We start from the raw sequence: 144179 nt of genomic DNA, 5'->3' as shown, positions 1-144179 counted from the left end.
ACTCATGGTAGTCCTCTGGTCGCCTTTTCTCAATCTTGCCTGAAAAATGGACACATGACACCTTTTGGGAGGAATGATGACTGCTCCAGGCATGTCTAGTCCTTCCCTGCCAGTTCCATAGGGGCAGGGGGCTGGCTTTAACGCCCTCAAGGGCTGGTTCACTCGGGAAGAGAGCGTGGCTTACTGTCAGACCCCTCCCTTCCTCTGCCCAGGCCACGGACATTCCTTGGCTCCCTTAGGGAGCCGGCTCATTTAAGTTGCATTTTCTATGTCCCATTCTGTCTTCCCACTACCTCCACCCCTGCTATGGACTGAATGTAACCCCTACCCCAATTCATATATTGAAACCCTGATCCCCAGTGTGATGGTATAAGGAGAGGGGGCCTTTGGGGAGGGACCAGGTCATGAAGGGGAGGGGGCCCTCATAAAGGGGATTGGTGCCCTTCTAAGAAGAGACACAAGAGAGATGATTTCTCTCTCCACCAGGTGAGGCCACAGCAAGAAGGGAGCTGTCTGTAATCAGGAAATGGACCCTCACCAAGAACCCGACCAGGCTGCCTCCCTGACCTTGGACTTTCTGCCTCCAGAACTGTAAGAAATAAATGTGTTTCAGCCCCCCAGTTTATGATATTCTGTTCTAGCAGCTGGGCTGGACAAAACACACCCCAGACAGCTTGTCTAATGTTTACCCTGGCTACTCCAGGGGGAAGGTAAAAGGAAGGAGGCTAACGGGCCAGGTAAACAGTAGCCGTGTGATGTCAGTGTGCCGATACACTGGCTGCAGTTTATAGCATCATTTGTGTTCCCTCTAAGGGCTCAGTGTGTAGAGTCCAGCAGATGGAGGTGGGAAGCCCAGCCCTGCCATTATTAGTGTGACTGCCCACAAGTGACTCACCACTTGAGGCCCCAGCTCCCATCAGAGACGGTGGAGCTGAGTGGTCACCGCACACACCTGCGCTCAAACCCAGCTCTGCACTACGTACTTCATCTGTGTGCTTCCTCTTCCTTTTCCCTAAGATGGAAATGGCCATAACAGCACCCACAGCAACAGGGTGGAGGTGAAGGTTAAATGTGTTCATTTAAGACACTTCAAGCAGTAACCAGCTTGACGGAATAACAAACTTATTGAATATTTTTTTATTGATTTCAGAGAGAAAAGGAAAAGAGAAATAGAAACATCAATGATGAGAGAGAATCATCGATCTGCTGCATGCATGCCCCTCACTGGGGATAGAGCCCGCAACCCCGACATGTGTCCTGACAGGGAACCGAAACGTGACCTCCTGGTTCATAGGTCGATGTTCAACCACTGAGCCACAACAGCCAGGTTTGAATATATATTTTTTAAATTAACTTCAGCATAGTCTTTGGCAAGAAGCACACACCCGTCTAGTTATTTTTTTATATTCTTATTATCTACACTAATAAAAGAGAAATATGCAAATTGACAGTCACATTGCGACATCCATGTGCCAATCAGGAGTGGGCATGCAAATTAACCTGACAAAGATGGCGGTGGCCCCGCCCCCCAGCCGCTCCAGGCCTCTGGGCAGCACGCATGCAGGCGTGGAGCAGCTGGACGGGGCGGGTCGCCTGCTATGAGGGGGAGGGTGGGGGGTGGAGGGAGCTACAGGAGCGACATTCTGGCTGGAGCGAAGACTGAAGGCTCCGGCCAGAGTGAAGGCCTGGGTCCTGGGTGCCGGAGGAAAACCGGTGCTGGCAGCCAGGGCAAGGAAGGCCTATTGCACGAATCTTCATGCAACAGGCCTCTAGTTACTTAATAATATTCTTAATATTATTTTAATAATATTATTAGTATTATTTTTCTTATTTTTATTATTATTACTTTTGACATTACTTAGAGGTGACAGACCTGCAATCTTCCCTGCGAAACTACTTGAAAAGAGAATGGTGAAGGTAAAGGGCTGTAGCTTCTTGTCATTCAAAGCACAGTCGGGATGTGAAGCATAGACATCACCTTTCATCTTGGAAAACATGCAGACGCTCAGACTCCAGCCCAGACCTGTGACTCAGAATCTGCATATTAACGAGCTCCCAGGTGGGTCCCGGGCAAGGCTAAGGTGGGGAAGCACTGTTGTAGAACAGCGGTTCTCAACCCACTGGAATCACATTTGAAACATGCGGATGGCTGGACGCCCACTGCCCTTTGCCTCCACATTTCCATTTTAGTTGCCTGGAGGCCAGAATGCTAACAGCTCCCTGGGCGAGGCCCTGTGCAGTCAAGTTGAGAACCGCCCATCTAGCATCTGGTCCACGGGAGTGAGGCTGCAGGGGCGGATGGGAGTGTAGTTTCCTCAGCAACAGCCAATGAGAGTTCTGTGTTTTTCTTTCTTTCTCCTCAGGCCCAGTTCGCAGGGACAAGGAGAGGACACATTCTTCTCTCCGCCCCCACCACCCCCGGCTCCATTCCAGCCCATGGGACACGTGACAAGGCTCTGAACCGTCTTGGCCGCTGCTGTTTCTCTTTGTTTGGGGTCACAGTGTCCAGGCTGCGCTGGGCTGGCACTGTTCCGCCCACTCGCTCCTGTGCAGATGGGGCTGGGCTTTTCTGCCGTGGGAGTTTGTGGTTTCTTGAAATGGGGTCTTTCTCCTTCCTTCATCCCCTGCCCACTGCTCACAGCACCCAGAGGCTGCTTGGTTGGAGGGAACCCGGCCAGAGACCTCATCTCTCCTGTGTGCCCTTTGACCCCCGGGGGGAAATTCACATTCCCACCCGGCTCAGGCGGTTATCTAAGGGAGCATTGCTGTCAGGATGATGTCTCATGCCCCATCGCCAGGTCAAGGACTCTCTCCAGGGCTGCCTACTATTTTGTGGGAATGAGAGAAAGGGAGTTGTCAGTTCCTGGATCTTCAAGAGAAGTTGCAAACTTGAAATTTTATGAAACAAACGAACATCAGATTTTAAAACGTTGGCAGCTAGTTTCAAAAATTTGAAAGCCCTGTTCGGTGTTGCTCAGTGGTTAGAGCATCGGCCTGCATACTGAAGGGTGGTGGGTTCAATTCCTGCTCAAGAGCACTTACCCCAGGTCGGGGCGCATGCGGGAAGGAACCAGTAGATGTGTCTCTCTCACATCCATGTTTCTCTCTCTCTCTTTCTCTCTTCCTTTCCTCTCCTTCTCTTCCACACTCTCTGAAAAGCAATGGAAAAAATAATCCTCAGGTGAGAATGAACAACAACAACTAAAATACAAACCATTTTTTAAAAAAGCCCTGTTGGCTAAATAAAATATTTCCAGAGGCCAGAGTTGGCTCATTAACCTCAGAGACATGCCCCCTATTGTAAACTTCATCTGGGTTGCAAAAGTTCCATGAGCCCATGGCAGCTAACCTGAATGATCTTGCTGTACTAGTACATCCGGAACTGGTCAAAAAGGCGAGACATCATGTGGCCAAAGGTTTGTCATTCAAGTAGCTTGTTGGTTAGGTAGACCCTGTGTTGAAGGCACACCTTGCCTATGCCTTGGCCTAAGCATGGCTGTTTCTGACTCTCGCTGTTCACTGCATGTCCTTCTACGGTGACAGTGGACCTCTGCCTGACCTGGGCCAGATATCGTAGGAGTCGTGCAGAGTTTGTCGTATTTCCCCAGGACAGCAGATCAGAAGCAAGGAAGGAAGGAAGGATTTATACTTTCAGTCTTCTCCCTCTCTACCCCTCCTCCCGCCCCCCCCCAAAAAAAAAACCCCAAAAAAACAGACAGCCCAGCATTGACAGAACTCCTTGTTCCCTGCTGCCACATCTGTCCTAGTGACCGAGTGTTTCTCCCTCAATGCTCTCTTTATACAAGATGATGTGACTTGTTTGTTGCTAATATTAGACTTGCAGCAGATGCCCTGACTGTTGGGTCCTGGGTACATGAGGAGCAGATAAATAAAGCAAAGACAAGGCTTGCAAATGCCCAGTGACTTCAATAACAGACCTTGCTGCAAGGGGCAGGGGGCTCCCACTGTGTTAGGCAAGGTGACAGCGACAGGCCGGTGAGAGACACAGGAACTGAGTCCACAGTCTAGGTAACCTTGGAAATGTAGGGAGAGCTCTAGGGGGTAGCCGGGGGAAGCCGGCAGGGGACTAAAACATCAAGATATGGCATCCTCCCGTGGAGACAAACAGTAGTACCAAGGTCTGTGATGAAAATGACAAGCCTTTAAGACACCACTGGTGACCAAAATTAGGACCCAGAAGAAGCTGATAGCAAGTCTAGCGAGACAGTAGATAGTTCAATGAATGTGGCTAATGTCATGGCTCTTTCTGGTCCTTTCCATTCTTCTCAGTAAAGCCCCTTTTATGACAAATTAGAGGAGGGTGGTTACATACCACGAACCTCTTGGGTTTTAGCGTGAACCCCTGAGACTTAGCCCCTCTCTCGTTTTTGGAATGCTCTCAGCTCACTTCTGCAAGATATTTTAAGAGTTTCTAAATATCTACGTGCTTCCCCCTCAAATTTTTATTTAGTTGCCTGAATCCTGTGGAAGTTCACGTGTCTGACTCTGTTGCCTCCTACATGTGCCACGTTCTAACAGATGTTGCCATAATGAGCACTTTCTGCCCACAGTGATGCAAGGCTAGCTGAGACTTGGTCAAAGCCGACAAATCAAGGGCCTTCTGGTCTCCGGAGGTTGTGCTGAAAAGGTTCTGCGATCTGAAGGCCCTCTCTTGACTTGGAAGAGAAGTTTCAATATCCCCACTTTGCAGATGAAGAATTTAAGGCTCAGAGAGCTCAAGCAGCTCACAAGTGGCAGGTTTAAGCCAAAGTTTCCTAATACTCAAACCATGGCTTTTTCCATTTATCTGCACTTTTGGAGCTTTTTTACAATTCCCAGATGCTGTTACAAGCTCATAAGACAGACACACACAAACCGAGATAGAACTGTTTGCCTTAAAAAATTTCTAGTGATAAAAATAAACAGAGATTGTTTTAAATTCATAAGTAATTACAATGAAATGAATACTTGGGCAGATGAACTTCGGAATAAATGTTTAAAGTTCTCTGTTGAAAACAGAAATAACCTGGTAGCTCGGCCTGTGAGTTCCAGGATAGCAGAGGCCTTATTTTATTCGCTCTGTGTCCCCAGCAATTAGCCCTGAGCCTGGCCCGGAAGAGGCACTCACCATTTCTTGAATGAATGAATGAATGAATGAATGAATGAATGAATATGTTTCTCCTCTATTCACACCAGTATTTGGAAGAAAGAGATCGTCTACTGAAATGGACCTCCTTCATGCACTGAGCAGAGTGTTGTCTTCAATAGTACTGACCTAGACTGAATGTTTGTGACCCCCAAAGCTCACTCACTGAAAGCCAGTGTGTGATTAAGGTGTTTAGAAGCAGTGCCTTTGGGAGGTGGTTAGGTCAGAGAGAGGAGCCCTCAGGAAACGAAACCCTTATAAAGAGGCCCAGAGAGCTTGCTTGCTGCTTCTGCCCTGTGGGGACACGTGTCTGTGAGCCTGGTGGGCTTTCCCCAGACACTGATCCTGCCGGCACTTTGATCTTAGACTTCCCAGATCGGTGAGGAAGAAATGTTTGTTGTTTATAAGCCACCCAGTCTATGACATTTTGCTTTAGCCTGAAAGGACCATGGCAAATACTAAACAATATTAATAGGGGTTAGGCGAGAAAGGCAAGCCAAGCGGTTTATGCATGCCTAGAGAAGGTAGATTTTGGTCATTTTACTTAATTAGAACCTCCATTTCATGTTCGTGTTATAAGGAAGAATGACTAAATGTCTTAGTGACCCATGAACAACTAGTAAAAATGAAATCTTCCTGAGAATTTTCCTAAAATTTATATTTAGTGGTTTCCACACTTGACCTGGATTTAATATTATTTGCTTGAAAAAAGTATTTTGGCAGGAAGAGATTAACCAAAGAACTTATATTCATATATGCATAGCCCATGAACACAGACAATAAAGTGGTGAAGGCCTGGGGGAAGGAGGGAGAACTGGGGGCTGGGGAAAGGGGAAAGGGCAAGAGGAGAAAAAAGGGGGGTTATCTGTAATACACTCAACGATAAAAATTTAAAAAATTATTTTGTTTTTTCTTTTGAGAGTTTCTCTATACAAAAATTTAAATATATGAAAATAGAATAAAACAATTGAAGTCTTAGTCTTTCATTATCCTTTGCATATATTCACACAGCGTGATCATACCTTGCATACAAATTTTTATTCTACTTTTCCAATTTTCTTTCTATTACAAACATGTTAATAGCACTTCAGTTTTTTAAACTTTCTTAACACAAAGGCAACATACATTCTAGATAAATAAAAATATACAGATTAAAATTATTAAAAATAAAGAAAATTAAAAATATGAAAGTTTAAAACAGAAAGCTCTGCCTTCTCATGTTGATGTTTTAAAAAGGAACATGCAATAAGAAAGGCAAATAACCTGGAAGCTCGTTTTTGATCCCCTTTCTAAATACATAACATCCGCTCCTGTCTGTGTGTCTGTCACCTGAATAAACTCCTTTTGGGGCCCAGAGTGGAGCTGAAGTAAGACTGGTGGGAAGATGCTTGGGAGTCGCTCATAGCACCAGTCTCCAAGGTTCACTAAAGCATTACTGGAAGGCTATTTTAATAAATATATTTATTTATTTATTTATTTATTTTTAATTTCTTTATTGATTAAGGTATCACATATTTGTCCTCATTCCCCCCATTCCCATCCCAAACCCCTCCCCATGCATGCCCCCACCGCCCTGTTGTCCGTGACCACTGGTTAGGCTTATATGCATGCATAAAAGTCCTTTGGTTGATCTCTCTCCTTTACCCCCACCCTCCCCTACCTTCCCTCTGAGGTTTGACAGTCTGATGGATGCTTCCCTGTCTCTGGGTCTGTTTTTGTTCATCAGTCTACGTTGTTCATTATTTCCCCTAGGTGAGTGAGATCATGTGATACTAGAAATACACTTATAAGAACCGAAAATGAGACAAGCAATAATGGTTATGCTGAGAGGCAAATGAATCAGTCTGTAGTGAGTTTCTTTCTGGGCCAACAGTTCTTTTGAGTCCCAATTTCAATGTCAAACAGTTCCTTATGTGTACATGTCGGCCATGATATTTCAGTTCTGGATGGTGGACAAATGGTGGTAATGCAGGTCCGACCCTCTCTGGTTTGGTCCTGGGCAACCTGCAGCGACGCGCAGCTGCTGACTGCTAGTATGGCAAGGCGTCGTCAGCGTCTTCTATCTCTGGATTGTTTCTCTTCTGTCTTCATGGCTGGAGCAGTCTCAATATATTTATTGATATTGAACCTTCTCTTAGGGAGAGTGCTGTATATGATTAGAAAATAATATTTGATTATCTACTTGGGGAAGGGTGTAAAATCTCTTGAGTAGCCAACAATTGGTCAGGATCACACATCCAGTGAGAGGAGCTGGCATTGGAACCCAGACAGTCTAACTTGAAAGTTCAAGCTCATAACCACTACGCTCTTCTCCTTATCATATGGAAAGAAAAAAAAGCTTCAGAAAAATATTTTTAATTTTAATTTATCAAATTATTTTTTATTGACATATATCAGAAAAAATATTTCAAATATACCTCTACATGAAGGGATTCAAAGTTATTCCTGCCTGAAGTAATCCTCTAACATCTGGACAAATATGCAAAGACAGTTGAACAACCTGAAGTGCCCTGTAGTTCAATGGGCCAGGTGTCTGTTTTAGTGCAAGCTAACCAGGAGAGTGTGTACCTGTACACATGTGTGCTTCTAGGGGAACTGAAGTTTTCTGCTACTACTTTAGAGTAGTATTATAGTGTAGGTTTTAGCTTACATGATTGCTCAGTGGTTAGAGCATCGACCTGCAGACCGAAGGGTCTTAAGTTCAATTCCAGTCAAGGGCACGTACCTCAGTTGCAGGCTCAATTCCACAGCTGGGGTCTGGGCATGTGCAGAAGGCAACCAGTCGATGTGTCTCTCTCACATCGATGTTTCTCTCTGTCTCTCCCCTCCCTTCAATTCTCTCTAAAAAACCAATGGAAAAATATCCTCGGGTGAGGTTTAACAACAAAAACAAAACAAACCAAAAAGTGTAGCTTTGCTGAAAGAAGATAGCTCTGCCCTCAATTTCAGTTGAACATGACTCAGCCTCCGGTGGGCTTGGCTGTCAACATCCCTTTTGACTCAGGCCTTCAGACTCTCACTGGAGGATTTGAGCCAGGTGTGCTTTCTTAGGTTTAGTCATTATTAGGAAAATACACCGAGTGGCCAGATTATTATGATCTCTGAATGCATAATATTCTGGCCACTCAGTGTGTGTGTGTGTGTGTGTGTGTGTGTGTGTGTGTGTGTGTATGATATATTAGAGACCCGGTGCATGGGGACATGGGCGGTTGGCTGGCCTGCCTGCTGGTCGAACTCCTGGTTGAGGGGACAATTTGCATATTAGCCTTTCATTATAAAGGATATACACTGAGTGGCCAGATTATTATGTGTTCAGAGATCATAATAATCTGGCCACTCAGTGTAAGTCAGGCATTCTAACCCAAATAGGATCTACTTCTCAGCTTCCCCCATCTCCTAATAATCCAAATGGGGTTAACTTCCTTATTATTGGTCAATTTCATATAAGTGCTAGACAGTCTATGAGAGGAAAGCCACAGAATTAGCTTCAGGTGCTTAGAAGTTAGTTATTATTCTAGTTTGTGAGCCATTGTTTCAAGTATCTTATCACTAAGTGTGACTTTCTACTATTCCCATTGTCTTTCCAGAGCTACTTCTCCCCAGATCAGCCTAGTTGACCCTTCTCTGCCCTCATAGTACATAGTACTTCCCTTAAAGAGCACTTTCCACACTGGATTGTAATTGCTTGTCTGTCTTCCCTCCCTACTTGAAGTTCTGTGGTGCAAAGGTCTGTGCCAGTTTTGCACATGAAAAGAGCTGGATACAGCATGAAGTCAATGTTACGGAACTCACTGGCTGCCTGAAAGTTCCCAGCATTGCCCTTCGCTGGTCTAAGTGAGCAGTTCACAGAGGTTACCCATAGGTGCCATGAGAGCAGCGACCACGTTTCACTTTGCTCCCCTAGAATAATCAGCATCCAGCATAATGGCTAGCTCAAGGAAGATGTTTTTTTTTAAAAAACAAAACAAAACAACATCATATTGGAAGCCTGGCCAGTGTGGCTCAATGGTTGAACGTTGACCTATGAACCAGAAAGTCACCGTTGGATTCCCGATCAAGGTACATGCCCAGGTTTTGGGCTTCGTCTCCAGCAGGGGGCATGCAGGAAGCAACCAAAGATTCTCTCTCTTACTCTCTGAAATCAATAAAAACATACTTAAAAAACATTTTGAAAATAAGTGAATTAAAGCATGAGACTCCAAATGAAGTTATATAGAGAAGGGTTTTCTTCTTTTATTCATTCATTTACTCATTTACTGTATTGACTACACTATGTTTATGTCTAAGGGAGAAGGTAGCAATTAGATACAAGGGAAATAATGGCTTACTTAACACAATTAGAAGAGGCATTTAACCTCACAGAGGGCAGGAGCGGGTGAGGAGTGAGGGCACACTTGTCAGGAAGGTGGATGACCTGAGGAGCTAATGTTTATCTTGATTGTGTAAAAAGAAAAAACAAAAACCTAACAGTAAATGAAAGAGGTGAAGGGATGAAAGTGTGTGGTGAGAATTCCAGGCCACGGGAAGTAGTTTAAGGTGCAAAAGCTCGCAGAGTACTGTACATTCAAGAAACTACAAGAACCCGGCCGGCATGGCTCAGTGGTTGAGCATAGACCTATGAACCAGGAGGTTACAGTTCAATTCCTGGTCAGGGCACATGTCTGGGTTGCAGGCTCCATCCCCAATAGGGGGCATAGAGGAGGCAGCCGATCAATGATTGTCTATCATCACTGATGTTTCTCTTTCCCTCTCCCTTCCTCTCTAAAATCAATAAAAATATTTAAAGAAAGAAAAAAGAAACTACAAGAGCACAAAGGGCCAGGTGGGAGTGGCAGGAGATGAGGCCCGAGAGGGAGGGGCCAGATTTCAGTGGCTGAGGGATCAGGTGGAGAGTAGCTTCATCCTAAAATGACTGGAGAGTAGTTGAAGGGATGTAAGAGTAGGATGACATCATCAGATTTATTTTAGGAAGTCACCCCAGCTGGAAAATGGATTGGAGGAGATAAAAGGATAAAACCTGGGTATGAGAGATGAGGATGGCTTAGTTTGAGGTGCTGGTGGTGGGGACACAATGGTCATCAGAGCACTGAGGCAGTGAGGGGGTGGGGTTGGAGAAGTATCTACTTGTTTTCAAACAGCTCGAGATAGAAACAACCAAACCACAGAAGTACAAGTAGGATGCCATTTTATTCCACATCAGCCATTTCTTTTCCTCTTCAGGCCTTTGCTGAAGGCTATTGACAGACATGGATCGGCATGGATGTGAGTGCAGAGGCCCAAGAGGCTCTGGTTTGAAACCTTCTCCCCTGTGAGAAGAATGAGCGGAAAGGAAAAGGGACTAGAGGCAAGAGATAGCAGTGAACTATCGGCGGACTGTGTGTTATGCATAAAGATGCAGCTAAAGACAGTCTTCCCCTGGAATGAGCAGTCAGCAAAAACTAAAATTAGATCAAGGCTCTCCATTCCTGTAGTGTGTTCTAGAACCTTGGTGTGAGGAATTTGTAATTTGCAAAAGTATGTTCAGTATTATAATCATTTTCTATTTGGAAGGCAAGCAAGCAAAAACTACCTCTATTGTTTTGTGCTATAAATGAAAGGAGAGAACGCAGACAAAATCATCCTGGCTGTGGGATGTGCAAATGTTCTGTGTGTATATGTGTCAGGGGCCTGGAGGAAAACTGGAATCTGCCTGGGGATTGGGGATGAGTGGCAGAGACATTATGCTTATCCAAGAGGAGAGGGATCCAGAAAGTTTGAGAAACAGTGAATTAAAGTCATATAAATACTTTGGTTATAAAGACCAAGAATTTATTTCATTATATTTTCTTCATTTGTTAAAATATAACATAAGCATCATATTTGACATCTATTACTCCAGACTCTGCGGTAGCCCCCGGGATCTAGAGGCTAGGAAGACATCACCCTGTCCTCAGGAGTACATGATCTAGTGGAGAAGACAGACACAGGAGTTACTAATACCTTAACATTATAGGCATCACAATAGAAGCACTTACAAAGAACGCAGGGTGAAGAGGGTTTGATTTATAGTTGTTTATACAGTTCCTTATAGTTGTCAACATGAATCGACATTGGGGAACATGTATATCCCCATATAATAATATAAATGTAAAAAATCCTATAAAATCTAGAATCCTCACAGCTTCCCAGGAGAGGCACCATACCCAAGAGTGGATATGACTGAGGTCTACAAGGGTGAGATATAACTTGGCTAAGATATAAGTACTAGATGATCAAGGTCAGCAACCCCAGATCAAAAGGGACTCTAAGTTTAGCCTTTTTTGTGACAGCATATTAAATGTGCCTGGGTTTTTTTTTGCTGTTGTTTTGTTTTTGTTAATCCTCTCCCAAGAATATTTTTTCCATGGATTTTTAGAGAGAGTGGAAGGGAGGGGGATAGACACAGAGAGAGAAACATCAACGTGAGAGAGACACATTGATTGGTTGACCCTCCCACATGCCCTGACCAGGGCTGGGGATTGAGCCTGCTACCAAGGTATGTGCCCTTGATCAGACACGAACCGGGGACTCTTCAGCCTGAAGGCCGATGCTCTATACACTGAGCCAAACCAGCTAGGGCTGTTTTTGTTTTTTTTTTTTTTCTTAATAAAAAATTAAGATACAAGTTTAGGTTTAATTTTAGTCAACATTTTCAGGAATTGAAGCCTGAATAAATTTGTTCTTAAGCTCCAAAATATGTTCTTCTGAGAATCCGTCTCTTACTTTATAGGTTCACCTTACAGATTTGCTGTGACTCAGAGGAAAGGCCAGGCTTGGGAACCAGACAAACCTGGTTCAGATCTGGCTCAGGACTCGCTGGCTATGCCATCTTAGACAAGCATCAACATACTCTAGTCCTCAGTCCCCCATGTGGCACACTGGGGAAATAAGATTAAATAAGATGGACTTAAGGGCACTTGGCCCTGAGTAGGTGCTCTACCTCTACCACCACCACCATCTGAGCTACTATCGTTCACCTGAATTATTGCAAATGTTTTCTTTGTTCATTCTGGACCACTCTGATCTGCTCATTTCTGCATAGACAGCAAATGTGATTGCAACACCATATCCTATATAATCCTATATAATAAAACCCTAACATGCAAATAGACCGAAAGGTGGAACGACTGGTCGCTATGACCTGCACTGACCACCAGGGGGCAGATGCTCAACATAGGAGCTGCCCCCTGGTGGTCAGTGTGCTCCCACAGGGGGAGGAGCGCTGCTCAGCCAGAAGCTGGGCTCATGGCTGGCAAGAGCAGTGGCGATGGCGGGAGCCTTTCCCACCTCCATGGCAGCGCTAAGGACCCCTTGGGGGATGTCCCACTGCCTGCTTAGGCCCGCTCCCCAGGGGGCCTAAACCAGCAGTCCTAGGAGGGGTCCTGGACTGCCAGAGGGGAGGGACCACCCCCCTCCCTGCCCAGTGCACAAATGTTGTGTACTGGGCCTCTAGTTGAAAGATGAAAATCATCAATATGATTTATAATATTTTTTCCAAACTGTAGCTCATGAGCCATTAGTGGATCATAGAAACAATTTTGTGGATCACCAATGGCATTTAAAAAAAAAATAGAATAAAAATAGATCAGAATAGAAATACCAGCTTGCAATGCCATGAGCATAAGTATTATTACATGAAAGTTGTTTTCTCATTATGGGTCCTGTCAAAAATGTTTGAAGGCCTCTGGCCAAAGATACCCTGAATGGATATGACCCTGCCTCCTTCTTTAGCCTCATTTCTCCTACTCCCCCAGTTCTCTGCTCCAGGCCCACAGCAGCCTTCCTTAAATCCCACCAACACAGGCTGTTTTACTCTTAGTCCAGTTCATGTCATCCACAAGGTCTCAGCTCAGACTCCACTTCCTCAGGCAAACCCCATGGTCGGTGTTTCATGATCCCGTTAATAGAACGATTCTGTGATGAATGAAAAGCTTCGCTGCTAGGCTGTCCTCCTCACTCCCGTCCCTATCACCTGACCCAGGCCAGCACGCAGGCGCTCCGTGGGATGAATGAAGCAATGAATCCACCAACCTACCAACCCCTGCTCTTGCCCGGTCTCCTTGTTTTCTTGGTATTGGTTTTGTTTCGAAGCTTCGCACCAGATAAACTACAAGGTTCTGTACTGTCTGCCATTTTAGGAACTTCTTAGAACTCCAGGCTTCTGATCTGCTAAGGATACAGGAACGCGGTGTTCCTGTGCAGGCGGCTGAGCATTCGCTGGGAGGGGCAGGCTAATTTTCATCGGATTTTAGAGGGGTCTCTGCCCACCTGCTCCCAGGAGACACAGTTCTTTGATCATCCCACACCGCCCTTCGCCTCCCCAGGGGTCCCCGCGGCCACGGGCTCCGGGCTCTGCTCGGCGCCCAGCCCGGGGGACCGTCCCTTCCCAGCCCCTCCGGTTAGGCCGACTGCTCAGACCTCCCGCTCTCCGGAGCACGCGTTCCCGCAGTCTGCGGAGGCGAGCCGGAGCGGCGGCAGGTGCCTGCGTCTCCGAGCGCGGGTGCAGCCCAGGGACGCCGTCCGCATCCCCCAGCCCGGCCGCAGGCCTCCGCAGCCACCATCGCAGGGAGGGAGGGTGCGCGGGAGGCGCGGCCTCAGGACGCGGACCCGCCCCCGCCGCCGGGGCCGCCCAGCCCGGCCCCCGCAGTGCGATCGCCCAGCCGCGCCTCACCCGGTTCCGACTTCCCCTCCAGCCCGGCTCGCTCCCCGCTCCCCGCTCCCCCGCTCCCCGCCGGCCACCCGTGGAGCCCGCGCCGCCCGCCGCGCTCGCAGAGGCCGCCATGGGCCCCGCGCGCTGGCTGGCGCTGGGCAGCCTCCTCGCCCTGGGCGCGCAGCTGGAAGGCCGGCTGGTGGGCGAGGGGGACGCCGGCTTCGGCGAATGTGACCCGTTCTTCTACGCCGGGACCCCGCCCGAAGGGCTGGCGGCCGAGGGCCACGTGAAGATCTGCCAGCGCTCCGCGGGCGCCGAGCGCTTCGCCACCCTGTACAGCACCGAGGACCGCATCCCCGTGTACTCGGCGTTCCGCGCCCCGCGCCCCGCGCCCGCTGGCGCAGAGCCGCGCTGGCTGGTGGAGCCGCAGGTAAGGGAGGTGGATCCCCAGCCCCGCGCTGGGGGTGCCCCCTGGGGCGCCTGGCCGCCACCGTGAGGGGTAGGACCGGGAAAAGCAGCCCCCACGCCCTCGGTGCCAGGGTCAGGAAACCCGGGTTTCGGATCCACCCACTGCGCCCCTGTCAACGCCACCGCAGGAGCTCGGCGACATCCGAGCCTTCGCTTAAGCCGCAGGGGCCGGAGGTGGTTCTCTCTGTTTCGCGTAGACGTCGGCCCGGCTTCATTCATTTCCTGAGTAGAGAGGGGCGTGAGAGCAAGGCCGCGGACACCCTTCGGATTAGCGGGAAGCCTAGGCTGGGAGCTCACAGGCCTTGGTGCGGGTCATTGTCACAGTTTTTAGGCAGGGGGTGGGCATTTTCATGCCCATTTTGCAAAAGAGGAGATCCAGGCTCAGGAGGAAGAAGAGGCCTGGGGAAGGGAAGACCGCCTGACTGGGGAGCTGGGGCAGGTCTCTTGGCTAGAAGTTCACTGCCCTTTCTACTAGGGAAAGCTGACTTCTGCAGAGGCCGCCTGAGCCTCGGCGCCCTTCCCTTGTGCACAGACATCCAGTAAATTCTGTCTGAAGTTGTGTTGAGTTAGGACAATAAGATAAAGGTACAGGCTTTTAGGAATGCAATGGGAGAGTTACAAATAACATGGAAACATTGACTACCTTCGGTTAATGCAAAGGCCAAACCAGTTTTTCCTGACTCTTTCTGTCTGTATTACTTGGAAATCATGCCCACTCCCAGGGTGTTCTGTCACCTTTGGGGGGAGGAACCAAACACTCCAAGAGGCCCCCAGAGGCCCTGCTGAACCTGACAGCATATGCTGCCCACCTCAGCTCAGCCAGCCTCCTCTCCGTGCCACCCCTCTCCCCCAAATATATTTTTATTGATTTCAGAGAGGAAGGGAGAGGGAGCGAGAGCTAGAAACATCAATGATGAGAGAGAATCATTGATCAGCTGCCTCCTGCACGTCCCCCTGCACCGGGTGTGCCCTGACTGGGAATTGAACTGTTACCTGGTTCATAGGTTGACCCTCAACCACTGAGCCACACCGGCCGGGCTAGCCAGCCTCCCCTTTGGCCAGTTCGCCGCCTCTCACCAGCCTCTCACCTACCTCTGCACCTGCCCCAGCTGCCAAGGCCACCCAGGTGACTGAGGAATTGAGCCACTCAGCCCGCCCATTCACGATGGCCTCACCTGTGCAGGACCACATGGGTGAACCGGAGACCTGATTTCAGGCGCTTCATTCAGAACCCTGGAGTGTAATCTCTGTAATCGCAGTCAGATATTTCTAGCTCTGAGAGTTTGCCCAGGTCTCGAGCAATCTGCACCTCAGTCTCCTCACCTTCTCCACCTCCATCCCACCTTCCTCCCCTGCCGATGTCAGAACCTCTGAGATCAGGCATGTGCAAACGCCTTTGTAAAGTGGGCACCCTTAGGACATGCAGTATCTGAAGTTAGCTTGCCCCCCACTGCACCCCCTGTGCTCTCTCCATATCCTCCAGCTCATTGTGCATTGTGATTGTGGGCCTGCGAAGAAAAGAGACGATCCGGTCTTTACTCCTCGAGGATCTCATGGACACCTCGGGAAGACAGGACATACATGCAGGGGAGGCACGGGAATCCATTTGGTAATCACCTACTGTGCGCCAGGCACTGAGGGTACCAGGAGAAGAGCGTGTAGCTCTTGAACTCAGAGGCTTCCTGGTCTTCAGGTGAAGCATGCTGGGTGGAGAGGTGGCGTGGGTTAGTCCTCCCATCGACTAGCTGTAAACTTGGCGATAATTATAGGGAGGTTCTGAGAACTAAATGAGTTACTGTATGCAATGTTCTCGGAGAGGTGCTGGCACCTGAGCACTAGGTTATGGTGACATAAGCAAACCCCATAATGTAATAAAGGTAAACAAAGTCCGATTATGTTTAATCTGCCTTGGAGGTGATAGGGAAGGCCCTGGGGTCAGGATGACATTTGTGCCGAGCTTCGCAGGATGAAGCAGAATTCCGAAGGGAGACCAAAGCAGGAAGGCATTCCAGAGCAGATTCAGGGATTAGTGATGAGCGTGGGGAGTGGTTGGGGCAGCTGTAAAGTGAGTGGATTACAGTCTACTCATGTGTTCGGAATGAAGGGGGATCATGGGAGGGAGGGGTCCGGTGTGAAGGAGTCATCAAGGAGAGCTTAGGGAGGCAGCAGTTATTGAAGGAGTCACAGAGGAGCAAGGGTGGGCCGAGAGGAAGTGGACAGAGCCTCTCCTCAGCCTGGGCCTTTGGGGGTAGGGGTGGGTGGTGAGGAATGGGACTAAGGAGGTAAAAGAGATTGGGGAAGGAGGAGAAATAGTTCAAGCGGCAGCTCTGGAGGTGAGCCATACAGTGGTTTGGAGAAGTACAGGAGCCAGAGTTCTTAGCTGGGGAGGTCGGAATGGTCACAAGGCTGATGCCTCTCCCTGCAAGATGGGCTTCGTCCCCCTTCCCTCCTTCCCCACTACAACTACAGGTCCTCGGAAGTCAGGAGGGAGCGGAAGGAGCTGCGAGATGAGATGCGGGCAGCTCTGGAGCTCACTGCAGCAACCCTGACCGCCCTCCCTGTGGCCAGCTCCCCAGGCCTGCCTCACTGCCGAGGTCCTCACTGCAGCTGCTCCCCAGGCCTGCCTCACTGCCGAGGTCCTCACTGCAGCTGCTCCCCAGGCCTGCCTCACTGCCCAGGTCCTCACTGCAGCTGCTCCCCAGGCCTGCCTCACTGCCGAGGTCCTCACTGCAGCTGCTCCCCAGGCCTGCCTCACTGCCGAGGTCCTCACTGCAGCTGCTCCCCAGGCCTGCCTCACTGCCGAGGTCCCCACTGCAGCTGCTCCCCAGGCCTGCCTCACTGCCGAGGTCCCCACTGCGGCTGCTCCCCAGGCCTGCCTCACTGCTGAGGTCCTCACTGTAGCTGCTCCCCAGGCCTGCCTCACTGCCGAGGTCCCCACTGCAGAAGGGTGCGCAGGCCTCCGTGTGGACTCCTGGCTGCTTCATAGCTATTTGAATACTGAGTCACCTGTGCCCACATCACCTTTTAATGAGGTCAGCATTACAGAGAGGCCGAGCAGACAGGGGAGGAAGAGGTAGAGCCCGAAGGAGCTGTAGGCTGGCCATTGGTGATGAGCCAGGCAGGGCTGCACTGGCCCTGGGGCTCTTCAAGCCCAATCCGGGAGCTCGTACGGCTGTCCTGCAGTTTCCCTCTGAAAAAAACAACTCCTAAGTCGAAAATTGAGTCACTCTTGCGCTTAAAACCTTTAAAGTATTGGCTGCCCCGCACCTGCAGGACAACGTTCACAAGGCCCCCCTGCCCTGTCTCCAGCCCCAGGCTTGTTTCTGACTCCGCCCCATTCTCACTTGCCAGGTTCTAGCATTGTCCAGCGGCCTTCAGTGCCTGGCATAAACCATGTTGTTTACTGCATCGGTTTCTTTGCTCATGGTCATTATTCCTTTTGCCCCAAATGCCCTTTCTACACTGCCCCCATCTTGCTTCTCACTTCTCCCTCCCCTGCTCCATCCTTTAAAACTGCCAAGGTGTCACCTCTTCCAGAAAGAATGGCCCACCTGAGTTAGGTCCACCTCTCAGTGCTCCTATAATTTCTCTATTGTTGTACTTACCACATTGTTTTAGAATTACCTGCTTATGTGTCTGTCTCCCCAGTGTGAGCCCCGGAGCATTTTATTCATGCTTATATTCAGAGCATTTTATTCATGCTTATATTCCAAATATAAGCATTTTATTCATGCTTATATTCTGAGTGCCTAGCATGTACAAAGCACTCAGTAACTATTGAATAACATAATTTGATATTAGGGTCAGTCAGGCGCGGGTGAGAGGTTCAGCTGGAGCTTTCTTGGGGGGAGTTTACTGCTTCAGAGGCTTGACCTATCACTGGCCAGCAGCCACTGTTACAAACACGTTCCATGTGCGGAGCTGGAACCTTCCTCGGTCTACCCATCATTCCTAGTGCTACCCCAAATGATCTGGGTCTCTGCTCTGGATGACAGCTCCTTAGTGTCAGACACAGGAGCCCATGTCTGCCCACACTGGAGGAATTTAAATGGGATCTCTGAGGAACAGAATGAGAACTTTAAACTGAAGCAGAGAGCCCTAGCCAGTTTGGCTCAGTGGATAGAGTGTTGGCCTGCAGTCTGAAGGGTCCCAGGTTTGATTCCGGTCGAGGGCACATGCCCAGGTTGCAGGCTTGATCCCCAGTGGGGGGCGTGCAGGAGGTGGCCGATCAATGATTCTCTCATCATTGATGTTTCTGTCTCTCTCCCTCTCCCTCTCTGAAATCAATTTAAAAAAATAATTATACATATATATATACACATGTATATATATATATACACACACACACACATATATATATATATATATATATGTATATATATATATATATATATATATATATATATATATATATATATATAAAATGAAGCAGAGAAAACAGCTGCCTTAGGTTTTATGTGGAATGTGGTCACCTTTAAATTGAGAATGGGGAGAAGGTAAGAGAGAGAGAGAGAGAGAAAGAGAGAGAGGAAGAGGAGAGATGAGAAGAGAAAATGCGTTCCTGTTAGCATGATGCCAATGGTGTGGAGGTTTCCAGTCAAGGCTCTAAGACTCCAGAGACCTGAGACCTGGGTTCTGGTTTAGTACAGGGAGCCTCAAACCACTGTTTCTCAACTCCTTCCCGTTTAGTGGGAGACTTTGTGGATGAGGTGCCCGTGATGCCTTTCTAAAGCACATTGTCAATTCATGCCAACATATAAGACTGTCATTTTATAAACATGAATACTAGAAGTATCTGGTTTTATATTCCACTTCCAATTATTTCAACTTACAAAAATACTGTGAGGTAGATGTCATTTTCTTCATAGTAGAGATGAGGCCCAGTGAGGTCATTTCAAATCTTAGTAAATGTATGTGAACGGTTGTCACAGCTTAGAACCTTAAGTTCTTGACCTTTAAGTTCCACCAGTGGCTTCTTGCTTACACACACTGTCTAATTTATTCCAACATCAGGCCTCTTCTCATTGTGTCAGAGAACAAACAGATAGAAGACATCATCCACTTAATTTTCTGTGTAGGGGATGCAGCAAATGGGACGATTCTGATTCCCTTAAATTCTTCCAGTCCTACTTTTCTGACCTGTTCATTGAAGGTAATAACAAGTGTTAATTTCATAAAGTGGTTGTGACAAATAAACAAGACAATACATAAGCATGTAGCATAGTACCTGGAAAATGATCTGGTCTTAGTAAATATTCACATGCATACTTTATTAAGGTCTTACTCTAAAAGGTGTTAGACATACACAAATGCGCGCACGCACGCACACACACACACACACACACACTGGCTCCTGCAATTCTATAAATATTTCCTACAATGTAAAATAGCCATCTGAGTATCTTCTCAAATGCAAGGCGTGTGTCCCAGATTCGCATAACAGGTGCTCAGAAAGTGCAAGGTGGAGATTGACGGAATGGAAGATTGAGTGGATGGATTTAGGTAACTGAAGAAACAAAAACAAAACAGGTGCCAGAAATACCTCCACCCTCCCTGTCCGGATCAACCAAGAGGTGTGTTGTTACAAAACAAGCAGTGAGCAATTACATTCCAATCTATTATGCTGAGCCTGGGTCAGGCTGAGCACCTGGCTGAAAGGGATTCCTCTGTCAGTCGCTCACAATTTCTTCTTTACTGGAGTGCAAATAGCAAAAAAACAGGAGGCACTCGGGCTGTTCTTCATTGCATTTTTCTCCCTTTCTGACTTTTTATTTATCTCTGAATTCAGTGTTTCCATTTGATTTGCGATTATTTTCAGGAGCAAGTTAAGGTATTTGCCCTATATTGGCAGAACATTGTAGGACATTTTGTCCTGGAGGAGTGGCAGATCTGTACATCATTCTTTCAGTTCAGACTTAAATTTGGACAGCCCAGGAAAGGAACTATTGTTTATTTTTTTTAAATTTCTTTATTGATTAAGGTATTACATATGTGTCCTTATTCCCCCATTCCCCCCCACCTCCCATTCATGCCCCCACCCGGAACTATTGTTTATTGATCCCTTACTAGGTGCAAAGGTCTTCACAAATTAACTCATTTATACAACTCCACGTTTTATGGTTATTATGCTCCATGTTTTATAGTTTAGGAAACTGAGCTTCAGAGCGGTTGTATAACTTACCCAAGGTCACACAGCTGCTAGATGGCAAAGCCTGGATTGCAGCCTATGGCTGCCCAGCCCCAAAGTTCTTAGCCCTCTTTCCACTCTGTCCCGCTGTCTTCCAATCACAATGCCAGTGTTTCCTCCAGCTTCCAAACTGACTGACTAGATTTGTTAGTTTATTTTTTATTTGGCTGAATGAATCCAGTTCTTTGGACGATTTGCGGCTTTCCTTCTAACATACCATTCTGAAAATCCCACCTTCGGATTGTCGTTAGCTCAGTTATTAGCTCATGGTGACTGAATGGTGCTTTCCTTGAGACATAAAGATTTTGTTCTTTGGTTTTCAAATTTCTCTTCCTTTTACACTGTCGGCTTGACAAGTGAAAATTGGAAAAAATAGGTCCTCCCACTTGCCAGTAGCTGTCACTTCCAGTGGTCTGGTCTTGCTCCGAGAATTACTGTTAGTTCGAGAATGTTTTCTCCTTCAAGTGGCATATCATGTCTCCTGCTTGGTCACATGCCCTTTTGTTCCATAGGACCTGGCATCTATGGCAGCGATAATTGGTTGCCTGCTGATATATCTACTGCGGCCACTGAAAGGAAGGGAGAATAAAGAAGAAACCACCACATAGGGTGAACCAAATATAGAAGCACCACTTAGTATTCCAGTCATGCATTTACTTCCGCGCCTGAAGGAAGTGTGGTTCAATCAAAAGAGTCTAGCTGAGGGCGTTTTATATTTTTAATCAAAACCGAAAATAAGGGTACATTTTGTTTTGCTGAGTAAACAGAGAGCTGAAATAGTGTTCGGAAATGTCAATTAAATGACAGGTTCCCATTGACTTGCACCTTAATTGTCAGGATTATGGTCTTGAGTTTTGACTGACCTTCAGTTGGCAGGACTACCTAATGCTTTCACAAAGCCCTGGAGCCTCCATTGGTTAATTCATCAACAAATGTTTATTCCGGGACCTGCTATGTGCCAGGCACTGTTCTGAGCCCTGGGAATAGATCAGTGACTCAGACAAAAATCCCTACTTTCATGGAGCTTAATATCTAACAGAGGACATAGGTGACAAGATAAATAAAAGGCATAGCTTAGTAAATAGTGAAAAGTAGGAAGGAGAAAAATAAAGCACAGTAGAAGGATATGAGTTACCAAGGAAAAGGTGACTCTGTGTACAGACCCAAAGGAAGTGACAAAACCAGACATGCAGGTATCTGGGGGAACGTTGTTTGGTTAGAGGGAACAGCAAGTGCAAAGGCCCTGGGGCCTGAGTGCTCCTCCGTATTTGAAGAGGCCAGTGCAGCTGGAGAAGGATAAATGAGGTGAGTGGCAGGAGATGAGGTCACCCAGGTGGGGCGGGAGATGGTAGATCATTTAAGGCCTCTGGACTAGATGTAGGAAATTTGGCTTTTACCCCGTGTGAGACACGAAGCGACTGTACCAGCTTTGAGCAGAGAGAGTTTTGATGTGACCTGACTAACATTTCAATATCAACATTTTGCTTGCCACATTGAGAACAGACTGTATGGGCTCCAGGACAGAAGCAGAGACCAGACAGGAGATTTCAATAATCTGGCAAGAGACAGTGGTGGCTTGGACCAGGGTAGTGGCAGTCTAGTTCTGGATTTATTTTGGAGAAAGAGCCAAGAGTCTTTGAGGTGAGAGAAAGGAAGGAGTCACAGATGACTCAAGGACTTTGGCCAGATGACTGGGAGAATGGCACAGCCATGAATAAGATGAGGGTCCTGAAGGGGAAGCTGGTGTGAGACGAGCTAAGTGTGAGATGCCTTCAGTGTTCAGTGGAACTTCCAGGGCTCGCTGGGTACTTACCACATACTGGGCACTGTCCTAGGCACCCCCCCCCCCTCCGCTACATGTAATCTCAATCTTCACAACAACCATAGGAATAGGTGCTGTTATTATTATCCTCCTTAGGCAGAGGAGGAAAGTGAGGCACAGAGAGGTTCAATTATTCCATTTTCTGTGGAGCTAGGAAGTGCTGGACCTGGAGTTTGAACTCAAACTGCCTGACACTAGAGAACACATGCAGCTGCCTCTGTTACCAAACCCGTTAATGTATTAGCAGAACTCCTCGTTAGCTCTCCTGAATGACGTTCCTCTTGCGAAAGGTCACACATTCATTTTCTAGGGTTTTATAGAGCGTCATAGCTTCATGCCAAGGAATGCCAGATGCTCACAGCCTCAGGTGTACCTTCGTGCTGCATGGGCTGAGGGTGCTGTTGCCCGCTTCTGCAATTTTGCTCTATCCTCGCCTGTGCTGAGCACTCCCTACGGTGGTTGTGCTCTCAGACATTCTCCATAAGGCACCAGAGTGGGGTGGAGGGGAGTGGATCATCTAAAAACTCCGTCAAACAACCAGTATGGTCCCCTGGGTCAGTGAATGTGGCAGGAATAAAGGAGGTGCTGGCACCTGTGGGGGTGTAGCCCTATTGCTGCTGGAGGTGGGTTGGGTACAGTACCTGAGCCTGAGGTGAGCCCAGCTCCTGGCCAGGTGCCAGTTGCCCGAGGGGAAGGAGCGGGCAAACCATGCCCTGCACAGATCCTCCTCTGGGGCAGAGATAGAGGCCCCACTCACCCACCCTTCAGCCCCAGTCAGTTCAGGAGCCCCTCCCATGCACCCAGCCCGTTTCCCCAGAGAAGTTAAGTCAGCTGACAGCACATTCTGAAACTTAGCCCAGTAAAGCGGGAAGCCCCACTTTGGGCCGGAAGAGGGCCTTTGCTCCAACTCAGACCACCCGGCCTCCTGCAAGTGCGGAACTCCCTTCCCCTTTATGACTGGTAGTAACTGAAGTCCCTCCCCTGGGCAAGTCCTTACGGTGTAGTCGGTGTAGTCGGCAGGGGCAGCACCAGGTGTCTGACTGGGGGGGTCAGACCAAACCTGGGTTCCGAACCTCGGTACTTGGGTTCTGGCCAGGAAAGAATTCAGAGCAAGACCCAAACTGTAAGAGAACATTTATTGGGTAAATGACAGAGGTAGAAAAAGTAATTCCTAGAAGAAATGGGCTTAGCAAACAAATTCCAGAGGTAAAGGAAGGGCCGTTGGAGCTTGGGAGTGAGGAAGCTAATGGTAACGTGCCAGGGGGAGGGAAGGGAAAGGCAGGAGCTCGCTCCCGGGAGGGAGAATGCACTGGTCCTCTGTCCTAAGGGTTTTAAGGGTGTAGATTCTAGGGGCGGTCCCAGGGGAAGATCTCAATAGAATATTCAGTAGTTTTCCAGGTGCGTGCTTCCAGGGTTGTGGTCTCCGGTGTTTGATTGATCGGTGCCAGGGCAGGGGGGTCAGTATTCAATGCAGCTGGTCCTGATGTCGCCTGTGGCAGGTTTTGTTGCTTCTCTGGGCCTGGAGCTGAAATACAACTGAGGCCTAGATGTTATCTCTAGGGAGGAAAGGCCAGGGAGGGGGTCCAAACCGAATGACCAGCGATATGCTAGGGGAGGAAAAGTCACCCTGGGGAGAGTTCCCACCCTACCATTGGTTGTCCATTGCTAGGCACCTGGAAGTTTCCACCCGGATGACCTTCTGTACCTGGCCCATCGTTCCTGCTCTGTTCCTGTCTGTCTAACGGCCTACAACACTTACATCTGTCATAATTCCAGGTTACCTGGCTCCCACCCAGCACGGTAAATGAGCCTTTGCTCTGTGTTTGGGAGATGGCAGTGTTGGTTTCAGGAAATCTCCTGGCCATTATCTTAGTATTTATAACTTCTTAGTGAAGAAGTTGATCCACACACATCACTTTGTTGGACCAACTGACCACGATACATGATTGAACAGGGACCATGTGAGGAAATGGCCACTCTTTATGTTTCTGAAAGATTGGGCATCCTCCAGGGTCTCAGGACACACGGAGACTTGGGGGAAGGAAAGTAGAGTTTATGAATCATGAGAGGCCTTTCCTCATTCTTGGCTGTCTCTACCACATCTGGACCCTGGTACCCTGGAAGGCTCCTTCATGTCTGAGGGGTCCGTTTGCGATGATTGATGACCTTGCTTCTGCACCTCAGCTGGACAGACTTCACCCCTGCAATCCCTACCATGTGCACTCTGAGGTCCGAGCTCCCATTATCTTTGTCCAGGCCTCTCTGCAAAGCAGCTTCCTGCCTGGTTAGCCCCTGCCGCCTGGGTCTCCCCTAGCCTTTCTCCACTGGGAGCCAGAAAAATCCTCTCCAAGCACTAATTTTTTTTAATTTTTAAAAAATATATTTTATTGATTTTTTACAGAGAGGAAGAGAGGGATAGAGAGTTAGAAACATCGATGAGAGAGAAACATCGATCAGCTGCCTCCTGCACACCCCCTACTGGGGATGTGCCCGCAAAGCAAGGTACATGCCCTTGACCGGAAACGAACCTGGGACCTTTGAGTCCGCAGGCCGACGCTCTATCCACTGAGCCAAACCGGTCTCAGCTCCAAGCACTAATTTCATCATGTCTCCAACCATCTCACTGGAAACACTTGGGGACTCCCCACTTTCCTTTAGATAAAGATAAGCCCTATCATGGTCTCCAGAGTCCTTCCTGCTCTGTCTCCCTTTCCCCTCCCTGCCTTATCTGGTGTCACAGACCTTGTCAGGCTTTTACCTCTAGCCACTTGGGCTTATTTCTGAGTTTGTTTTAAAAGAAATTTTTTTTGTTGTTGTTTAAATTTCCATCATAAGGACTTTGTACCTGCTATTTTTTTGTTGTTGTTTGTTTATTGTCTTCCATGGAATTCCCAACTAGGTCAACCACCGGGAATACTCGAGCAGCACCAAACATACCTTTTTGTTGCTAGCACGTTGCAATTACACATTTATTTGTATGAGTGACTCCCACCCAACTAGACTCTAAGGACCATGAGGGCAGGGCCCAGGGCTCTTGTTGCTCCCTATTGAATCCTCATTGTCTAACTCAGGGGCCAATAAACTGTCTCTCTAAAGGGCCAAATAGTACATATTTTAGGCTTTGCAGGCCACATAGTCTCTGTTGTGACTATTCAGCTGGGCTGTTTGAGCACAGAAACAGCCACAGACAGCACATAAACGAATGAGTGTGGCTGTGCTCCGAGGGAACCCTGTGGAAGCAGGTGGTAGGCTGGATTTGGCTCACCGGCTGTGGTTTGCCAACCCCTGGTCTCACATGATGCCATCACTTAGTAAGTGGTTAATGTTGAGTGCTGAGTACTCAGCAAATATGAGTTGAACAGTGACTGTGAAATTTGAAGGCCCTATAATTTTCAACTAACCTTTTTAATGTGGTTGCGGTTGTCATTATTTATAACATTTAGGGTTTTTCGGATTATACAAGTAATGTACGCTTATGATAAAATTTTTTTGAGTGTTTTGGAAGTATATAAAGAAAAAGATTTAACTTCATTTTTTTAAAAAATGTATTTTTTATTGATTTTCTTACAGAAAGGAAGGGAGAGGGATAGAGTTAGAAACATCGATGAGCCGAAACCGGTTTGGCTCAGTGGATAGAGCGTCGGCCTGCGGACTCAAGGGTCCCAGGTTCGATTCCGGTCAAGGGCATGTACCTTGGTTGCGGGCACATCCCCAGTAGGGGGTGTGCAGGAGGCAGCTGATCCATGTTTCTCTCTCATCGATGTTTCTAACTCTCTATCCCTCTCTCTTCCTCTCTGTAAAAAAATCAATAAAATATATTAAAAAAAAAAGAAAGAAACATTGATGAGAGAGAAACATCGATCAGCTGCCTCCTGCACACCCGCTACTGGGGATGTGCCCACAACCAAGGTACATGCCCTTGACCAGAATCAAACCTGGGACCTTTCAGTCCGCAGGCCGACGCTCTATCCACTGAGCCAAACCGGTTAGGGCAAGATCTAACTTCTTACAGATACAGTTTGTGAATGTGTGTGTCTATGTGTGTGCTAGCATCCCAGAAATTTCCATCATTCAGAGACTCATGTATGTTTGCATACCCTTTATTTAGTCAACAAGTTTCAGCACACGCCTTTGGACTCTGAAGCCACATACCACAAGCTCAGAAACAACCAACACACCCATGGAGTCAGAGAGTGAAGGGGCTCTTTTGATAAATACAGTTTATTTCATTTAGAAATAGAAGACCTAGGGATTTCCAATGCAAAAGTCCAGTTCATCACATTTTTCTTTCAAGTTTGTGTCACATTTTGCTCATGGATGGCTTGACATAATCCCGCCTTCTTTCCCCTTCCCATGTTCCTGAGCAGAGGTATCCTTTTCCTCTTATAGGAGACAGAGGCCCAGGGATCACTGTCTGCGCAAAGTCACAAGGCCAGTTAGTGGCAGGGCTGACAGGTGCCTCATTTCTAATCTGGTGTTCGATTTCCAATTCCAAGCCCTGCTGTTGTGTAGTCCATGTTTACAGGAACTTGAAGAAGAGCCACATTCCAAACACCCAGGAGAAAAGTCAAAGAAATGGAAATGATTTTGTCTGAGGGCAGACTTCCTAGCCTCAAATGATATTTATTACACAACATGGAGCAGGTGCTGTCTCTTTTGTGCTTAAGAAGATATAAACTTTAGCACTTAAGAAGGGTTTAGGTTGGATGCAATGAAACTGTTTCCTACAGTGAGTTATTATGCTGTGGAAAATGGTCTGAGGGCTAAGTCCCCTTCTCAAGTGATCTTTTTTTTTTTAATCTTTATTGTTGAAAGTGTTACACATATCCCCCTTTTTCCCCCATTGACCGCCCCCCCCCATTAGCCCCATAGTGATCTTCATAGTGAAGGGTAAATTTTGCCAACAGCCTTGGGAAAAAGGCTGTCTGTATGGCTGTAATCTTGCGTGGAGACAAGCTAGGAGCCCTTCCCAGTTTTCAGGTGAAGGTGAGTCCATAATTGAGATGACAGCGGTGTCTTGCAGGCTGCAGTTCCGTGCCCAGGTAGCTCACTGACTAGGCTTGTTACTGCTGTTGCTTTTGCTGCTGTCAATATTGGGTACCATTCTGTTCCTCCAGTCCAGACACAGTGCCCGTGTGTTTCCTCTCGTTCATTTACATAACAAATGTGGTCATAGGCAATCAGAGATAAGAGTTTATCATAAATTTGTTCTCTTTTCTATGAATAAATTGGGTTTAAGAGGTAGACATGGAATTACAGGGATCTTCAGCGACAAGAACAAGCTGCCCCTGCTTATTATCTGTTCATTCATTTATTCAGGCCTGATCAGCAGGTCTAGAAGTTTAGCATAGCAAAGGATGAGTAGTCAGACGTCTAGCTGCTGATTGATACTTTTATCAGTATTGTCATTACCATCATCAGCAAAACCACTTATTAGGTTCTCAGGATTGAGCCAAGAAATACAGTCTAAGACATGGTCCTGGAGTAAGGTCCCGCCCCCGACTGCAGATGTCCTGTTTCTTAGTTGGGAAGGCAGATCATGACCAGGAGTAGTTTACTTACCTCTCTCTCGTTAGACTATTAGTTCTGAAGGGGCACAGACAGAAACAGAGAGGTTAAGAAATGGGTTTTGTAGAGGGACAACATGCTCTGTAACTTACCAGCTGTGTGACCTTGGAAATGTTACTGAATCCCATGGAGCTCAGTTCCCCATCTGTGGCATGGAGCTATTGTCCCTATTCTGCAGAGGAGTTAGGACGATGAAGTATGGCAGCGTGTGCAAGAGGCACTCTGCATTGTGTCTGAGCACTCAATACAAATTCATTAAGTATGTTGAATAAACAAGTGACCTTTGCTATGCCTGCCTTGGAGGTCACCAGAATGAAGGTTACCATGCTTCTAGGTCTGACCCTGTATTATTCCTGAAATGGGTCCTTGGCCCATCTGGGAAAGAGAGAGGTCAGACTCCCAAAGTGGCCAAATAGGAGAAGAAAAATACAGGCCTCACCAAGCGACAGATGTAGTACATCCAGTGCTTTGTCAATGTTGTGCCCACCTTTAACAAAAAGGAGGGCACCAATGCCAACTCTGAAGACTTTTGTGATCCTGGCTCTCTCTAAAAAAACCACTTAGCCTTGTCAAAACAACAAAAATCCCCATTCCTGATCCATTGCCACCTTCCCTGTGACTAGTCTCAGCTTTTTCTCTACGTTTAGTTGCTCCTGAACTATTCTCTGTGTTACTTTTTCTCCTGATACATTCTCTGAATGTGGTAGAAGTTCTTTCTCTCTGTCCCATGGGGCATCCCTCTGATCTGTCCCCAGACTTCTTGGGCCACGGCAGCCTTGTATCTTCATTTGTTCTGAGATTTAATCCAGGTGTCTAGAAGGTTCCATGCCTACAAGGTCCCTGCCCCAATTCCCACAGCGGGCTTAGTGAGTTCTCATAAGAACAGGACTCCTGTTGTTTCAGGCTTGTTGGTGCATGAATCACAAGCTTACCCAACCTTATTCGGGTGAAGGGCAGGGCTATTGTAGGAACAGGCACAGGAATAGATACACAAAGGCCTCAAAGGAACCAGAGCTGGTAATTGTCTACAAAACCAGATGGTCCCACTTAGTCTCCAGGGTCCTTCTCCCACCCTCTGTTTTTTTTTTTTTTATAATATATTTTTATTGATTTCAGAGAGGAAGGGAAGGAAGAGAGAGATAGAAACATCAATGATGAGAGGGAATCATTAATTGGCTGCCTCCTGCACGCCTCCTACTGGGGACTGAGCCTGCAACCTGGGCATGTGCCCTTGACTGGAATCGAACCCGGGACCCTTGAGTCCACAGGCCAACACTCTATCCACTGAGCCAAACAGGTGAGAGCACCACCTTCTGTCTTCTACCTGCTTTCTCATGGACCATCCTGGCTATCAACCTTAAACTGCATCTAGCACCTCTCACGCCCTGACTCTTGTCAGTCGCTGAGTTTCTTAGATAGAAAACCCGAGAGAGTCATCTGGTTGGTTGCTGGCTGGATTGGCTGTCCCTTGGTTGTGACTGGCAAGGCAAGGGGTGCTTAGGTAGGGTCATGCAGTAACAAGTGCTGCTCTTTCAGAGGTAGTGTCAGAACTGCTCAGTGAAGTCAGAAGTAAAAGTTGACTGTGGCACATTGATTGACAGGGGCTGGTATACCTGGCGGTTGGCTGGGAGAGCCCAGAGTGGGCAGCCAGATTAGACTACTTGAGGGACCCATTCTGTGTACCATCCATGCATGTAACCCTTGCTACCAATGCCCTGAGGTGGCTGTGACCTCCCAGGACTGGGTGAGTTGGGTTCTTGGGAAAGATCTCACTGTAGCTGTATCCTGGCAGGAAATAGATGGAACTCTCAAAGAGCTGAACCAACAGAATTGAATGAAGAAATGATTTCTAGAGAATTGAGGGAGTCAACAAGATATGGTGAAGCATCTATGGCCTAGCCATCACACGAAGCTGTCACTATCCCTGGTCTGTGGGGTCAGGGGGAAGCCTGGTGGGAACCATGACAACAGAGAAACTCAGCCAGAGCCAGAACTGCAGCAACCAAGTGGGGAGGAAGCAAGGGAATAAGTACTCTGGCCTCCTCTTCCCACCCTCCTGTTGGCTATCCCAGTCGGAAGCCAGAGGGCAAGAGAGCTCAGACGATGTGGTCCCTAGAGAGCAGAGAGTGGAGAACGGATCTGGAAGCCAGAGGAGACTGCCCAGCACAAGAGTGTGAGGCTGAAGCCCAGCCTTGGCATCCAAGTAGAATGCTAGCAGCAGAGAGGAACGGTGAAGGCATCGCCAGCTGTTGATGACGTGGGCAGCAGCACAGAGAGAAGCAGGGGAGCATTTACATTATAGTCATGCAACTGACATGGTTGGGGACAGGCATTGGCCTGTTTTGTTGAAGATGAAGTAATATTTGAGAGAAGAGGCTGGGGGAGTTTCGGGGGGACCCGATTTACATGCCAATTGTTTATTAACCAGGATGTTATTGAAGATGTTAGAGTAGTGAGATATGCTCAAAAGAGTATAAATAGCAAAAAATAGACTTTTCATACCACATGAGAATAAGGCAGGAAATCCATGTTTGTACATGTTTATGATCAGAATACTAGCTGCTCTGATAGATGGAGGACCCAGATGGCTCTATATTTTGTTCTCTCCATTATCATCATCATAGCTCTTGCAATTTGGGGATAATACCTCTCACAAAATATGAATAGTCTGACTAAGCCCAGCTGGGGCACTATCAAAGATGATTTGCACATTTGTTTTCCATTATGGGGTTCCTGGACCCCATGCATCAGTATCACTTGGGGGGGTTGAAAATGCATTTCTGAACCCCACTCCAGACCTAGTGAATAGACCTTATTTTTAAACTAGAGGCCCATTGCACGAAGATTCGTGCAATAATAGGCCTTCCTTCACCTGGCTTCGCTCCGGGCCACCTGGGAGCCTGCAAGTCCCCACTCCCGGCTGGAGCACCACTCCTGAAGCTCCCTCCATGCCCACCCCCCCATAGCAGGTGTCCCACCCGGCTGTGCCTGCATATGCAAATTAACCCACCAGCTTTCTTGGGTTAATTTGCATACTCTCTCCTGATTGGCTATGGGCGAAGTGGAGGTACGGTCAATTTACATGTTGTCTATTATCAGGTAAGATAAGGACAGAGGTGCTTCTAATACAAATTGAATTTTGAGAACTATTAATTTAAGGACCCTTGACTGATTCCTTCTAGTGGCTGTCTAGGCAGGGGTTGAACTCTAGCAGAGTGATAAATAAGAATGTGATAAAGATCTAGTCCAGCCTGTTCTTAATTTAGAATCATCTGGAGAACTTTAAAAACATCCTGATTCCCAGCCCTGCTCCTACCCAAGAGGTTCTGATTTAACTGGTCTGAGGTAAGGCCTGGAGGTATTTTTGTTTTAATTCCAGGTGGTTCTGATGAGCAGCCAGGTCGAAGAACCTCCAAGCTTGTCTGAACTCCAAAGGTGGAAAAAATGAGAAATGGAGACAGCTCCACTGAACCGGCTTTTCTGAGTTCTGCCCCACGCAGTTCAAGGCTGGGAATAATTGCTCTGGAAAAGAAAGTAGCGTCCAGGGTGGAAAAAGAAAGTAAAGGCCTCAGTGAGTAATGAGGAAGGAAACCAGAGAAGACCAGGGATGATGTAACCTGAGAAGGTACCGCAGTTCTGGAAAGGTCTTAAAGGAGTCGGCACTCTCTCCAAGGCTCCCAGGAGTTGGAAACTTGGAGCTTTGTGTGAGAAGAGCCGTCTGAGGAGTCCCATGGGAGTGTGTTGGCCTCAAGGCCGCCCGCCCGCCTCCCCCCAGGCCTCCCTTGCCTGCATGTATTGCTAGTGTAGGTTTGGCGCATTTTTAAAATCCCTCCACCCCCTTTTATTTATTTTTTTAATTTTCAAGAAAAAAACAAACCAGTCTGAAATGGAAATGGAATAAATGGGCTTTCGCTCTCTCTCCTGTTCCATCATCTTCCAACTTAGGAGGACTCAGCCATTCGTCCTTGCTTCTCTGCCATTCACCCAACCCTTGCTGAGCACCTAAGGCATGCACATCCCAAGGCGAGCTGCAGTGCCCGTTCTCCCAAAGGCAGGCGGTGCGAGTGGCCTCAGAGGGAAGCTGATCCACGGGGTTGTGTGTGTGTGTGGGGGGGGGGGGGGGGGGGGGGGAGTCCGCCTGAGTGCTGAAGAGCTGGTCAGGAAAGGAAAACAGCCTGCATTTCTCTCCTTAAAAAAAGAAAAAGAAAAAAATCCTTCTAATTCTTCTAAAGCCATTTCTATCCCCAAGAGGATAAGGAATATTTTGGATGCCAAGCAGAGAGGATTTATTTATTTTTTTCTTAAATGGGTGGGTCAGAGCTCTGTTTATTCCTTTTCTGAGAGCGCCAAGGTCTCCTGGTTTATTCCTCTCCATGTCCTTCACCCGCTGCTCTGTGGCCCCAGCGGCCTCCCCCTTCTTTTCGGACAGGCGGCTCTTCCCTGGTGCTGGGTGTTTTCTGTGGCGAGTGGGTTTTCTTAGGACTCACCCAAGGCCTCGGATCTAGTTCATTCTAATGTGTGCATCTGTGCAGGGGGCCTGTTTGCACTGTCCAGCTCCAGCCCTGATAAGATGATCTGATGATCTGATTATCAGCTACTCTCCCCGTTTCTTGTAAGGCGGGGCCCTCCCACCCACCTACTGATGGGCAGTGGGGTGATAGCATCTCTGCACTGTTCCTGGGTGGCTCGTAGTTCAGAAAACTGTGAACAGGAACAAAATTGGAACATCTACTGTTCGGCTCATCGGATTATTTAACTTTTGTTGAAAATAAAACAGACCCCAAGGGACATAGCTTCTCTATCCCGCAGGGTTTCAGGAGCTCACTGGGTTGTGTCTCCTGATCTCAGGATCGGGTCTGAATCATCCTGCATGTGCTGTCTAGCCTCAGCCTGAGATTCTCCAGGGAAAGGAAATGCCGCCCTCCCTGAATCATTGCAGTTTCAGAAGCATTTTGATGGTTTTTCTTGATGACCACCTTTTCCTGGGGCAGGTCCTGGAGCAGGTCTAGAGGACAGCCCAGCCCGTTCTCTCTGGAGCCTTTGCACATCTGCACACCAGAGGAAATGAGATGTGCATCAGAAGATTGTTGTGGAGGTCAAATGGGATAATTCAACAAATACTTCCTGGTTGAGGGCCATCATAACAGGTGCAGGGAGCAGAGATAATAGGTACTGGCCCCGATCCGATCCTTCAACTCAGTGGGACAGACAGATGGACAAATGTAGTTTCTCTGCCTGGCAGACTTCTCCCCACTTTGGTGGTCAGCCTGCCTTTGGTGTCCCACACTCAGCCGCCCATCAGCGGCAGGGTCACAGCTGGCCCCTCCACCTGCCAGTTGCTGACCTGCCACTCCTTCTCTTCAGCCTCCCCCTCCCCCCGTCCCCTGAGCCTGTCTTGCCTCTCACCTGCACTTGCACCCACTCAGTCTCTTTGCACTAGCAGTGCCATTAGCTGTCCCCTGCAACACTTTCCTTTGCCCACCTGGACGCTGAGGTCAGGCGACTTCAGCTGTTTGTGGTGACAAGTTTGTCCTCTGCACCTGTCCCGGGACTACCGGTCATTGTTGTGGGTAAATTAAGTACCAAACTGCAACCCTGGTCTCAGCAGAGCTGGCCTCCCCATTAATCCTGCTGGGCCTTCGTGGGGCCTTCCTTTCTTTCTTCTTGTGAATTCCCTGGCACAGTGACCTTAGGCTGGCGCACCATCCCTGTTCTTCGTACGCTCTGCCCAGTATGTCCCCACTTATGGCAGAGAAGCTGACCACCGCTGCCCTGAGGACTCAAAGCTGCCCTGAGTCCCCCATGCACCCTCTCTGACCTTCTCCGAAGAGGTTCCCTCGTGCCAGGCCCACTCTCCTCCACATGCTCCCAGTGTCATTCCCTCTGCTGACCCCCTCCCCTTTGTCACTACTGCGGTCACAGCTTAGCAATCAGCAAACACCTACCAAGAACCTACCACATGTGATTTAGGCAGACAAAAGTACAAGAGGCGATCCGGCCAGTAGTTGAGCCTTGACCTGTCAACAAGGAGGTCATGCTTTGATTCCCAGTCAGGGCACATGCCCGGGTTGTGGCTCCATCCCTAGTGTGGGGCGTGCAGGAGGCAGCCAATTAATGATTCTCTCTCATCATTGATGTTTCTCTCTCGCTCCCTCTCCCTTCCTCTCTCTCTAAAATCAATAAAAGCATTAAAAAGAGAGAGAGAGATGATCCCAATTCTTGAGGAACACACAGTTTGTAAAATGGAAGGAGCAAATGCATAGGAGCCCACTCTGACACACAGGTTCCCCTGGTAACTCTTCTTGACTTTTAAACCCTGTTGGGTCCACTGTTACTGCTCTTTGGTAACAAATGGTAAGCTTCTCCCTATTCCTGTCTGCCGGTGTGTGTTTCTTGGCATCTTGAAGGGGTTCAGGAATCTGGAGAAGTGTCTGCGTGTAAATTAATCAAGAGTCCAGAGACAAAACATAATTTTGGAAGGCATTTGGGGAGCCAGAGAAGACTTAGCTAAAGGAACCAAGTTCTCCTGTCTCTCCGGACCCCTTGCTTTTTATTAACACAAATTGTCCTAAGGCAAGGTAGATGTACACATCAAAGGCCAGGTTTAGTATACAGAAGCATTGTTGGATTTGGGAGAAACTGTTTATGGCTGTTCAGGTGTTTGGCCAGTAGGAGGCAATAACATGTAGATTAAAATGCTCTCAGCTGTCTGGCAGCAGGCAATCATTTATGCATCCTTTTCAGGTTTTGGGAAATGCCCTCAGCCATTTCCAGATGATTCAGCCCTGCTGACATGCTGGAATTGGCTTCTGGCACTGTCCTCCCCACCCAGTCATCCCAGCCCTCTGTAAAGCCTCCTCTGCTCCTGTGTGTTCTGGGACATTCTGTGACCCTCCACCCATGCTCAGGGCTGCCCCACTCTCTGGCTCCATGTGCAGTCCCCTGACTGGCCTTGGAGGTCTTAGCCAGGACCCTTGCTGAGTTCCTACTCTTCTGGGCCTGTGGGGTTGGTCACATGGAAACACTTGTGCAGGCTTGGTGCTGGGAAGGGAGTTAAGGGGACTCCCCCGCACCTGCCATGTCTCTGATCTGGTTCACAGAAAGCTTGTGCCTTGGTGTGACTATCCCTGGAGGAGTTGAGAGGAGAGAGGGAGGCGGACAGAAGCGGAGCAGAGGAGAGAGTGTGGGGTGGGCAGGAGACGGCTGACAGGTGCTGCAGCCCCATGCTGTGTCCTACAGATGATTGTCACCTCCAACAAGCAGCTCCTCCTCCCTCAGTGACAGTTCACTGGGCCACTGTGGTCCCTGAGGTTTGCATGGATTTCACAGCTCAGACACCCGCAGGGACCGGGCTCTGCTCAGTGGCTCACTGCTTCTCTAGGCTGTCACCTTCTCATCGTCCCCTCGGGACGCTCCTTGGTACAGAGACCCAAGTAGCCCCATCCTCCCAACGCCCCCTCTGCCTGGGGCTGTGCGTGCGTAGGGGGCTAGAGGACAGTCTTCGCTTATTCCTGTAATTCCTGCTTCTCAGCTAAGGTCCTGTTCGTCTCCTGCCTTTACCTATAGACTTCTCTAACAAGAGGTCAGTTTCTGCAGCCTCCTCTCACCCACACACAGTCATTTCCACCCCGTCTTCCTTCCAGAGCCCTCTGGAAATGGCCCTTTGAGGTCTCACCGAGGATTCTTTAATCATGGAAGGCCTTGGTCTTTGTCTGCATCTTCCCTTTCCTCTCTGAGGCAGGTGCCACACTGGTGATTCTCCCCTAGCCGAAGCTTTCTCCTTTTTTTTTTTTTTTTTTAAATATTGATTTCAGAGAGGAATGGAGAGGAAGCCATAGAAACATCAAAGATGAAAGAGACGCATCGATTAGCTGCCTCCTGCATGCCCCCTCACCCCCCTGGGATCGACCCCGCAATCTGGGCATATGCCCTGACCAGGAATTGAACCGTGACCTCTTGGTTCATAGGTCAACACTCAACCACTGAGCCACGCCGGCTGGGCTCTTTCTCTCCTCTTTTTTGATGTGACCCCAGACTATTGATTCTCCCACAGCTCCGCCTGGTCTTCCAGCTTCTCTCCTCCTCCTCCTGTCCTCCAGAGTGGCTGCCGGGCCTCTCTCATCCAGGGCAGGGGCTGCTGATGGCTCACGTGAGGAGCTTTGAAGTCTAAGAAGCTGAGCATAAGCCAAGGCTCTGACACTCATTTATTGGATGACCTTGTACATGTCACTTGTCTGAGTTTTCATTTTCCTGTGTGTAAGGTGAGAACAATGCCTACCTGGTAGGGTTAAGTGGGGAGTCAGTGGGAGGCAGCAATGCTGTTGTAGTCATTTGCAAACCTGCTCTGCCATTTTTGCTGTATCTGAGTACACGATTATTGCTATTTATTTGAAATTGGCCTTTCTACTGTTTTTAAATCAGCTTCCTGGAAAACCAATTTAGTCTTGTCCTAAATAATCATATCCACGAAATCATGTATATGAAATGCTGGTCATATTTTCCTAGGGCCCATTAAACATAAATTGACAGCAATTAAAATAAAAACGCTCATTTGTACTGTATACTTCTGATTATTCTGGGTACCACAGGGTAACCTGCACTGCAGTGCGCATCTCTTATGTAAGTCTCCCGCCACCGTGCCTGACCAGAGCGTATGAGAGCAAGCTGACTCTTTGTTGTTAATATGCCTCCGTGGCTAACTGCTCGTCTGTAGTTCCAACCTCACTTCTGCTCCCAAGCTCCAGTTCTGAATCTCCGGCCGCCAGCAGATATTTCTGCCCGTCAGTTTAGTCTCATTGAAAGGTCGGCCTGTTTACTTTTCCTCCCTGCCCCTCATTTCCCGGTGACCTCAGCTCTGGCCCTTGACATCATCTTTTAGTTTCCATGGACCTTCCCACATCAGCGCTCACATCTTGAGCTTCTTCCTTCCGGAATCTTGCACGTGTCCTTCCTTTTCCATCCCCTCGCCTGCCTTTGTTTGTGGTCCAGGCTTTCTTGCCCAGATCAGCCAGGTGAATGCCCCCTGGAAGGACACATCCCTAGTGACACCCTGGTCCCCAGAAACCGTCAGGGAGTTCCCGCTGTACAGCAGAGCGGAGTGCGTTATAGCGGCTGAAGTCAGACTACGTGGGTTTGTGACCTCACCGGCCCTCACTGACAGCGTGACCCTGGGCACCTTGCTCAGTGTCTGAGCCTTAGTTTTTCCTTCTGTAAAGGAAAGTAGTAGAGACCCTGTTAGGATTACAGAAGATACTTTATGTAAAGCACTTATCCTGGTGCCTGGAACATAGTGAGTCCTCACTAAGTGGTAGTTATAATTAGTCTACGATTAGTCATCTGTATATCAGGTCATCTATAAACCGGTCCCCTACTATCCTTTCCAGTGAAACCTTGCTCTTTCCTTACTCAGTCCTGTTTTCTCAGGCTGCTTGTCTCTGCCTCAAGCCTTTGTGGAGAAGTATTGTTAAGCCTTACTGACCTTCCATTTCTCTAAATTTATCGAAGTCTTGCCCATCCTCCTAATCCCATCTCAGCTTCTGTTTTCTCCAAGAAGTAAGAATTCTTCCTCGGCTGCGCTCATGCTGCCCTTTCTTCCTCTGAAATTTGATTGTTCTTTTTTCTTTATACCATTTACTTGGCACTTAACATAAACTGCATTACGCTGTTGTTTTCCCCTGGATTTCCAATATAACTCTGTCTGTATCTATGTCTTGTTTTCCTAAATAGATGGCGAGTTCCTTGATGTGAAGGCCTATTTTGAGGCCTATAAAGCATGTAAAACAGTAGCTGTGGGACTGGACCTCCTCAGTTCATGCCCTGATGCTACTACTCACGAACCGTGTGACCTTAGCAAGTTACTTAATCTTGATGGGACTCAGTTTCTTTATCTGTCAACAGGTTAGAATAATAGAGCCTAGTTTTGTGAGTTTAAGTGAATACATACACTTAGTTTTGTGAGTTTAAGTGAATACATCAATACATAGCACGGCCACTGACTGATTTAATGCATGTAAAGTTCTCAGGCCCTAGCCGGCTTGGCTCAGTGGATAGAGCATCGCCTGCAGACTGAAGAGTTTGTTTCCGGTCAAGGGCACGTACCTGGGTAGCAGGCTCGATCCCCGGCCCTGGTCAGGTGTGTGCAGGAGGCAATTAATCGATGTATCTCTCTCACATTGATTGTTTGTCTCTCCCCCACCTTTCAACTCTCTAAAAATTTGGGAAAAATATGCTCTGGTGAGGACTAACAACAACAACAACAAAAATAAAGTTCTCAGAATGCCTGGCATAAAGTGCTCAATAAATGTTATTGTTATTAATATTATTTACTAGAGGCCCAGTGCACAAAATTCATGCAAGGGGCTCGGCCCTCACAGCCCTGGCTTGCCTCGGCCCTTGCAGCCCCAGCTTCATCCAGACAGTCATCCAGAAGGTCATCCAGATGGTCATTCTGCTCTTCGGTCTAATTAGCATATTAGCTCTTCATTATATAGGACTAGAGGCCTGGTGCATGAAATTTGTGCATGGGGGTGTGTGTCCCTCAGCCCAGCCTGCACCCTCTCCAATCTGGGACCCATCAAGGGATGTCCGACTGCCTGTTTAGGCCCGATCCCGGTACGATCGGGCCAAATCGGGCAGTCGGACATCCCTCTCACAATCCAGGACTGCTGGCTCCCAACTGCTCTCCTGCCTGCCTTCCTGATTGCCCCTAACCGCTTCTGCCTGCCACCCTGATCACCCCTAACCACTCCCCTGCCAGCCTGATTGATGCCTAACTGTTCCCCTGCCAGCCTGTTTGCCCCTAACTGCCCTCCCTTGCAGGCCTGGTCACCACTAACTGCCCTCCCCCGCAGGCCTGGTCCCCCCGCAACTGCTCTCCCCTGCAGGCCTGGGTCCCCCCCAACTGCCCTTCCCTGAAGGCCTGGTCACCCCCAACTTCCCTTCTCTGCCAGCCTGGTCACCCTAACTGCCCTCCCCTGCAGGCTTGATCACCCCCAACTGCCCTCCCTTGCAGGCCTGGTCCCTCCCAACAGCCCTCCCCTGCTGGCCATCTTGTGGTGGCCATCTTATGTCCACATGGGGGCAGCCATCTTTGACCACATGGGGGCAGCCATCTTGTGTGTTGTAGTGATGGTCAATTTGCATATTACTCTTTTATTAGATAGGATTATTATTACTAATCCTGATGCTTCCTCCCATAGCACTAGTCACAAAAATTTATGCTTATAAATATTATAAATTATAATAAAGTAATAAATATTGTTGATGGGTGAATATTTCCCCTCCAGTACTCTTTTTCAATTTTCTACCAGTCTGTTTTTTTTTTTTTTTTTACATGCATACTAGCAGGAAATTTGAAAGTTTCCTTTTATTTAAACCCAAAGCAAAAAAGAAATCCCATGGGTTTAAATAGCTTTTAATGTCAGATGGAAGGAAACAGACCAAGTCGTTGAGAGAAACTATTTTTTCTTGGTACTAAATTTGAAAGGAATTTATTATAAGATTATTTATGGGGCAGGATGCTGGTTGGGGGACGGCAGGGAGGAGCTCATTCTTCTAAAACCTACTTAACATGTTGTGATTAGGAAGAAAAAGTTTCCATGAAACACAGGAACAGTATCAAATTACCCTGCCAGCCCAGGGGGACTAGGTCAGCAGGGAGGAGGATTACACAGTGAGATCTTTGTACCTGCCCCTACCTCAGAGACTCTGCTGGGAAACCAACGAATAAGACTGGTGGTGCACACAGAAGGGCAAGTGTAGCCCAGAAACTGTCGTCTGAAATTACCTCTTACATCATAGGTGCATTTTTGTCTTTAGGAAGTGGTGTTGTCAGTAATTTACTGTAATTGCAATAACCAGATCATTAAACTATGTCTGCAGAGAGCATGGAAAATACATCTGCCCTTTACATGACACTGTAGCAAATAATACTTTAGATTTTAAAAATCACATACTTGTACCACCTTTCATACAATTTCCCATACATGCATTAGGTATTTTGTTACACACACACTTTGTCATTCCTTCAGACAGTGAGAGCCTACCCAGACGCACTTGGTGGTGGAGTAAATAAGCATGGTGGTGATGGGAAGCTGGCATAGTGATTTTTTTTTTTTTTTTTTTTTTAGATTTTCAGATGATTCTTTAACAAATGGTAATAAAACATTAGTCATCTTGGGATCTGAAGCAAGTCTCGTCATAGGTTAAAAACTGGTTTTAAGACAAGAAGTAGGAGTCAGTAAGGGGCATTTCTCTCAGTGGAGGTCAGTTAACAGACTATTATTAGGCCCTGGGAGTTAATATGTTTACAAATGATATGGTGAAGTGACTTCGTAATGTAATATCTAATTTTTAAAAGATCTTCACCCGAGAATATGCTTTTTTATCTTAATTTTTAAAAATTGATTTCAGAGAGGAAGAGAGAGGGAGAAAGAGATAGAAACATCAATGATGAGAGAGAATCACTGATCGGCTGCCTCCTGCATGCCCCACACTGGGGATGGAGCTCGCAACCTGGGCATGTGTCCTGACCAGGAATCGAACTGTGAATTTAAGATACGTATGTCCAAATTATTGACAGATAAGAAATAATTTTACAAGAGAAAATAATCAAGAAAAATTTGAAATAGAACTAAATAGAAATGTTAGGAAAGAAAAACAGTTATTAAGATGCAAAAAGAAAAACACCTCAACAAACAAGTAGACTAGATATATCTAAAGAGAGATCTAGTGAATTGGAAGATATATCAGAGGAACTCACCTAGAATAAAATATGGAGAGTTAATGAGATATAAAATATGAGAAAGGATGTAAGACGCAAAGGTTTGATGTGTATCTAATTAGATCCTCAAAGGAGAGAATAAAGCGTTTATGGAAGGTCAATATGTCATCTTATAAGACACCCTTTGTTATTTTTGTCAGAGATTAATACTGGATTAGGTAAACCTTGGGACATTTATCTATTTATTTCTTGTTTTAATTTTGCTTAGTATTATTCACACTCATTTATCTACATTAGTGTGTTAAACTAAAGTTATGGCTAGACAAGCCAAACCTAGAATGCCTGACATTTCCATGGAGTTCTTCTCCAGCACCCAGCCACAGCTGATTGGGCAGGGGTGAGCATTTAACTCAAGGATGGCTATTCTATAGGCTTGTCTTGACATGGCCTGATATGAAACATTGAGCTAAGATTGAAGGTAAATGATATAGTCAGTGGCCAGGGAAGCCATGATTATCCACGTGCAAACTGAAGGGATGGTTGAACAGAGACCATAAGTTAGCAGGGGCCACGGTGTAGAAAAAAACTATGCAGAAAGAAGTAGATGAAGAAGCCAGGAGGGAGAGATAGAAGAAGTCCGACCGGTCAAATGTGGCTGAATGATGGCAATCATTAAAATGGCGAATTAGTTTCAGCTACAGACTCTTTTTTTTTTTTTTAATATATTTTATTGGTTTTTCACAGAGAGAAAGGGAGAGGGATAGAGAGCTAGAAACATCGATGAGAGAGACACATCGACCAGCTGCCTCCTGCACATCCCCCACCGGGGATGTGCCCGCAACCAATGTACATGCCCTTGACCGGAATCGAACCTGGGACCTTTCAGCCCGCAGACCGACGCTCTATCCACTGAGCCAAACCGGTTTCGGCTCAGCTACAGACTCTTGCTGCCAAAATTCCCAGATCTATCTGGAACTCATTTCTGGTTCCAGCATTGCCAAGCTATGCCACAATTCTGGATCTTTGGGAGCCTGTTGGTTCAACTTCTCTTGGTTTCTATGTAATTTTTATCCTTCCGGTGAACCATCCGTATAGGAGGCAGCACGAACAAGTCTTTGCTCATTGGAAACAGAAAGTGTTAAGGAACATAGTCCAGATTCAGTTAAGCCATACAGTTTATCCAGGTGACAGTGCCTGTAGCCCAAGCATGTCAAACTCAAAGGCTACACGGGCCAAATAAACAAGGTTTAAGCTTAGGTGGGCCGCAAAAAACAAAAGCTTCAATTTTCATAGAAACGTAGGTTTATTTCAATAGAGACATGCTGAATACAAAGGGCTGAAATAAATGAGTTATCGTTAACATAAAATAATAAAACATTTTAATAAAAATTAATATTTTTTCTTGAATGTTAACTTACCAGACACTGAATAACTGCACAAATTAATAAGCGTAACACAAACCTATTTTTCTTGTTCTCTGAAAACGAACTATTTCCTGTTGCGCACACCAAACAAGTCAGTACAAGACTAATGACGTGGCAATCGGCTGCTAAAATATTCGCTACTAGTATTAGTGGAGAGAAATGGTGCGCCTGAGTGTAAGGCGCATAAGGGAAATGAATGCAACACGGTTATAGTAATCAGTCATTAGTGAACGTTGTAGTTCGTTATTAATAATGATGTATAACAGGATATTGTAAAAATTAAGTTACAAATTTTTTATTAAAATGTTTCTTACAGCCGAAACCGGTTTGGCTCAGTGGATAGAGCGTCGGCCTGCGGACTCAAGGTTCCCAGGTTCGATTCTGGTCAAGGGCATGTACCTTGGTTGCGGGCACATCCCCAGTAGGGGGTGTGCAAGAGGCAGCTGATCGATGTTTCTCTATCATCGATGTTTCTAACAATCTATCCCTCTCTCTTCCACTCTGTAATAAAATTAATTTAAAAAAAATGTTTCTTACATACCATTATTTTGGCTGGGTCGCAAAAATATTCGTTGTGGGCCGTATGCGGCCTGTGGGCCGCAGGTTTGACATGCTTGCTATACAGAGTTCCTTTCCTAATTGTTGAACTCCTTTCTGTGCAGTGGGAGCAGAGGAGGTTATGGTTGAGGGGACTGATTTTACAGTTTTTCTCCAAGGTTTGCTGCGTTTGCTGTTCTCTACTACCCCTACTGGTGTAGAGGGGGGAAAAAAAGGAGTAGCCAAGTGAGGAGCTGATAGGAACACTGGGCCAGACCGCTGACCAGTTTCTAAGGGTAATAGGAGTCTGGAAACTGCTCTGGCCAGCTGCCCTCTGCCTGTGCTGCCACACTAGACTGTGGGCAAAGGCAACAAGGTGGCATGAAAGCCAGCCTGGACATGTGCCCTCTTACCTTCCCCTTGCCATTCTCTCTTCAGTCTGGGACTGTAGCACCGGGGGCTCAGATATCAGCTACTTTCCCTGCAACCTTGAGGAGCTTCAGTTATTCCATGGCACAGAGAGAAAAGTAGATTGCAAACAGTGCAGCATTTTTTCCTACTTGGTGACAGAGAAAACTGTTATAACAGTGTCCATGAAGATGGGAAAAGTATGGCTTAGTAATAAAGGATATAAGCTTTAGGTATAAAAAGACTGATCTCAGTTCAAATCCTGTTCCTGCTAATTATTGGGTGACTTTGAAAAGTTACATCATCTTTCTGTGTTTTAGTTTCCCCATCCATAAAATAAGGTAAAAATACCTTCCAGTCAGGCCCGTGTGGCTCACTGTTTGAGCATCAACCTATGAACTAGGAGGTCACAGTTCAATTCCCGCTCATGACACATGCTGGGATTTTGGGCTCAATCCTCAGAAGGCAGTGTGCAGGAGGCAGCCAATCAATGATTCTCTCTCATCATTGATGTTTCTATCTCTTTCTCTCCCTCTCCTTTCCTCTCTAAAATCAATCCTATATAATAAAAGCCTAATATGCTAAGTGTCTGGTCGGCCACTCAACCAATCAAAGTGTGATATGCTAATGATATGCTACTGCCGTTCAACCGCTTGCTATGACGTGCACTGACCACCAGGGGGCAGATAGTTGACTGGTCAACCAGTTGCTATGTTGTGCACTGACCACCAGGGGGCAGACGCTCTAACTGGTAGATTAGCTTGCTGCTAAGGTCTGGCCAATTGGGACCGGCCAGACACACCCTGGAGCCCTCCCATGGTCCCTCCCTGGCTGGCCAACCTCCCACGTCCCTCCCCAGCCCCGATCATGCACCAGTGGGGTCCCTTGGCCTGGCCTGTGCCCTCTCGCAATCCCAGCTGAGGGATCCCCCCCCCCCACGAGTGCACGAATTTTGTGCACCGGGCCTCTAGTAAAAATATATTTTTAAAAATGCCTTCCATATAGTGCTATGTTGAAAACAATTACTTAGTAGTTTAAACCATATTAGTCCCTGACTCTCACATCCCATCACCATGTAGGTATAGTATACAGGCCTTCTATCTTGATTTCAAACATTATATTGTATCTTGTCATTAAGCCATAGAACCGAATTTGGAGATCATAAGAATATAGTGACCATAGATATGGGGTTCTGCAAAAGCAAGGAAAGGGGGAGGGAAGATGTGCTCTCTTCTGCGTGGGTATCTTTGCCTAAGGGGACCCAGGCAAAGGAGTAACTAATGGGCTTTGTGCACCTCCAGGCAGGGAGGTGCACAAAGCCCATTGTAGCATTAATTAGGTCCTGGCCTTCTCAGCAACCTTGGTGCCATCCTGGCCCATTTCCTTTGTACCTATGAAGTCTGAGTAGAAAAGGCTTAACCTGGTTGCCAGGTGCACAACCATAGCAGAAATTTGAAGCCCCATGAACCCAAGTGGCCTGAGAGAATGCAGAAGCAACCAGCTAAATCTCCTTTGACCTTGTTCTAAAGCTGTAAGGCCATGTTCTAAAGCTTGGGAGTAAGTCAAAATCCACAATCCTGGCTTCTGCCTAAAAGAGGATATTGTGTTCCCTCCCTCCCTCCCTCCCTCCTTCCCTCCCTCCCTCCTTTCTTATCTTCCCCCTATCTTTTATCCCTCCTCTTTTGTCTCTCTCTCTCTCTTGTTCCCTCTCCTTTCTCCTCCAAGAGTCTGTCTTCTCTGCTCCTGTTCCAGGCCTGCCTTCCACCCCGTAGGCACTGTTTCATCCCTGGTTGGCCCCTGGGCTGACAACACACCTGCATGCTGCCTATGCTCTGTCACAGGAGCAATTAAAAAACCAGCTCCAGACTTTCCCTTGAGAGGATCAAGAAGTTGTAGGCTAAATGCAGACAGAATGCCTTGTAACCATGGCAACACATGCATCTGGAAATCCCTGACCTTACACCCAAGACTCCACAATCTTGGCTCTGCCATATCTTGATCTCATGATGTAGGAATGAGGCTGATATGTCCATGTGGTATATCTTTCAGCCCTAGGAGAGTAGCAGCAGAAGCTTTACAAATGAATGAGCTATTTATCTCTGTCCGCTGGGGATCTGGGATCTGGTAGGAGTGGGGAACATTGCTGATTCTAGGGCTGGCGGAAGACTGGAACAGCCTTGAAGGCTGAGGCTGTGGAGTAATCCATTAGACATCAGTAAATATTGCTGCTTTCACATCAGTTTGCTCATCCATTGCCCTTGCTAACCCTACACATACTCCCACGAATGTGCCCACATTTGCCTTTGCAGAATTGAAGAAATGCATTATTGGTTTTCCTCCCGACAAGAGGTACAACACAATTCACATGGCCTTGATTCCCCTGGGGTAGTGATGGGTTTAGTAGCACTAACTCTAGGAAATCAGTTATTAAGAATTTACTGATTTTAAAAATACATATATTTTTATTGATTTTGGGGAGGAAGGGAGAGGGAGAGACAGAGAGAAATATCAATGATGAGAGAGAATCTTCGACTGCCTTCTGCATGCCTCCACCCAGGATCAAGCCTGAAACCCCAGGCATGTGCTCTGACCGGAAATAGAACTGTGACTTCCTGGTTCATAGGTCGACGTTCAACCACTGAGCCACACCATCTGGGCAAGAATTTACTTATTTTAATTCATTTCTTGTTTGCTTCCTTTTGAAAGTAACACATACTATACATAATTTGTGGAGTGATGTCAGTAGGAGAGGCATAGGGAGAAAAACAAGAAAGTAGAGGAAAAAAATCACTAGCATCCCCAGGAATCAAACAACCATTGTGGACATTTTCTTGTGTTTCCTTCCAGTATTTCTCGCCTATTTTTAAACTTAAAAATTTGTATTTATTAAATTTTATATTCTATCTTTTTTAAAAATATTATAGCATTTATTTCCCCATCATTACAAATTCATCATAATTACAGATGCTTTTGAATGGCTCTGAGATATTTCTCTGATGTAACATTGTTTACTTAACTTTTTTTGTCTTTTGAAAATATGGGTTGGTTCAACTTCCTATTACGCCTGTCTGCCATGATGACTATCTCAGGGCATAGAGAAGAATTAGTATCTTGAGATTCTAATGTGTGTCAGTCCTTGGTTGGGTCCTGTGGGGAATATACAGGGTCCCTGATATCAAGGAATTGACAATCCAGTTTGAGAGGTAAAAACGGAGTCATGGGTCAGTCCTGAGCTCTTTCCTTTTGCCCTTGCAGATTGGTAAAGTGAAAGTATACATTATACCGCTGAATTTAAAAAGAAAAACAAAACCAAGATCACCCACCCACACACACACACACACACACACACAGTGCGGGGCAAAAGTAGGATTATTGGTACATACCTAGATTGACCTAGACTGAAAAGTAATTGTTAATAATAGTAAATGTCATGGGGAGATTAAATTCAAAGAGCAGTTGGTCAAATTGTAATTTTAGTTTAGCCTAAATATCTAATAACATGATAAGCTATATATTTTCCCTCATTTGATTTAGATGCTGTGATTAAAGTTGATTTTTTTTCATATACCCCAAACTATATAAACATTCATTAAGGATGTGTTCATTACATTGCAGACAACATTGGTGGCTGATTATCTGAATCGCAGTTCTGATATTTATGGGCCGATTAAGATCTACTTTCCCCTTGCTTTCATTTTCACAATCAAGTTGAATCTCATGGAAAAATATTCCAGAAAAGAGCTATGAAACTCATCAAACCACAGCAGATTAAAAAGGCATGTCATGATGGTGTGTGTGTGTGTGTGTGTATGTATGTGTGTGTGTGTGTGTGTGTGTGTGTGTGTGTGAGATAGGGTATTACTGCATAGCAGGAGTGGAGGATACACAGAGAGTAATATAGGAAACCGTGTTTGAAAGATGATCAGGATTGGGGGATGTTAGAATGAATGAAGGGTACATGCACCAGAAGCCAAGCCCTTTCAGACCCAAATGTAGGAAGTGTAATAGGGGCTTCTGTTAGACTCGCAGGGGTGGGGAACATCCCATCCTTGGGCTGTCTAAGGCCCGTGAAATAATTTGGTGTGGCCCTGCCAAGACATTAGGGGTGAGTTAATGAAATGTTTGACCAAATATGGCAGGCTAATATTTAAGTTGAAAATTTTGTCTGGCCCAAGAATGATGTTATAAATATCCAAATGGTCCTTTGCAGAAAAAAGGTTCCCCACCCCTGTGTTAGGGTCTTGGCAGAATGATTCAAGGCCACTGATGCATCTGAACACTCCCTCTCCTCTTTCAGATCGATGATCCCAACAGCAACCTTGAGGAAGTGATTAATGAGGCTGACGCCATCACCACTGTGGACAGGCTGGGAAGCAAGCAAGCCTTGACTACAGATTACCTGGATTCTGATTATCAGAGAGGACAGCTGTACCCGTTCTCCCTCAGCAATGACTTGCACATGGCCACATTCGCTCTCACAAATGCAGTTCCGATGACCCAGGCCTTCCAGGAACGGTGGTACATGAATCTGAACAGCCTCATGGACCGGGCCCTGACCCCACAGTGTGGAGGTGGGAACGACCTATACATCATCACAGGCGCCGTGCCCTCAGACGTCAAAGTCAAAGACAAGGTGACCGTCCCTAAGTTTGTTTGGCTGGCAGCCTGCTGTGCTGTCCCCGGAGGAGGCTGGGCCATGGGCTTTGTCAAGCACACCACGGACGGTGATGTCATAGAAGATGTGATGGTGAAAGAGCTGGAGAAACTGCTTCCGTCTAACCCTCAGCTGTTCCAGAACAACTGTGGTGAAACAGAACAGGACACGGAGAAAATGAAAAAAATCCTGGAAATGGTTAACCAAGTCCAGGATGAAGAGCGGATGGTGCAATCTAAAGAAACCACTGGTGCCCTCCCCAGCACAAGGAGCAAGAGGTCTGCTCTGCAGCCTCCAGAGGCACCCGAGGAAAGGAGGAGCTTTCTGGGGAATCTCGTAGGCTTCATCGCCGCCCCGTTCATCAAGCTTTCCCAATTAATTTGCTACCTTGTGGTAGGCATCCTGAAGAACACGGTGTATGTCCTGTGGTATGCCACCAAGCAGGTGATTAATGGCATAGAAAGTTGCCTTTACCACCTGGGTTCGGCCACTGTCTCCTACTTCTTGGCCATTGGGGAAGAGTTGGCAAGCATTCCCTGGAAGGTACTCAAAGTCATAGTCAAAATCATCAGGGCCATTCTCCGGATCCTTTGTTGTCTGCTGAAGGTTGTTTGCCGCATTCTGGGCATCCCTGTCCGAGTCCTTGTGGATGTGGCCACTTTCCCCGTGTACACCATGGGCGCCATTCCCATTGTGTGCAAGGACATTGCAGTGGGCCTCGGTGGCGCCATCTCTCTGCTCTTTGACACTGCTTTTGGTACCATGGGTGGCCTATTTCAGGTTGTCTTTAGCGTCTTCAAGCGAATTGGCTACAAGGTTACTTTTGAAAATTCTGGGGAGTTATAGAATTCAAAAAACTAATAGTGGCCAGTCACAGTAAATTTGATTTTTTTTTTAATAGAAAAGGCTGGAATACTTTGTACAATGGGTCTTTGTTCACTATCAACTATCATTAATTTTGGCCTTTCATGGGGATGAATGTATGTTTTTGCAAAGGAAGATGGTGCAATTTAGACTTGACCCTAGAGAAATGGTCAGGGTAGGACTATGTGTAGGTCATCTGATATGAAATGAGCAAACTTCTAAACCATAACCTTTAGTTATTTACTCTGATACAGATGGCCAGCTGAGACATTCTGGTGTTCATTAAAGTTCTACAAGAGGGGAAAATGAAAAAGAGGACAACTTTAAACCAAAGGGTTTCTGAGACGATGAGAAAGAAATCTTGTTCCTCTTGTTACTCTCTGAGACTCAAGGCAAAACTGGTATAAATATTCTTGGCCAATGTGTCTTTCGCTTCTCTTTCTCCTCAACTCAGCCGACCTTGGTGAGATGCGGACATGCTTCCCTGGTGAAATAGCTTCCTTAGGGTATAGAGTCTGCTATATCCCTTAGCTTTCTGTGGCTTCTAAGGACCTTTCAGATGTTTTTTATTTTTTTCTCCAGAGTTGAATTTTGCTGAATTTTTTTTTTATGTAATGATAAACATTTTATGCCAAAAGCGGCATAACAAATTTTGAATGCAAGGGCAAAGGTGATTTGCCCCTTGAACACTGTAGGACAGTCTTCTTGGGTATGAAGAAGAGGGCACATGGGTCAGAGCCCAGCTCTGAGTAAGTGCTGTAGTTCCCAGGACATTCCTAGCCAAGCTTGGACTAATTTGAAATATATTCAATATCTGGCTGACAAGATGGAGCTCAAAGACCTACATGTTAAGCTAATATGAAAATTCAAATTCTGCAACATACTAGATCAGTCTTTCTTATACATCAAGCAAGTACCCAATACAGTAAAACACATTGACTTCTATCCTTAAATGATTGTTTTGGTATAAATGTATAGAAAAGAGCCACCGAACAAAAACTATTCTAGCCGTCTGGAAAGTTTACATATGTATAAACTTGATTAAGAATTATCTCGTAGACAATTATTTTTATAGTGTATTTGAGGCTAGAAAACATCACTCTTCATTAATGCAAATTGATTTGAGAGCTAATCCCCAGTGGTTTGATCAAACACTTGTCATTTTAAATATCGCACTGAAAATGGTAAGAAGAGGAAGCAGAATCTCCCAAACTTTGCTCTGCCTTCCACAGCTGAGAATGAATGGTCCGGATTTTTCTAAGTGTTCTAAAGAGTTGCTGTGAGGTCAAACAAACAAACAAACAAACAAACAAACAAAAAAAACCCAACTCAAGTGTAAAATACTGGTCTTGGGGGCACAGGCCACCATTCACCTGAAAGTTGGATGCAAAAACCTGGGGTCCAGAAAGACAACAAGGAGAAAAGGATGATTGGTCAACTTTGTATCAGGTTAGTGGATGAGAAACATGAGTGTAGTGAGTTACATTTTGCAGAAAAATCATTGAATGGGACCCAAAGTAGAAGAGCAGCCAGCGAGCTGGCATCCTGATCAGTTTGTGATGCCAAGGTTGGGGAGTATGACCCCAGACGGGTCCATGAGAGGGAGCTATGAACTCAACGTAAGAATCTTAAGCAGTACTTCACCAACACTTCCGCGTGTGAGCATTAGCACCCGTGACCGTGCTGCTCTTCCTCTCAGCAGTGTGAAGGTCCAGGGAAGGGTGAGGATACTAATGGGTCAAGAATCCTGCCGGATGAAAGAAAGAGAATCTTAGACGTGACCAGGGAGATAGTCTGGCCAAACCTTCATTTGACGAGGAGCCTGAGGCACAGGGAGGTAACAGGCTCGCCTTCAGTTTCCCGGTACCTGATGGCATATCAGGAACCACGATCTTTTGCACACGTCCCATCACTGCTGGGACGTCAGATATGTGGTGTGTGTGGTACTATTCAGCTGCCTCCCTGGACTATGGCAGAGTTTTCTCCATCATCCATCCAACAGACTAATCAGTTGGACATGCCTATGTGGTGACGCTATTGGCCATCCATGCGCAGCATCATGCTTACTGCCTCCCACAGGCTCCGTGTTCCTTCATGGTACATATTTGCAAACTGAAAGGCCCACAGGGGGCATCCATGGCAGCTGGAGCCCCTTGGCACCATGCAAGGAGCAGGGCATCCAAACTGCTTCTTGAGAGCCATTTGGAAGTGTCTTCTGTTTCATGGCTTGTTTAATGTCTTATTTATTGATTCTTGCATGGCTTTTTTTTTTTTTAATTTGTGAAGGGATAACAAAGCAAAAATATTCTTAAGTTTGGGTGGCTGAGACTCTGCACCGGATCACTAGCGATGACTGTGCCTCTGGCTCACGGGCACAGGGACCCAGCACGTGGCTGGACTGCTGGTCTGCATCCAACCAGCTACTTTGGGTTTTGAGGTGGGAGTTTGGGGTTGATACACCCCATCTCTGGCTTGGAGATTTTTCCGTGGCTCTGTTATGTTCTCAGGCCCTTGGGGAAGTCAGCCACCTGTTCATTATGAGGGAGCTGATTTTCTAGCGTGTGGACTAGCCACACTTGTGGACACTCCTTTTCCATTGTGCCTTTTGAATGTTGGCTTCTCACTCGGCATTAACACTTCCACCTAGATGCAGACTAGGGAGTTTGGAGGAGGAATTAGAGTGAAGCACTGGTCATTCAATCATTCATCTACCCAATATGTATTTGAACATCAAGGTTGCAGAGATAAACACTACATGGATCACATCTTTGAGGAGTTAAAAAATCGAGTAGGGAGACCTGCTTTGTCACACCTGGTACACCTGCATGGTAAGTGCTACAGCAAAGGTACTAGCAGCCACTCCCTGGAGCGCGGGAGGAAACACCACAGAACCATGGAAATCCGTGACGCCTTTAGCGAGGGTGTGACAAAGGTCAATTTGACATCTTCAAGCTATGTACAATGCTGTGTACCTTGCAATGCTCAATAAAGTAATTGTTGACAACGCATTAGCCATTTTGTGAAATGTCTGAAGGGGGAGAATTCTAATGGTTGAAATGAGGTTTGGGGATTATCTGCGACTTTTCTTTTTCTTTCATTTCTTGATCCACTCAAGCAGTTTCCACTTACATTTGGCTTTGTGAACCCCCCCTCCCCGCCCCTTTTTTGAATTCTACATGGGGAAACAGAAGGTTAGATCAGTGAAATAAGCTTAGAACTGCTTTTCAGTGTTGTTTTTTCTGAAAGCTATTTGGGATATGAAGTGTTTGTGATCCGGCCTTCATAAATAAGCAGTGCTTCACTGATCTGAATCACAAGGGACATGATAGAAACACTCAATTATTTGTTTATTCATTAGGAAACTCCCACAGTGTCAGATATAACGGACAGTCTCTGCAGGGGGCACTGTCTTCTCTGTGGCCTTTGGTAGGGCCCCGCTCTCGGTGGAGGTGGCAGTAGTTCTTGGCTGCCTTCCCAGTGAGGGCAGGGTCTTATGTGTGACTCTGTCCTGTTCGGTATTTCCCCCAAGCTCACCACACAATAGGCAGGTTTTAGAGTTACATGATGAGCAATACAGTGTGGGTTCCTTGACGGTCACAAATGGGTTCTCAGATTTCACATGATCTCTTTTTGTGGATATTTTCCCCCCAGATAATGGCTTGATTTCTAACAATTACGTCCAACCCAATTACAGTTGATCCTTGAACAACACAGGTTTGAACTGTGGGGGTCCACTTATTTCAATCAATACCTGTCCTGTGTATGGTCCACAGTCAGGAATCCGAGGATGTGGAGGGCTGAAGGTATGCATTGTCTATACCGTTTTATACAGCGGACTTGAACCTCCCCAGATTTTAGTATTCGCAGGGAATTCTGGAGCCAATCTCCTATGGATACCAAGGGACAACTTAAGTTTTGGGGGAGTCAAAAGTTACATATAGATTTTCAACTGCTTGGGGGGTGGGGCGTCAGTGCCCTTAACCCCCACATTGTTCAAGAGTCAACTGTATTTTTAAGCTTAAATTTCAACAGAGTGCTCATGGCTACTTGTCATTGTTTTTTGTGTTGAGTCCACAGTGAGATGCTCTCAGGAGGTGGGTTAAGGTTTCTCCTGGAGGCAGCATCGCTTAATGCTTAAGTCAGAAGCACTTAGGCTCGAATCCTGGCTTTCCCTGTTACTAACTGTGTGGCAGGGTCGGCACCTTACTAACGGGAAAGTTACCACCCAAAGCCTTGACTTCTTCATCTGTAAAATGGGACTAATGATGGACACATACTTCAGAAGGTTGTTATATGAATTCAATGAGTTAATGAAGATAAAGCATTTAGTGCCATGCTGGTCACATGGTAAGTGCTCAGTGAACGTTAATTATTGTTGCTGTAGCTGTTGTTGGTACTAATATCCACACACCTTGGATAAAATTGGCCATCCTTGGACCTCAGGATGTTTCTAGATTAGAGCTGGAAGGGTCAGGGTTAAGGTACAGTCTGGGAGTTGAGGTCATGAATGAAAATGAAGGAATCTAGCGCCTCATCAGTGGTGTCAACATACTGAAGAAACAGGTGAGGGTTTGGACCTAGATTCTAGAAGAATGAGGCTCTGGGAACAGGACCTCAACCTTTTCAGCACCGTTCAGGAAGGAAGGCATGAGCATTTCCGGTCTCTCAAATAGAGAGGCTTTTTCCCTCCAGGCTTCTTCCTTGCTGAGTTCACAGCCTTACAACAGATTCAGCTCCCCAACAATCTGATTACTTGGAAAGAGTGAACTAGACAGAGTATATGCATTTTAGTTGCTGAAAGAGAATTATGGGCCCTACTGTAAACAGTCATTTTTCTTTATTCTCCATCCTTTAATGAATTAAGGCATTACAAATTAGTGCCCAAAGACGAATTGATCCTGGGTATTGATAAGGTAGAATTGCTGGAACCCATAGTTGACCCCGAGGCCCTGAACTAGACTGATGAGCCACCTACCACATGCTCACAAGGTTCAGTCTCCAAGAGGCCCTGCCTGCTGTCCTCGGTGCCATCTGTGGATGAGCTCATCCGATCTGGAATACCTACATCCAAAGCAGATGCTGACAACACATTTTGCCTTTGCAGACGTGAGTATAATATAAAACTGCCTGCTATCTCTGAAGGCTGCATAATAGTTTTTTTTAAAAATAAGGGATAACTTTTACAATGAAGAACCCATACTAATCAGATGAACTGAAAGATGATTTTGATGATTAAGAAATAATAAGAGGTCTACCTATTCTATGTGTCCTGACTTGACCCACTTAATGGATCACTCTGGTTCAAACATTAAAAGAGTCGTGCTGGCCCGGCTGATATGGCTCAATGGTTGAGCGTTGACCCATGCACTAAGAGGTTGCCAGTTCGATTCCCAGTCAGGGCACATGCCAGGCTTGCGGGCTCAGTTCCTGGAGAGGGGCATGCAGGAGGCAGCCTATTGATGTTTCTCTCTCATCCATGTTTCAATTTCTCCCTCTCCCTTCCTTTCTCTTTAAAATCAGTAAAAAAAAAACAAACAAGCAAGCAAACAAGCAAACAAAACATTTAAAGCTGGGGACAGTGAAACAAGGAAGGGCTTAGTATAGAAGAAGCAACAGGGGAGCCTAGGCTGGTCTGCTTTGTCTCTTTAAAAATGTCATAGGGAAGCCCTAGCTGGTTTGGCTCAGGGGATAGAGCGTCGGCCTGCAGACTGAAGGGTCCCAGGTTCGATTCCAGTCAAGGGCACATGCGCGGGATGTGGTCTCGATTCCCAGTGTGGGGCGTGTGGGAGGCAGCCATTCAGTGATTTTCTCTCATCATTGATGTTTCTATCTCTCCCTCTCCCTTCCTCTCTGAAATAAATAAAAATATTTTTTAAAACGTTATAGGAAAGAAATGAGCCAAAGTGGGGCTGCTTTAGCTCATTGGGAAGTCAGAGGAAAGGGTGCTTTGGAGACAGGTTCAGGGGGTTAGCCCGGGATGCGCTGCTGCTGCCCATTGCTCCCCTGGATGCAAGTCTCGTGGGGACCCTTAGCGTTTAGGAGATGCACGTCTGTGGGGAAGAAGAGAGGGAAGGAAATGTGCACGTTCTCCCCAGAGGGAGAGCACACCCAAGTCCTATTTTCTTAAAACTCAGTAAATCCCATCTTCAGTAGACTGTTCTGCACACACCTCATGCCCATTTGTTTTCCTCCTGTATGAATCAGCTGACTTCCTAAAATATTAGGCATTGAAAAGAAGACCCCAGGTGAATCATAAAAGAATAAGAGCTGGACACGAAGGAGGTGCCAGAAAGTGAAAAGTCACAGGGGGTCTCAGCACTGGCAGAAGCTCCCCAGACCTCTCCTGGCAGCCTGCAAACTGAAGGCCAGCCATGCCTGCCACCGAGCCATCCTTCTCCATGAACACCAGGCAGCAGCTCCTGAGATGATGTTCTCTCGAGTGTGTGTTTCCTCAAGATATTTATTGATTGGACAAATCCAGGTGTATCCCGTTCACTGCATCTAGAAGTGGACTTCTGGGGCTGTGGACATTCCAGAGGTGAGGAATGAGCAGGCTGGTCAAAGGGGAGGGTGCACCTGGGACACGGAAGACCCGAGTTTACTTCCTTTGAGTTACTGCACCTTTTCTGGATGTCATCATTGGCATATTGGCAAAACGGGACCATTTTCAGCATCTTGCCAAATTACAGGTAATACAACTTTGCTTTTGGACAAGTGCTTTTATATCATTGAGTAGCAAGGTTATCAAAAGTCAGAAACATCCTCTGGGATACTATCAGGAAGGACAGTGAACCATCATCATCATCATCATTATCATTATTATCAGCACTCCTTCCCAGACTTGCAAAATTAATTAGCTGGGTTACCCTTAGGTAACCTGAGAACATTGAGGAAATATCCGAATGCTCCTTGCTCGCAATAACTCCCCCAGAAGTCTGCAGTGTTGCTAGAACTTTTACCCTTTGGCTCTCTTCCCTTAAAGTGTCTCTGTTTCCTATGAAAATGCAAATAGTCTGAGGCGAGTTACACTTTGTGTCAATATTAACTTAGAATGAATGATCTTACCAAATCCTTCTCGGGAGCTGGAACACAGAGTGCCTTTGACAGGTGAGAGGCATGGTGGGAAGCACTGTGCCGAGGGCCAGGGGTATCTGCACTAGACCAGTTTCCCATAGGGCCAGAGCCTTGGCCAGGCGAGCCCTTTAATGTGAGGGCTGGAGAGAAAGCGAGGTGCCCTTTAAGAAATAACACCAAACATTGCTCTCTCCGTGTCCATAGATCAGCCCGTAATGGATCAAAGCATAAATCCACACCTGCAAGAAGTAACAAGGCTGTCGGGCCTGTTGCCCTCATAACCAGCGGTGTGCTAGTTACTGAACAACCAGCTTTTTTTTTTTTTTTTTTTTGGGGGGGGGGGGAGAGGAAATAAACCCAGATTTGTAGTGTTTGCCAATTTCTCTAGTATAAATACTCCCACCACGGCTGGTTTTAAGCTGCCAGTGTGACATCACTGCACACAACTTGCGCTCCTAATCACACAACCTCCTAATCCCATTGAGAGCAGTAAGATTTATATAGAAAACATGTTCCCAGCAGAAAAGGAGGTGGGTGATCAGCCATAGTATGGCAGAGGAAGAAAAATCAGTGAGACAGACACTGACCATGCCCATACGAGTCCCACCCAGGAGAGAGGAAGGCTTGGCAACTTGAACTATGAATATTTCCAATTCTAAAGGCTACATCACCTGCCCTGTAAAATGATTGTATCAGATTATTTTTAGCTCAATGCCATTAAACCTCAGCTTACCTAACAACTCTTTTTCCAATCCCATTCTTCTATACGAGCTACCTTCCTATGTCGGTTTGTCTCCATGGCGAGAGTACACTGAACATAATAGATTTCAAACCTGCTTGACAATGCTTTATCACAGCAAATTTTAACGAAGTAACTTTCTATTATGTTTGGTTTCCCATGTAGCTTAAGAACATAATGTATTAAGATACTAATAGTGTTTCAATCTATACATCATTTCTATTTTTCAGTGTAAATTAATTAAACATCATTATGGTGTTGCCCTTAACCTCTCAGGTGTCCTCGAGTAAATCCTTTTTTTTTTAGATCGCATAACTTCTGGAAGCTCATTGGAGCCCACATCCATGCTTTCACATCTGAGAAAATATCTCAGACTGTGGTGTCAAATCAACACAGAGAATTCTGCACATCCGTGGCTAACTTCCCCTGAAACACCACGGCCAAGTTTCTCTTCTCTCAAGACTCATTTCTTAGCTATGTAACCTCCTTGAATGAAATATCATGAGGAGGTGTTGGAAATTGATGAAAACTCATCAGCTGCCATGGTATTTCAAGATGGCAACATGCATTTGTCAGGATTCCTTTGGTTGCACACATAGAAAACCATTTCAAGCTAGCCTCGTCCCAAATTTGCTGGATCCTGTAACAAAAGGTTGGCAAGGGCTTATTGATCTCAGGGACTCCCATGATGACAGGATCCTGTCACATTCTCTGTGTTGTTGTCATTCTCCCCTAGCGTTGATGGTTGTTCTTCATACAGCAAGGAGCATGGCCACTGGCAGCTCTGGGGACTTACCCTTACGGCCTCATATCCAGAGAGGGAGGGAAGCTTCTCTGTTAGCTCTGGCTAGGACAATCCCCAGGAAGTTTTCTTTTTCAGTTGAGTACAACCCATCTCAGATCAATCGCTGAGGCCAGGAAGCTATGATAGGATGACTGACACAGTCTGGGTCCCAGCCCCATGTGATGGTGGTGTCATAAGAAAGGCAGTGGAGGGGGTTCAAGGTAGACTGCTCCGATGGTCCCTTACAGGGTCACAGCTTGACTTACTAGATATGATGATGCTGTTTATAAGGTGCCATATGATTAATAAAGCCCTTTCACATTTATCAGTGGGCTATATCTGAACCACAGATATTTTGCTTTTTGACTTCTCTTAAAAACATAGGCCTTATACTCTCTGTGTTCTTGTGGGGTGGCTGTTTGCAGGAGAACCTTGTTGCTTCCTGTGGGAGTGGTGGTGGGAATGTGGACATGGTGCTGTGTGTGACCCCTGCAGGTCACAATGGACAGCAAAAGCTTAAAGGCAGTTGGGAAGGGAGGGTGGAAAGGTGGGGGTGAGCTTCGGCTCAGGAGAGGGCGTGCAGTGGTCTTAATGAAAGACAGAGATGGGCCTGGCTCATGTGACTCAGTGGTTGAGTGTTGACCCATGAACCAGGAGGTCACCAGTTCAATTCTGGTCAGGGCATATGCCTAGGTTGCAGGCTTAATCCCTAGTGGGGGTGTGCAGGAGGCAGCTAATCAAAGATTCTCTCTAATCATTGATGTGTTTGTCCCTCTCTCTGAAATCAATAAAAACATATTTTTTTAAAAATTAAATAAAAAAAAGAAAGAGGTGGGCAACAACAGGGTGCTATCACAGGGCAGCACCAAGGGCAGCCACGTGCTGCACACGTTCCGTGGTTCCATGGGAAAGCTCAGCGGCAATTGTACAAGGGCGAGTTTGCCATGTTCAAGTGCATTCCCTGTTTGAGAGCAACTTCATCCAGATCAGCAAAAGAGTGTGATCAATGTGCACAACAGTGTGCAGATGGTCACTGGGCATCGCAGACACCAGCCCCAAACTCACAGTACCTGATGTCCGGCTGTTGGTATGACTCCCAGGGAAGAGGATTCAAGTCAGCGAGGAGCTTGGAGCTAAACTGGCTGCTTCCTTTGAAGTTTGTCAAGTCCATCTATAGTCATGAGAAAAAACAGCTTCACTTGAAGCTTGCAGCACTGGCCATTCCTTTTATCTACAATTATCCCCCCTTGAGAGCAAAATAAGACGTGTTTGCACACTGGGAAGGCCTGGTGTTCTTCCTGAGACTGCCAGTCGGGGCTTACAGCGGTACCCGAGCTGTACCAGCTTGGGACATGATGGACGGACCTGTGTTGGAGGCTGAGGACAGGAAGAGCCCAGCAGTAAGCTTTTGCAGAGACACTCAGTGAGGGGCCCAAAGGCTTCGGAAGAGCAACTGAAGGCTCTCGGGCTGCTCTCCTAGGCTGCCTGGGGGAACATTGCACGTAGACGGGCTCAGGCCAGATGAGCCACTATGTGGAGGCCTTACCACACTGGGGGGACCTCAAATGCGTCTGAATATCCGAGCTCCCTTAGATATCAGCTCCTCTGTTCCCATACCTGATGTTGTAGTGCTGTCAGCAGCAATCTGATGACCACAACCATTTAAGGGTGATTTTGTGCCTTGCAATTTTCCTTGCTCTATAAGTAACCCAATCTCTCTTGCTCCCTTCAACCTTGAGGCCCATTTAGCCACGGTCCAAAAACTGTCTTTTTAGTTTTCTAGTGCATCGGCCTGCAGAGATAAAATTGAGTTAGCTGAAAAACCTAATCTCAAGGAGCTCACGGTCAAGTTGACTCTGATCCATCAGCTCATCAGGTATCCTTGCCTCTTAGTTTGTTTGCTTACACAGTCCCAGAACAATGTGACCCTGGAGAATTATTCATTTATTACCAGTTACTGTTGTGCTGTGAAGAATGAGGAGATGGATAAAAAGTGTTTAGCCCATTGCTGGGCACAGAGAAAGTGCTTCCTAAATCACCTCTGTTATGCAGCAATGTTGTGAGCCATCCTGCCTGCTTCCTGACTCCCCGGGCAGGCTGTTGGGAGGAAGGTGTGATGCTGTTGCAAATGCTCACATGCCACAGCCCCTTGAGCCATGTTCCTGCCCAGAGAAGTGTTGGCACTGCTCTACCCAGGGCTTCACCTCCAAGCTGTTGGGCTGGACAAAGAAGATAGGGAAGGTGATGTGATCACTCACACACATCTGTCTCCAGCACATCTACATAAGGAACGAGTCTCAGAATTACTCATTGTGAGAAGTTAGACATGGTTTAGGCATTTCTCCAAATGCTAACATTATGTAAGAGCATGATATTGCTTTTTTTCCTTCTTTTTTTTAAAGAAGGATGAGTAAAAATCCATGTTAGGTGGTTGATTTTAACCAAGTCAGTGAAAAGAGCAAAAAAAGAAATCAACTGTTCAATAATGAAACTATATCCATCCATCCCCACTGGGGGAGGAAGTGTTTTGAATATAACAAAAAATGCAGCCAGTCAGTAAAGAAACTCCAGGATCTATTTTGATTTTTTTAAAGTATGCTATTTATTTACTTACTTACTTACTTACTTACTTACTTACTTACTTATTTTTTAGAGTAAGAGGAAGAGAGAGGAATAGAGAGATAGAAACATCAATGAGAGAAACATAGATCGTCTACCTCCTGCAGGCTCCCTACTGGTGATTTAGCCAGCAATCTGGGCATGTGCCCTGACCTCTTGGTTCACAGGTCGATGCTCAACCACTGAGCCACACTGGATGGGCTGATTTATTTAAATTACTGAAAAAATGCAAGCTGACCTTATCCCTGAAAACTATTTGATTCCTACCATTCATCAAACAAATATTCTTTCTCTTGAGTGAGTATCTTAGTCAAAGAGTTTATCCCTCTGTCCCAGGAGTAGACAAGTGCTCCCCAGCTCCCCCAAGAAGAGGTCCCCATTGTCTTTGAAGTTCCCGGAACCACTCCTCCCTCTGTCAAATGTAAAGCTCTGCCTTTCCCCATCAATTTTTCTTTGTCTTCTGACTTCCTGTATTTTTCTCCAGAGGAAAGTCTGCGTGAATTTGTATAGCCCTCTCCTTACAGCTGATTAAACAGAGTCTCTCCCCTTTCCCATTGTATGAATATCTTGTAGCAACACAAATACGAGAAATTGCTAAATAAAAGATACCTTAACTGTGCTTTATAGAAACTACACTTGCAGTCATGCAGAGAAACAATACAGATGAATAAGTGATAACATTTTCAAATAAGGAGGAAGAGAACGAGGTGGAAGGATCTGACTTATGGTTAAAGGCAAACATAAGGCCATGAAGCAAACTTGGGTCTCTTCATGCAAATTGCTCCTGCCCCCAGTACCTGTGGGGAATGGCCCTTGCTCCTTAGCAGGAGAGTGAGGCTGGGAGAAAAGGGCCCCATTCCGGAGGGCGGTGCTCTCTCTGGTGGGTCATCCTGTCCTTCTGTTTCTCCAGAGTAGAAGTCAAGTGCTTTCTCAAATGTGACACAGAACTTACGTTTACCATTTAAAATAAAAAGTCTCCCCCCCCCCCCAGCTTTGTGTGAAGCTCATGGCATACAAAACATCTCTAAAGATAATCTTCAGAAGCCATAAAATGGCTATGTGTAGGAACCAGGGATGGCTCATAAATTGGCTCCTGAACTACTTGGCTGTAGTGAACTCAAAGTGAACTCTTCTGGGGTTTTCAAAAACTGGTTTCACCCACTTATTAAAAACCCAGCCTATTAAAAACGCAGGGTTGCTTGTGAAGCTTGAGGAAGCTTATGCTGGTCATTTTCTCTGCTGCCATTGTTTGTAACAAACTTGAATTAAAGGCATCTTTGTCATTTGTTTTTTTTGAACCCACACATAATGGGGTGCATATTTGGGTTGTTGTTTTCTTCTTTTGGTTGCTCTAGGAGCTGGGGCCCCGGTGATGAATAAGACTCAGCTGCTGCCCTCAAAGAGCCTGCAGGCTGGGGTTCAAGTGCCAGGTGAAGCCCACCTTCCTGGACCAGGGTCAGCTTGAGCAGAGATGGGTAAGTGGATGTGTAGATAGCTGACTGCAGGATATAGAACAAGAAGGAAAAGAACCCAAAGATTGCCACTCAAAATACAAGTCTGTACACAGAAAATACCAGAGTTGGCCGATAGTGAAATAACTCACCCCATTCGATGCAGGGAAATTGTGTCCCTCTCCTCTGAAGATATTACGCTGTGCAGAAACCATCCCTGCGTTTGCCCCGGCACTGGACTGCATCGTAATAATCTCTGTCAGCATTTCCATTCACTACACTTCCTGGCACAGAGCAGGGTTAATAAATAATTGTTGGATTAAACAAACATTCAAGAAGGAATGTCCTCACTGGGTAAAAGGTTGAACTAGGAGAATTCCAAGATTCTTTTCTACTCAGAGATTTTATGATCATATAGAGAGCCTGACATGTGACAAGAGCCTGGCATGTGATGCCTGTGTAGTATTGGGGTTATTTGTACCCAGGTTTTATCTCCCCATATAATTAGCTCATCCTTTTCTGCAAATGTAGTAATATTTACCTAGGACTATGTCAATCAATTTGCATGCATTATCTGATTTAATGTGCACAATGATCCCAGGAAGCAGTGTTTTGGTTTCTATTGCTGCATGACTATCATTTGCTGAGCTGTTTCAGTGGTCCAGGTAGTTATACACTATATTTTATATAGACCCATTTCATCTTCACAATGTTTTTTCCCCAGATGAAAAGTGAAACTTAGGTTAAATAACTTGCTCAAATTCACTCAACCACTACATGCTAGAGCCAGGATTTTACCACAGGTATGTCTCAGTCTACGTTCCATGCTGCTCCATGCTGTAGGTCAGGCTCAGGAAGCAGACTCTGGGATGAGATTGACACGAAGGAAGTTAATAAGTAGGGCTCAGGGGCAGCACCTGTGGGGGAAGTGAGAGACACAGCACTAGGCAAAGCCGAGGGTGGGCTGTGATACAGTCAGAACAAAGAGCTCAGCAGGCCCATGAGAGCTTTGAAGCTGGGGTAACCCTTCAGAGTTGTCCTGAATGGGGGAAGGGGTCTGGACCTTTATTACCAAAGCCCTGTGCCCCCCAGCAGGCATCACAGTAAATAGTTGCCATATAAGCAAATGGATCAAGCAATCAATCCAGATGGAAGTGTTAAGGGAGGCAGCATTGCAGCGGGAGGGATCACTTCTGTGTAAAGGCAGCCAGCCTAGCTCTGGCCCAGGAGGGGCTTTCCCGCAGAATGCTAGACTATGCGGGGCCCCGACTCCCAGGCAGTCCTCAGGAGAAGCCACATCTCTAAGCTCGAACCAAGAGCTAGGTGAACACTGTGAGTCCACTCTATGACCTGCCCAAGGAGCCCTCAGCTCAGGCTGGTACATTTTTAATGTTGTTGAGTTTAGGCATGGCCTCAAGTAGAATCAACTTACAGTATTGAGTTTATTTGCTCTAGGATTCCAAAGTGTGATCACACACCCAGTGAGGAGTTCCTTAGAGTAAGTAATTCAAGAGCTAGTCACTCAGAGAGGCCAGTGGTGGGATATTATCAGCCAAAAGATGTTAAGAGCCAATCATCACCACAGTCATCTTCAAAGGGTGGTGTCCGAAGAGGGAGGAATGAATCAAGGAACCGCACATTTCCCACACCCATTCCACACGTCTGCGCCTGATCCAGCCTCGCCTCCAGTCTCTGTGGAGAACGGGAGGAAGGAGAAGCAGGGAGAATTGGAAGTCAACAGGGAAGAGGAAAAGATGAGATGACTTAAGGAAAATAGGACTAATGTATTGAATATGTTTATCTCCCTTAATCCTTATCGCAACCCTATAAATTACTCCAATTATAAGCTTTTCAGATGATGAAATTGAGATTCAAAAGGACTAACTGAGATACCATGACTATGGGAAGAAATAGGTGAGGGAAGAAGAAAGGGGTGAAGGGAGAAAGGAGGAGACTAGAGTTGGGTACATTTATCAGAAAAGGGGACATTTTAAAAATTGATTTTGAGAGGAAGCGCGGGAGAGAGATGAGAGGGATGGGGCGGGGGGAGAGAGAAAGAGAGAGAGAGAGAAGAGAGAGAAAGAAGAGAAGAGAAGAGAAGAGAAGAGAAGAGAAGAGAAGAGAAGAGAAGAGAAGAGAAGAGAAGAGAAGCATCGATTTGTTGTTCCACTTATGCATTCATTGGTTGCTCCTTGTGTGTGTCCTGACTGGGGATGGAAGTTACAACCTTGGCGTATCGGAATGATCCTCTAGCCAACTGATCTACCTGGTCAGGGCCTAGGGGACAATTTTTAAAATGTCACTAAAACATATTCATGCTGTCAGAACACTATGCTTCCTCCATCTGCACCCAAACTGAGAAACCAAAAGGCAAATCAGTCCCTGAACCCTTAGTCCTCATTCTACCTCCCTTTCTCCTGTCTAAACATCTCCTGATTCTGCTGGAGGTGCCCAAGGACCTTTGATGGACTGTCTTTCCAGGGGTATTCACATGTGATGACAGGAATCACTTTTCACTTTATTTCTAATACAATTTTCAACAAGAAATGAACACTTACTGAGTACTTCTTATGCAACAGGAACTTTCAAATATATTATTTCATTTACTCTTCACAACAACCCTGTCAAGATAAATAGTGATTATTTCTTCTGTTTCTGGAGGGTGAACCTGAAGTTCAGAGAGGTTGAGTAACAGCTGGTGTAAGAACCAGGATTCTAAGCCAGGCTGGAGCCCGCACTTTCCACCTGACCCTCCTGCCTCCAGGTCACTCGGGTCTGAGAGTCGTATACATAGTGCCCTGGCTTTGCGTTTGGTTGATCCAAACGTTCAGGGTCCATCAGAGATTGCAAATTTTGCACGAATCAGTTACCCCAGTCTGGGCATTTTATTTTTTGTTTAATTAATTCAATTTATTTGATGGTTCTTGGTACCTGTATAGCATACAGGCCTCCTTCAAATAAATTAAACTTCCCACCTGTACTGAGTCTTTGGCTGGAAGAAGTGGTCACAGCCAAAGCAAATAGAGGAGAAATGCAGGAAAGGGGAGGGGTGAGGGAATTTTGTAATGTATGGAGCTGTGAGGGCAAGCGCCTCGTTTTTGTCTCCCCACCCCCTAAATAACCAGCACCCCCAAGGAGTCATTCAGTCTGTGCTTTTGGTCTGTGGTCCCATAGTGACCCCACAGCCTGTGCACTTGGCAATCATCCTTGGTCTGGGACTGGCTCTAGCCTGTGTGGACAACTATGGATGCTGCCAGTAGTTCCCTACGGGGGCGGGGAGGGGGCTGGGTGACCATTATCCACTGCACCCTGAGGCCCTGACTTTTCTGCAGAGCCGATGGGAGGGCACAGGTCCTCCCAGGTCCTGGCAGTGCATTGAGGGAGGGCTGGCAAGCCAGAGGCCCAGCCTGGCATGTGTGTGTGTGTGTGTGTGTGTGTGTGTGTGTGTGTGTGTGTGTGAGATTCTGGAGGCACACCCAAGTAGAAGGCACTGTCCACTCTGAACCAAATGATGAGGCAAGGCCCATATAAATCAGGGCCCCCCAAACATGGCCCTAAGTGTTACCATGCAACCAAGGATGTGGAGCCGGTAAAGAGAGCGGTGGGAGAAGGAGGGTGTGGGACAATGTTATTTACTGGGGCATGTGGAAAAACTGGAGTCAAGCAAATGCCAGCCGAGTTTTGGATAGTCTAGAAAAGGAACAGTGTCAAAGGGTCATTAATCCTCAACCCTGGGCAATGGAGAGAAAATACGTATTCATGTGTCTATGTCATGTGCGCATGCATCTGTAATTCCTCTGAAACAGCGCTGGGTTGGAGACCCCCTCTGCCATGTACCAATCATGGAACCTTAACAAGGCACACACCTCACGGCGGGGAATGATTGCTCTGGACCAGCTGTCAGGCAGGTTCAAGGGCTGGCACCTGCTCAGAGCTCCCTTCCCCTGCACTCCCTCCCAGCGATTGGGAAGGGCGCTTCGTTTCCTTCCGGGCGGACCTCCAGCCGGTGAGGCTCCTGGCTGTCTTTGGCTCCAGGGAGCCCTGAGCGTGGAGGGACAGCACCAGGACCATGGTATGGGGTGTGTGTGTGGGGGGGGGGGGGGGGGGAGGGGCAGGGGGGAAGGGACAAAGGGGCTTTGTTCGGGAAGGGCCGGCTGGCCAGGCGCTGCCTCGGCTGCTGGCCTGGGAGTGGGCAGTCTGCTCCCCCCCCGCCCCCCCAGGGGAACTCCTCCAGCCCAGCCCACCGCGGCCAACCTCCAACACAGTTTTGTTCCAAGTCAGGCAGGAACGCGGGAACCTGACCAGGGACCGTTTATATGCCCCTGGGGTAGGTAGGGGAGAAAGCCGCTCCTCCTCTCGGACTGGATTGCGCCTGCCCTGCCTGTGGGGTGGTTGCACCCAGTCCCGAGGTCCCCGGGGAGGCGGCCAGGCGAACACGCCGCCCCAGGGTCTCGGCGGCTGCGCGCAGCCGGATTCCTCCGGTGCAGAAAGGAGCTGCGGAGGCCTTCGACGCACAGGCCTCCGTCCGGGACGCACAGGCCCGCGGCAGGGATAAACTTGACTCCCCTCCTACCCTCTCCAGACCCTGGAGCCTGAGCGGGGGCTCAGTCCTGAAAGCTGGCGACGCTGCAGCTCCGATTGCAGAAAAATAATTCTATATACCGTGCCCATGCGCAAGGCAACCCGCACCTTCCTTCGACAACGCCCAGCCCCACGAGGGCGCGGCGGGGAGATTCTCAGTGGGAGCGGGGCGCTGGGTGCGGGAGGGCTCTGCTTGGGGTTGTCCGCTGCCTCGGCGCCCCTTCTCGGGGCTCGGGCTCGGAGGAGGAGGGGGTGCGGGTGTGAAAGAGTCTTTCTTCACTACGATCGCTGTCCGCCCCGCCGACCCCCGGGGGTCCGCCCCCCCGAGGGCTGGCGGTGGAGAGTCCTACAGCGGCGGCCCCAACCCCTGCACCGCCCACTCCCTCCCCCGCTCCCAGCACCTCCGGCGGCTCTGCGGGGAGAACGAGCCTAGAGAAGCCCGCGGAGGCCGGACGGACCGCCGGTCGTTCCCACGCGGGGTCTCCCCCTTCCTCGCGCTGGGAAGGAAGCCCAGACTCCTCCCAGAAAAGGGCACGCTCCTCTCCCCGAGTCCCCACTGCCCTCTGCGCCTCCCCGGACCCCGGGAGAACCCCGTGGGCCCTGATCTCACCTGGGGAGGGCGCTGCCCCGCGGGAGGCGGGCGCTGGGCTCTGGGTCCGCACACCTCTCGCCCTCTCGTGTCCCAACCCGGGGGTGGGCGCCTGCGACCCCCGGAGGTCTCCCCCCGGCCGACTGGGGAGGGCTGGGCGGTGCTAACCAGGGAGGGTCACTCATTAATTTACACCGAGAAAAGGCTGCCGGGGTCCGCACCGGGGCGTCCACCTGGGGGTGCGTCTTGTCCCCGGAGTCAAGCCAGGGGAGGCCGGAGCAGGCGAAGGTGCCGGGAGACCGTGAACTCGGAGCGGGGAGGCGTCAGGCTCAGTCTGCCGAGCCAGCTCAGTGTGACCAGATTCTCCCGTGAGCCCAGTAGGGCCCAGCCTTACCTAGACCCGTGCCCCCCTTTTTTGGGGGATGCCCCGCCTCTAAGATGTTACCATTTCGTCGAGCAGTTCTTTGCACAAGTATCTCCGCGCTCTTCCACCGTGAGCTGATTTTATAGGTTCACCGGCAGAGGGCAACCTCTCTCCAAGTTCTCCTACGCTCGTCTCCTCTGCCTGCCTACCTGGGAGGTGGGACTTGGTACTGCCCTGTTTACAGCCCTGTCCTCCCAGGGTGCTCTTTCCTCCTCCTCGCTGGCTCGGCATCGGGCGTCCTCCCGTGGACCTAGTGGGTCTGGCCTCTCCCTCCCGCAGTGAGGTTTAAGGGAGAGGGTCCCAGCCCATCTTGTCTCTAGCAAAGCCAGTTTGAACTGGCTGTGTACAGGTGACTTGTCTTTTTATTCTTTAGGCCTCCAAACAAGGGCACGAGGGGAGGAGGGGAGAGAGAGAGAGAGAGAGCGAGAGAGCGAGCGAACTGGGCAGTCTCTGAAAGAGAGTGAGGGGAGGCTTTCCCAGTTTTCTGAAATCACCTCAGATTCCAGTTCAGCTAGCACATGAAAGTGCCTACTGTGTGCCAGGCACTCCATTGCACACTGTCTTACTGGAACAAGCTCTGTGTTTGAAGCTGTAAGATCCAGCTAGAGTTCTCTTTCTATGGATTTACTCTTAACAATGGTGCATCTTGTTCATAGCACTTACCACTATGCAGCTAAACTCTTGTATAATCATTTTAGGCATTGAATACATATTTATAAAGTGCCCACTATGTGCCAATAAATGACCCCTTGCCAAGCTTGTAGTCAGACAGACAATAAGCAATCAATAGAATAACTAAATCATATCCGTTGGAAGGGGGCCGATTGTATAGGGCTTTGCAGACGTTTATGGACTTCGGTCTTCATGTGAAAGAAACGGGAAGCCATTCGTGGGTTGTGAGCAGCAGATGGCCTTTCTTGGGGATCACACTGGCTGCTGTGTTGAGAATAGACTGGGGAGGTCACTGAGGGAAATGGAGGCCCAGGTGGTGATCCAGGTGAGAGAGGGCTCTGTCAGGCGGGGGCAGTGCTGGAGGTGGAGAGAAGTGGTCAGATCCTGGATATTTTTTTCCAAAGGAGAATAAAAAAGATTCCTGTTCAGTTGTGAGGTCTGAGAGAAAGGGGAATGGAAGACTAGAGCTGCTGCTGACTAAGACTGGAGGGCTGTGGAGCAGAGGCAGAGGAGAGCTTAGCTTTGGACCTGAGGTTTCTATTAGAAGAACTAGGAGAGAGGTAGACTAGGGTGACCCTTGTGTCTAGAGAGGGCTGGGCTGGAGGTAAGAAATGTGGGGTTGTCAGGACACATATGAGCCTGGAGAGAGTGAATGGGACAGAGCCTGGGGCTCCCAACATGCACATCACATCTGTTCCCTCTGCTCAGTCATAACTCCCATGATCCTCTCTTGCTCATGGCTCCATGCACAGAACCTACTCAGAGAACATCTATTAAGCTACCGAGGCTCACTTCTCTGACTCTCCCTTTCATCACCTGTGAAATGAACAGAAACATGATACCTACCTTATAAGTTTATTATCAGGAAATAGACACTCAGTGTTTTTTAAAACTGTAGATTTGATGATCTCATTCTCTTATTTATAACTCAGGTTTAGAAGAACTTTATAGCTTACATAACAATGATAGCTTCACAGTTAATTCCTGGTGCATGCAGGGCAAACACTGCTATGGCATTCTCATTTTGCAGGTGAGGAAAGCAGGCTTGGTGAGGTCAAGTAACTTCCTGAAGGCGCCCATCTCATAGCAATACCAGTGGCTGACACATCTGAGCACGTCTGCGTCAGGCACTGTATTGATGATTTTGCTTGTATCTTGCAACACTCGGAGGTGGGTATTATTATCCGCGTTTGCAAATGAGGAACCTGACGCTTAGAGAGGGTGATTAACTTAGCCAAGGTCACGGGGTGAGTGGGTAGCAGAGCCTGGGTCACGAAGCCGACATCCTGATCCTAACTTGAATGTTCTTTTTCCAACCTTGTAGCTCCTCTTTCCCATTCACATCCTAGACTGCTGCCAGGGCTGGGCCTTCCTATAAGTAAAGTGAGTGGCTGCCTACTTGCTTTGATGTTGGCAAAATTCTCTTCTCACACTCCCCTCCTACCAAGCCTGCCTTAGGATCTGAAAGTTCAGTCGCTCCTTGAGAACCGTGTAGAGCCAGCTAGATCAGTGGTCGGCAAACTCATTAGCCAACAGAGCCAAATATCAACAGTACAACGATTGACATTTCTTTTGAGAGCCAAATTTTTTAAAATTAAACTTCTTCTAACACCACTTCTTCAAAATAGACTTGCCCAGGCCGTGGTATTTTGTGGAAGAGCCACACTCAAAGGGGCCAAAGAGCCGCATTTGGCTCGCGAGCCGCAGTTCGCCCACCACGGAGCTAGATCCGAGCACTTGACTCGTTGCTTCCTCTCTCTGGAATGTTCTTTCCCTCCTGCCTATACAGTGAACAACTCCTGGGTGTCCTTCCTCATTCTGGTGAACTACAGAGTGTTTTTCTAAATCCAGCCGATAGGTCACTTCTACTGGGAAGCCTTCCGTGCTTGCACCAGAGTTAGTCACCACTTAGTTCACATGACGCTTTGTTCACCCCTCTGTTGCAGCAAGTGTCACAACAAATTGACAGTTTCCTATGGATTTGAGTGACCCCACGGTAAGATGGTGATTTCCTCTGGGAGAGCTTCTTATTGTTTTCATGTCTTTGTATTAGACACGGTGTGTGCTTCATGAACATCTAAATGAATGAATGGTCCCGGGTCCGGGTGAGGCCATGTGCCCCTGGGTCTGGGAGAGGCCACGCGCCCCCGGGTCCGGGTGAGGCCATGTGTCCCTGGATCCAGGTGAGGCTGGGTCCCGGGTCCGGGTGAGGCCTCGCGCACCCAGGTCCGGGTGAGGCCACGCGCCCCTGGGTCTGGGAGAGGCCACGCGCCCCTGGGTCCGGGTGAGGCCATGTGTCCCTGGATCCGGGTGAGGCCTCGCGCACCTAGGCCCGGGTGAGGCCACGTGCCCCTGGGTCTGGGAGAGGCCACGCGCCTCCGGGTCCTGGTGAGGCCATGTGTCCCTGGATCCGGGTGAGGCCTCGCGCACCTAGGTCCGGGTGAGGCCACGCACCCCTGGGTCTGGGAGAGGCCACGCGCCCCCGGGTCCGGGTGAGGCCATGTGTCCCTGGATCCGGGTGAGGCTGGGTCCCAGGTCCGGGTGAGGCCACGCGCCCCTGGGTCTGGGAGAGGTCACGCGCCCCTGGGTCCGGGTGAGGCCACGTGCCCCTGGACCCGGGTGTGGCTGGGTCCCGGGCCTGGGTGAGGCCACGTGCCCCTTGGGTCTGGGTGAGGCCACGTTCCCCTTAGTCCGGGTGAAGCCGTGCCCCTGGGTCCGGCCGAGACCAAACCAGAGGGAGTCGGACCTCCGTTACCACCATTTGTCCACCATCCAGAGCTGAGGGGTCAGTGCTGACATGTACACATAAGGAACTGGTGGACATTGAAATTGGGTCTCAAAAGAACTGTTGGTCCAGAAAGAAACTCATTACAGACTGATTCATTTGCCTGTCAGCATAACTATTATTGCTCGTCTCACATTCAGTTCTTATAAGTATATATCTAGTGACATATGATCTCGCTCATCTAGGGGAAATGATGAACAACATAGACTGAGGAACAAGAACAGAACCAGAAACAAGGAGGCATCGATCGGACTATCAGGCCTCAGAGGGAGGATAGGGGAGGTTGGGAGGAGGGGGGAGAGATCAACCAAAGGACTTGTGTGCATGCATATGAGCCTATCCAACAGTTAAGTTCAACTGGGGGTTGGGGCATCCGTGGGGTGGGGTGTGGGATGGGAATGGGGGGATGAGGACAAATATGTGACACCTTAATCAATAAAGAAATTTAAAAAAATAAATAAATGAATGAATGACCCATCCGTAATCGCTATCAAGGCACTCTTATGCATCTGAGTGCTGTTTTAGAGATGAGGAAATAGGCTCAAAGAAGTGACTCACCCAAGGCCACTCGGCCAATTAAATATTGGAGTCTGGGCTCCAGAGAGGTGATGAGGTCGTGCCTCATGAAGTCTCTTGACAACTGGTGAAGCTCCAGGACTTGACGCTGCTGTTACTCTCTATCTGCTGTTACACCCAGGGTCCTTGAACTCGCCCCAAATGAGCCTGCAGGTGGCAACAGAGGCCAAGAAAAGGTGCAGCGTCTGGTGGGAGCCCCTGTCTGGGGGTGTGTGTAGGAAGGCAGAGCTCCCTGAGGGCATGGGGCATGGTGACAAAAAAACCCAGGCAAGGGAGAAACATCTCATGCGTCCATCATTGTGACTCAGAGAGGAATTGTTGCCCCTTTCAGTGTAAACACTAGTCATAAAGTTGCAGCAAAGAAAAGGAAAAGCAAGTAAAATAAAAGGACATCAAATATAACAAAGTGAAACCTTATATTTGGATGGAAAAGCCAAACAATCTGTCTCAAGCCACAGAGTTAGAAAGTGGCAGAGCCGGGGGAGGGGGGGCAGAGGGGGGAGGGTTGTCCCAGGGCCCATTGCCTCATGTCACTTGCAGAGCAGGGCTCCACCTGATGGTTGAGCACAGAGCAATCAGGTGTAGGTCCAGGTACATTAGATGGGACCCAGAGGGTGTTTGGTCATGGACTGATGGCCCCTGGAGGGTCGAAGCTTCTGGCTTGTGGGGCTCTGTCCCCAGCTCTGCCCTAACAAACATTTTTAGCCATGGCTCATTTATTTATTTTTATTCCCCCCCTCCCCCTTTTTTAAAAATTTCTTTATTGATTAAGGTATCACATATTTGTCCTCATCCTCCCATTCCCATCCCACACCCCTCCCCACACATGCCCCCAACCCCTGTTGTCCTTAACCGCTGGTTAGGCTCATATGCTTGCACACAAGTCCTTTGGTTGATCTCTCCCTTTACCCCCACCTTACCCTCACTCTGAGGCCCGACAGTCTGATCCATGCCTCCTTGTTTCTGGGTCTGTTCTTGTTCATCAGTCTACGTTGTTCATTATTTCCCCTAGATGAGTGAGATCATGTGCTATTAGAAATACACTTATAAGAACCGAAAATGAGACAAGCAATAATGGTTATGCTGACAGGCAAATGAATCAGTCTGTAGTGAGTTTCTTTCTGGGCCAACAGTTCTTTTGAGACCCAATTTCAATGTTACACAGTTCCTTATGTGTACATGTCAGCACTGACATTTCAGTTCTGGATGGTGGACAAATGGTGGTAATGCTGGTCTGACCCTCTCTGGTTTGGTCCTGGGCAACCTGTAGTGACGCACAGCTGTTAAATATTCCCATCCCACACCCCTCCCCACACATGCCCCCAACCCCTGTTGTCCTTAACCGCTGGTTAGGCTCATATGCTTGCACACAAGTCCTTTGGTTGATCTCTCCCTTTACCCCCACCTTACCCTCACTCTGAGGCCCGACAGTCTGATCCATGCCTCCTTGTTTCTGGGTCTGTTCTTGTTCATCAGTCTACGTTGTTCATCATTTCCCCTAGATGAGTGAGATCATGTGCTATTAGAAATACACTTATAAGAACCGAAAATGAGACAAGCAATAATGGTTATGCTGACAGGCAAATGAATCGGTCTGTAGTGAGTTTCTTTCTGGGCCAACAGTTCTTTTGAGACCCAATTTCAATGTTATACAGTTCCTTATGTGTACATGTCAGCCATGACATTTCAGTTCTGGATGGTGGACAAATGGTGGTAATGCTGGTCTGACCCTCTCTGGTTTGGTCCTGGGCAACCTGTAGTGACGCACAGCTGTTAAATGCTAGTAAGCCATGGCTCATTTAAAAAGCAGAGGAAAGGTCATCGAGATTGCCAAGGATAGGACACTGAGTACTTCCAAGTGCCCATGTGGAAGAGTGGGGAATTGTACAAATCTAAGCGGTATGGGGGGATGGAACAAGGTGACATTTCACCCTTGTGTCCCAAATTGGGCAAAGTCGTCATGGAAGAGGCTGGCTTCAGCGGTGGAATATATGGAAAAGAACAGGACTGGGGCCCTTATGTCACAACTCATGTTTGTGTAGCATTTGTAGGGCATCTCCATGATCTCTTCACTCCTGTCTGGGATAGGGGAAATTTGCTCTTTAATTTTCAATTTAGCTCCAAACCCCATTCCTCCTACTGATCCCCCAATTTATACATTTATATTACCTGCCCAGGCCCTGTAGGAATTTGAATTTGTGGCCCCAGCCCTATAGGTCACGGGGACATTGATCATTTTCAGAATAATGAAAATAATGTTTCAGAATTAACACTCGTATGTAGGATTGTCAGATAAAGTACAGATGCCCAGTTAAATCTGAATTTCCGGTAAACAAAAAATTTTAAATATACTATGTCCCATACCACACACTATGAGTTGGTAACGGGGAAACTGAGTCTGGGGGTATCTTATGTGATTAAGTGGCCGAACTATAGAGTGAATTGCGTTTCTGTAACGCCTGGGCTACTTCTCTGCTTTTGGTCACATCTCCACGCAGGCTGCATGTTCTGCTCATTCTTTCTTCAGACCGTGTCTCACCTCCAGTCCAGCCATCAGCCCTGCCACAGGGGCATATTCTCCATCTCTTTGGCTATTGCACAATCTCCACGTTTGATCTCATCCTCTCTTTCCTCCCATTATTTTGATATAAGCAACATGAGTAGCATTGGGTTAAAAAACAAAACAGGATGTTCAACTAAGTTTGAAATTTAAAAAATAATGAATAGTTTTTATTGTATGGGACCGTGGTCGGCAAAGTGCGGCTTGCGAGCCACATGCGGCTCTTTGGCCCCTTGAGTGTGGCTCTTCCACAAAATACCACGGCCTGGGTGAGTCTATTTTGAAGAAGTGGCGTTAGAAGAAGTTTAAGTTTAAAAAATTTGGCTCTCAAAAGAAATTTCAATCATTGTACTGTTGATATTTGGCTCTGTTGACTAATGAGTTTGCCCACCACTGGTATGGGACATAGTATATTTAAAATTTTTTGTTTATCTGAAATTCAGATTTAACTGGGCATCTGTACTTTATCTGACAATTCTACATACGAGTGTTAATTCTGAAACATTATTTTCATTATTCTGAAAATGATCAACGTCCCCGTGACCTATAGGGCTGGGGCCACAAATTCAAATTCCTACAGGGCCTGGGCAGGTAATATAAATGTATAAATTGGGGGATCAGTAGGAGGAATGGGGTTTGGAGCTAAATTGAAAATTAAAGAGCAAATTTCCCCCATCCCAGACATTCAAATTCAGATTTTAAAAATATATAATAGCCCTGACCAGTTTGACTCAGTGGATAGAGCGTCGGCCTGCGGATTGAAAGGTTCCGGGTTCGATTCTGGTCAAGGCCACATGCCCGGGTTGCGGGCTCAATCCCCAGTAGGGGGTGTGCAGGAGGCAGCCGCTCAATGATTCTCTCTCATCATTGATGTTTCTATCTCTCTCTCCCTCTCCTTTCCTCTCTGAAATCAATAAAAATATATTTAAAAATATATATATATAGCAAGTCCCTATGAAAGCAAAAAGCAAACACACACACACACACACACACACCCATGGCTTTCAGAATTGACTTCCTATCTGAAACCCAGGCTAAGCCAAAGCACTGGACTGGCATTGGAGGCGCCAATGAGATCCCTCTCCTCCCCACCCCAGCAAATTTTCTCACTGTGGCCCATCTCACCCCTGGCCATCTTCCACTCTGCCAGTCCTGCTGGCCACTCAGTCCACAGTGATCTTTCCCTTTCCATGGTCAAAGTGCTCCTCGCTGCCCGGGGACAGCACTCTGGGTCACATCATTTTCCTCTCCAGCAGGCCACCGGGAAGACAGGGAGTGACTTTGAGAGGCCCCTACCAGGTGCCATGTCCTTTCTTTGCAGATGTTTGCTTATTGTTGATCTCTTCTTTGTGAGATGGTGAGTCACTCTATGGTAGCAACCCTGGGTCATATACCTCCAAAATCTATAGTAAGTTGTGGTATGAAGATGTGTTCAGTGTATATTTACCAAGAGGGCCAAGATCATGCAAACGCATGAACTTAGTTACTGCAGATTGGAAGCAAAACCATCCACTAGTGCTTCCCCCGCCCCCACATTTCCTTACCAGCCTCCCACACCTCCCAATTCTAGTTACAAGCATTTTTTTTTTTTTTTAAATCTGAAGCCTTTAGCACAATTTAAACCTTGGCTTAAAAAATCCATTTTTTTTTTTTTTTACAGAGCTGATTAGGACCTAAATTTGGAAGATGCTGGTTCTCGATTGGCCCTAATTCAAAAAAGTATTGTTCTATTGGAAAATTAGCTGTAGCACCTTCAAAGGCCTCCTCTTGTGCGTGTTGAACTGAGCCAGATTTGGGGCTTTGAAAGGAATACTGGCTAATCTTGGCCGAGCCCCACCTTTTGTTTCTAAGCGGGGAAAAGGCTGGAGGAACACAGATGACTCAGAGCAAAGGACCAGTTGGCCCCAGATGTGATCCGCTTCTGATGGGAAAGGGCACGGATCCTGGAAATATATGAATTAGACTCGAAGCTTGGAAAAAGAAAGGGACAGGTGCCAGCCAAGCAGCCTTTCGGTTTTGCTAACTCCAAAGATTTTTCAAATATTCCCCGCCCTCCTCACGATTCCTGGCCTCCCCAGCTACTCCAGCTGTGAGGTGCCGAGTGCAAGTCTGCTGGGCTGGCTGGGCTGCCACGCCGGGTCTGCTGTGCAGCCAGCGGTGCCTTCCTGGAGCTCCCTCTTCAAGACTTCTTCCTGCTGCATGGCGGCGCCCAGGAGCTGCCCAGGCAGGGCCGGAAACGTCTGGAAGCCCCCTTGCCTTTGGAATTTTTTATTACTCCTTTTCTTTTTAAATGGAGTCCCTTCCTTTCCATGGAAAAGGTTGTCATGACAAATAATATGTCTCTTTTTTTTATTATTGATTTCCAAACTTCTCCATGGGGGGTGGGGAAATGCTTTTCAAAAAATTAAAATAAACTTGAAGACATTCTTTATATTCATCAACTTCAAAGAGGCTATATATACTAGGCTCCTCTGGCAGGACTCAGAGCAGAATTTCTTAATAAAAAATCAGGAACAGAGAGAAAAGGAGACCAGGACACATGAGTGAAATTTACTGGATTAGTGTTTTTCCTTAAATAGTTTAGTGTCTGGGGGCAGGGAGAGGGAGTGTGCATGTGGGTGTGTGCCAGGTACGGTGCTGGCAGCTGGGGATGCAGATGCATAAATGAATGAAATAGTCCCTGGCTTTCCATGCCTGATGGAGGAACTGGACTTAGGCGCCCTGTGCCCAGGAGAAGCAGTGCGGTGGAGTGGTTAGGGACACTGCCTGCAGAGTCAGAAGGCCTGGTTTGTGCATTGGCTCTGCTGCTTGCTTAGGGGCTCTGTGGCATCGGGCAAGTTACTTAGCTTCTCTGTGCCTTACATTTTTTTTTGCATCCTAAAACGGGGTTTATTATAAACCCTACATGATGGGGCTCCTGTGAGAATTTAAGGAGTTAAGATAGTTAGAAGTACTTTGAAGCACAGTGCTTGGCACTTGTGTTTACTACCCCGGGTTAGAAGGTGTGGAGGAAGTGTGTGGGAGCACAGAGGAGGGGCAGCTGACTGCCTGCCTGTGGCAGGGGAGGCTGCAAAGAGCAGGTGACAGCTGATCTGTACCCCGAAAGGTGAGTAGGAGTTTGGTAGACAAAGCTGGTGCCAGTGAACCTGGCTGGGGTGGGAGTAGGGAGGGCGCTGGTCAGAGGCAGGAGGGAAGGCGGCGGCTGCAGCAGGAGCAGAGGCCAGTGTGGCCGCAGCCAAGGATTGTATCTGGGTTGGGGAGGGAGTAAAGCACCAAGGAGTCTGGAAAGGCGGGGTCAGGCTAGACTGGGAAAGGCCTGGAGTTCCTTGTAATAGGTCATTCATTCATTCATGTAAATCACCTCAGCTGTATCTGACAAACTAAAGGAGCGCTTCAATATTAGCACTGTTATTACTACTTTTATTATCAAGTTCTTTACAGACACCATCTCACTGAATTCTCAAGACAGCCCTGGGAAGTAGGTTCTACTGTCCCCATTTTATAAACAGAGAAAGAAGGCTGAGGGAAGTTACATAACTGGCCCAGCCTCACTGAGCCAGTAGGAGGCAGAGCCAGGAGGTGGTAGAGCTGGAATTTGAACCTGAGTCTGAGTCTAGAGCCGAAGTTCTTAACCATGACTTGGTGCTTTCTCACAGTGTTCTCATGGCTGCCTTAGAACAGGGCTTCCCGCTTGCCTAGTGAAATGGGATTGTTTGTGAATACCATACTGTTTACTTTGAAAGATATAAATTAAAGGAATCCAATAAAGCTGTCTGACAGGGACCTTGGGTGAATACATGCGCCCTCAGCCTGGGTGTGTGTCAGGCAGTCTGAGTGTGTGTCAGGCAGCCCGGGTGTGTGTCAGGCAGTCTGGGTGTGTGTCAGGCAGCCCGGGTGTGTGTCAGGCAGCCCGGGTGTGTGTCAGGCAGTCTGAGTGTGTGTCAGGCAGCCCGGGTGTGTGTCAGGCAGCCTGGGTGTGTGTCAGGCAGTCTGGGTGTGTGTCAGGCAGTCTGAGTGTGTGTCAGGCAGCCCGGGTGTGTGTCAGGCAGCCTGGGTGTGTGTCAGGCAGTCTGGGTGTGTGTCAGTCAGCCCGGGTGTGTGTCAGGCAGCCCGGGTGTGTGTCAGGCAGCCTGGGTGTGTGTCAGGCAGCCCGGGTGTGTGTCAGGCAGTCTGGGTGTGTGTCAGGCAGCCCGGGTGTGTGTCAGGCAGCCTGGTGTCTGTCAGGCAGCCCAAGTGTGTGTCAGGCAGCCCGGGTGTGTGTCAGGCAGCCCGGGTGTGTGTCAGGCAGTCTGGGTGTGTGTCAGGCAGCCTGAATGTATGTCAGGCAGCCCGGGTGTCTGTCAGGCAGCCCGAGTGTGTGTCAGGCAGCCCGGGTGTGTGTCAGGCAGTCTGGGTGTGTGTCAGGCAGCCCGAGTGTGTGTCAGGCAGCCCGGGTGTGTGTCAGGCAGTCTGGGTGTGTGTCAGGCAGCCCGGGTGTCTGTCAGGCAGCCCGAGTGTGTGTCAGGCAGCCCGGGTGTCTGTCAGGCAGCCCGGGTGTGTGTCAGGCAGCCTGGGTGTAGGTCAGGCAGCCTGGGTGTAGGTCAGGCAGTCTGCGTGTGTGTCAGGCAGCCTGGGTGGGGAACGCTTGGGCTGTATCTCCAAGGCTCAGGCCCCAGAGAAGAGCCGTTTGACCCCCTGGTGCCCTCAGCACAAAGACTGCCATGGCAGCCCCAGTTAGCATTTCTTTGCAGACTACTTGGCAGGGCTGGAGCGGTACCTGATACCCTCTGGGGTCACTTTGCTTTGAGCAAGGACTTGGCTCCCTGAGGGGTCAGCGCAGGCCAGGGTGTGCAGGTCTCCAGGCCTTGGACAAGAGCCCAAACATCTTCCGATTGGACCAGGGCCTGGGATACCTTCTCTTCCACCCTCTCACGGCTGGCTGGGCACTTGTGCCCTGGGTCAGTTCTGCAGGGCCACTCCCTTCCTTTGGGAGACACTCATTGGTGGAAGGCACTGAGTCAGCGGGCCCCCAGCACCTGCCGGGAAGTAGCTGGGGAGGGAAGGAGGTTTTCCAGGGGGGAAGCAGGCAGCAGGCGCCAGGGAGTTCCCCTCCTCCACTTCCCTGTTCTCTGTGGACTGACTAGTATCTTTAGTGCCAGGGGTTAAAGGAATCACCAGGGGCTTTTTGTGTGTGGAGGGGGGAGGGGGCGGGCAGGGGGGATAGGGAGGGCGGGGACCTTTGCTCTGTGTTTGTGGTGTTTGCCTTCAGTCACGATTCCAAATAACTTGATTTGGGGAGAGAGGGGAACCTCACCTTGCTTTTTGGCTGCGGGCAGTGCTTTCCGGGCTCTCTGTTTGACAGGGAGAGTTGGTAAAGTGATGGCACTCTTTTGGGAAGATAAGTGACTGCCCTTTGGAGTGAAAGAGGGAAGAGGAAGACAGAAATGCACATTCTCAGGCACAGCCCCAGATCTGCATTAGGAACGGGTAGACGAATAGAATGAATGTGCCATTGGCCAGGTGGCCCGTGGAACTTGGTAAGGAATTACCGCAGGCCCTGAGCCTGGGCAGGTCTATGAAGACGATGTGGGCCTTGGACCAGGAGGCCCAGAGGACTTTCTCAGAATGCCTGAGTTGAAAAACTGAAACTAAGATGATACTTTCACCCTCAAAGTTGGTTTTCTAACCACATGGCTGGATGAACAGAAAGCAAAAGCCCATGAGAACCCAGATGTCCTGTTATTAAACATCTATTTCTAATGTATTTATTTACAACAACAAAAAAAGAAAGAAATCATCAGGGGTTCTGGGGCATTTACCCTGGGACAGGGGCCCTGCATTGGCATCCCAGTGCAGATGAGCTGCTCCGAAGCAATGTCCCTCAGAGAACCCTGCTCGCCCCACAATTCACTCTTATTCTCTCTCTTCCCCTTTGCAACATTCATTCCAGTTTATCTGTATATATAAAAGCCTAAGCAACTGTACAACTGGTCCACTGAATGACCGGTCACTATGATGTGCACTGACCACCAGGGGGCAGACGCTCAATGCAGGAGCTGCTCCCTGGTGGTCAGTGTGCTACCATAGCCAACTTCCCATGGTCCCTCCCCTGAGCTGGTCGCCCTGATCGGCCCTGATCGCAGGCCAGGCCGAGGGATCCCACCTGTGCATGAATTCGTGCACTGGCCTCTAGTAGTTCTATAATTTTATGGCTTTCTTGCTTAATGTCCCTGCCCCTCCACCTGACTGTAAACTCCAGGCAGGCAGGGAACATGCCTGTTTTATTCCCTGTTGTGCAGCCAGGTGGAGCCCATGGCTCTTTTGTCTGCATTTCTGGCTGTTCCTTCTCTCCCTCCTTCCCTGGCTCTGGTGCCTTCTCCTCTTTCTGGCCTTAAATAGCGAGTTCTTCAAGGCTGGCTCTTTGGTTACCTTCATCCCTCTTTTCCCTAAGCCATCTCACTCATGCTTCGTTTCATCTACTTGATATCTTTGTCTGTACGTCTTAGTGTCACCCCAGGTTGTCAGTGACCAAGGCAAACACGTGGTTTCTTTCCTAGCCCTTGGCCCCTTTCCAGTGTTCTCGGAGTATGTGGCTCTATCGGGCGGTCACATGGGCAGGCCAGGCGCCAGGAGTCACCCTGACACCTCCTTATTACTTATCCTCCCCCCAAGTCCAGTCACTGTTATCTCTTACTTATCTCCCCAGCCCATCTACTTCTCACCATCTCTGCAGTCCCCATCCTGGTCCTCACCACCTGCTCCTTTCGCCTGACTGGCTTATTAACTAGCCTCCCCACTTCTATTCTGGTCGCCTTCACTCTTCATGCTCCAGCCAGAATGTTCTTGAAATGCAAATTCGATCTTGTCAGTATCCTTCCTCCCCTCCTCCACACACTCACTTGAAAACTCTTGCTAGAGCTTCCATTGCTCAGCCACAGCCCAGACCACACAGTGGACTGTCACAGGAGTATGTTCTCTGGCCTGTGTGCTGGGGGCATTTCACTTAGAAATTGGAGAACTTGGGTAGGCAAAGCCCTGAGCAGCTAGCACCCCCTGAGGGCACCAGGAAGCGGAAAGAGAGGGGATAAGGGCTAACTTGGCTCCGTCGCCGCCATGCCTGCCGCCTGAAGTTAGAGCTCAGGGTACTGAGGCCCTCACCCTCACCCACCTCTGTTGACCTCCTTCCCTCTCAGTCAGTCCCTGTACCCCATCTGGGGACCTTCCCCACGGATGCCAGCCCCTGTCTCAGCCCAGATGGGTTCCTTTTGGAGGTGGCTCTAAGAAGTATCCACCAGCCATAACCGGTTTGGTTCAGTGGATAGAGCGTCGGCCTGTGGACTGAAGGGTCCCAGGTTCGATTCTGGTCAAGGCATGTACCTTGGTTGCAGGCACATCCCCAGTGCGGGGTGTGCAGGAGGCAGCTGATCGATGTTTCTCTCTCATCGATGTTTCTAACTCTCTATCCCTCTCATTTCCTCTCTGTAAAAATTCTATAAAATATATCTTTAAAAAAAAAAAAAAGAAGAAGAAGTATCCACCAGCCAGGAGATAGCAATCTAGAAATGTGTACTAAGAGCATTGAGTGTTTTTGCCTTTTGATCGAGTAATTCCATTTTAGTAGTTTCCAATTTAGGAGTAGTTTATAACAGGTTTATGATGGGGAGTTCATTTTCCCCATGGGGAATCCATCTTTTTTGTTTGTTTGTTTGTTTGTTTGTTTGTTAATCCTTTCTGGAGGATATATATTTTTTTGCATTTATTTTTAGATAGAGAGTGGAAAGGAGGACGGGTGGGAGAAAGAGAGAGAAACATTGATGTGAGAGAGAGAGACATCGATTGCTTGCCTCCTGCATGGGCCCCGACCAGGACCAGGGATTGCATCTGCAACCCAGATACGTGCCCTTGATTGGGAATTGAATCTGAGACCCTTCCGTGCGTGAGCCAACGCTGTAACCACTGAGCGACACTGGCCAGTGTGGGAATCCAACTTGGAGGGAACTTCTTCTAGATTCCATTTGATTTGCTGCTGTAATAAGATGTGGACCTTCTTTGGTTTTGGTCATAGACTGAACAGAGAGGGTGAGGCAGTCAAGGAGGACGTAAGCTGTCAAGGGGGCCCTGGTTCCAAAAGGAATCCGGGTCTGAAAAGGAGATCGCTGTGGTGCTGAGTGCACAAAAATTCGTGTGGGGAGCCTGTAAAAAGGGAAACTGTATGCGTCCGCACCTCCCACTCTGATTCAGGAAGTTTGGGTGGTTTCCAGGAACATCTATTTTTAAGAAGCTTCCCTGCAGATTTTGATGCACAGAGAAAAGATTCTGAGAACCACGGCTTAGACCAAAATCTACCCTAGTCCATTTCGTTTTTAAAGAAATCCCCTGGGTCTTATTTTCATGGAAATATGGTATGTCACACAGGATCCTTGCACTCAAGAAATATCTGAAATACCAGACAAGCATTCTTACCACACAGTTATTGGGAGAAGACAATAACTTTGCATATAGTTACAAAAGACATTATGCAACCCATATACCATTTTTAAGTGCACACGCTGCTAGATACTGAGAAATCTAGAATGACTTCCTTATGCAAACGTGTTCTGCTCACAAGCAAGGATGGACACTTGACTTCTTCTCCTGGGGGTCATGGTCATGGAAAATGGGTCCACTTTTCCAGGATCACCTTCCCGGCACTAAGATTCTGCCGTAATGTGATTTTAGAAGCCGCTGGGAGTTCCTTTTTGTATCTGCCTAATCCAGTGGTCTTCTCTGCATTCGGCCTGCAGGTCAGTTTGGTAAATCAGGGCTGCAGTTCTTCCCATTGTTAGGACGATAGCTATTTGGTGGGAGGTGTTATGAATTTTGCCCACTGATTCTCACAATGTGCTGGGCATTGGAATCACTAGGAAAGCTTTTCAAAACCAAAATGTCCTGTATGCGCCTTAGACTGATCCCATCAGAACCTCAGGGTGGGGCATTGGTTCTCAGATATCAGTATTTTTAAAGTCCTCAGGGGATTCTAGGTGCAGGGTGGTTGAGAACTATTCATTGGGTCTAAATGCCACCTGAGATAGGAATAGAAGCATAGCAAGAACTTTCATGGAAAACCAGGAGAAAAATACTTCTTTTCCTTGCCCCCTACCTACATTTCTGACTCCATGGTGACTTTCTGTGTCCACTTGTCTTTCTGTGGTTTGTTTTGTTTCTTGTTCTTGTTCTTTTTTCTCTCTTCACAGCCTTCAAGTATTACCTTCCATGTGGCTTCCAGGTACCCAAGATATATATATAAATATATAAATATATAAATATATAAATATATAAATACACACACACACACACACACACACACACACACACACACACACACGAGGCCTGATGCACAAAACTGGTGCAAGGGTAGGCCCTCGAAGCCCTGGTTGCCTTGCAGCCAGCCCTGCGGCCCCGCCCCCCACCCACTGGTCTTTTCAGAAGGTCATTCTGGAAGGTTGTTCCACCGTCCAGTCTAATAAGCATATTAGCTCTTTATTATATAGGATATCAATGGAAGTTCCTGGTCTCTGCTCCATACTCACTAAATCAGAATCTCTGAGGGTAGTTCCATAAATCTGGATTTTTAACAAGATCCTCAATGATTCTTATATACTCTAAAGTTTAGGTATTTGGGCCCTAAACTCACTAGTCTAGTTATGTATGGGTACAGTCATGCTTAGGTCCAAAATATTGAGGATGAAGACTTAAGAACAATCTTAACAGGAATATTATATATTTTACCCCACAAAGAGGGGACAAAGAAGGATGATCAAAGGGCTGAATATTAATTTACTAACTAGTTTGACTCTAGTTTAGAGATATAAATAAAAATCCCTGAGACTATTTCCTATTTTTTTCTTTTATTGAATTTATTGGGATGCCATCTATAGTAATATTAAAAGCATAATATGCTAATTAGACTGGCCATTCTTCCGGATGTCCTTCCAGGATGAAGCCGGGGCTGCAGCCATGGGATCAAGGCAGCCGCTGTGGCTGTGAGGGAAGGATCCAGGCGGCCGTGGCTGCGAAGGCCTACTCTTACATGCATTTCGGGCATCAGGCCTCTAGTTGGTTAATAAAATTGTATAGGTTTCAGGTGTATAATTCTACTACATCATCTGTATATTGTATTGTGTGTTCATCACCCCAATTCAAGTCTCCTATTTATCCCCCCATACCCTCTTCTACCTCCCCCTCCATGGCTATCCTTAATAGACTGTGATATAAGGCAGACATTTCCCAATCCCGATTCTTATGAAGTGCCAGCCACCTGCAGCATTTACATCACGTCCGTTATCTATTGCCACAATAATGCTGTGTAATGTCCAACCATAAAACCTCAATGGCGCACAATAAACAGGGAGTTGTGCTCAGGAGTCTGTGGATGGGCTGGGGCTGGGTGACTCTGCTGCTCTGATCTGAGCTTGGAGAGGCACTCCCATGAGTCAGCATCTGTTGCAGGTCTGCTGAATTGATCAATAACTGGGGCAACTCAGCTTAACCAGTTGGCTCGTCCTGCAGCAGGCTAGCCCTGCGTGGCAGGATTCTAGAGAGTGGAAGCTTGCGAGGGCTCTTAAAGCTCAGGTCTGCAATTCGAGTCACAGGACGAACCCATATTAAAAAAGTGGGGAAACAGACTCGCCTTTGGATGAGGGAAGTTGTTACGTTACAGTCCAAAGGGTGTGGCTGCAGGGAGGACAGTAATTGATGCCTTTTATGCAAACAATTGACCATATCCATCCCCTAACTTTCATTCGTTTAGGTCAGTGGTTGGCAAACTCGGTAGTCAACAGAGCCAAATATCAACAGTACGACGATTGAAATTCCTTTTGAGAGCCAAAATTTTTAAACTTAAACTTCTTCTAAAGCCACTTCTGCAAAATAGACTCGCCCAGGCTGTGTTATTTGGGGAAGAGCCACACTCAAGGGGCCAAAAAGCCACATGTGGCTTGCGAGCCGCGGTTTGCCGACCACGGGTTTAGCCTAACCTTCCAGACCCTGCACGGTCTGACCAAACAACACTTTCCAAAGTCACGTCCTAATGTAAGGCCTACACATCCGCACTGTCACAGGGGGCTTTCTCCATCTGTCCTCTCTGCCTAAATGTCTTGTTCCTCAGTCTCTGCAAATCCAAATCTTAGATATTCTGTAGGCCCCTGTTTATTACCTGCTTTAAAAGCTGTCACTGATAACAGCAAATACAGTGTACTACTTCCCTGTGTACTTGGCAGTGAGGAAAAGGGTATTAAAGTCACACAAATCTGAGAACAGTTCAACCATCGACTTGTTTGATCTTAGCTGCTTAATTTTGCTAAGCCTATTGTTCTAACTGTCTAAAATCAGGATAATACCCACTTGCAGGATGATTATAATAAAAATAATGTGTTTAAAGTTTCTAATATTGAGAAGGTTCTTGATAAATGATGGCTATTTTATGACCCCATTTTACAAGCTATTACCTTATTCTTTGCTATGTTGGCAGATGTCACCTATCTTTTCTTCTTCTTACCCACACTTTTCCTTCTTAAGGGCAAGGGCTGCCTTCTTTCTTATTACTGTTACCTGCATTTTACAGATGAGGAAACAAAGGAACCACACAATGTTCGGTGACTTGCTCAAGGTCAGGTAGTTAGCAATGGTGGCGCTTAGATTTGAATTCATTCCAGGATCTGCTTTCTAACCCCCTACCCTGTACTGCCTTATCTTGGCCTGGGCTCCCAGGGGAGCAAAGCCCAAGATCAAGGCTGATTTGAGACGGAGTGGGCAGGCCTGCAGGCCAGGGGGGCTGAAACAGGAAAGGAGGGAAGACCGATGGAGCTGGGCTGGTACTCAACTCCACCAGACCCTTGGAGTCTCCAAATCGTGGCCTGGGGAAATGAAAGGAGGAAGCATTCACGCATTGTCTCCAGTCACTGCTCCTGGGTTAACCACGAACTCCCTGCACTTCTGGTTGTGCACACTCAGCTCAGAGGCCGTTCCCTTGGCATCCCGCCACAGACCCCAGCAGCCCCGAGGCAGGAAGGCAGACAGCAGTCCAGGGCCACCAAAGGTACTTTCCCACCGAACCTGTGAACACCTGGCCACAGCTGACATGGGACTGGTGGCCGCAGCAGCAGGACAGGAGGGTTAGAGGGGCCATGGTGACTGCGAAGTGGGGTCTGAGAGGCATGCACCACCTCCGCAAACCAAGGTGAACAGTACTGCAACTAGGAGGGTTCTCTGAACTTCACCTAATGCAAAGACGGATGATTTACTTAAGTTTATTTTGGGAGCAGGCCAGTGTAGGAGGGAGTATTAAGAATCCTTGCCTCACGTTCCTTTTAATGAGTTCTATGGAAAGGCTTGGGCTCACCTGTGTTTTGAAACATGAAGTATGTGAGATCCTGGGAGAAGAGACAGTCTCTGAGGCTGACTTCCTTCTCAACTCACAGAAAGTTAAGTGCATAAGAAACTATGACTTCGAATTGGTAAGTTCCACCACGCAGCAGCATGTCCTAAAAATAACACGGCAGCAGTTGCAAGCTTTCCCGAGTCTTCTTAGCATCAGGATTCGTGTTGGGAGAAATGGTCAGCCTCTAAATGGACAGGTACCGCTTGTCTACACTGGTCTGTGCACCTTCCCCCGTGGAACCTTCTTCTAAATCAAAGGGCCCATTCAGGACTGGAGGGAAAAACTATAAAAGTTGCATGTTAGCCAGAGAAGAAAGTTATCTAACTTCTGGCTGGCAGTAAAACGTCATGTTGATAGCATGGTCATTTAGATCATTAAGCAAGCCGCTTGGGCTTACTTGAGGTAATGAAGTTCAGTGTAAAAGGCGGTAACACAAAGACCGAAGTACAAATCTTCCCCAAGCCCATTCCAGGTGCCAGCTCTCGGGCAAACAAAGTTCTCTTATGTCTCAATTTCCTATAAAATATCACTTCTTTACTATTTTAGTAACAAGAGATAATACTGAAATTAATTTGTCTCTTGCTGAGTTCACAACTGACATTTTAAAAGGTAACAATAACTATATATTTTGCCCAATTTACACTATTGCAATAGTCTACTAATGTAATATTGAGTGAATGTAAGAAATGTCATGAGACAACTGTGGGTCGGGAAGAAATAAGGGAAAAGTGACCCTTATGATTCTGATGTCTTTTAGAATGCATGTCTATACTCCAGCAGAAACAAACCCAGGCAAGAATGCTACTCCAATGTAAGTATAAATATGTATATAAATATATAAGAAAGAGCAAATAATCGGGGTTCAGTTTTGCCAATTTTATTGAACCAATAAAATTCCTACTAATAACAATGAAATAAACTTTTGCAAGTATAAATGTGATACAGTTTAACAAAACCCATTGTTCTGTACCTATAAATAGATTTTCAAAATGTCATAAAAAGTGCAGTTATGAATTGTTAACATGTTAATACACAGTTCCTTTATTTCAAATGTGTTTGTCTTGACTCACTAACAGTTCCTTCTGCATCTGTTCAAATAATATTACCCATCCCTCCAAAAAAAAAAAAAAGGCATTAAAGCACTAGAATATTACACATACACTGATCCATTCAGGTCAGCTTTAGTCAGAGTTGTAAAATCAGCAACGTAAGAAAAATAAAACCTAGTTATACATACAAAAAGCTTTCATGGGTTCTATAATATCCTTAACTGCTGACTCATGTGGAGGGCATAACGGTGGAGAAGGTTTATATGGGTAACTACCTCAGACCGCATCTACAGCGGGGTCTGATTCGCCAGAACACATTTAAAGTGGCTGTTTCTCAAGTTTGCTATTTTCGGAATTGAAACTATAAATAGAAGACTGCCATTTGACAATGCAAATTGTGTAAATCCTAAATTTCATCAATGATCTATTTGATAAAAGCTTATTCTAATGGAAAACCTTATATAGTAAGAGACTGATACATATCTAGCAGTCTTAAGATCATCCGCCTCACATTAGTCCAAAGTCACGTGCTTCGTAAAAAAACATTACAGTAACAAAGCACAGGACTACAAAGGCAAAACATCACAGCTTCTGATTACACTGAATAAAAAGTACCAAGGAACGCAAAAGATAGTTCTGTATTAATACTGATGAATTAAAGAACTATAATAGACATTTCACAGCATGCTACATATATCGCTCACAACTCAAGGATAAAATGAAGTCTAATTTTTGAAAGTCAAGAAGTTGGCAATCTGATTTCATGTGCAATTCAGCTACAAAGTCTTAATATATACATTCATCGTGTAGCTGCCCTGCAAAATCAGGATTAAAAAAAAAAAAAAGATTTCAAGTTCAAATCCTGTTTCATAAGCTAAAGGATACATCCAGTTCTTCCATGACCAGGAAAGGTATTTTCAGGTTTGAAGGGGCTAATCCAAGTAGCAAGGCCACGTTCCACGTCGACCTGACAGGGTCCTTGTTGACCTTGCTCAGACTGTGCCTGTGAAGTCGCTGTTCTAGTAGCACGAAGAGGCCACACTGGCTTGTGGTTTGCTTTTTCTGTCTCTCCTATCTTAGGTTGAGAAGAGTAAATGTGAAGAGAAAGAGGGAGGGAAAAATTGTATTTTCTTTCCAGGGAAGATGTATCAATGCAAAGGAAATATCTGCATTAGATAGAGTTCGGATAACTTTCCTTGAGGAACAAGGGTACCATTGAACTCTTGCATTTTATTTTAGAGAAGCGGTAAAATTCAGACAGGAGAAAACAGCCTCCACAATACAAAGGAAACTACTTGGCCACCCAGTTGATGTGTTTCCTTTAGCCTACATTTTGATCCTTCCATATCAGATTTAGAAGCCAGATGGAAAATTTGTGAAGACTGATTAAGGGAGAGATGTACAATCCATTTCATTCGGTGTCATGATGGATATATCTAGCTAACCAGGATTCAGACATTTGCTTCTAAGAGGTTAAATTGAGGGGTAGAAGAGAAGACTGTTTTTGCAAATTTATATACCAAGAATTATATTTGTCACATTTAAACTTACTAATGTTTGATACTGCCCTATGAGCTATAAAATGGGGTGTTTGTTCTAAAGGCTATTTTATAGTAGGCATTTCATTTTTCCAGAAATTTCCACAAGCACTGCAAAGAATCAGATATTCTTCCTTCCCCCTACTTCTTATCTCCTTTTTCAATTCTGTACTTCATGGTGGTGCAGCCATGATGAATTTAAAGCTAGAACAAATACTTCATGACATACGATTTAGTAAAAACCATTCCTTCAGTCTCCATTATTGTTTCATTCCTTAGCTAGGCATTGCTCCATTCCTGGGCCCTTAAAGGCATTTACTAGACTCTGCTGTCAGGATGGGTTGCTCATGAATGGGAGTGGAAAGCATCCAGATGCCACCATTGATCATAATAATCGATACTTTCAAACAGGTGGTTCGTTCGTCCCCATGCCAGACAACCATCTATAGACCACCCTGCCCCATGTGAGAAACCTGACAGGTTTTCCTCTGTGACAACACCGAGTACACACTGGTGGGAGAGGAAGAACTGGTGCGTCTTCCTCCCCTGCATTTCCTGCTCCTCACAGACACTGCCTGGATGGACCTAAGTGCAGCCAGAAAGAACCGATGACAAAGGCAACGCATTCCCTCTCCCTCCCATAGGACGTTCCCCCTCAAGAGAACAACAGGGTCGGCATGGGGGTGAGAAGCTTAGTCTGACCCAGGAAAGCTTCATCAAACTCTCACGCAGCTAATTTTGTGGTGGGCTTCCGTGATCCAATAGGACCACCTAACCATCTTTTAGCAGCTATCCTTCTATTAGACATGTGTTTCAAGGCCCAGATACCACCAAATACAACAAATGATCTGAAACACCGCCCATTTGTATGCCAGAAACCCCCTGTTTCACTGAAGGGTTACAGATCTGTCTGGACTCCTAGGGAACTTTAACTTCACATTCCAATAACTTGGACTAATACCAGTATTAACTACCTAATACAGATCCAGGTTAGTATGGCAATTCAATCACTTTAAAATCCTGTTAAATGCTAAGTTCTGCATGGTAGAAATAGTTCACTTTCTGTATCATGTATAAAATATAAAGATTCCTACTTTGTTAGAAGGCAAAAACCTTCTATGATTTATTTTAACTATGGAAGTAGTATTACTGAACAACAGAGAGTGAATCCATGAAAAGGTTGGATACTCTGAATGTACAGGCTCTTTGGGGATGAGGTAGAGGAGAGCAAGACATTTTGGCAGCTGGGAAAGGTGGAATAGTCTGGGATGGACAGGATTACACTTGGTGCTGCGTAATATCTGGTAGGGCATCTGGGGCAAGGATCAGCCAAAATATAGCTGGATGGTTGTGGGATTTAGGGGGAGCTGGGACAATGGAGAAAAAAATGACTTGGTAAAGTAAATGCTGGTGACTATCAGCAGGTGGCTGGTGATGTTTGGTTTGTAGTGTGACAAGGCATTCAGATCAAGATGGGCTGAGGGAAGGGGAGGAGAGGGAGTGGGTAGAGATTGAGGCACTTGGAAGATGAGAAAGCAGGTGGGAAGGGTGGATGGAATGCAGGCAGGAGCTCCCACGATGGGAAATGTCCTTTATAGTAAGTGTATGATGCTGAGGACAGCCACACTCTCGGAATTATGTCCCACGTGTTCTTTGAAAACCTTTTCCTTCCTCACCAGGCTCTGCCTTGACATATACCTCTACCTCTATGATCCATTTCACCCCTGCTGTTTTTGTTCTAGGTCTCACCTGAGCAGACACTGCTAACTAAGCCACATTAGCATGAAAATAAGCTCCACATCCAGGAGGCATGTAAGTTCTGTTGACTGAGATGAATACATTCATGTTACCGTACTCCTTCGAGGAAAGACTAGTTATTTTGATTCTCAGTCTCCAGAGGAATATTATAGGGAAACAGTTTATGATGATGGCCACCTAGAATAGGCTCTGATTATACAGATTAGCTAACTTAAAACTTGATCTGAATAGTACAGCCATATGTATTCAGTTTGCTGTTGAATTATCCTAAGAACATTTCATATACTATTTATGTAACATTATGGTTGCCTACGTTTATTCCATGTAAGACCATCTATTTGCATAAAAAGGAAAAGTCCTATTAGATAAAGAGGTTAAGGTCTTGCTTTCTGGAGGAATAATTCAGAATTGTCTTTAAACACAACTAAAACAACACAAAAACCTCATTCTACTGGTATAGTGCAGATCATTTTTACAATATGCACTGAAACTTATTTATTTCTCCCTGATGAATTTCTTTAGAGTTTAAAAGAATGTTACCGTCATATACGCATGCACTCTGCACTACAGTGGAGAACTATTTTTAAGCACAGATCTTTGTTTGTTGATTAATTTTGTTTTGCTGTGGCATAAAAATCTAAGTTTTTGGATTAAAAAAACTCTGTAAGGTGGAAAAGGAAAAAGAGTTCTGAAATAATGTTAGTTAGCTTTCAGAAGCACTGAAAAATTTTAGGGAACTGTAACACAATTAAAATAGGGGTTCTGGTTCAAATAGCATTTTGATATAAAGCTTACACTGAGTTCTCTGTTCTAAAATAGCCCTGTGAAGCTTGGCCATTATTTGGGTTTGAAGCCATGATTGAAGGCCAAGGCCATGCCCCAGATTCACACTGGCCATCTTTTATTTTAAAAGTACCCCAAATGAGACAAAGATCCTTCCCCAGACTAAGACAATATACTTAGTTAAAAAAGGTGAGGAAGGTAATAAGACGTCCTGTCTCAAAAGCCTCTTTTCTTCTACATATTATGAGTCTGCCCAAGAAGGCCTAATCTCAAGGATTCCCATGAGGCCACTTCTGGCCACTCACGCGGTCAAGGGATCGGGCTAAAGGACAGATTCACTTTCAGATGGCAGAGTATTTAGATATTTCTTAAGGGGATCTGAGAAAGGAAGAATTACAACAGAAGCTGGAAAACTTGAAATTCAAAGTAAATCGACATTGATCAAGCATTTACATCAGTGGGTGACTAAACTAACTTTAACATAACAAGCTACGAAGGTAGAGAATTCACATTCGCATGTGCTTTTTTTTTTTTTTTCCACGTACACTTGCACATTTAAAGTTTGGCACGATGTGAGCCCATGGGATAGGTTAGCATCTTGTATAACCACATCACTTCACCAATTGAACCAGATAGCTCTTTTAAAAATATCACATTTTAATATAAAAAGCTATACTATAAATTACTACATAGTAAATTCAATACTCTGAAAAAATACCACCCTGGAAAACCGCATCGGAATTTCAAGTCTGCATTAGATAAAGTCCACAGCAAGCTCGCTGTAAAATGGTATCCACAACCTGGAATGCTGCACATGCGTCAGAGTAGGTGCTTAATTAAGCACCTCCAGAGGTCACCTTCTCTAGGCTGGTTCACTGAGGTTCATAAATAGAATGTTTTGTTTCTGTTTATAGTTCCAAGCCAACTATTTTCCTGATTACTGATGAGATGGATCAATGCTGAGCTGGAAAGAAACCTTGCTAGGAAAGAGATCTAGTAAAGGCACTAAATTTCCATAACCCAAACTCCAACTACTTACATTTCTGAGGGAAAAAAGCAAAAAACAAAAATGAAGTGGCCCTTTTAGTTGCGTAAGCCTTGTTTCCTCTTTTGGTCTAAAGCTCATAATGGTGTTCTGTGAGAATTTCTCCTCCTTTTCAATATATAAAATTCATTTTCCTCCTATAATAGAGGTCCCCTGCACAAACACAGGCTATTAACTGAAGGACTCCTATTAAAAAAACAAATGTCAAGAATAAAAGAGATCCTCAACTTGAAAGTTTTCTAAAGTTTGGGAAGTTAAATGGACATTTATGTTGTTGTCTGGGTTTTGCCATTCTCCTATATACTTTTTAAATACATATCTATATAACATGATATTGAATAAAGCCAATATATGGCATATCAATAAACAAAACAGAAGAAACCCGGCACAAGTTCTTTAAGTAATCTCTTTAAATAAACCACCCTCGTCTTTAAAAAATTGGTAATTTTTTCCTCACATGGAAGTTTTCAAAGAAGATCCTGGAATCCAAAAATGCAGAACTGCCTTATGTTACTAGGCTCACAGTCTTCTTCCTATTTTCTCATCTGGGACAAAATCTAAAAGAAAGCAACCTACTGCATTGTACCAGAAAAGGATGATAAATGGAAAGGGGGAATCATTAAACAAAACACTAGCCCACTATTCTTTCATGAGAGAGGAAAAAGAAAAAGTCCTATATAACAAATAAGTCTAAAATGAAATCTTTGTGGGAAATCTAACAAAAATTTTAACTATTTCATATTATTTACTAGGAAAAAATTGATCTGCTTTTAAAAAATTAGCATGTTGGTGTACAATTCAAGTCACCACTAATTAACCACAAAGTGTTTAAGCCGTGCAGTTGTGTCCCACTGGATGGTTGTCAGCATCTCTTTAGGCACTTCGCTGGTTCATTAACGTAACACAAATTAAAGCTATAAACACATAATGTTGTGCTCTGTGAAGATAGTCTAATCAAGCAACATAAACCAATGCAAAAATGTGACTTTTTGGATGCTTATATTCCTCCCCTAAGACTTGTTCACTTTTTTTAAACTCGTCGTCCAAAGAGATTTTTCTGGGGAAGGGGATGCTTTGGCTTTATGAAAGGAACACTGTTCAACCCCAGTAAGGTGAAAGCCTTGTGCAATAAAGAAATCTGAACCAAATTTCTTTATGGCTCTGTCTTAAAGGACACTTCTGCAGTGACATAATAGGGGGGAAGTTTAGTTTAGTATGTTTTTTAACATATTGCACTCTTTTTGTTGTTGTTGTTGTTCATTCACATTAATGCATAGAAACACAATTTTTAACTTTGAATAATAAACCATTTAGCCTATTATAATAAAAATCATGGAAAATAAGTTCTAAAAGCCTATCAGGAAAAAAAATATAGGTAGAGTAACCTTCTTCTGCTTATGCAATATAGAAAACACTATGAGAAAAGAAAAATGTGCAAAGAAAATTTTTGGTCAGCCTAGTGTGGGTACAAGTTTACATGTGCCAACTAAATGAACTATAAGCAGCACTGTGAGCACTGATAACTGAAGATGGCGGAGGATTACTGTCAGTGATAGGAAGGATTGTGCATAATTCCACCTTTAATATACACATCTGATATGGAAAACTGAAACTTCTGTTTCAGAAGAGAAAGAAAATAGCTGAATTTGGCATTTCAGTAGCATGCTATAGAATTCATCATGATTAATTTCACATTAAATTATGGACAATGGCTGTATCACATTTCACGTTATCGCCAATAGCAGTAAAAAAACAAAAACAAACAAAAATACCAAACAGTGCCTGACAATAATCTCCTGGGGACACAGGGCTGTGTCCTGTGAGCAGCTTAGTTCAACAGCGCATGCTTTTCCTCTACCAGGTTTAGGACACACCATGAAAAGTGGAGTGGCCAGAGGAGGTTATTCTTTGCTGAATTCCAATATCTGAATAAACAATTGCTTGAGCAGATTGTAAGCGCTTTTCCTTATTTAACAACAACAAAAAAAGGTGGGGAGAGAAATACACATACACACAAACCCCAAAGCGCTGAAGTTAAGCATTAACAAACCAGGTTCATGATTTATGATCAGTTTCCAAAACTCCAACTATAAACAATGCAAAGTAGTGCTCCTCAGTATTATTCTCGCCATTGTTAGTAATGTTAAGCATCAAGAAAAAGAAAACACATCATTGCACATTACAGCCGCCCCCAAAAACGGCTAAACTTTGACACAGAGAATTGAATAACTTTTGATGCTACATCACAAACTGCTTCTGATGTATATATCTTATGTGAAAAGGTCTTTACACACATCTGACATTTTCCCTGGGTGAGGCTTCAGGTCAAATGCCGAGTTATGGCACGAAGAGCATACAGAAGTTCAGCTTGCATCCGTGCTTCCATTAACAGTAAATTGACGTGAACCTGGAAATGAAAATGCTATCAATTTAATGACCATTATAAACAACTGAAAAACTTTAAATTTTTTTCATATAGCAGACATTCACAAAGGTTTTTCTGGTGTATGAAGACTCATTTACAAATATACACGCCTGGGCATTGCTGTACATGCACATGATGTGAAACTCACAAGAAAACTGTTTATAAAAAAATGGCTCTTGTGCCCGGCTGGTGTCACTCAGTGGAATGAGCATCATCCTAAGCACCAAGAGGTCACCAGCTTGATTCCCGGTCAGGGCACATGCCCAGGTTGCGGGCTCGATCCCCAGTAGAGGGCGTGCAGGAGGCAGATTCTCTCTCATCACTGATGTTTTTCTCTCTCTCTCCTTCTCCCTCTCCCTTCCTCAGGGATCAAACTCCTAACCCGGCTATGTGTCCCTGACTGGAATCAAACCCAGGACCCTTCAGTCCGCAGGCCGTCGCTCTATCCACTGAGCAAACAGACTAGGCTAAAAATATATATTAAAAAAGTTGGCTAGATTATGCCACTTCCATTCCTATAATGGCACTAATTTATTAATATTTTCATAATCATTACTTCTCATACTGAACATCTATCTATGGTATAATGTTTAGTCATGAAACACACCTTTTCTGAGTGTTTGAACTGACGCCAGTAACTATCATACATGCGCTTGGTAGTTCTCTCAGGATAGCAGGTCACTGTCTTAATGTAAACCTTCAGGCTTCGTTCAAGTAATTGATTAACTTCTCCGTAATCATAGTCATCATACCTATGAGGAATGACAACAGCTTTATAATGACAAAATCAAAATTTCTGACTTCTAAAGCTGTAATAGAGACACTTATTGTCCAGTAATCAAATACCAAAAGCTCATTAATTAAATTCATCTAAAAATATTTACTGAGTGCCTATTATGTGCCATGTGCTTTCCATGTACTCTTCTAGGCACCGGTGATACACAAATGAACAAAACAGACAAAAACCCACAGTCTAGTAGAATTTAAATTCTACTGGAGAAAAAAAAGTTAAAAAGATGAACATAGTATGTAGATGGTGAGAACTGCTATGGAGATAAAGTGGAACTGGGGGCTAGGAGGAGAGGAACTGTGATTTTAGATAGGAAGGCCTCTCAGAGAGGTCAACATCTGAGCAAAGACCAGGAGCACGTATAAAGCCCTAAGTAGGAGTCAAGTGTTTCAAGGAAGGAGTAATGACTCAAATAAGATGATAACTGGAAACTGACCACCGAAGTAGCATGTACAGAGATCACTGGCAACCTCAAAAAGATAGTGGTTTCAAGAGAGAATGAGAGTTAAGAAAATGGTGATAATAAATATACCACCAAAGAGATTTGCTGTGCACAGGAGCAGAAAAATGAGGCAACAGTCAGAAGGAAAAGCAGGATGAAGAAAAAGAATCTCTTTAGCCCAGCCAGTGTGTTTCAGTGGTTGAGTGTAGACCGAGGAACCAAGAAGTTTCTGGTTTAATTCCCGGTCAGGGTACAAGCCTGGGTTGCAAGCTTGATTCCCAGTAGGGGATGTGCAGAAGGCAGCAGATCAATGCTGTTCCTCTCTCATCCATGTTTCCATTTCTATCCCTCTCCCTTCCTCTCTCTCTAAAAATCAATAAAATCGTATTTTAAAAAAGAATCTGTTTATAGATGAGAGAAATGCATGTTTATATACAGATGGGAAAGATCCAACAGCGAGAGTAAAGGTGATCATGCAGTAGAGGGGAGATTGCTAGAATAAGGATCTTTAGAAGAAGAGAGGAGATGGGACTGTGTGCCCAAGGGCATAGAAGCATAGACAGTTCATCCACAATAAGAGAGAGGAGCCAGAAGAAGTAGGCACAGAGGCAGACAGGAGGGTAAATGCATTAGTGGGGGTTTGTAGAATTTCTGGTCTATATTTTCAGTTAATATTTAACCCAAACACAATACTTAAAAAAGAGTATCTCAAGGATTTTACATAGCTTTATTTAGTAGCATCTCAGAGATGAAGTCACCATAACATTTGTTATTTATTGTCATGAATGACATTTATCATAACTGAATTAAATTCTATTGCTGTTTATTTTTCTTAATTAGGTAGGTACAATATCTGTTTTAAAATGTAATGATTCTGTGATAACTTATTGTCTAGGATGGTAAGTGGGTAAATAGCAATTACTATGTATCATCATAGTAGTGTCTTCTAGGTAGAAGGTTGATTTTTCAGGAATTTTGTTTTTTTATGTTAAAATTATAGAAACTACTTCACTTAAATTCTAATTCCACTTCACAGAGACTTTCTGATACTGTATCAGAAAGAACATAGTACAGAGTCAAACTGAATGCATCCACATCTGGGGATTTCTCTTTCTACAAATCTATCTCCATAAAAGCCTCAAAAAACAGCTCAAAAGGGCACATTAAAAATAAAAAGCTTTCCTGATTACACCATGATTAGACTCTTCAATCTCATTTATTCACTGTCCTCTCAATGCTAATCTTTAAAAAATTGAGAGGCTATTAATTTACATTGACTGACAGTTTTCTTTCAGTGTTTTTATGTGAACTTATGCAAGCTTTATGAGAGAAGAATCTATCCTAGTTTTATTTATACCCTAATTATCATTCATTCAAAATAACTAACTAACTAACTAACTAACTAACTAACTAACTAACTAACTAACCAGGATTTATTAAAGTGATCTAAAGGAATACAATATATGGTTTTTAACTGCTATTTCTTCCAGGAAAGATTCTCAAACTGAGTCTGATTTTATCCTATCTCCAATGATTCCTGATATTTTTTCCCCTCGTTAGTAAATTGTTACTACTGTATTTACACATGCATATTAATATTCCCAACAGTTAACCATAGAAAAATGCTTTTCTACAAAATGGAATAAATTTTCCAAAATCCGAAGTCCACATGTAGTATTTTCTCCCCAAAATACATACTCCTAAACAGGACAGGAGTAAGGCTAGTGTCAGAATTTTCTTTTAGAAACGTGTAAACTGGTCTCCACAATGAGCATACCTGATTCCAAACATACAGTGGACATAGTTAAATAAAGCTCTGCGTAGCATGGTTGTGTCGACATCTTCATGGGTGGCCATAGTGTTATAGGTGAGACTGTAGACCATGCGAAACTTTTCATCAAGAAGATGTCCAATGTCAGAATAAAGTCTGTTCACCAGGGAGAACCCATGGTTTTCCCAGGTATAGTCCTAAAAGAGTAAAACATATATACTTACAAAATGGGCATTCTTCATTTAAGTAAACTCTAGTTTTTATTAACTATAATTACTTAAGCAAGAAAGTGAAGATATTTCAAATTTATTTCTAAATTTGTAGCTTTGCTAAAAAGCCTTCACATCAGTTTGTAGATTGGAGTGCCATGCTACTTCCTCAGTGGGGTTCAGGGGTTAGCATGTCGGTGATAAACTGGCTTCTCCCTGTGGTCAAGTGCTATGCAAATGACGCCCTTATCTGGGAGAACCTCAGAAGATCTTGGACTATTCTTATGTGACCAAACCTGTTCAATGACACGGACAGTTAGCAGATCATCTGAAATAGGCACAATGGAGTTTGTCTTAATTCAAATTTGCACCCTCTTTAGGGGTCACATCATTATTGTGATTGTTTTTCTAGGGTGGGGAGGGGAAAACTCTGAAGCCATTAGCTACTGATTTAGGACTGTATTATAAAGTGTCTTTTTATTATAAATGTGATGTGATACATCACTGGGTTTTTTCTCTGCTATGTTCCTCCCCCCAAAATGGTATGAATATTATACAACTACAATGTAATAACGCCGTAACTGAAGGAAGCCTTTTCCTTTTGCCTTCTTAGTGGGGAAAATGTTGAAATAATAATCTATCTATTAAGACATCAAATTAAACTAGGCTGAAAACAAGATTAAATAAAGTGATTTACAGACTATCAAAATGACCTACTAATTTCTTTAGAAGTCAATTTATTTACATTTAAACATGTCACAGTTAAAATAACAGTATTCTCTAGTTTCTCTGAAATACAGACATCTCATACCTGAGCTCGGAATGTTGGCAAATGCTCTTCTCCTCGTCTAGCAAAGTCTTCATACCCAAAACCGGGGTCTTCAATGTATCGGGAGACATCAGATGTTATAATCATGTCATCCTCAAAATCTAAGAGCAACAACAATCTAGTGTTAGGGAAACCACATAGTTAGAACAATGAAACCCCTCCATTTTCCTCCACTTTTTAGCTTTTCCATGGATTTCCAAAGTGACAATATTGACTACCTGGCTTAAATTCAAATAAAATATCTACTACTTAAGTTTTGAATACAATTTCATTACCAAATCCTGGCCATCTCAGCATTTAACTATAGTTACTCAGTCAAAAAATTGATGAAATTAAAATACCTAAATAGTAGTAGCACATTTAGACAAGGAAGATAGCCAGGCCTCTGGTTAAAATGCTTAAACTTTTGATCTCTCTGGGGATGAAGTGGGATGTGGGGAAAGAGAAGAGGTGAAGGTAAAGAGCACTTTAAGTGAGCTGAATGTTAAGACAGATTTTGTTAAAATTAGATAGATGGTGTTTCATCTGGATTCACAGGGAAAAATGAGTTCATTTTTAGTTTACCAGGAGGCATATAAGGAGAAGGAACGGAACACAACAGGGAGGACAGTGGACTTTCAGGAGTCACCATTATTATTAGTTGATTTGTTGTCAAAGAGGAGGTTTCTGTTTGGGAAAATTCATTGAGTTCTATATGTGTGCTTTTCTGTGCACATGAAAAAAAAAGGTATACAACATATGGAGTAAACAATATGCTAATAAGATTGTGAATGGAATACTATCAAAGTGGCATTAAGGAAGATAGGAAGACTACAATACCATCGTAAGACAGCTAATTTCTGCATTCTTGATAATATTAAAAATCCACCCCTGAGAAATTGTAAAAACCTAATGCATGTTAATTTAATTTAAAGATAATTATCTTTTAACTCACTTTTTAGGTTAATCTTTATAATTACTTTTCCCTGATTTCAACCACTAAAAGGAAATGAACCTTTATTTACTACCTTCTGTTATAAAAAATAAACATATATTTTAAAAAATAAATGAAAAAACTAGTTTCTTCCACACAAAGAATATTTTATCAGTATTTTAATTAATATTAAAAATAAATTAAATATTTAATAAATAAATATATATTAAATAGTTAAAACAATTTTATGGCATAACAAAAAACTATAACTCTGAATGGACAGTGTTGATAGGCTTAAAAAACAAGTGCAATTATAGTAATTCATCTGAAAGACCTGGTAAACTAGTAGTACCTTCATTATCTTTATTTAATCTTTGTTATTTCATGAAAAGCCTCACAATAAGTATTCTTTTCCAACAAGTTTTGACCTTCCTTGGGTCATTAGCAGGGACTAATTGGAGTGCTTGATAATAAGGCAAGAAAGATCAAATGCCCAGACTACCCAACCTAGGAAATATTGTATGAAATTCTTACCTAACTCCTTTATTACACCAATGAGACTGGCATTGTTGAGTACTTACTCTATACCAGGTACTATGCTATGTACCTGTTATTTATTTTTTCTTTGTTTCATTAACAGTAAAAGAAGTATCTACTTAAGACATAGGTAAACCAAGTATAAACTATGGATACTATTGTTGGTACTGAGTGTCATAAAGAAAAACAATGTGGATTAGTTTAAGATGACGTGGAAAACTTGTAAACATTAAATCACTGAAATTGGTCTGAAGCTTCAAAGTGACTTTCAGCTCTAAAGAGAAATCTCAGGCTCCCCTGGCCCACTCCTCAACCACTCTGTTGCCTCCTCCTTATGCTCCAGTTCTCTATTCCAGGTAAATAGAAATGCTTTATAAATGGCGTTTTCAATGCATTATCTCTTAACATTTACCAATGAGGTTAATTAAGCTTGTCCGTCCCATAATAATCAACAAAATAAAGCAAAAAAAAATAAAAAAAAAAATGCAACTGCTGAGGCCACAATGAAAGCGAGGAGTTTTGTGGAGTGCAAAGTAAAATTAAACCAAGCACAGTGAGTGATAACTGAACTCTGTAAAACAGTTTCTCTCTTGAAGTGATTTCCCCCCCACACTGTACAGCCTGGTGGTTTCATTTGCCAAAAATCAATACTAGAGTTGACTATTACTTAGCTAGTTCCTTTGACTTTAATGTTAGTTTTTGTTTTGCTCATATACATTTTTGGATTGTCATATGACTTTTAAACATCTTTAAACAATAAAGAGTAACTAACCAAATAACATAAAAATGTATCCTATGAATACTATCCATTCATTCATTTTTAAATTAGGAGTCAATTGAGACCTGTTTTCTAGACAATTTTGTCTACAGAAAAAAATATACAAAGATCTCTCAAACCACACATCTTTTTCCTAAATTTATCTTAAGATGTTAAAGTTTAAAAAAATTAAAATTAGTACTGTGATTAACAAATCTAAAGCTCTCACTTTAATTCTACCTAAATAAATATTTCAAAGTCTGAACTGAAAGGAAATAGTATTTTGCACTTTGTCTGCAGTCTTCTGCCCCTAAGAAGTAGCTATTAATAAAATACAGAAAACGTTATGCTATAGTAACGAAACACCTTTCTAACTTGAAACAAAAACCACACAACACAATAAAAGCTAGTTAACTCTGTTACCAAGCTACAGAATATCACCCTCATATAACACTCTAAATATTTATTTTATTCAAAAGACTTGAAAAACTATTGTTAGAATCTCCCCATAGAATCTGGAATGCTTTATCACAATGGTTAAACCAAGAAATTGTTTACTTTTTAACTTTTTTTTAAACCAAGAAATTTTGCATAGGAAAAAATAAATTTCTATTTTAAAACTTTGCTAAGTTTACAAAAATGACTCAAATAGCCAATGTATGAAGTTATTTTTCTAACTTATCTTTGTGTGGCCAGCAAATGTAGTACTGGGAGTGTTTAAGAGTAAATAATGAAATGATTTATTTCCTTGAATTATTTACAAATGATACAGCCTCTACTGTTAAAATTAGAACACAATTTTTGGGTAGGGTCTAAGACTTATTAGTCAAAAATTCATTTTAGAAGGCAGTAGTCATGCTCAAGGGTCCAGGAAGATAGGAACTGGGATCCAGGAAAGATTTTCAGTAGTAAAAACATAAAAACAAAAACCTATCTTTTAAAATCTAGTGATCTTAGAGAAGCTCTTAAAAAGTAATGTCTAAAAGCAAATAGATATTAGTAACTTTAATAAAAATGTTTATATTTTAGAATATTGGCTTACCTAGAAGGTTAACTCTAGGCTCATTATTACTATTATAAGAATTATTTTTTTATTGACTTGAGAGAGAGACAGGGAGGGAGGGAGGAAGAGAGGTAGGGAGGAGAGGCAGAGGGAGAGGGAGAGGGAGAGAGGGACAGAGAGACATCGATGGGTTGACTCACCACCTTTTGGTGCATGAGACTATGTTCCAACCAGCTCAGCCACCCAGCCAGGGCCCTAGGCTCATTTTTCGTTGTCTCATTTGTTCTACCTGGATGACTTTTATAATCAACTAGAGGCCCAATGCATGAAAATTCGTGCAAGAGTAGGCCTTCTTTCCCCTGGCTGCTGGCACTGGCTTTCCTCTGGCACCCGGGACCCGGGCTGCTTCCCTCCGACCCTGGCTTTGTCCAGAAGGATGTTTGGTCTAATTAGCATATTACCCTTTTATTATTATAGATTATTTTGATTTTAACCCCAAATATATGCTGAAAACTTCCAAAACTTTATCTTGAGCTAAATGCCCTCTCCTGATCGTCACATAACTACTCTGAGTGTGTTTGCGGACTAGCATTAGTCCCACTTGGAGCCGGGACAGAAAGTGTGGCCTATCCCGTCCTGGCCCAGACGGACTGCACTCCAGCCAGATTCCCCAGTGACTCACAGGCACAGTAACGTTTGAGAAGCTCTGTGCAGACATCCCTGGACTGGATGTTGTAAAGGAACTCCACATGTCCAAACTAAGGCAGCTTATCTGTTCCTTAAGGTTAGAAAGATCAATCACCATGATAAGGCCCCTGTCCACCTACCCAGCTCCTTGTCCCATTACCTATCTCATGATTTCTGTCCTAACAACACGCACAGCCATTTGTTCCTGAAGCAAGCATCCTATTTCCTTACCACTGTGCCTTGGCTCAGGTGTGGATGCCGTTTAGACCAACTCCCCTATCCCCCAGCCACTGCCTGCCATCCCTGCACTCAGCTTACAGCCAAATGGTTGGAGAAAGTCATCTTCTGGGCACCCCTTCTGTCTACACTCCTCCCCCACTAAGGCTGGGTTCAGGGTCCTCTTCTGGGCTCACAAACCTCCCACATTCCACTATGTGTTATAATTACTTGTCTTTCTTACCAGCAATGACAGTTCCCTGAAAGCAGAAATGTTTATAGAGTAAATATTAAACAAATAACTAAAACACCAGGTTTCCTTTTTGAGGGAGATTTCATACTGATTAGAAGCTCTGAGAAACTAGTACTTAATATACTCAATTTTGAGGATAAAATCTTCATTAAAAAAAAAAAGATCATCATGAGAAATGATAAAAGGAATTCTTATTTTTCCTGGTAAAATTTCTGAGAGCTATTGGTTGATGCTATGTTTAAAGTTAATAAACAAGTATGGGCAAATCAATTACTCTCAGAACTTATGAGACTAACAAGTCTTAAGACTAGTCATTTTGAAGCTCCCTTTTAAACCAAAATGGAACCCTATTTAAAAATAAATGTTATGTAGATGGGTGACTTTGAAGGATTTATGCTTTCTAGTGAGTCTATGCTATTTTAATAACATTTACTACATGGTGTTTAATATATTTTTTAGTCATAATTGAAAAGTTTCCCTCCTTTTTCAAAGTCTGTTAGAGTATTAGATAAAAATGTGTTTTTAAGACTACAGCAAAGAAGCCTAGCTTTAAGTATGGAATAAATTCCTCCAAATTCAACCTAAGAAAATAACCCAAATAATACATTTTTATAAATTCCAAAGATTTCTCCAAAGAAATGCAAATGCAAGTGCAATGTAATTTTAAACTAACTGGAAAAGCAGCAGAGTGAGAATAGTCCTCCTACACACTCTCCACCCACAAAAGAGGAAGATATTTTTTAAAAATTATATCTATTGAAACAGGATTTCACTGATCATGAAAAAAAAAATCACAAAAGTAGGATGAATTAAATATTTCTATCTAATTTTATAAGCACCTGGTCTACTTTGAATTACATTTTATCCAGGATAAAGTATGGAGTATTCCTCCCAACTGGATCTGCAATATATTCAAAGATGCACCAACATAACAGAGGAAGCCAGTAGTGTAAGGTATACCATCTATAACGCAGAGGACGAGAAAGAAATAAAAGGAACGTGTAGCACAATCATTTTTACAAATCCACATGGAAAACACTGAAGGTGGCCTGTCAGGGTTCCAAGAACAACTAAAAGATAGTGGAAAAAAAGGCACCTGAATGAGGAAATGAATGAAAAGTATCTCCAGAGACAACGAAAAGACTTTCTTTCGTCTCCTTCTCAAAACGAGTGGTCATTTCTTCCTGAGATGTGTCTCCATCTTCCCTTTCTTCTTGAAGCATTTTCATTCTTTCCATTAAGGCCTCCAGCTCACTTAGGGAACCTACAATCTGAAGCCAGGAAGGATGATGGTGTTATTAGTATTAGAAACGGGTCCAGTAAACATCTCCACCCCCACAGTCACCTTGTTATTTCCAGAGGTATCAGTACTATTACTAAGTTCCTAAGTGGGTTTTCCACCAACTCCAAAGAAAATCATATCACAGCTTTAAACATTTTCAGAAGTAGGTTTTTTTTGTGTTTTTTTTTTTACCTCAGTTGTAAATACAGAAAGTTTATAGATACATTCGATCTAGAAATCTAGCATTTGGTATATATTAAATCATATTATGGTTTATTTTTTAAAGGGAGGCAGCTTCAAATTCTTTAATTTTTCTGTCATAAGACATATTTGCTATTGGTTAGTTCAGCATCTTATGGACCAAAGATAAACTGTTCGAGGATCTGCTGTTCAAAGGGCCTAACATTAAAAGCCTAGGATCACTGGAATGCAGACTTGTTTTAGTCTTTATGATTTGTAATGATATCTATCTGCTGTAAAAGCCTCTTCAAGACAATTCAGAATTTCAGGTACAGGTTACATTTTTATAGTAAAAATTATGCTAAAATATGTCAAATATATATATCATATTTAATCAGAGAATAAATTATCTGTAGATATTTTTTAAATGTTTTTATTGATTTTTAGAGAGAAAGGCAGAGATAGGGATAGAGTTAGAAACATCAATGAGAGAGAAACAGCATCGATTGGCTGCCTCCTGTACGCCACCTATTGGGAATCGAGCCCACAACCCAGGCATGTGTTCTGACTAGGAACTGAACCGGTGACCTCTTGGTTCATGGATCAACCACTCAGCAACACCGGCTGGACCCTCTAGATATTTTTAATGTTAGAAATTATAAAGGCAAAACAATAAGGAGAGGAGAAAACTGACCCCGAAGTTGTTGCCTGTAAGGGATGCATTCTCTATGTTGTTGTCATTAGCGAGGTCACAAACACAGAAATTGTTGACTGATATTAGTCTGAATCCATTGGAGATTTCTGGATCTCTCTCCGGATTGATGCCACTACCAAAAACAAAGCTTGCCAAAGCATGATAATGTGTCAGTAGGACCACAGCATGTACCAGTTCGGGCAGAGACCAATTATTTTCTCCAGTTTTGACAAGTTTCTAAAATGAGAAAGCAAATCAGAGTAAAAATGAAAATCACAGAATGCTACAAAGCAACAGAAAGCATAGAAAAATCTATTAAATTTCATATATGTTCATTTATATGAATAAAACTTAAAATTCTCTTCTAAAAATGTTTCCTATATTAAAGATGTGGCTGTAGTCACATACTATTACATTAAAACTATCAAACCTAACAATATGCTTTTGTTGTGGCTTCACCTAAATTCATATATATATATAATTAGAAGCCCGGTACACGAAATTCATGCACTCAGGGTGGGGGGTGCGGGTCCCTCAGCCCAGATTGCAAGAGGGTGCAGGCCAGGCTAAGGGACCCCACCGGTGCATGATCGGGGCCAGGGAGGAATGCGGGAGGTTGGCCAGCCAGGGAAGAACCAAGGGAGGGCTCCAGGGTGTGTCTGGCTCATCTCGCTCAGTCCCGATCAGCTGGACCCCAGCAGCAAGCTAACCTACTGGTCGGAGCGTCTGTAATATCTCAGGTGGATTCCTGCAACTGTTTTATGACTGGCCTCCCTGCTTCTAGTCTGTACCGTCTGTAATTTATCTTCTGCGTCAACAAATATGCTCATATTGCCACCTAGCTCAAAACCTTAATGATTCTTGACTCTTTATCATAGTGATTTCTAAGCTCTTTTGAGCACATATATTTCTATCAGTAACAATTGGAAGCCTACCTCTGATAATACATTTATTTACAAATTAATATATATTTACAAAATTTTATACATGTACTATACTATTATGAAACAAAAAATACAAAACAATGACATACAAATACACACACACACACACACACACACACACACACACACACACACACACACATTTTCTGACATTTTGAAGGACTGTCTTGTGCACTCTGTGAAGTACCGTAACTTTCTGAGGGTGAAACACAAATTCTTTAATATAGTATTCATTGAGTCATACCATATGATCCCAACTCTTTCCATCTCCTGTCCCCACTGCACATAACCACTCCTCCACTTAAGTAACTAAAGTTGCTAGCTACTTTTCCAGCATATCGTAATATTCCATTCTCTGCTCTCAGTCTGGAATGTCCTCCTCTACTCCAAAACTCCCCTTTATTCTTCAATTCGTAGCTCAAATATGACCTCTTTCATGAAACCTCGGGATCAATTCTCTTTACTCACACATCCATACACTATTATGCTGCGATCACTGTCTCTCTTCCTCTAGACTCCAAGCAGGCCCTAGGGCAGTGTCCATCCTTTAGACCCCCCAGAGGTTCTGACACAAAGTAATTAACATGTGACATAAAAATAATGAGTGACCCCTTTATCTAACGAACATACTGCAAAACCAGAAGATAAGCATCAGGACAACATTGTTCTTCAGAAATTCCCAAACAGGTAATTGAAATCTGAGTGTATATAGACAAAAGTGAGTGTAACTGGGCAAATAACAAAAATGTAATCTATTAATATTTTTTTAAAAGGACATCTCAATGCATGAGAAGCAGAGATTTTAAATGCCTTAGGCTTGTATTGATAATAATTTCGATGATCGCTCCTATTTATTAGTTACTAAGTGCCCAGCACAGTGTTAAGAATATTCTATAACCACCTCACCCTGCCGGCCTTTGATGAAAGGTCCTTTTGAAGTGTAAGTGCTTTAGTCCATCACAACTCTAAATGCCATCACAGGCATTTAAACATTCACACACACCAGCTGGCAAATCACTACTTATTTGCAAAACCATTCTGTGAAAATCTTAAAATGATTAAATGTTAGAATTGGAAAAGAGCTTAGAACTCATATAATCTAGGTCCCTTATTTTATAGCAGGCCCTTATTTTATTTGGGCCTTATTTTATACTGAGGCCCAAATAAGTTAATTTACTAAAGGTCACAACCTTGTGAGTAGCAGAGGAGAGACTAGAACCCAGGTATCCTATCATGCTTGTGTATTTTCTTTCTTCTACCCACTGCTTTTCTCATAGCCACTCAAAGCCCTTGTGCAAGATAATTATTGATTACTCAAAGAGAAGCATTCATTCATACTTAGAGTAAACCCACTGACTTCCTAAATTTATTTTTCTACATATATTAATATTCTATTTTATTTTTCAAGTTCCTAATATATGCAAGTTTTAAAAATTGAGTCATAAGCAAAATACTGAACTAGAAAACTACTCAGTTGGAATCATTAGTAAATATCTTTTTTATTTCAAAGAAACATCCAGTACCTGAATGTGCTCTTTCGTGATCAGCCAGGGTCGGTGTGCTAGCAGCTTATTTATTTCATTAAGGTTTTTCAGTCTTTGTGGTACATATTTCAAACCATTCAACCACTCAGCGATACCTCCTGTCTTTAGGAATTCATCCACATGCATGTTTATTAGGTAAGAACACTGATGTCTAGCTGCAGCCTAAAACACAAAGAGTTAGTTGATAAAAAAGTCATGGTAGAGTCTTATTCTACTATTTCTAAACAAAAATATAGATGGAATTAATCATTTCTGTAGCCAGTAATTCTTGTCTTACAGAATATTCATCCTTCTAAAACTTCCATCAGAATGACGCCATAGATTCTTGAATCAATACAGGAAGCTGACACTTGTACTAGTATAAACCCATGAATTGTCACACAAAGCCAATTACTTCCTCATCTAGAAATTGGTGCCAGTCAACTTAAAAGCTACTTTCTTATTTTGTGAAAAAAGTACATGTTTGTTTCACTATGGTAAATTATATCAACTGTAGTCTATTTAAAACAATAAAATGTCATTAACTTGTATTCTACCAATTCAGAATGCATTCTAATTTGGGTAATTCTCTTATTGCCTTTGGTATAACTGTGACATCAGTCTTATCTGTGCATACCACTGAGAAGAAACTGAAGATCACTGACCCTTTCCTTCCTCTGCAGCCAAAACCAGCCGTGATACTGAAAACTAGATAAATCCACACATACAAACTGTTGCAGCTCCTTTCCTCAGGGCTCCTCAGTAAAACAGTGTTGTTTTATTCTTTCTCTTTTCTATTATCTTATTTCTTTCTTAGTTTATGACCATTCTAGGTCTGTTTTCAGCCTTACTGTCATCAAAACCTTAAGCTAAAATTGCATTCTTAGTCAAGTTCATCATTCAATAAAACACAGAATGCTACATTTTCTGTTTGTTTAAAACTACAGTGAGAGCATAAACAAGATAATCAAAGTAAACCTGGTAAGACCAATCTGCTAACTCCTGGCCATCTCTGCTAGCTCTGCCAGCCCAGCTGGTCTAAATCTCCAAATATAAAGCACTTGCATTACATCCATTCCTCTTTTTTCTCTGGTAATAGTTCAACTGTAGCACTGCTTCTTTCTACCCTTCTCATTCCTGCTGCCTAATACCCCAATTTATAATTCTCTCCTACAAACATTAACTAGTTAACTAGTGCCAAGTACTATACTTAAAAGCATTATCATTCACTTGAGAATTCTTCTCTTCTCCAGAGTCTCCATTGGTGCAGACTGATACTTTCCTCTTAGCCAAAATAGTAATTATTTTCATGTATAAAATGACTAAATAAAATGTCACAAACTGGTTTTATACTAATAATATAAACAAGATATCAAGAGCAAAAACAAAACTTATGGGATATTACTTTGGCCCCTACAAGCACCTTTAATCATAAGAGAGTAAGTATAGAAAATGATTTTAGTGAAAATTAAACAAGAAATTTTCAGTACATTAAGTGGTTTAAAGCATTCAGAATATACCCAAGGGGCCTGGTATCCAAAAGGCTACAGCTTTCTTGAATTCTTATGCCCTTAAAATTATACTTAGTTCTACACACCCACACTCTTAATGCTAGAGGGAAGAAGGAAGAAGTGAGCGCAGTGTCACCATTATTGCGATGTAGTGCCTGTGTGGTAGAGGAAGGGGGCCGTCCATGCGCAGCATGTAGAACTGGCTCCGCAGGAAAGACTCCAGGTACTGGGTGTGCAGACTCATGACCTGGGTGATGTTGTCCAGACGACCGGATGTAGAGTATTCTTCCACAAGAAAGTTAGTACGTTCATCCGCTGTGTTTGCTTGAGCAACCTTATAACCAAGAAACCCGATACAAGATAATTATTGAGAAGTAAACACATCCTTGGTTTACATAATTTATGCCACTACTGAAGCAAATGAATGTTCTTTTGATATTAACAGATGCTGGAATCACACAGTTGCTCATATGGGAAACAGAAGTAAAAAGAAAGCACCACTCATTTTTGGCTCTGGTACCACCATTTATTAAACAACAAATGTCAAATTATCAAACATTACACACACAGCTATGAAATCGGAGAAAAGAAGCTTCCATCTGCTTTGCCAGGAACATAAGGCAAATATTTCAGAGCCCACATGCGTGGCCATTGTCACACCAATTTGTGGTGAGGCAAAATAGTGGCATTTGATTATATACATAATTTTATGTCAATAGCCTATGAACTTATTTAATCACATTATCTTTAGACAAATATTTTCTGTCTGATCCTTTGCTTGTTTTTGTTTTTCAAAATTAAAAAGGGGCCTTCTGAAGTCTTTTTTAGGGAAAAAGGAAAATATGATAATTTGTAGGGAAGTGTTAATTGAAAAATTAATAACATGAGAATACTGTCTTTCCTATTTTAAGCCTATCATGCTAATTATAAAATCAAGGTAAGTTATTAAAATGGACATCCTCCATCTTAGGGAATTAATAGAGTTTACTCAAAAATAGGCTATTTGTATTATAGTTTTATACACAATGACAGGTTGGGCATCACACCAAGAATTGGCTTGGAAGGTGTAAAGAGCTTATTAGCACCTTGTAGAAGGCCCCAGCTCTGTGGGAATGAATAGGCATGAGATGCTATTTCTAGTACTGGTTCATTACTTATTGATTTTAGATTAGAGTTCTAGACTTAAGAAGAATGTATTCCTTGAATTAAATTCAAGATTAAATTCAAGTTCATGCACCTCGTTATTAGCAGAGCCTGATCTGGAAACAGATTTCCTAAAGGCCAAACTAACGGTCTTTCCAAAGACCCACACTGCTCGTAAGAAATCCTGTTAACTTACAGGGCTGGCTCCAACGTCTCTTCTTAAAATAAGTTATGTAAAAGGCACCACTGACAGAAAAATTTAATCCCAAAGAAAATATAATGTTTGAAAATTGTAAATTGCAAGGAAATGCTAATTACAATGGTGTAAAAAAAAGCAATTTCACTTTAGCTCACTAGAAAGCCAAAATATATGTTCACTTACCCATTTCCCCCATTTTGTTAACTATAGGGACCAAGATGATTGTTAAAAATAACAGGATCCTGATAAACTACATATAATTAGGGATAGTATACTAGTATTTGTTGTTTTTGTTCTGTTTTCCCCAGCAGAAGTTTCTTCTGTTAAGTGATGTCTAACATACATTAACAAATGATTCATATGATGCAATAGATCCTGAAAACAGTGATAGCTTTTGCAAATCAGATTATCTTCAAATACATACTGTGAAAGTGATTCTTTCAGGAAGTCTTTATATATAACACCTATGCTATATGAGGGAACTAGGTGCTAGCACAGCAGTTTCTCTAATGCATGGCCACCACCTAGGTCAGTTATAGTCACTGAGCTCCTAAGACATTATTGTTATCTTTCATTTAAACAGCAAGGTCACTAAAAAAGTGAAATGAAGGTAAAGGAACTGCTGACTTTGGCAATGACCTAGAACAGTGATGGGCAACCTTTTGAGCTTGGTGTGTCAAACTTCGCCAAAAAACTGAGCATAACTCGGGTAGTGTGTCACTTTGAGGAAAAAACTAACTCCAAGACTCTAGTCGCAAATGTTTCATCCTCAGGAGCAGCAAATGTTTCATCCTCGGCATGTGGCCGCGTGTCATCAGAAATGGCTACGTGTGTCAGTGCTGACACGCGTGTCATAGGTTCGCCATCACTGACCTAGAATGTCTTATTTGAATTCTACTCATCCCTTAGGACAATGCCTGGCACAAAATAGATGCTCTATAAATATTTGTTGACTAATTTCAGAACAATATGGGAATTATGTTGGTGCTTTGAGATAAATGCTATCTTTGCAATACATAGTGAATTAGTATATATAACCATATTCAGTATGAGTTAATAACCCCTTGAAGCAGAGAAAAACTCCTTAATTAGTGGTTCCCAAACGTTTCTTAGCCCACGTGTATCTGAGAGGCATCTAGGAATCTAGAAGGTCCTGCACATTGCTGTGATCCTCATAGAGATGCACACCCACATAACAGGCACAAATCCTGTCCTGATTTTAATCTCCTTTGTGTCATTTTACAATCTTTCCTTCTTGTATTCCCCACCTTGACTCCCCACCCTCACCAAAGGTACAGATTTTATCAGGGACTCTGTAGCATTTTGTACAATTAAGACTTAGAAACAAATGAAAAGAATAAGTACCAGTGATGTAATACCATGTTTTGTTTAATAACTGGTTTAATAAGGAAACTTAACAGGTTTAGTTGGGAAACTTACTTTTTCATTTCAAAATATCTTTTCTTAATGTTTATATAACCTATAATCAACATGACAGTGGCCATTTTAAAACCTAAAACCTTCAGATTAATATTAAATTTTATGACTGTTAGCAGCTTTGCTCAAAAAAGTGGTATTTGAAATCAAACATGTTAAAATTTGTTTCTAATCTTACTAATAATAACTATTATTTTAGGCAGATTATTACACACACAATATTTTAAGTGAACTTGAAAAGAAAATATTTCTGTAGTTTTCTGACATAGAAATAAGAAAAGAGCAAAACACATATTTACTTCCATATTAAAAATGGAGATATTCTTTGATATAATCATTATTTATCACACTTTCATGTATTTTATGACAAACTTACTTCCTTCTCTGGAATAAAGGCACTTGGTCCTCTTGTCAAGGGCTGAGATACTCTGATTCTTTTATCCTGTTTTTAAAAGAAAAGTTTTATGTATTAATGATGACTTTCTAAGAAAAGTTAAATTGGTGCTAAAGTACTAAAATAGAATTATGTAAAATCAGAATGTTAGGTCTCAGATCAACAAAAACCCTTAGGGCCACTGGATGAATAAGACAATGGGACCAGCTCCTAACCAATGCTGCGCGCACAGTAGGCTCCCAAAATGTCACTTCCTCAGGCACATTCTACAGCGCCACAGACTTTTAGTCCATCGCTGACATGACTGAAAACTATCAACGTCCATAGTAAAAACCTACCTAATAGTACCTCAAATTGAAAGCTAAAGGAAAGGTTAAATTCAAAGAATTAAATTCCATGCAACTCCCCAAAGCAATGAATGACCTGACCTGTGTGGTTTTAAAAAAGCAAAATAGAAATAATTATATCAAAGATAAAGTTTTGAGGGTTTAAGTAAGAAAAATGTAAAACTTGGAGAAGTAGAAGTTAATTTAACCTAAGAAATAGGAGAATGCAAGAATGCTTATTGTTACACTTGCTATTCTATTTAGTATTAACAACTGGTAGCTTGCCAATGACATGTTGATCTGCTAAATATTTTTATGTTTCAAATTGTTGTGATAATTTTTTTAATTAAAAAATATTTTGGTGTCCCCATGTAAGTGTGATTATCTGTAAGCCACAAAAATTCCAATCAGGGACTAACTTCCTTCTCTATAGGCATGTGGAAGAACAGGAATAATCAAGGGAGGCCCTTCGGCTTTGAAGTTCTTAGGCAGAAGAGATTGGAGAAATGGCCACTTAATTTTCTATAATACAAGTAATATTTTAAAGTGCTGAAAAAGAAGCCCTCTTAAACCGTAATATAAAAATAGGGACTATGCCATGGTTTATAAAGATTATAAACACTGAGTGGGAAATTACAGAGCATGGGAACCGGAAGAGTGAATTAAACTTTAGGTGTCACTAAGCCCTCCTCAGGAAGCGTCTAAATGGAGGAGGTAACTCCAGGTGATATTTCTTTTTTTTTTTTTTTTTTATTTTATTATTTTTTTAAATATATATTCTATTGATTTTTTATAGAGAGTTAGAAACATCGATGAGAGAGAAACATCGATCAGCTGCCTCCTGCACACCCCCTACTGGGGATGTGCCCGCAACTAAGGTACATGCCCTTGACCGGAATCGAACCTGGGACCCTTGAGTCCGCAGGCCGATGCTCTATCCACTGAGCCAAACCGGTTTCGGCAAGGTGATATTTCTTATCTGAGGATGGCAATATCTCTCACAGGGCCACAGCTGACTAAGCAGCGATTTTCAACCTTTTTTTATCTCACGGCACACATAAACTAATTACTAAAATTCTGCAGCACACCAAAAAATGTATTTTGCCAATCTGACAACAAAAGAAAGGTATATTGATTCATTCACATTGGATGGCTATTGTGTTGGCTGTTGTAATTTTTTTTCTTGACAATCTAAGGGAAAAGAAGTCAGTGCCCTGGATGAAATAGTCAGATATTATATGTTTTAACAATTCTTGCAGCACAGCCGTTGAAAATCGCTGGACTAGACCAATAAACATAGAAGCTGACCTGCAGCCCATAGGTGCCTTGGTGAAAGAGTTCTGCCTAAATAGTTGAGGGTAATTAGCTGGAGCAGTAGGATTCCAGAACACTAGAAGTCACTCTAGAGTACTGGAGTTGTACGAAAGCAATGTAACCTGATGGAGAAGAGGAACAAATAGCGCTCAGAAGCAGGAGCAAAGAGAGAATGAAGAGGCACCAGAGTAAGCATCAACCATGCCTGCTTCGAAGGGGAAAACCACTAGTTTCCATGGATTCACTAGAGAAAGCAAAGCCTAATCATAGCTCTCTTCTCTCCCTTCCTTCCTCCTTCTTTAGGTCTGCACAAAGTAATCCGAGTCTTTTTGTTCCTTACAAACAGCCTACCAAACACAAAATAGTGGCTTAAATCCCTTACTTTATTAGGAAGCAGTCACCATACAAGTTGGCAAAAGTAGGTAGTCAGGCATTCAATGATTTTTTTTAAGAGCTTAATCAGATCTTTAATCACAGGGTGAACAAAACAGATATGGTCCCTGCCCTGATGAGTTTGGCACAAAATCATCATCAAATTTCAGGGTTCTATAGAAATAAATATATTAAATAATGATAATCTTAAACTGCTACATTCTCAGAAAGAACTAGGCATCATCTATGTTATATTTATAAAGTGATGACAAATATATCTCAATTTACTGGTCAAGTACATTAGAGGACTCCATGTAAAAATAATTAATTTCAAATTTTTAATATTGGCATTTCTTGCCTACATCAACCATAATCAAGATTTACCCAAAAAATAACTTCAAAGAAAAGAACAGATTTCTTCCCTTTGCTACTCTCTTTAAGTTATAGAAAGTAAAAATTCAAATACTCTCCATTTAATATAGCCTAATGCACTAGTATGTAAAAAGCAATTTCTTTTACAACTGATCATTTCAAATAAACAATGCAGTCAGAGAAACTGATTCTGAGGACAAATCATAAGTTTGAGGAGAAAAATGCCAATAGGAAGATAAGTGGAATCTTTTAATTACATTTATAAAAATACATAAAATTCATAAAAATACAAGGAGAAAGAATAAAAGTGTACAAAGGGAATTTGAAGATGCAGAATGATTTACTACTAAGGTGATTTGTTTATAAAAATCACTATTTGATACACACACATTTAAACTTACCTTTAAATGTTTGAAATTGTTATTTTGCTTACAAAAATATTTTCTGGAATAAGAGATGTTTGCATCTGAAATACATTTTCAGATTACTAAAAATTACTGCACTTAAAAGAACATCTCTTAGTTTTAACCAATTAATAAGCAACTGAAACAAAATTTCATTTGTGTCAACATCATTTATTCAGCAAACTATTAAACATTTACACTGTGCTCGGCAAAATGGGGACACAAAGAATGGTTAGATCGGCAGAACTGCATACAACTAACTGTATATAGCACATGATATATTCCACAGTGGATGCATACACAAAGTGATGTGGGAAGACACAATTTTTAGCAATTACAATTACAATTTCCCTACTGTTGAATATTAAAGTTGTGTACAGTTTTCACTATTATAAATAATACTATCCTGAATATCTTTGTACAAAGAGATTTGGGGGGGGAGGGGCATATTTTGTGGTATTTAGGCTAGTTTCTTTAGGAAGACTCCCAGATGTGAATTTATTGGGTTTGGATTATAAATATAGTTAAAGTTCCTGTTGCCAATATACAAACAAAAATGCCTGGGTAGCTTAATTGGTTAGTGTCATCCAGATATGCCAAGGTTACATGTTCCATCAGTGGAGTAACAAATTGATCTCTCTCTCAAATCAATAAATAAAAATTCTAAAAAAGTTTTACCAAGTTTGTTTCCTTTAGCTGAGTAAATGTCCACTTAGCCCATTAACTACAAAAGTGAAAAACAACATCCAAAAATGTGTGTGAAACTTTTTATTATAAACTGATTTGAGGTAAAATTTCTTAAGCAGATCTGTGGACGAGATCTGTTTTCAATAATATAATTCTGGGGGTGATGTAGCCTCTGGGCCTCACACACACACACACAAAACAATGTCTCCCCACCCCCCCCCCCCCAACACACACACATACACACAGGCACAAAAACAGCTGGGAAGTTACTGCAACAGCCCAGGGAGAGATGATGTGGCCTGACCTAAGAGCTGTTTAGACACTGAAGAGAAGGAAAAACTAACATTATTTTTAAGTTCCACCATCATGTACCCTTCTCCTCGGTTGCATTTTTGAAATGGCATCACTACTGGAAAGATCAGCCTAGCTCCTGCTTCTGTGTAAGGAGCACCTTTTCTGGTGAGGACTCTACACTGTGTCAGCTGGTTGCTTTGGATATTTATATGGTGAAAAACAAAATTTTAAAAATGACCAAAGCAGCTAATAAATCCTACTATAAACTCATTTTACTGAAAGTTTCTTTTCTCCACATACTTTCTATCAACTTTTTAAAGTTGATAAGATCAAACACAAAAGAAATAGGATTGCATCATATCCAAAAGATTCACTTTTAAACCATAAGCTGAAGTTCTGGTCTCCTTTCTTCAGCTTTTATTTCAAATCCAAAATGTTTAGGACTGAATTTCTACTTCATTCATACCCCAACCAGCTTGTCTGAAGTCTTTGACCTGTGTTGCCTTATATGGTAGTAATCAGCCACATCTGACTAAATTTAAACGAATTAAAATTAAATAAAGTTAAAAATGCAGTTTCTCAATCACTCGAGTCACAATTCAAGTGCCCAACAGCCACATGTGGCTATGGCTACTGTACAGGAAAGGGCAGATGATTCCATCTGGCATCGCAGAAGGTTCTACCAGCTAGGGATGCTCTAGACGCTTACTTTTAAAATCACATCTTCAGGCATTTTAATGCCTTTCTGAAATGTTAAATGACAGCTCTGCAGAGTTATTGCTTTGATTGTTACTCCTACTCAATCCCATAACCAAGCATTTTAATGTAATTGCAGAAATCCTCTCAACTAAACTAAGAGTGAATCCACACAGGAGCAATGCAGGGGGGAAAGAAAAAAAAAAAAATCAGTTCCAAAGGATCCTTGTCTCAATTTCTGCTCACATTACAGTCTCCAGAAAAATATCAAGGAATTTCCCCCCTCTTTTGTCCCTTTTAAACAATGATGGTAAAAACCACTCGAGGTCTACCTTCTTAACAATTTAGTGTACAGTACATTCTTCTTAACTGTAAACACAGTGTCAGACAACAGATGTTTAGGATTTTTTCATCCTCCTAACCGCAATTTTATACCATTGAACAACTCCTCATTTCCCTCACCCCTCAGCCCTTGACAACCACTACTTCCTGCTTTTTATGTAAGCACACTCTTCAGATCCCAGCTGAGAGGCTGTGTAATCACCAGCCTTCACCTCCCAACACCATTCAGATCTGCCTCTTCCTGTGCAACTCTCCCCTTGCTGGGCTTCCATAGCACCGAACCACCCACTCCACTTCTTCGTCCACTTTTACACTTTCCCTAGATGTTCCCTACGTTTCTTTCAACAATAGTCATTCTCTCAAGTGTTTCTTCCATGGCTTACAACTTTTATTGCACAAACAAAATTCTACTGAATTGTGTGACAGTCACTATATTGGGAGAAGAGAGTAGAGAGGGTGGTAAAGTAGAAAAAAGGGACATGTGATATGAAAATGAGCAAGCCATACAACTGACCCCTCCATCTTTTATATCCATCTAGGAGCATAGCCTTTTGGTCTGGCTTTGGGCATTCTGAACTATTGTGACATCATCTGCTTGTAATACTAGCACCTTCAAATCAACATATCTAAAACTAAGCTGCTACCCTAAACCAGCTGTTCCTGCTTACTCTCCTCTATAAGTTATAAAATCGCCCCCTCCCCCCGCCCGATCTCCCAGCCCCCTCTCCCCCGCCAGTAACCCTGGCTCCAATTTACAGCTATCCTTGACTCCTTTATCCTAGGAGTCTGCATTCAAACAGTTGCCAAATCCTATCATTGTTCTTACCAAACTAAATCTTTGTCATCCTTTCAACAGACCAGACCCTTCAACCATAAGAGTTTCTCTTGGCCGAGGAATACTTTCCTCTCACAACTGAGAATAATATCAATATTAGGTCTTGGCTTTCCCTCTTGCTTGGAAGCTTTGAGAAGACAACACGTAAAAAATGTAAAAAATCCAAAGCATAAAACAAAATAAGGTCTTATTTTTATTTTTCTCCTGCCAATTTTCCCTAATGTAAAACAAAACACCCCAAACTGGAATAGCTGTCTTTTCCCGCAGATGCCACTCTAACAGAATAACTGAGGGCTGTTCTGTAAGTGAAGTAACCCGCCGCTGCACTGGTTCTGAAGAACAACACTGCCTTACCGCCTCGCCTCTCTTAGTTTAGTATAGAGCTAACATCTTATTCTGGGGAGCAAATGACTTTGATCATACTAGTGCTGAACCTTGTACAACGGCTTTTGAATCATAAGCCTTGTTTTTGTTTCTATGAAAATCCAAAACCAACGAGTAAGCCCTTGAGGCTTTTTTAGCTGTATAGTCCATTTACAGTAGCCACTAATCACATGTAGCTATTTAAATTGAAGATGATTAACATTAAAGTTAAAAATTTAGTGCCTCAATTGCACTAATTACATTTCAAAGGTGCCATAGTCACATGTGGCTACTGGGTACCATGATGGACAACACAAATCTAGGATTTTTCCATCATCGCCAAAGGTTCTATGGTACAGCATTGCTCCATAGCATTATCAGTCCTGATTCTAGCTACTGGGCTGATGAAAAGATACAAAATGGCTAAAAATTCAGGAGTAAAATAAGCACAATAAACATGTACTAAGCTTACTTCATAGATATAAAAATTGATTTGAATACTAAAACTGAAAAAAAAAACCACAGGAAAATAAATGAACTACAAAGGCAAGTTGGAGAAGATACCATTCTTCAGTCTTAATTTTTTAAAATATGTTTTTACTGGTTTCAGAGAGAGGAAGGGAGAGGGAGAGAGAGATAGAAACATCAATGATGAGAGATAATCATTGACTGGCTGCTTCCATTGATTGACTGGGGATTGAGCCCAAAACCTGAGCATGGGCCCTGACCTCCTGGTTCATGGGTTGATGCTCAACCACTGAGCAACACCGGCTGGGATCTTGTCTTAATTTGATGACAATGTTCAAATAACTAAAAATTCAAATAACTAAAAAATCTCATAATTTCAATCAAGAAAAAACTAACTATATAATAGGAACTGGTACTTTCTATATGTCAGTTCTATATGTTCTAAGAGATGTTTTTCAAGGGTGATCTCAAGAATGCTACCATAAGGGAAGTTTCTTTTTTTCAGATATGTTATAGCTGAAAGAAGTTACACTTGAAATACATCAGTTGAGAGTATGCCTAATTATCTGCTGGAAACCAAAACATTGAAAGGATAAAGATAAATTATATTTAGAAAATTGCTTATTTTGACACTTAACAGCTAAACAATTTACCAGATCACTTTATATAACTTAATCTCAATAGAAAATTAAGAAGCTTACAAGTTACAAATTCTTAAAGTTATGTCTTTAGATGTAATCAGTAAATTACTTGCTCTGAAAATGCTGAATGCCAAAAATAATTAATTGCTGCATTCAAAGCTACTAAATACTTTCAAATAAATTATTAAACTTAATTTTACTTTTCTTCAGTTTATTTCATTAAAAAATGGAAAAGTAAAAAACACATTCTATTCATTAAAACATCAAATCTTATTAATTTATCTCTTTATGAGAGAATATTTTTTGGAAACGAACTTTTAAAACAAGACAAAGTTTACTAAAAAGAGTAGCATTGTTTACATTTGTACAAATATTAGATCCAGAGACAGAGAAACACTGAACGGACCATCAAACCTCATAGGGAAGGCTGGGTAGGGGGAGTTGGGGGGGGGGGGGAGGAGATCAACCAAAGGACTTGTATGCATGTATATTAGCATAACCAATGGACACAGACACTGGAGCGGTGGGGGCTTGTCCTGGGGGCTGGGAGGGGTCGATGGGGGGAAAAAGGAGACATGTAATACTTTAAACAATAAAAATAAATAAAATAAACCTGCCACTTCAAGGTTAAAAAAAAATTGCCTGTACTTTTGGTTTCAGTGTTAGTATAATAAGTGCATAGTTTTCTAGTTACCTCAAAATAAACAAGACCATTGATATGATCTAAGCATCACTAATTTTTAAGCATTAAAATGAGAACCAGAACATTGAACTAGACATCCATACTAATAAAAGGGTAATAAGTTAATTAGATCGGATGTCCCTCCAGACAAAACCATGTTGGCGGGGGCTGAGGCAGAGGCAGTTAGGGGCGACCAGGACGGCAGGGGAGGGCGGTTAGGGGGCGATCAGGCCAGCAGGCAGAGGCAGTTAGGGGTGATCAGGCAGGCAGGGGAGCAGTTAGGGGCATCAGGCAGGCAGGCAGAGTGGTTAGGGGTTATCAGGCAGGCAGGCAGGTGAGCGGTTAGTAGCCAGCAGTCCCCGATTGTGAGAGGGATGTCCAACTGCCGGTTTAGGCCCGATCCCCTAAACCGGCAGTTGGACATAAATCGGCAGTCAGACATCCCGGATTGGAGAGGGTGCAGGCTGGGCTGAGGGACCCTCTTCCCCGACCCCATGCACTGGGCCTCTAGTTCTAAGATAAAACTGCACATTCAAATCAAAGAAAACACCTACCAATCAGTATGCCCTAACTAAAGTCTTCATTATTAAACAGCTCCTGTAATAGCTCTTTTAGGAATATAGAAAGTACCCTGGCCAGTGTGGCTCAGTTGGTTGGAGCGTCATCCTGTGCACCAAAAGGTTGCTGATTTAATTCCCGGTCAGGGCACATGCCCAGATTGCAGGCTCAGTCCCCAGTTGGGATGCGTATGAGAGGCAACCAATCCCTCACACTGATGTTCTCTTTCTCTCTCCCCCCTGCTCCCCGCCGCCCCCCTCGTTTCTCTCTCTCTCAAAAAAAATCAAAAAAAAAATCAATAAAAACATATTTTTTTAAAGTTCAGAAAAAGAATAAAGAAAGAATAAAAGCTATGTAACAGAGCTTACATACTCATTAAAATTAGACAACTTGAACAACAATAAACAGAACGAATATAACTGAATGTTATAGGTACAGTGATATGATGAAAAGGGTGCTAAAAACCTGAGTTCCTTTCCCCTTCTCAAGCACTGAGAGACCTTAATCAATCTCAGAGGCATCAATTTTCTCCTCTAAAAAATGAGAAAGATGATCTCCAAGAATCTTTTAACATTTTCTGGTTAATGTGAAATACTGTGAGTTTCTAAATGCTGGTAGAAAAGTTTTCAGAAGCAAAATAACCAAAATGCTTAAAAATTATCTTCTCATTAATTGTACTAGTTTAAAATATTATTTTTAGCCCTGACCTAAGTGACTAAGTTCACATGACAAGGTACATTTCCAAATCAATAAAACCAGTCCAAGTGATGGTTTTTAGAGAATTTAAAGGCTAATCCAAGGGTGATTTCATGCTATGATCAAGAGCAGAAGTGAACTTACCAAAGTTGTCACTTGTACCCATAATGTAAATAAGATTATTTTAAATAACAGTTTGAATAGAAATGTGACTATTTAATCAGCAGAATTTGGTTGGCAAATAATACTTTTGATGTACCAACAGACTTCTGCATTCCAGATAGCCAATAATTTCTTTTTTATTTTGTTAATGTCAATATTATGTGCTGCTTTGACATCTGATAAAATGGGGAGAATCTCAAAATATCTAATTGTAAGTACCTCTCCCCAATCTGCTCATGCAGAGAAGGCCCCTTGGTCAAACAATCCTCCTTATCATCAGAAGAACCAGATAAAATTCCTGTTTATCCTCAAGTAGCAGGTTTTAGTTCCCTACCAGCCGATGAAATTATTCAAACAAGCCAATATAGCTTCCCATAGGAACCCCGGGGGTAACTCATCCTCATCATGCTACAAAGCCTTTCTCCCACAGTTTCCAATTGTTCACTCCTGAGTGAAACCTCAATATAGCCCTGCATGTTTTCTTCTCCTGTGAGTCTATGTAACTAATAAACTGTGGATCTTATTTGTTCAGTGTTGAATGTTCAGTGTTTGACCACCCCATAGCCCAAAGTTGGAAAGAAGGAGTGCACCAATGGGGTGAACAGGAGGCTCGTGAGACTATTATATGAGTTAATACCTGAAAAGCATGAAAACAGGGGTGTATTATTTACTACACTAGAGGCCCGGTGCACGAAATTCATGCACTGGGGGGGGGGTGAGGAGAGGGAGGGGGTGTCGCCCCCCAGCCTGGCCTGTACCCTCTCACAGTGTGGGAACCCCACGATCGATCGCCCTAAAGAGGTAGACCCCGTCCACCCATCCAGGGCTCCTCAATGGATTGCCCCAAAGAGGTAGGCTGGATCTGGGGGTCCTGCCTCCACAACACGTGGAGCCATGGGACCCCCAGGCCTTGCACACAGCGTCAAGCCCCAACCACCTGCTCACGCCCGCTGCGCACGCAGCCCCCTGCTGATCGCTCGTTGCGGCATGAGGGCGCCACGGTGTGAGGGCGTGATGACCACATAGGCTTTTATTAATAGGATAGGTATTTGCTATTATTAGAATTACATAACACTGAATTCATAAAACGTAAACTAGTTCATAAATGTAACTAGTAAAAATGCTTAAACATTATCTAACAAGTTAAAGAAAAGATTTATACAGTAGATTAGATGTAAGAAAACTATTAGTTGGCTCACAGTAGTCTCTTAATTCAGTATTTTGCTCAACAAATGATGCTGATAATTTAAAATAGAAAACCAATTTGGAAAATAAAGCCACTTAAGTGAGAAACACACATTTAAAAATAATTGATTATAGATACTCTAATGAGCAGATGATCATTTTCAATAATTAGAATTTAGATTTAAAAAATCATTAAAATGTAGAAAGTCATCAAGATTACATCTCTTGACCTTAAAAATAAGTATTTAATATTTAATATTTAACCACCATGCTTTTCTATATAGTAGCATATTTATTTGGATGATCTGAAATTTTATTCATGCCTTCACAGTTGTTAAAGACAAATAATAATCTATGAATCCCTATGAAAAGCCAAAAGGGTATATATTTTTCATTTTTACCTCCCTTCACAATTATTTAGAAAACATCTTTATCTCCAACCACACATTAAGCTCTCTAAAAACTAGGGCATATTCTGCATACCTTTTTATAAAAAGTATGATTTTATTGATTTTTTTGAAATAGAGGAAAGGAGAGGAATTGAGAGAAACATTGATGAGAGAGAAACATTGATCAGCTGCCTCCTGCACTCCCCTTACTGGGAATCCAGCCTGCAACCCAGGCATGTGACCTGACCAGGAATTAAACCAATCTCTTCTTGGTTCATGGGTTGATGCTCAACCACTGCGCCACACCAGCCATGCTGTATACCTTTTTATTGTTCAAAAATCCTAAAAGGTATCCCTGGCTGTTACTTGGAGCATCATCCTATACACTAAAAGGTCTCAGGTTTGATTCCTGGTTAGGGCACATAGGTTGAGGGTTAGACCCCTGGTTGGGGCATGTACAAGAGGCAGCTTATCGATGTTTCTTTCTCTCTCTCTGCCTCTCTCTAAAACAAAAAATGAGCCCAGCTGGTGTGGCTCAGTAGCTGAGTGTCAACCTATGAACCAGGAGGTCACAGTTTGATTCCTGGTCAGGGCACATGCCTGGGGTGTGGCTTGATCCCCAGTAGGAGGCGTGCAGGAGGCAGATAATTAATGATTTTCTTTCATCATTGATGTTTCTATCTCTCCCTCTCCCTTCCTCTTTGAAATCAATAAAAATATATTTAAAAGAAAAGAAAAAGAATCAATAAGAATAAACATTTCCTTGGGTGACGATTACAAAAATCCCTAGAATGCAAGTATTAACTGTAAAATAAAGTAATTTCATAAAACAACCATCTTGTCCTATGTGCACGTTCTAATTGATAACATCTGTAGATTAACATGCAATGTTCAAGTTATATGTTTGATAAATTCATTAAGTTTATACAATAAGTCTTTTTTAAAAATTTAAATATTTTATTGTTTAAAGTATTACATGTCTCCTTTTTCCCCCATTGACCTCTCCCCGGCCACCCCCACGCTCCAGCACATGCCCTCACACCCCCCCCACAACCCTCAGTCTGTGTCCATTGGCTATGCTCATATGTATGCATACAAGTCCTTTGGTTGATCTCTTACCCCCTCACCTCCAACCTTCCCTCATAGGTTGGACAGCCTGTTTAATGCTTCTATGACTCTGGTTCTATTTTTGTTCATCAGTTTATGTTGTTCATTATATTCCACAAATGAGTGATCATGTGATATTTATCTTTCTCTGACTGGCTTATTTCGCTTAGCATAATGCTCCCATTCCAGTCATGCTGTTGTAAATGGTAAGAATTCCTTCTTTTAAGAAAACAGAAACACCAATCAGAAAGGATATATGCACCCCCTATGTTCATAGCAGCACAATTTACAATAGCTAAGATATGGAAATAGTCTAAGTGCCCATCAGCAGATGAGGGGATTAGAAAACTGTGGTACATCTACACAAAGGAATACTACGTTGCTGTATATAGCAAGTCTTATCTAGAAAGAGTAAAGCAAAAAATATTGTAGCTATCTTTTAAATTCAGTATTAAAGAGAAAAAAGTAATTTCCTGATTAAATATTATGAAGTACCTCTGTCCTATAAAGAAACCCTGGAATGACTGATACAGCATGAAGGAATATGCTATAGAGACAGTTATACCATCTTCATTCATTTCCTGATAGTATATATCTATGTCTACACATCTGAGTTCTGATTAGCCACCTACCCACACATTATTATTCCCTTGGCAATTTAGCCACAGCTTGTATGGGTAGCTATTAAATCTATGAGCTTTTGTTTTATCTCAATGTATCTTTAATTTACTATCCCATTTAATTTACCATCTCATTTGAATTTCCTCTGTGCACTATCCTTCACTTAAATTATTTGTTCTACTCTTATTACGTCAAAATAGAACTAACTCTTGAATTTTTATCAAATACATGTTTACTGTTAAAATAAACAAAAGACAATGAAGAGAAGTAGATGGTAATAATAATTTCCAGAAATTCCACTACTAGAAATTAATACTTTAATTTTGGAGTACACTCTGTCTATATCTTTTTACTTTTTTAAGTGCAAATAAAAACTTCACACCTTTAGGAAGAAAATACCTAGTATGGACCTCTGTTCTCTTCAATACGTAGATCTACATCCTAAAAGGCATCCAGTACTCCATTGTATTTGTCAAATCATTCGTTTAATCAAATTTCCTTGTTAACAATAACCTCAGAGTATTAAGCATTTACTGATACTTTAAAGGTGAGAGATGATTCAACTGGAAATTAACCCTATACTGAGATAAGGCTTAGTCAAGGAGGAAATAAATACAGAAAAGAACAAAAGATTACAAAGGATAATGTGTTATATTTTAGTTCTTAATGCAGCACTGGCCCTGACCTTCACTGAAGGCTTGGTGGCCCCACAGTGAGAAGCAATGGGCTGTGCCTCTGCTGTGGGTGTGGCCGCAATAGGGAGCAAGGGGGCGGTCTGTCCCCAGAGTCTTGTAAGTGATCCTTAGACCCCAAACTGCAGGTACCAGCTAGGGGGAAAAAATGGCACAAATTGTTTTTTGTTTTTAATCTTGTCATTGCTCCCAGTGTTCCAGAGATCATTCTGTTTAAATATAAGCAAGAATGACCCATCATTTTGTCAGTATTTTTATTTTTTATGAGAGCAGAACTACAACCAGCACTAGGCAACTTTTCCCGCTAAATTTATACCTCAGCTTCTCAAGTTTTCTATTAATCTAAAGATATTACCACTTATTAATTAAGGGAAAGAATTGTATAGCATTTTGAAATACTCAAAATAAAAAGTGCTGTTAAAAAACACACACACAACCCTATATTATACTAGCTTAATCAGTCATGCAAAAATTGACAGGAAATATTCTTACACCTTACTTTGCCATACTGCTATTTTAGACCATGAAAATGCTTTTTAAATTTTCCTTTTTTATGAGTCTCAAAGTCAAAAGCTGACTGCCCATTGCCATGGAGACAGTTCTATTTAAGGTACTATATTAGTTCTCTCCTCACAGAAAAAGGATAGGAAAGTGGTCAATAGAAAAACATCACTCTCCAGGGTTTAGAATTAAGTACTACATATGCTTCTGGGGCAGCTGACACATAAGGAATTGGAAAGTGGGGTTGGGGGCATAATTTAATACAGTCCCTTACCTTTCATGAATAAGACCAAGAGAGGTTAAATTTTAATATTAAGCTAGAAGCAATATGAGGAAAACTCTCATTACCTCAAAATTATATGCAACCAAATAGTAAAAAGAAATTACTTACATTCAGTATCCTAGATAGAACTGCAACTAACTGAAATAATCTCTCCTTTTCAAGAGCAATCTTTTATCCCTTTGCTTTATCTAAGGTCTATATATGATATTCATTCCTTAGGTTTGTTTTGTTTTAATTTTCAGGCTTCCTGATGTGCCTTTCTGACACCCAATTTTTAATTGTAACTGAAGAGTAAGCTACCAGTTTACAGGTGAAAAAGAATATCCATAATTTACATGCATATTTAATCTTATCTAAGAGACTCAGAACAATAAAAAAGACCCCACAATGTATCAATACTAAAACTATCTTTAGAACAGACATTATCGTTTTTTTCTGTTTAAGAAAAAAAATCCCTGAGAGGTATAAATTGCCAGTTAGATAAATAGTCACTGGGATTAAATTAAAGCACAGCATAGGAAATCTATATATATAAAAGTCTAAGCAACCGTTATGACATGTCGCTATGATGAGTCCCTGATTGAGTGACCACCAGGGGGCAGACACTCAATGCACGAGCTGCCCCCTGGTGGTCAGTGCGCTCCCACAGTCCCTCCCCCTGCTGTCCCTCCCCCTGGCCAGCCAACAATTGGGACTGGGAAAAATGGCCCCGATGGCGCCGATCGCTGGCCAGGCCAAGGGACCCCATCTGTGCACGAATTCGTGCACTGGGCCTCTAGTATAGTCAGTTATATTGTAATAATATGTATGGTGTCAGATGGGTACTAGCATGAAAACACTTACTTTTATGTAAACAAGCAATTCCAAGAAAAACTGTCACTTGATTTCAGTCATAACCAAGCTTTCTAAACCCATCTCTCTTCTTTTTCCTTAAGCTAAAGTTTAGAATCTAGCAACAATAAAATAAGACATATTTTTCTTAAGGTTAGAGCATATTATACCTGAAGGTCCCAATTTGTAATTATTTTTCTAAAACTGGCTAACGGAATCTTGAATCTCCCTGATTCTAGAGCTGGTACTGCCATTATCCTACCTAATAAAATAGTAATATGCAAATTGATCGCACCTTCGCTATGCCCAAGCCACGCCCACCAGCCAAGCCACGCCCACCAGCCAATCAGAACGAGTATGCAAATTACCCAAAGATGGCGGTTAATTTTCATACGCTGAGGGAGGGAGGAGTGAAGACTGAAGACAACTTAGAAGGAAGAGGGAGGAAAAGCGGAAAGCAAGGTGGCTGCCAGAGGGAAAGCCCGGGTGGGGCGGGGTGGAGCGGGGGCGGAGCGGGCCGGGCGGCAGCAGCACGTGGGTGCAGGCGCGGCAGAAGCAACGGCAGCAGCGCACACCTCGGCAGCGGCCGCTTGCAGGATTCTTCCTGCAAATGGGCTACTAGTTATCTATAAAGAGTACTGTATTGATTTAATTTCCTGTTTTCACCATATTGCTCAAACAATTGACAATGCATACTGAAAATAAAATGGATATATATAATTTTGACTTGAAGAAACATGTGGTTAACAATCGTTGAACAGTGGTTCTACTTTATCACTTGAGAGCTTATTAAAATACCAATTATTGGGCCCTGCCTCGAGAATTCTAATTCAGCAGTTTGGGATGGGTCCAAAATTCTGCATTTCTAACAAACACCCAAGTTGTGCTAATGTGGCTGGTTCCAGGACCACACTTCAAGAACCACTGTCCTAGGCATTAAACAAGCTTATTAGTCTATAGAATTGTTATTCCCTGTCAATAAATTACTTCAATTTTTCCCAAAAGGAACCACTTTCAATTAAACAATAGCTCTAGTCTCTGGGGGAACAAACAGCCAATTTGGAAAGGATATTAATTCAATAAAAACCAAGTTAATTCCTAAAAATTGCTATCCAGTGGTTGGAGAACTGCTGTGAGTTACAATGACATTCAGGAAAATAAACCCCTGACCAGCAGTAAATGCCTGTGTCCCCTGTGAATTCAACTGGCCTTGAAAAGCAAGTATCTAAGATAAAATTTTGAGGAGGAATTTAGTCTTTGGATGTAAATTTTTCTTAGAAATAACCGTAAAGCAATTATGCATTATGTGTTCCAGAAAAAGGCATGTACCAAATTTCTGTGAGTCCAATCTAACTTCCAACTGACTTACATCTTTATTTTAGAAATCCCTTATCTTAAATTGATCTACAACCATGGGAAACATTACATTACATTTTAGTTTTCAAGTGCTCTACAACTCATCAAATAGTTAATTATCCATAGACACTAAACTGCATTAAAATGACTATAAAGATAGAATAAAAGGAAATGGCTTTGTAGAACAAGAAACTCCTCTCTTCTTTTATGGTCATGAAATGCATACCTGCCACTGAAAAGTAATGGAGGAGTTCTAGAGGACAAATTACTTTGTTTTTATGACATCAGAGTACCATTCATGAATGGTAACTGTGTCTTAGTAAAAGCTAGAATTAACAAATGCACACTGCCACAACAGGTTCTAATTTTAGAGGCACTACCATTAAAGAGGTAACACTCTGTAGCACATTGGTGGCAGGATCCTAAGTTAATTTCTTACTTGGTATTTTTAAAAATCCAATTGTTTCTAAAAATATCTGAAGTTAAATGGAGTTTTCATAAAGATAATCATTAATGATCCATTCTTTCCATTTGCCATTGAGGCAAATATGTTCTCTGCAATAGCTTTAACCTTTTGCACTTGGATGTCGAGTGTGACTCGACACAGTTAGCATCAGTAGCAGCTCGAGAAAAAAGCAAGCAAGTGCAAAGGGTTAATAATAACCAGTAGTAAAGGACACAAGAAAAAAAAAACATGTCAATGAAAAGTAAGATATTTTCTACTAATGGCTGCGTATACATCATGGGAATTTGCTTTTTAAAATCAAGTGCATCAGATTAGTGGTTACTTCATAAAAGAAGATAAGGATGATCACCCCTATCAATGAATGTGTTATATACTTTTATAATCACTAGAGGCCTGGTGCACAAATTCGTGCACAGGTGGGGTCCCTCAGCCTGGCCAGGCCAGCCAGCCAGCCGGGGGGGTGGAACCATGGCCAGCCAGGGGAGGGACTGCAGGAGGTTGGCTGTGGGAGCGCACTGACCACCAGGGGGCAGCTCCTGTGTTGAGCATCTGCCCCTTGGTGGTCAGCGTGCATCATAGCTACTGGCCGGTTCTTTGGTCATAATGGTTGCTTAGGCTTTTATATATATTGATAATCATAACAAGAGTTGGTCAAAAGAACTCCCTACCAGATCTAGTTTGAACCACACATTATGAAAATGCATACTAATAGTTGTCAATCTTCATTTCAACGAAAATTTCAATTGACTGAACAGGGTTTGAACCTTGCACAATACACAGCCTGTGTCACTGCTCTGGGTGTCATTAGACCTCAACCATGGAAACATCATATACTGATGGTTTTATAAAATGTGCAACCCAGATAAATGGTCCCATATTATACTTACTGATTAAGTGCTCAGTGTGGAAATTTTTAAAGCTCATCTCCATAAAAATATTTCGAATAACTAACAATTTCCCATTTTTAAATTACTGACAGCCATCACTTCTGCTCATTAGAGGTGTCGGCTTCTACTGAATTATACCCTCCCCTCATGCACATGACCCAACACCAACATTCAAGTATCTCTGTCTTCAGGTATATCCTACCCTTGACAGCTCCAAAGTATGTGTTTGGTTCACTTATTACATAGTGGCATTTCTTGAGTGCCACTATGTTAATGTTGGTTGAGGAAGTCAGTTATGGAATTAGGCCTTCAAGGGAATAAGACAATTATTTACTGTAGAAAAACTACTCTGCCTGTTTCACGCCCATCTGTAGTCACAGAATGTCTATAGAACTACTGCATATTATCTTTACCAGAGACCTCAAAGACAACATGAATAACAAGAGTTCTGGAATCCTAACATGGGGACTCTGACCAGCATAAAACACAGTCTGATTCTTGAGGGATTCATTTTGTACTAGGACATATCAATCCAAACCCTTTATATAAATTAGGTTTTGGGAAACAGACAAAATGTAACTTTAATTAAAATCTAAGGCTCTGTAATACATAATGGCACTTTCACTGAAATCAAATACTAGTAAGGTATGACAAGTTCAAAAGAGGTAAAAAAACATTCTGTTTATAGTGCTAAATGATCTGACATATGTACTTTCAAGTATATTCAGGATCTACAGATTTTTATTTTTATTTTATTTATTTTTTTAAAGTATATTTTTATTTATTTTTTACAGAGAGGAAGGGATAGAGAGTTAGAAACATCGATGAGAGAGAAACATCAATCAGCTGTCTCCTGCACACCCCCTACTGGGGATGTGCCCGCAACCAAGGTACATGCCCTTGACCGGAATCGAACCTGGGACCCTTCAGTCCGCAGGCCAACGCTCTATCCACTGAATCAAACCAGTTAGGGCAGATTTTTAAAGTTTTACTTTGGACCCATCCAAATTATATGGTATTTATCCAGGTACTATGTAGATGGGTCACTCAAATTAAAAGTTTTAACAAATGACACTGTTTATCACATAGCTGCCTTTTGATTAAATTTGCACACCAATAAAAGTATAGTTAGAATGATACAGGAAACCTTTTTTAAAAATAGGTACTATAGCTATCTATATTTTAATAATGAGCAAAACACAATTTAGGAAGGTCATACATATACCCTAGGCCTCTGATGCCAAATTCATTGCACTTTCTTTTATTCCAGGAGGTCAGCAAACGATGGACTGCTGGCCAAATCCAGCCCACTGCCTCTTTTTATACTGCCTGAGAGCTAAGAATGGATTTTATATTTTTAAGTGATTGAAAAAAATGTTCATGAAAATTGTATGAAATTAAATTTTCAGTGTCCATAAATAAAGTTTTATTGGAACAAAGCCACATCCTTTCTTTAATGAGCTGGTTATGGCTGGTTTCATGATACAAAGGCAAACTCAAGTAGGTGTCACAGAGACAACTGTTTAGGCCATACTTCAGGCCTGAAGCCTGACATTATTTACTATCTAGCTCTTTACAGAGAAAGTTTGTCAAACCCTATTCTCTACTCTTTGTTAAGTGAGAGACATAATCTTGAAGATCTCTTTGTGAGATCCACATGTATGCTGCAACTCACCACACTGCTTGGGCAAGAACCCTGATGTCCTCACTGTCTGTGTTCTTTCAGTGCCTAACATTAATGTTTGTTGAATGACTAAATAAATGAATAAAACATTCACACTAGTGGCCCGGTGCACGAAATTTGTGCACAGGGGTGGGGTGTGTGTGTGTGTGTGTGTGTGTGTCCGTCCCTCAGCCCGGCCTGCACCTTCTCCAATCTGGGACCCCTTGGGGGATGTCTTGACTGCCGGTTTAGGCCCGAGGGCCTAAACCGGCAGTTGGACATCCCTCTAGCAATCTGGGACCGCTGGCTCCTAACCGCTCACCTGCCTGCCTGCCTGATCGCCCCTAACCACTCTGCCTGCCGGCCTGCTCACCCCCAACTGCACCCCCACCACCAGCCTGCTCACCCCCAACTGCCCCCATGCCAGCCTGATTGCCTCCAACGGGCCCCCCTTGCCGGCCTGCTCGCCCCCAACGCCCCCCCCCTGCCCCCCACTGCCCCCAACTGCCCCCTCCGCCAGCCTGCTCACCCCCTACTGCCCCCCCAACCAGCCTGATCTCCCCCAACTGCCCTCCCCTCCTGGCCTGATCGCCCTTAACCGCCTCTGCCTCGGCCCTGCCACCATGGCTTTGCCCAGAAGGACGTCCGGAAGGTCTCCCAGCCTGATTAGCATATTATCCTTTTATTAGTATAGATAGTGTATGTGTGGCTGGTTTATAAATGTGTACAGCCTTTACATTTCTTGATTGCTTAAGAATATGAAGGCCATTAAAGGGTAAGAGCATTGAGACACAGAATAGGCATGTAATGGCAATCTATATATTTTTACCAAAAACCATCCTCCATACCCCCACCTGGCCCCTCCTGCCACGGCCCCCCGCCCCGTCTGCCGGCAGCCACGCTCCCGCTGCCACCACTCCCATGCGCTGACGGTGGCACCTGCCCCGCTCACACCCGCTGACTGCATGGAGCAATTGGGGCCAGCGCCAGCATTGGGTGTGAGCAGCGGCTGCTGCCCTGATCGCCCCTCAGGAGCCAGGGGAGGTGGAGAAGCCCTGAGGGGTGATCGAGGCTGGCAGCCACTGCTCACACCTGCTGACATTGCTGAGTGATCAGGGCCAGTGCCAGGCACCAGCAGTGGGTGCGAGCAGGGCCGGCACTGCATGGAGCAAAGAATTTCAGTAACCACCAGAAGCTCGTCCTGATGGCAGTGACCGGCGTCTCGCCTTGGTTTAGAGCAGGGGTCCTCAAACTTTTTAAACAGGGGGCCAGTTCACTGTCCCTCAGACCGTTGGAGGGCCAGACTATAGTTTAAAAAAAACTATGAACAAATTCCTTTGCACACTGCACAGATCTTATTTTGAAGTAAAAAAACAAAACGGCAAAAACACCCGCATGTGGCCCGCGGGCCGTAGTTTGAGGACGCCTGGTTTAGAGCCTCCGCTCACCTGCTCCACCATCCCGCCGCGGCCGATGCCCGCCATGTTCCATGCGCGCCCCCTGGTGGTCAGCGCACGTCATAGCAACCAGTTGTTCTGCCATTCGGTCTATTTGCATATTAGGGTTTTATATATATAGATGTCTCAAAAGACTGTATAGATCATACTCCATTAGAAAATAAAACAAATAGGTATTCCATAACCAAACTAAATATTCACTAATTTTAAGTAATATATTATACAAAAAGTTTTGATAAAATAATTTTCACATTACTTGGGGTTCAGTGCTAAGGTACCTTTAGGTTAGGCAATTTTGTTTTGTTTTCATTCTTTTTTAGTGTAATAAATTTGCTGGGCTTGTTTTCCTTTATTAATTTATACCCCAAATTAAGTTACACATGTTAAATTCCTTATTTCATATAAAAAGAAAACTTCCTGCAGAGTTAAAATTGATTATTTTTTTAAATTTATATTACCTTAAAGACAATGATGGGTAGCAAAAAATACGGCACCTTGTTTAAAATGCTGGGCCAGAGCCTTAGTACAAAGTGAACAAGGATCAGCCAGCTTGATGATGGTCCTTGATTATCCCAACACCCTGATTATCACCCAATTTTTATCCCTTTCTTCATTTCAACTCCTCCTGCATTAACAGTTTTCCTATTAGTCACAACAATAACCAAACATATCCTCAGAGTGAATATATTAAAAATGTTTTTGACAAAATCATCACCCTTTTTATAGTGTTAAGTATAACAAATTAGGAAAGATAGCCTCCAGTGAATCAATTACTTAGATTTCAAGATGCATTTTCACCTGGAAACAATGTTGTACCTAGTGGTTAGGTTTGCAGGCTAATCAGTAAATGCCTATTAACCATACCTGTCATATTAATAATTCTCTGGAACTTAACTAGATATTTCACTGTGTTTCCATGGAAAACTCTCAGGAGTTCTAATTTACAAGTAGCAGAACCACATCTCCCCACAACTAAACCCTTTGTAAGACTGGAAACTCTTCTCTAGTTGTAATAATTATCATAGGGGCTGTAAGTAGAGAAAGGCCTATGGAAGGATACCAGTCCCAGGATTTCCTTCCTTTGCCACTATTTTTGCCTTAACACAGAAAGCAAAAATGAATGGTGGAAATGAGCATTCATGTTACTTACCTTCATAAATAAATAGTTTTTAATGCAAAAACTTTACTAGAAAGTGAGAACGTTTCTTAGAGGTCCCATTCAAAAGACAATATTAAACTCAAAATGTTTCCAGACAGTTCTTATACCACAGATACTATAGCAACACTGATCAATGCTATGAACTAATAAATGACTGACAAAAAGAGGAAGCCAAAATTTGCTGGGAAATTAGGAAAAGTATATTCTGGTATTAGGAAAGAATGGCCACATAATTAACAACAGACTTACATAGATAAAAGAGCTAGCTAGAGGGATCAAATTGTGCAATGAGAACTTCAATTTGTTTCTCAATTGACTTATTATAGATAGAAAAATTTGCATTTCTAATGTAAAAATAAAGTAGAAAATATCTGAATTTGAAATCACTCCTATTATTCTCTCAAACAATCAGGTCCTATTAAGTTTATTTTACATTTTATATCTTTTGTATAGAAGAAAAACATGTATAATGTAAGGCAATACAGTGTTTATACCTGTAAAATGAGCCGGGCTTTGAAACTCAGGTTTCAAAGTCTGCCACTTATTGGTACTCTGACCTTAAGCAAGTAACTGAAGTTCTCTGAGCCCTAGTTTCTTCATCCACAAAACGTAGTAATTCTTCATAGGTTCATACTAAGTAAATGTGATACACAAGTAGGGCTTAAATACTTAGCACAGTCTATGGCACATAAGCAGTAGAAAAGCTATTGTTGTTATTGATATTATAAAATGCATTTCAAAGCTAAGAGTTACAGTACCAGAGAATTATAATAATATGCCACAAAATCTAGCTTTAGTTAGCCATGAGGTAAATATTACACATCTCCATTATTTGGAAAGACATTTCATTTCTTCCACTGACTAGTTCCATCTTTGCAATAGAGGAAGATGTAAAAATAAAATATGCATCTAGAAACAAGAACATATACTTCCATTACAAGTAGCTATTAATTAGTAGAGAAAATAAGTCTTACACAAATACATATTTTATACTTTTTAAGAAATATCTGGTTCAAGATATAGTATCGCCCAAACCAGCCATTTTTTAAAAAATATATATATTTTTATTGATTTCAGAGAGGAAGGGAGAGGGAGAGATAGAAACATCCATGATGAGAGAGAATCACTGATCAGCTGCCTCCTGCACGCCCCCAACTGGTGATCGAGCCCACAACCTGAGCATGTACCCTTCAGTCCGCAGTCCGATGCTCTATCCACTGAGCCAAACCGGCCAGGGCAAACCAGCCATTTTTATAATTGGTTATGCTTATTCAAAAATATACTTAATACATTTGTTATGAAACATAAAGCTAAATGCCTGCCATTCCTTTCAGAAGCTTTGAGCAGCGAAACACAAGGTATTTCAAACGATCATTGAATAACCCATAATATTCATGTGTCCCTCAGGAGGCAGTCAATATCTTGGCCCACAGACCAATGAATGACTCACCTCTGGGTGGATCTAAAAAGTAAAGGCTAGCTAAGGGGTAGTCCAGGCCTATGAACAATCCTCTGGTTCAGCTACCAAGGGAGTGCCTGCTGGCCAAGGATATCACAGCTGGCTTGGGATACTTCCAAAGTAAAGGACTTGGGGGGGTGGGGAAGAGGGGAGGTGGAAGAGGAAATGGTTTAGACAGAACTCCATGGGGAAGTGAACCTTAGGAGATGGCCTACAGAAAATCTTGGAAGTTTGAAGGTATGCCTTGAACTACTCTGAAACAGCCATTCCTTACAGAATACTAGAAGATTCCAGGAGGCAGAGCGTATGTCCATATCAAAGCAATGGCCATTTTACATCTCTGAGAAGAATCAACAGCCAATGCCAGTATCCTGACCCTCTTAATGGACTAACATTCTTTCTCCCTATCAGAACTCTGTCCAAAATGTGGTATAATCCTATATAATAAAAGGCTAATGTGCAAATTGACCGAACGGCAGAATGACCGGTCGCTATGATGCGCACTGACCACCAGGGAGTAAACGCTCAACGCAGGAGCTGCCCCCTGGTGGTCCGTGCACTCCCACAGGGGGAGTGCTGCTCGAGCCTCTCCTGCCTCCGCAGCAGCACCAACTGCCGCTTAGGCCTGAGGGCGCAGGCCAGGCTGAGGGGACACCCCCTTCCCCTCCCCGCTGCAAGTGCACGAATTGCTCATGCACCAGGCCGCTAGTATTTAATAAAACAGTATAGCAAGCTAAGTTTACTGGTGGGGTTTCAGATTCTACATGGCAACTAACATTCAAGAAGCTCTACTTGTCATGTTTTGGTGTGGTATGAATGAAGAATATTCACAATTGTCTTTTTTGTTTTTCAACTACATATCTGTGGGAGGCCATATTTTCTTCACTTGAAAGCATATCACAAGAGATTGAATGAAGAAGCAAGTATGAAATTCAGCTGTCTTATATTAAACAGGGATTTGCAAAAAATATAAATGCCACTCTTTACTGTTTTTGTTTTGGAAAATTTATTTGTATAAAAATATGTGACTTAAATTAATAATGGATTATTTAAATGAATCAAACATTTACATTTTTCTCAGTTTTAATTTCTCATTAAATAAATATTGACAGTTATAACCCACACATAACCAAAAGCTCTTTGGGGTCTTCAATACGTAAGAGTGTGAAGGAGTTTCAAAGCCAAAGTATTTGAGAACTGCTCAGCCATTTGTCAGTCTTGTACTTTGAATGGATCTTTTACCCATGTATGATTTTGATAAACATTTTCTCAAAAATGAGTCAAGTGATCCTGAAAATTCAAGAAAAACAACGGACAGTATTTATTTCCTGTGATAAAAAACAAGGGTCAGATGGCAAAGATTATGCCCATTGTGCTTAGCTGGCTGGTTCTTAGCTGAAAAAGAAAGGCTCTGAGTAGGAATGGTTTTATATATTGGTCATCTGGAAGATACTGATGACTAAATTATTCAGATCTTCAAAATGTTGACACAGTTTGTTATACAGCATCAAAAAAGCATATCCATTAACATCACCCAAGAGAAAACCTTTAAGAATTGAGAAGCTTTCAGGCTAATGATGAGGCAGATAATTTTTCAAAATTCTACTATTTCCCTGAAAGTTTGAATTTCTTCATGGCAATGAATATTGTCAGTTTTTTCTTTGAATTTTTAGGGTCACGTTATTCTTTTTTAAGCTATCTTTTTCCTTTTTATTGAATTTATTGGGGTGACACTAGTTAATGAAATTATACAGGTTTCAGGTGCATAATTCTACAACACATCATCTGTACACTGTATTGTGTGATCACAACCCCAGGTCATCCCCCCATACCCTTCTGCACCTTTCACCCCCCACCCGAACTCCCCTGGCAATCACCACACTGTTTGTTGTCTATGTCCATGAGTTGGGTTGTTTTTTTTTTGAAAATTTTAATGAAATATCCAAAGTTCATTCTTTTAAATAAAAATGGGGTTACAGTTTGAAAACTTTAAAATTAACATACCATAAAATTAACTTTTTCGTATGTGCAGTTCTGTGTGTCTTAACATATTTGTCTCCCTACCTCCACAGTCAGGACACAGCAATTCCATAACCCCAGAAAATCACCTTACACTGCCCCTTTCTAGTCAAACCTTCACCACCAATCTGTCCCTTTAGATTGGCCTTTCCCAGAATGTCACATACATAGAATCACAAAGGATGTAACATCTGGAGACTGGCTTCTTTCAGTGTATAACATCTTTTAGATTCATACATGCTTGCTTTTTATGGATAAATTTCCACTGTATGGATGTAGTTTGTTTTACATTCACCCACTGAAGGATATTTGTGTTTCCAGTTTTGGGCAATTTTGAATAAAACTGCTATAAACATTTTTTAAAATGTGGTTACATTAAAAAGTGGTTAGTTTAGCTTGTAACTAAAACAACTGCACAAGTTTTTTCTCCATAGAAATGAGGAGTATGCTATGCAATAGAAGTGCTTTATATACTTCTCATTTTGTCACACAGGATATTTTAAAAAGATGGACACTCTAGGATCAAGGTATTAAATTTTAAATTTTTACTGCTTCTTCAAGGTCACTCTTACATGAAACTGGCATTTTTTTCACTGAATATATGGCAGTGAGGAATACAATGATAACTGTTTGGTGCCACTACCTTAACTTACACTATGGGGCCAGCACAGTTTTACTTCTAATGCTTTTGCACACAATGAAAAAGGCAATAAAGTCTTAATATGATCATAAAAATAGTTTGACCCCTTAATACCCAAAGGGTATTGGACATCCCCAGGATCTGAAGATCATATTTGACAAGTGCTACTATATCTTATTAAGGAATACCAAACAACTGTTACAGAGATAATAAAAATAGCCAGCTATATCCTCTCCTTTCCCTCCCAGTTGATCTGCAATAATGTGTCAGGGTAGCTAAAATTCATACTTCCAACCAATATTACCTGGAGAGTTTTAGGTACCTATAGACATTCCCCAGATGTGAATCTCGGAGTGGAGAGATTCCCCAAAAACCTCAACACTGCAAGAGACAATGGAAATATGGTTTAGTTATTATAGAGGCAGTAATGAGAATTAAATGGGCATCTTACTAGTTATATGGCAAAGTCCATGCCCCTTGAATTTTCTCAGTTTGTGACAATAAATTAAGACTATGTGAAAACACTCTAAAAATTGTAATGGCCTAGACAAACATAACCCAATCCCTTCAAAAGGGAAAAAAAGGGAAGGGATGAAGAGATAGGGGGAAAAAGACAGAGGCTTTTACTTCCATAACTTTTCCCCCAAATTAAAATAATTAAAAATTATTTTCTTTATCCTAGATTTGCCCCAACTTCTAATAAACACAACCATCCTTAACTATTAGTCTTTTCAAATTGAGTACCATTTTCCCTCAACTGCTAAAAGGCAATTTTATTTAATTATTTGAAAAACCAAAAGGTACTCAATGAATTATTATTTAGGGGGAGTTGGATACAAATATATATATATATATATCTATATATATCTATCTATCTATATATATATATATACACACACACACACATATATATACAAATATATATATATGCAAATTTTAAAATGTTGATCATTCTAACTAAAGGCATATCTTTACCTCTCATTTACAGGCAATAAGGAAACAGGACAGAAAAGTGAAGACTAACCAAATTACTCAGTATGTATTGAAATATATTGCCATCACACACATATAATTAAGGTATCTGGATAAAAGAAAAATAGGTTTGACTTTTTCTTTCTTATATTTATAGTTGTACTTTATGGTTAGAAAGTATTTTGACACTCATTACTTCTCTCAAGCTATGCAGCTAACTATAAAATAAGTAGAAATTATCTACATTTTAGAGAAAACTAGGCTTCAAGGAAGTTAACTTGCCCAAAATACAAGAACTTATCAAAGACCTAACTGTGAGCACATTAGCAGTTATGTTTTAGGAATTTATTTGGTGATGGGGGAGGAAGTGGGAAGAGCAGTAGAATCCCTTTTACAAATGAAATCTTATATTGAGCCTGAACTATGAAGTACATAAATATACAAAACCATTATTTGTATGTGTTTTTGTGATGAAGTAACAAGTACTGATAGTAATAAGTTTGTGTTCTCACAAATAAAAATTTAACATAAGTAGGTATGTACAGAATTGAATTTTTATTAAAGGCCAGTGCCTTCACAATCAATGATAATCTTTCTTATCAATGTTATATTAACAAAAATGTTCAAATACATATACAAAGGTAACAGAACAATGTTTAATTCAAGCCCTGTACCAGAATAATCTTGTAACAAAAGATAACTTTTTAAACAATGTTAAAATTTGATAAAACATATTTTGGGGTAGCAATATTTTAAAATTATAGTTTTAAAATAATTTAAAATATACTTAAAAATTTAATCCAACTCAAGCATTTTTGAACACAAGCATTTTAGGGCTCCATAAAAAGCAGCTTGCAAACCATTGCATATTGGATTGCTATCATAAATTCACTGCTTAATCTCTGCTTAGTTCATCCCATATAATAAAAGTGTAATATGCAAATCGACGGAAGGGTGGAATGAAGAGTACTTATGAGGTGCACTGACCACGGAGGGGCGGGGGGCAGACGCTCAACACAGGAGCTGCCCCCTGGTGGTCAGTGGGCTCCCACAGGAGGAGCACCACTCAGCCAGAAGCTGGGCTCACTTCTGGCGAGCGCAGGTGGGTGGTAAGAGTGAGGGGTCCCGGACTATGAGGGGGCAGAGGCCGGGCTCAGGGGACCCGCCTCTGGTAACAAGATTCTCATGCAAGAATCTCGTGCACCGGGCCTCTAGTTCAAGATAAAATGAGTAAAAAACTACTTTTGACAATCAAAATTATGTATATAAGAAACCTGATTAACCAAGGTAGAATATAACCACTAATCCTTAGTCATAGCAATTCTATTCTATTGGTTGAACCATATAAAATTGCTATTAACTGACAAATTTGACTAGAAAAATGAGGTCCATATAGCGCAATCCAATATTTCCCATTTTATTTTCAGTCTCTTCACTTATAAGTCCAGTGTCAAAATAAGCAAAGTGGCAAAATGCAACAACCAACAAGCATATACCACTGGAACTACTGAACATACTAAGAATTTTTAAATGTTTAATCCTTTAACTTATGGTGCTGAGTTTTATTCACTCCAATAGCACTAACTGCTTAATAGCCTACTGCAATAGGCCACCTTTTATTTATTGGAAAATGAGTGGACTGACAGTTACCTACCTTTCTTAATGTAGTTTAGCACTCCACTTTAAAATATATCTAGTTGTTCCTGGAATTTCTTCAAGTAAAATGTATAACACTTCAAAAATTCATTAACTTTTCCTTAATAAATACAGGCATTTCCTCTTTTATTAGAAACCTTGTTGAATTATTTCATTGATAACTGGGCACGTTAGACTTAGTAGGAGTTACAGATTTGAGGACAGTTTTTTTTTGTTTCCCTCTGTGGTGTACTTCTCCATTCTTTTTACTGACTGAAGGTTACCAAATTATATTCAATATTTTAAGTAGTCTCCTTATTTTGGAGGACACTGAATCAAAATTATAAAGGCACTTCTAAGAATAAATGTGATTTTCATAAAACATACAATTCAATTTTCAGATACAGAGTTAAACCAAATTATTTCATGTGCATGTGAATCCAGTTCCTTTTGAAGATATCCCCAAATCAACACACTGCAACAAATTAAGCCACTTAGAGAAAGTCATCATGCCACATATAAAGGTGACTCTTCCCCCATCATTAATGAGGATTATAACTGCAAAGAGTAATTTACACTGGGTGTGCATGAGTTTCATTCTTCCCAACAAAAAATTCAAAATGCTATGACTCACTTGGTTATTACTGAACACATTATTAAATAGAAAACAGGATAAATTTGGAGAATAACATTTTCAGAGTTGCAGATGAATTTTAGAGTTATATACTTTGTATCAAAAAGAAAACCATCTCTTTATTAGAAATAAACTCTTACATGCTTTTAGAATGATAAAGAATTTAAAATGCTAAATACTTGATATTTTTAAAGAGCACTTAAGAATACTACTCTTAAAAAGCTACTTATGTTGCCAAGTCATGTCATAACTGGCTCAAACAATTCCATTTCCATCTAAAGCTATTTCATGCTACTGCATGAATCAATATTAAATACCCCTTGGATTTGTTAAAAACTGGAATATTGGCAGAGGTATGCATAGTAATTATAAACTATGAAAATGGTGACTATCCATTTTCCATATACCTTTTTCTTTTAATAATGGCTAGAAATGAGGATGTTCTTTCTAGGTAAGCAGAAATGGTTTCCTAAGAGCTAAGAGAAAGACATAAAGAATGCTAGCAAAGTATGATGAATCCATAGCCATGGTTCTCACAAAAGGAAAAAGAAATATTTTGTAGCCTAATATCACCTCCAAACATTTTATTAGCCTACCAAATTGAGAGAACCACTTAAAAAAAAAAAATCAAAATCAACATAGCTCTCTTTTCCTTCAGTTAAAAAAAAAATAACTTATTTTAACCAGGCTGGAGTGTAACCAAATGTGTATCAAACAACACTTTTTTTCATGTTAAAGACATAACTTACCACTTTTAAAGTTAGGAAATAATAATCATTATTTTTTAAAAAGTTTAGTTCAGAGGACATCTGGCCCTGAAGTGAAAGAGTTAACATTCAACTAAGCCGAGCTGCACTTCTGGTCCATTACATTTCTCACAAGCTGCCCTACAATGAGCTGAACAAGTATCAACTGTAATTTGATCCCAGAGTTTATGGAAAAAAATAACTGCACATACTCAACAAGAACATTGAATAAAAATCTGTTTCAAGAAAAACATACCCAATAAACACAATTTAAGACATATTTAACTGTTCGATTAACTTCAAATCTGCAATCTCTTTGCTTTCTTCATGCTCTCCAATAAAATAGGGGGGGCGGGGGGGGGGGGGAACAGCAGCCCTACTGCAGGGAAAAGAGCCTTGAAAAACAACTTTGATTGGCACTTGGCCTGACCCACAGAGGAAGAAAAAACAGTTTTTGGACAAAGAGCGCAAATATTTGAGCTTGCTTACTTATATGCTTTCTTTCTTTCCTTTTTAATATATAAAGAGCAATCCCAACTGAACTGTATAGTTCGAGAAACTGACTAAAAAACGGTGCCCTATTCATCTTAGTCCTTCAGTCCCGACGCATTTGCACAACTCAGCAATTTTAATTCATTTGTACTGGGCAAACAGAAGCACCTCAACTAATGTTTCCACCTAATGAAATGTAAAAATAGGGTTTGGAAAAGAATAAATTGATTATCCTATTACCCAGTGGCCAGCGTTAAAAGTCTGATTAAAAGCTTTTCTCGGTCTAAAGCGACATGCCCCCCCCCTCCTCTTCCCCCTCCTCCCCCTTAAACGGAGCGATTAAGCCAAGAGGGCTAAACAATACTGGAGTAAACTTTCCATCAGTCACTCAGAGAAGCAATAAGCTGAGGGTGCATCTGATTTTTTTTATTTTTTTTTCTGGACGAACGCGAGCGGGGGAGGGGTTGCTAAAAAGGGATAACTCACGTTCCCCCCCCCCCCCCGTCTCCTCCCCCGCCCCATCCCCGCCTGAGGAACTGTAAGGTCGAATAGCATTTCCCATGGGCATAAAGTTCAAGCTGCTTTTACCAATTCTTTTCATGACTGTGTTCTAGACACAAGACGGCCGTCCAAAGAATGTAAAAAGGGGGTGTTAGGGGAGAGCACGCCAGGGAGGCAGAAGGGAAGCAGAGTCAACAAAAACACCCGCAAGAGACAGAGCTACAGCGAGGAGGGAGCCGGGTTCCTCACCACCAGCCCCGGCGGTGCCGATTCCACGCCGGCCTCCATCAGCAGCACCAGCCGGAGAATCGAACAGGTCCCTCGCTCCCTGCGCCCGAGGGGAGCCGGCTGGTTAGGTAAGAGGAGCCGAAACACAGTCCACAGCACCCCCTTACCAAAAGCAAATAAAAAATAAAAATCCCCAACCCCTCGGGACTAGAGTCTGCCCCCCGCCGAGATAAAAAGCAGCAGCCTTCACCCTCCACCCTCCACCCACGCCCCCTTTTTTCGGTCTCGGCGTGGGGAAGGTGCCCGGGATCCCTGGGAGCCTCGCTCCGGGAGTGCGCCCGGCCGAGCAGCCCGAGCCCAGGCCGGCGGAAAGCGCCCCTCCGAGCCGGACCCCAGGCCGAGCCCGTACCTTCCGCAGCACTTTCCGGCAGTTGGTGCAGATCAGGTAGTTGGTGGCGGCCGACGGGCTGCTGCCGCCCCGGTTCATCGTGGCTGTGGGCACCGAGGGCGGGCGGCGGGCCGGGACGGGGCTGTCACTGCGGCCGCCTGCGCCGCTGCGGAGCCGGACGGTCCCCGCGCCGCCGGCCGCGCTCCTCCGGCGGGATATCGGGATAGGAGGCGAAGACCCGAGAGCAGGCGGCGCTGTCCGAGGCGACCACCGCGGCGGCTGCCGAAGCGACGGCGGAGACGGCGGCGGCTGCTCCTCACCGGCCCGTTGTTCCACCCGCCCCCATCCTCCAGACCCCCGCCCCCGCCTGGCTAGGACGAGCAGCCGCCACCGCTGCCTCCGCCGCCGCCGCCGCTGCTGCTGCAGCGCCTCAGTGCGGCCCCGCCCCTGCCTCCCCACCACCTTCACCACCTCCACGCTCCGGCCCCGCCCCCTCCCACCAATCGGACAGCTCCGGCCACGCCCCCGGGCGCTAGCCCGCCGCCTATGAGCAGCGACAGCTCGGTTGGGAGCGGCGCCGGCCAATCACAGAGGCCGAGGATGCCTTGAATCTCTGGGCAAGTTAA

General features: G+C 43.7%; 2 protein-coding genes and 2 long non-coding RNA genes across 5 annotated transcripts; 3 read left to right on the top strand and 1 right to left on the bottom strand.

The window, feature by feature from the left end:
* The first annotated feature begins 13817 nt into the window (after positions 1-13817).
* ENDOD1 (endonuclease domain containing 1) lies at positions 13818-49043 on the top strand. 2 transcript variants are annotated; one of them, XM_054725769.1, is made up of 3 exons: positions 14192-14244; positions 46565-46725; positions 47247-49043. In XM_054725769.1, the coding sequence occupies exons 2-3, from the start codon at positions 46693-46695 to the stop codon at positions 48447-48449; spliced, it is 1236 nt and encodes a 411-aa protein (XP_054581744.1). In that variant the 5' UTR covers positions 14192-14244; positions 46565-46692; the 3' UTR covers positions 48450-49043. The 2 variants fall into 2 exon arrangements, with proteins under 2 accessions (XP_008147406.2, XP_054581744.1); XM_008149184.3 differs by lacking the exon at positions 46565-46725 and having other exon boundaries at positions 13818-14244.
* On the top strand, positions 15816-17690 carry LOC129151344 (uncharacterized). Its single transcript, XR_008558026.1, has 2 exons — positions 15816-15891; positions 16752-17690. It is a non-coding gene; the product is annotated as an uncharacterized LOC129151344 (long non-coding RNA).
* A 16062-nt stretch (positions 49044-65105) lies between the features above and the next one.
* LOC129151343 (uncharacterized) lies at positions 65106-90081 on the top strand. The gene is made up of 4 exons (XR_008558025.1): positions 65106-65206; positions 68431-68570; positions 86476-86529; positions 90048-90081. It is a non-coding gene; the product is annotated as an uncharacterized LOC129151343 (long non-coding RNA).
* Positions 86580-143674, bottom strand: SESN3 (sestrin 3). Its single transcript, XM_008149185.3, has 10 exons — positions 143575-143674; positions 112013-112078; positions 108994-109191; positions 107347-107529; positions 104880-105116; positions 103820-103994; positions 98340-98458; positions 97326-97516; positions 94924-95068; positions 86580-94298 (listed from the first exon to the last, which is right to left on the bottom strand). The coding sequence occupies exons 1-10, from the start codon at positions 143650-143652 to the stop codon at positions 94212-94214; spliced, it is 1479 nt and encodes a 492-aa protein (XP_008147407.1). The 5' UTR covers positions 143653-143674; the 3' UTR covers positions 86580-94211.
* Between the last annotated feature and the right edge of the window lie 505 nt (positions 143675-144179).

This window comes from Eptesicus fuscus, chromosome 13 (assembly GCF_027574615.1).
Source record: "Eptesicus fuscus isolate TK198812 chromosome 13, DD_ASM_mEF_20220401, whole genome shotgun sequence".
Taxonomy (NCBI): domain Eukaryota; kingdom Metazoa; phylum Chordata; class Mammalia; order Chiroptera; family Vespertilionidae; genus Eptesicus; species Eptesicus fuscus.
This window is presented reverse-complemented; position numbering and strand designations above follow the sequence as displayed.

Coding starts and splice junctions, on each gene's coding strand:
- ENDOD1 (XM_008149184.3), top strand. CDS start 13,945: ATGGGCCCCGCGCGCTGGCTGGCGCTGGGCAGCCTCCTCGCCCTGGGC. Junction 14,245..47,246: donor GCTGGCTGGTGGAGCCGCAG/GTAAGGGAGGTG, acceptor CTCCTCTTTCAG/ATCGATGATCCCAACAGCAA.
- SESN3 (XM_008149185.3), bottom strand. CDS start 143,652: ATGAACCGGGGCGGCAGCAGCCCGTCGGCCGCCACCAACTACCTGATC. Junction 105,117..107,346: donor TCACGAAAGAGCACATTCAG/GTACTGGATGTT, acceptor TTCTCATTTTAG/AAACTTGTCAAAACTGGAGA. Junction 94,299..94,923: donor AGTTCAAACACTCAGAAAAG/GTGTGTTTCATG, acceptor TTTCATTTCCAG/GTTCACGTCAATTTACTGTT.